At 46.2% G+C, this 142902-nt stretch overlaps 6 protein-coding genes and 3 long non-coding RNA genes across 15 annotated transcripts; 3 read left to right on the top strand and 6 right to left on the bottom strand.

Moving 5' to 3' along the window:
• Positions 1 to 28170: 28170 nt before the first annotated feature.
• On the top strand, positions 28171 to 29719 carry LOC125717413 (uncharacterized). The gene is made up of 3 exons (XR_007384530.1): positions 28171 to 28236; positions 28620 to 28712; positions 29569 to 29719. It is a non-coding gene; the product is annotated as an uncharacterized LOC125717413 (long non-coding RNA).
• A 668-nt stretch (positions 29720 to 30387) lies between these two features.
• Positions 30388 to 37135, bottom strand: LOC125717403 (uncharacterized). The gene is made up of 2 exons (XM_048990297.1): positions 37072 to 37135; positions 30388 to 31621 (listed from the first exon to the last, which is right to left on the bottom strand). Exon 2 carries the CDS (start codon positions 31608 to 31610, stop codon positions 30630 to 30632), a length of 981 nt encoding a protein of 326 aa, XP_048846254.1. The 5' UTR covers positions 31611 to 31621; positions 37072 to 37135; the 3' UTR covers positions 30388 to 30629.
• Positions 37136 to 37915: 780 nt separating this feature from the next.
• Positions 37916 to 55622, bottom strand: LOC125717389 (MICAL-like protein 2). 5 transcript variants are annotated; one of them, XM_048990273.1, is made up of 18 exons: positions 55513 to 55531; positions 54318 to 54616; positions 53351 to 53399; positions 49421 to 49562; positions 48769 to 48962; positions 47861 to 47991; positions 47311 to 47775; positions 46851 to 46978; positions 46228 to 46300; positions 45681 to 45814; positions 45105 to 45169; positions 44427 to 44550; positions 42449 to 42548; positions 42260 to 42333; positions 42021 to 42135; positions 41016 to 41062; positions 40665 to 40779; positions 37916 to 38060 (listed from the first exon to the last, which is right to left on the bottom strand). In XM_048990273.1, the coding sequence occupies exons 2-17, from the start codon at positions 54458 to 54460 to the stop codon at positions 40691 to 40693; spliced, it is 2073 nt and encodes a 690-aa protein (XP_048846230.1). In that variant the 5' UTR covers positions 54461 to 54616; positions 55513 to 55531; the 3' UTR covers positions 37916 to 38060; positions 40665 to 40690. The 5 variants fall into 5 exon arrangements, 4 of the variants coding, with proteins under 4 accessions (XP_048846230.1, XP_048846229.1, XP_048846228.1 ...); XM_048990272.1 differs by lacking the exon at positions 37916 to 38060 and having other exon boundaries at positions 39797 to 40779; positions 54318 to 54480; positions 55513 to 55570; XM_048990271.1 differs by lacking the exon at positions 37916 to 38060 and having other exon boundaries at positions 39797 to 40779; positions 55513 to 55528.
• A 4368-nt stretch (positions 55623 to 59990) lies between these two features.
• Positions 59991 to 84527, bottom strand: ints1 (integrator complex subunit 1). Its single transcript, XM_048990258.1, has 48 exons — positions 84426 to 84527; positions 83672 to 83747; positions 83246 to 83536; positions 82590 to 82786; positions 81494 to 81631; positions 80758 to 80917; positions 80465 to 80570; positions 79787 to 79973; positions 79226 to 79371; positions 78967 to 79108; positions 78253 to 78429; positions 77838 to 77946; positions 77044 to 77164; positions 76866 to 76943; positions 76560 to 76717; positions 76331 to 76427; positions 76154 to 76245; positions 75219 to 75279; positions 74699 to 74896; positions 73772 to 73901; positions 73495 to 73674; positions 73150 to 73299; positions 72873 to 73052; positions 72085 to 72189; positions 71737 to 71904; positions 71381 to 71492; positions 71141 to 71299; positions 70899 to 71045; positions 70361 to 70459; positions 70126 to 70250; positions 69534 to 69788; positions 69282 to 69441; positions 68616 to 68747; positions 68134 to 68311; positions 67483 to 67606; positions 67270 to 67400; positions 66865 to 66952; positions 66156 to 66391; positions 65225 to 65354; positions 65010 to 65143; positions 64519 to 64711; positions 64136 to 64263; positions 63859 to 63968; positions 61981 to 62094; positions 61817 to 61887; positions 61634 to 61725; positions 61438 to 61547; positions 59991 to 60561 (listed from the first exon to the last, which is right to left on the bottom strand). Exons 2-48 carry the CDS (start codon positions 83724 to 83726, stop codon positions 60446 to 60448), a joined length of 6570 nt encoding a protein of 2189 aa, XP_048846215.1. The 5' UTR covers positions 83727 to 83747; positions 84426 to 84527; the 3' UTR covers positions 59991 to 60445.
• LOC125717416 (uncharacterized) lies at positions 69256 to 78262 on the top strand. Its single transcript, XR_007384533.1, has 3 exons — positions 69256 to 69376; positions 75901 to 77970; positions 78206 to 78262. It is a non-coding gene; the product is annotated as an uncharacterized LOC125717416 (long non-coding RNA).
• Positions 84528 to 92418: 7891 nt separating the features above from the next.
• mafk (v-maf avian musculoaponeurotic fibrosarcoma oncogene homolog K) lies at positions 92419 to 111724 on the top strand. Of its 2 annotated transcripts, XR_007384526.1 has the most exons (4): positions 92419 to 92604; positions 101306 to 101384; positions 101794 to 105969; positions 111504 to 111724. XR_007384526.1 is itself a non-coding variant. In XM_048990307.1 (3 exons), exons 1-3 carry the CDS (start codon positions 92447 to 92449, stop codon positions 102226 to 102228), a joined length of 672 nt encoding a protein of 223 aa, XP_048846264.1. In that variant the 5' UTR covers positions 92419 to 92446; the 3' UTR covers positions 102229 to 106921. The 2 variants fall into 2 exon arrangements, 1 of the variants encoding a protein (XP_048846264.1); XM_048990307.1 differs by lacking the exon at positions 111504 to 111724 and having other exon boundaries at positions 101794 to 106921.
• On the bottom strand, positions 98675 to 101085 carry LOC125717411 (uncharacterized). Its single transcript, XR_007384528.1, has 2 exons — positions 100905 to 101085; positions 98675 to 99089 (listed from the first exon to the last, which is right to left on the bottom strand). It is a non-coding gene; the product is annotated as an uncharacterized LOC125717411 (long non-coding RNA).
• Positions 107028 to 123665, bottom strand: tmem184a (transmembrane protein 184a). The gene is made up of 9 exons (XM_048990287.1): positions 123139 to 123665; positions 121655 to 121897; positions 117413 to 117578; positions 116163 to 116253; positions 114957 to 115032; positions 112894 to 112985; positions 112517 to 112686; positions 111838 to 112035; positions 107028 to 108833 (listed from the first exon to the last, which is right to left on the bottom strand). The coding sequence occupies exons 2-9, from the start codon at positions 121895 to 121897 to the stop codon at positions 108604 to 108606; spliced, it is 1266 nt and encodes a 421-aa protein (XP_048846244.1). The 5' UTR covers positions 123139 to 123665; the 3' UTR covers positions 107028 to 108603.
• A 145-nt stretch (positions 123666 to 123810) lies between these two features.
• Positions 123811 to 125483, bottom strand: psmg3 (proteasome (prosome, macropain) assembly chaperone 3). 2 transcript variants are annotated; one of them, XM_048990310.1, is made up of 3 exons: positions 125244 to 125483; positions 124515 to 124745; positions 123811 to 124401 (listed from the first exon to the last, which is right to left on the bottom strand). In XM_048990310.1, the coding sequence occupies exons 2-3, from the start codon at positions 124728 to 124730 to the stop codon at positions 124249 to 124251; spliced, it is 369 nt and encodes a 122-aa protein (XP_048846267.1). In that variant the 5' UTR covers positions 124731 to 124745; positions 125244 to 125483; the 3' UTR covers positions 123811 to 124248. The 2 variants fall into 2 exon arrangements, with proteins under 2 accessions (XP_048846267.1, XP_048846268.1); XM_048990311.1 differs by lacking the exon at positions 125244 to 125483 and adding an exon at positions 124975 to 125197.
• Positions 125484 to 142902: the final 17419 nt, after the last annotated feature.

Below are 142902 nucleotides of genomic sequence, written 5' to 3' on the forward strand. Positions count from 1 at the left end.
TATATTTGAATATAGTTCAATTCTCTAATAAAGGTTAGTGGGTTTTATTTGAAACCAGACCATATAAATTAGACACGAAGTGTTGACATTAAAATGAGATATATAATGGGTAGATATTTAAAAGAAAAATGAAATCGGTTTAAATAAAATGGTAAAAGTGAGAATTCCACATATGGAGTGAGGAATGATGAGGTTATACCTGCCTACTATATTTGACATACACAGGGTCATGAGGCCCCACTAAGAGGCATTAAGCAAGGGAGTGAGTTTGGAGGAAAAGGAGGACTTTCCTTATGGAGGTCTTACTGTCCCACTGCAGGGGACAGTTTCCTCTGGAATTTCTCCTCTCAGAGGGTGAGTCTGTGACTAACAGTTCACTCTTTGTGTGCCAGTAGCGTGGGGGTTGGGGGGGGGGCGAGGTGGTTCTTCCGCAGTGGAGATCATCAGTGGGTTTTCATCACGAGGAACAATCCTGCTCCCAAGCAGACGGAAACACCGGCTGAAACGTCAGGCTCACGGCTGAAAGAATTTCCCACAAATCTTTGAGCTCACATTCTGGGAACCTCGATAAACCAGATGTTTGAAATGTCAACTGAAAAGCCACTGCATTAGCGCTGGTGTGGAGCGCCGGGCCGCGGAGCGGGACGGCCTCTGAGCCTCACAATCTCCTCACTGTATCGCCGCAGTTACACACATTGCAAGCCAGGTTCCAACAACTCCCGACGTCCATCTGTGTGACCGCAGGATTAAATATGGCACGATAGTGTCTAACCCTTTCGCAGACTTGTTTGTACTTACACAGAGGTACAGGGGAAGCATTTCGGCGCCAAACATTGTGATGAAGGAAAAGCAGCACAGTAGAGTAAGAATATAAAGATCTTTAGCCTTGATGAAGCTACAGGCCAACAAACAAGAAAGAAAATTTATTGTTTAGAACAAGGAGCCTTGGCCCTTTAGGGAAGGGGTTCAAATCCCAACTCTGTATGTGTGCAGAAGCTCATGGGGGGGCAACCCAAGAATTTTATGGGAAGGAGTGCATCAGCGGCAACGGTAAATGTTTTGAACTGGGGGCAATGGTTTGAGGGGGCCTATTTGTCTGATTGAGGGGGCCTGTCTGCCCCACTTTCATCGCCCCAACTCTTACCGACTTTTAACACACTTCAACAAATAACTCGACTATATGTCCCTCCGCTGCTGCCAGCTTATGGCTCCTAGTAACAGCTCTGGTGCTTATGAAACACATCATACTAAAGGTTCACAGATTAATGAGTCAATAGTTTCCAGATTCAACTGAGTCATCACCCCCAGTCTCCCCTAAGTGCCCTGAGACGGACTGGTATCCCATCCAGGAAGTGTTCCATGCTGATTGGTACAGGTCCCTGGCCACACCCCAACCCTAACCAGGAAAAGACATTCAAAGATAGATGGGCAGACTATATGTGAGAGTGTCCTGGATCAAGAAGGAACATAGGGATTGGCCAGAAACACTAAACATATTTTTACTGCTCTCTCTCTGTATTTTTTATCTGCTTTTGAGGGATACGAGGGAGGGTGTATCAACAGAACTCAGAAGGTCACTGAAATCATGTTCGGGAAATCCGTTGGCGTGGAAAAAGGGAGATTCAAATGACCTTCGTAGGTTGAGGGTGGAGCGAAAAGGGAAAGTGCGGTTAGCAGAGGCAGGATGGGTGCCAGCCGTGCTGTCTGGGTTACTGGGACGGAAAACAAACTGAGAACTCAGCTGTAGCAACATCAGAAATGCCGGGCAGATGGAGTCCCTCTGCCCATCAAGCTATGACAATATGAACAGGTGAAACCGATTAAGTAAATTCCTTTTGGATTGGCCACCAAAAACAAATCAGGTATTGACTGAAAGCCTTCTGGGAGACTCTCCTTATCAACTCACCAATGTCTCCCCCCAAGTGGCTGGAAGATAGATCTACGTGTTTATAGCGGATTGTTTGAATTAAGTTTTTACCTGTAACTGAGTCAACAGTTTACTGAGTTTTCTGGGAATTGCTTGCCAGTATTCATATGATAAGGACAATATAGCGACCATTAAACTGACCAGGTTTATTAAGATATTGAGTTATATATGGGATATGTAAAATGAATCAGTCTCTAGGAGTGAATTACATGTTGGCATTGTTGAAAGTTCTTTCTGAAAGTGGGCTATTCTTTTGAGTGAAGCCCTCACATGGTACTAAGGTTTCAGAAAGGTGCAGGCATCTTGGAATTAGTCACTTTAAAAACCAACCTGGACGGTATTCCATACACGTCCTTCAGAACATATCGACAAGCTGCAAAATTAATGAGCCAAAATATAATCCTGTAAATGAAAATACAAACGCAGATGTTGAGTGGTGTGTCCACACGCCCACTTGTGATCGCCCTCGTCTCCATTCGGACTGCAAGGTGCACCTGTGCACTTCTGCATATTTCTTGCATCATTACCGCTTTACTCTTATTGATTTGTATCACTTGTAACACTCCTGGCGATGGATGCCAGGTTTACTTCTTCCTCAAACGTCTCTCATTCTCCGCCAAGCCGAGCAGGCAGGACGCCACCATGGATTGAGGAAAGATCAAGAGACGGATGTGTATGTAATTGCAATTATATGCCATTTTTTATCGCCGTATGCCGAAATGGGTACATGGCAATCGCTACTGCAACCTCGACATTTCCATGACCTCCGTGTTGGTTTTCTCATTGGACGACAGCGACATTCTTCCCTACGGACACCCAAAAGAACGAACGCATCAACTTTTGTCTCTCAAAGCAACAGCATTCGATTTCATAACCAAGACATGAAGCCAGCTGGCAACAGCCAATTGCTACAGGTACAGATTAAATTTCATATTTTAATTTGACCAAATTATATGAATATTAATTTGTTTATATATAATGATAATAAAACCCAGTGCTGGTTCGCTTTCAAACTGGAAGCAGTTCTAGTTTGGCTCATCCTTAAGATGTAAGAACCATACATCATTAAATGAATGAATAAATAAATACATAAACAGAAAATGCAGTTATATAACTCGCCTGTTCATTTTCTGTCCGTCCACCTGGTCTGGCAGAGGTTTGGGAACTCATTATGTGCGAAAATACAAATCAACAATAATGTTAGGGTGGCAGTTCCAGGATTTTAAGTGTACAGTAATCTTAAAGCGCGGTGTACCGCTTTTGATCGCCCGGATTGGGATACACAGCAGACACAGATCCGGCTGGGATCACAGGGTTCAGAAAAGCTAAAAAATAAAACCATCCTACCAATGGCAGTTCCTTCTTTTCCCGGATATGTTGTTCAGCCACGAGTTGCCAGCTCCAGAGTTCACCTCTGAAGAGACACGCCATCCATCATAGACCATTAAAGTCAGGCCACCCGCTTCCTTATCCCACTTTGGACCGCTAAGCACCTTCAAATTCCCCTCGTCAGGCAACCTCAAAGAAGCCACTTTCACTTCAGGCCTCAGTCTATCCTACATCAAATAACCGAGGATAGTTCAGCCGAGCATAGCTCCGCTAACTCACTGTTTGTAAGGACACTGTGCATCAGGTAGGGCACTATCATTGTGGGTGCAGCCCTCTATGGAGACACTCATGATTTGCCACTTTTTTGCCACAATAAGATTGTCAGAGGGAGGGCTACTGATTGAAGGCCTGGACACAGATGTCGGTACAGTTAGCCATGCGCGCTAAACACGTACAGCCATCGCTCTTCATCATTTTGCTATGGGTTTACTGTTCCATGTGCACCAGAATAGATTTCTTTATTGTCAACGTACAGAGTGCAACGAATTTTCTGTAGCAGCCCCAAACGCTGCATACACTCATAACAAGATATTACAGTGTAAACTGAGGTGTAACTAGGGTACAGTGTAGACATGTAATAACACCATAACGTAAGTATGTGATACGTGCAATGACAACCGCATATGTCTAATTTTTCCTATAGATGGAATACGCCCATCCTCCTCTGTCACTGATAGTATTTGATATCTAATTCACCAATGAAAAGTTGTTTTATGACGTCATCTGCTTAACCTGTATTTATTTCTGTACTAGCTAACGTTTGTATTCATTGTGGCTTTTGCTGTAAATCGCAAATTTTAACTTAACGTTGAAATCTAGCTAGCTAACGTCATTGTTAATTGTGAACATAACGCATGACTAGTTTCATTATCTTGTTGACACTGACATATTTGTCTTGATGACTACAATCCAAGTAAGTTCATTTAAAACATTAAAATGTTAACTAACAGCTGTGTAAGGAGCTTTCTATATGTTGCGCTAAGGGTGTATCATTACATTGTTAGATTTATTTTTTCAAGTAGTTTCTGAGAAAATGTGTTTTTTCCAATAATGGATTTTCAGATACACGTTTTTCATCGACCAGCGACAATATGTAAATACACAGAACTGAGCTTAAATTAACTAGCATGAAACTATAGCAAGACATTTTAGGAAACCCCAATAGCAAGCAAATAAACGTAATAACTGCCTCTTAAAATGTGCTGCAAATTAAGTGTTAATGTAAATGTTCCCGACTTCGGAGCGAAGTTCAATCCAGTCCGGAGCTGTCTGCACCTTTGCAGTCCCCCATGCTGTTTGCCCTCATAAATCGGACTCGGTCGTGGCTCCAGATGTTTTTGTAGCGCTCTTCCAGGTCAGAACCCCCAAGGTCAGCAGAGGGCGGTGGGTTCATGAGCTGTGGAAGTTCCCCCGTGGGGACGGAGGTTGGGGGAGGTCTGTCTGGAGGTGCAACAGGTTGCATCTTGGTAACAACTCCCTTTTTGGGGGGGGGGGGGGAGGCAGCCCTGAGTAGTCCCTCCTACTTTAATCACTTACATAATAAAACAATTTAAAAGTGAACCGAAGCGCAGACAGACTGGGGGTTTCAAGCTCTTGCTGAGGGTCCTGTATGCTACAAGCTTCAGGATGTGTACAGAGACTGCAGAAGGCCAGAGGAAATGCACACAGCATTCACTGTCCACGAGGCCTGCCTTCCTCTGAAAAGCACCAAGTGTCTGTATATTGGTTGGGCACCAATATAGTGAACACTTTGGTTTTTAGGGTTCAGTGTATTTTTCCTGTTTGTCTCTGTCATTCCCTCTAGGGAAGGTGGGTAGGATTGAGCTTTAATCAAAGGAGACAGCAATGCGACCTGCAGGGCTTCAGAGCTGCACAACATCGTAACACCCAAAAGTGCAACTGAAGGCATGAAATGACCCAGGCAGGGAACGGGAAACGTGTTCATGGAAACAAGGTCAGACTCCATATTTAAGTAACATTAAGTGCAGCGTCCTCGTGGCTGCGGTTTGTGCAGTTATGGGATTTTAAATATATATTTATATTAGGTGTTTCTAATAGCTAAAAATGCTAATGAGTTATACTATAAAGCCCAAGAGACCCCAAATAAATGGTTTTATGCCATTAAATTTTTAAAAGATATGTAAATATTTTAATGCGTTTTATATTAATGGTCTTTCATAACACACTATTTACAATATACACTAGTAGGCAAAATTTCAGGAATTGTGATTTTGGGGGTGGGGTATAGCCCAGTGAGTCATGTGATCCTGTGTCCAGAAGCTTGTGGGTTCTAAGTCGGAAGAGTAATCACATGATTGTGGGGTCCTCGTACAAGGTCCTAAGCTTCAACTGCTCCAGAGGTACTGGGTCCAGTTAAATTAAATGATACTTCATTTGTCATTGCTGGTTGAGCAGCGACAAAAGAATCTACTAAATAAATAAATGAATGAATGAAATTAAGCGGGCAACATGGTGGTGCAGTGGTTAGCGTTGCTGCCTCACACCTCTGGGACCTGGGTTCGAGTCTCCGCCTGGGTCACATGTGTGTGGAGTTTGCATGTTCTCCCCATGTCAGCATGGGGTTTCCTCCTGTTTCCCCCCACAGTCCAAAAACTTCTGAGGCTAATTGGACCTGCTAAATTGCCCGTAGGTGTGCATGTGTGTGTGAATGGTGTGTGAGTGTGCCCTGTGATGGGCTGGCCCCCTGTCCTGGGTTGTTCCCTGCCTCGTGCCCATTGCTTCCGGGATAGGCTCCAGACCCCCCGTGACCCAGTAGGATAAGCGGTTTGGAAAATGGATGGATGGATGGATGAAATTAAGCAAGTTGTGTAACACTCTATTCTAACTACAGAGTGTGTGATTTCAACAAAGAATTTCGCGTCTATTAGGATTCAACAGGAATTACTTTTCTTAAATTCATTAAAGCATCGTGAATAATTTCATGATTTAAACGAGCAGTTCTCATCGACGGAATTTTAGCTGCTAACAGTGGAAACAATATTTTAAGAAGGTTTCCTGTTGACGTGTGAATATTGTGCTGGGTGGCAGCTTTTCCCGTGACATTTAGAGGTTAATTTGCATCAGGTCTGATGGAGAGGCCCACAAAAGAAAACCGCCATCTTGTCGCGTCTTGTTCACACAGATGATTGACACGCCTCTGCATTCAGCTGGTCAAACCTGAAAAGCGTCACGTGTCAGTCACAGCATCAGATGCAAACAATTACGGTTTACATCTCTATATTCCGCAACTAGTCAGATCTTGATCATTTGCAATTAAAAAACACTTCTATTTTATTTACTGTAGACCTTTATACATTTTTCAGCAAGCCTTTTCTCTTGTATATGAAGGCAGCGTTTCCCAATCCGGTCCTCAGGGACCCACAGACGGACCATGTTTTTGCTCCCTCCCAACTCCCTGCCAGACAGTCCACATTTTTGCTCCCTACTGGGAACTGGGAGAGAGCAAAACGTGAACTGTCTGGGGGTCCCCGAGGACCGGGTCCGGAAACGCTGCAGTTAGGCAACTGGAGCATTAGCTATTACATGAATGAGACCTGAGAGCCGGGGGTAGATTTTACAACGTGCACTTTAAAAGATCCTGTTTATCTCCATGCAGTGCCGGACCGTTTTGTTGTCATTGATGTGTAAGCGCCCAGGCAGGTCATAAATCAGCCAGACAGAGTTACGGTGACGCTGGCCTTTGATGCGGGTTCACCGTTCGGCCAGGAAGAGAAGGAGGAAGTGGAGATTTTTCACGGATTACTGCCCGGTGCCGCCCTTTGAGCTGGTCCTCTAACATTCCCAAAATGGCTCTGGCCAATCAATCATGGCACTTGTGCTCCCTCCAAGCACTCCGGGGTCTTTATGCAAGTGGCAGTCACAATCCCTGGAACAGAATTGGCCGTCTTAAAATGCCACTTTGACCTATTAAGTATTAAGGTCCACAGACTGTAGGGAAACTCCCTGATCCCCTCACCTATACCTTTGCCCCCTCCATCATACGGCTTATGGATATGTCATTTATTTCTCTGATAGTTATATCTAGCTGTGTGCTGACACTAACATACCACAAATTTAAGAAGGCGTTTAACATATGTAGTATTCACAAAGCCGAAAAGCTATTCCGAAATTCTTAATATTTACTGACAAACTTGCTAATAATTTATGCAAATGGAAATAAAATTCAAAATGCATTATTTCATAGCTATTTAAAAATACTTTAAAACAATTCCAATGTAACAGAACAGAAAAATTACAATAAAACCAGCATGAAATTACCCGTACAAAGAGTTTCGGTGCAGATCTCTACCACACTGAGCTATAACCCTCTCCCAGTCATCATTTCTGAACATCTGCTAACAAGTGTAAATTGTAAACACCATGCCCTGCGAGACCATTGATATAAAATGCATTAAAATACAAATGTATGTTTTAATTTGTATTTTTTTTTATTTTGTGCTTCTTCAGTAATATTATTGTTATGAGAAGCATTGTTTACTCATGTAGCATGGCCATGCGTTACACATTACCCATATCAGTAACTCCAGCAAACCCCATTATTATTATTATTATTATTACAATTAATGTGGAGATTATCCAGTATAGGCATTACTAAACACATATCAGATCAAATCGAACATTATTGTTCTTAAAGTTGCCGTCCTGGTCTATGACTCACTGCCTCTACTCAGAAGGCTGATTGTTCAAATCCCACAGAATGATGTTATCATCGGGGGCTTCAGCAAGGCCCTTAACCCCTAACATCTCCATGAATATCATTTTGTCTTTCTGGTGCCGTTTCTTGATGTGTTACACAGCAAGCAAACAGCCTCACTCATGGCCTTGTGGGAACATCAGGCTGTATTACTTACTGTGTCTTGCTGTTGGATTTGATGCTTCTCAATGGCTCACATTAGACATGTTCACTGCCGTCTCAGGCTATAAGCAGCCAGTACAGGATTCCTCCCCATTTCCAATTTCCCTCCCAGTTACCAGTGTACTGGTTCTTGTTATTTCTAAGTATGCATTTACGTTTCCGGGGGGAATATGCACATACACTTTAAAAGCCATTTAATTTATTTCAAAACATGTCCCAGTTAAACCCTGTAACCCCATTTAGTCACTAACAGCAATGCGACTGCTAGCGCTGGTTAATTACTCATTACAGGCTGCGCAAGCATGCAAAATGACTTTTAAGGCTCAAGTAGAATAGCAGGCGTCGGACTGACTCTGCAGCTTAGTAAGGGACACCCCCCCAAAAAAAAAGGCCTGAAAGCTGATAGGAGCGTCTGCTTGCAGGAGAGAAGGTGGTGGCGGGGAGCAGGACCCCTGCCTCCCCAAACACGGTTCCAGCCAAAGGATCCGGCCTGCAGAGTAAGTACTGCACCTTCACTTAACACATGGCTCTCTGCACATACTCTGCCCAGAGCACCTTAATAATAATAAAAGTAGTTTTATTGTACTTTTTATTATATTTTTTTCATTATCAAAGCCCATGAGTTTTGTGGGGATAACCTCAAGCGGCACATGCAGAAAATCAATCAGGGCAACACTTTACACCTGACGAGTAAGCAAGTAAACAGTTACGACTATTTTTATTGCATATGTACTGTATGTTAGCACTAATGCTTGATCCTTGGATGATGATGATAATAATAATAATAATCTCGTCATCATCGACATCATCATCCATCATCATTATGGCAATTGCTAAGTCTATAATTTGATAATTAACATTGAATTTTTGGTACAGCTACTATTTACAATATTGGTATATTGACCCACACTCGTTTGCCTGTATGAATAATTACAGTAATAACCTAAATACAAGCAAAACACTTGTTTGTTCGTTCATTTTGCTAAATGCAGACGCAAAGGGCGAGCGGGTATGTTAAAAATGGATGAATGGATAGAGTTTATCTGGCTTGATTTGTCCCATTTAGATCCCCTTTCGACGTCATCACTCCAAATATCGCCCAGCATTCTTGCACATTCAAATCGGCCTTTCATAAATGCGCGTGAAGACCTTAATAATGTTATTATATGAAATAATAAGGTTATTATTAGTGGGATTCTAACGACGAGGAAGAATCTTCCTTGAATACACTACGATATAATTATATACTGTAGGCACTGCCTTTTTTAGTTCCCCGTATAATTTCATTTAGTTTATATGAGATTAGAATAAGTAAATGTTAATTCAAATGTATTTTTACATTTTCACACTTTTCTCCTCAAAAAGTACAGCGTTAGTTCCAGGGGAGAAACCAGCGAGATTACAGTTTCTTTAATGTATACTTTCCTACTGTTTAAGCGCCTAATCCAGCTTCATTTGTTCGTTTGATTCACCGTGCCGTGCATTTCATTCAATACGTCCCCGATTTGCATAAAACTGGCAGCCACTTATGTGATCTTTCCGTGAGAAGCCGCACGGATTGCCTGTGAATGATGAGATTTTAAATTGGAATACACTCGCAAAGAGAATGAACCCTTTAAAGTTCATTTATTTCATATAGATATGTTACTTAAAGGTACTGAAAGGTTTTTATTTTTTGATTCGCCTATCGAATCTAACGATTTCTGCCGCTCCGGCTTTACCTGCATTCAATTTTAAAGGGCTTCAGTGTGACTCGATCTGAATATAGAGTGTCATTACCTCTGTTCCCCTTACAGCAAATTGGTGGCTAAGTCCCTTCTCCAGATGAAATGAAGGCGCCCAGAGCGATTGCGTACACTGGAAATTGCATGCTTTTATTCAGCCGCGCCAAGAAGTAATAAAATATAAATATCAATACGACGGTATATATCCTCTCCAGATATAACATGCTAAAAATAGCGGGGGGTATTACTGGGGACACGTGTGAGGATAACGCGATTCCCGGACGGCCGAGCGGACGCCGCCGCGCACGTATTATTAAGGAAGCGGGAATGACGATTTAATCGTTTTGCACGCGCTTTTCGTAAAGGAGGAATAAACAAGTGCATTTTAAACGGCTGGGGTGTCAGAATAAAAAGCCCCCATATGGGTTAAATATTGCATTCCCATTTAGTTGTAGACGCAGTGCATGCATATGGAGCTGGGTTCAGGTGTCCTGGTCAGTGCTCTTCTCCAAGTTTGGTCCCTGCTGCTTTTGGGCCACGTTGCTCATCAAATGAACTGAGAGATTAAGCTCTGGTCCCAAGTTGTTTTTGTGCTTGGGATGTATTTGAATGTAAGTCATTATTTAATACGTAAATGAGAAAAGGGGGGGGGGGTTGTTCCGTAATCCTGAGTAAGGAAGAAGAGGCGAAGGTGAGGGCTGGAGTTAAAGACGCTAAGCCCCCACGGTCCACGCGTGGAGACCGATAAGGGTGTCAGACAAACAAATCGATATCGACAATAACAGCAAGTGGGTGCAAGAGGCGGCCCCCGCGTTCCCACACCTGATAATTGCTTTCGTCTGTCAACAAACTGGAGCTGCCATCGTACACAATCTCAGCACCCCCCCCCCATGGCGACAGGCGGTTATCCATCTCATCTCACTACGGGGGAAATATCATGTTTAACACCACAGCAAACTGGAAATCAGAGGGATCTGGGGGAGCGTCTATCTCCATTGTGCAGGCGTGGGGTTTGCAGAGGAGTCTGGAACACGGTGTGTGTGTGTGTGGGGGGGCAGATCTGGGGGCGTTGCTCCTGAGGTGTTAACTAATCTCCAGTGGCCAGTCTGGGGGTAGCTGCCTCTAATTGCCCCCCCCCCCACCCCGATTTCAGTATGGGGTGGGCGGGCTCTCCTTTCAGCCCTCTGGCCTCCCTGGAGGATCCTCACCTTCATTATCGCTCCTTATTGTCAGAGCCTCGCCCTGCCAAACAGCCCCGCCGTCAGGCCGGCCTGCTCTTCCCCATTCCTCCTCCTCTTCCTCCTTCACCGGGATCGGCTTTAATGACGGACCACCAGCCAGAGCTGCCGTCCTCAGACGCTCGTTTCTGGCTAATTAAATCGCGGCATGAGTTTATGGGGGGGGGGGGGGGGGGGGGGATCCACTTCTGCCCATGATTAACTGCATTTCTTTCTTTTTTGGTGTTTTTTTCCCCTCAACAGAGTGGAGCTGTTAAAACTATTCAGGGGTGTCGGAGAGGACAGCAGTGAGGAAACATGGGGGGAAATGTTGGGGGTTGGGGTCAAGTGGTGGCAGGGCAAGGGGGGGGGCGGTTAGGGATTAGGGCACAGGAAGGATGAGGGGTACGGACTACATCTCCTTCCTGTTTAGGGGTCACTTCACACCCCCTGGTGCTGAAAAAGCCTCCTTTTGTGCAATCTCTCTGTACAGCAGATGTATCTGCCCCCCCAGGCCAGCTGAATATCAGCACAGGTATGCTGTACGCCCAAGATTCCTCCATCGTAGTGGTGGTGGTGAGGGGGGTGGAGAGAGGGGGGTCGGAAATCGCGAAAGTAAACTGTAGTTATTCCGCCACGCGGCAGGAGATCATAGGAACGCTTCACTCCGCTGTTGATATAATACCGGCATATTCCCCCCCCCCCCGCCCTCGCTACCCGCCTCCGCCCCCCCGCAGCAGCTGAACACAGTGGATAATAAAATATCGTGACCTTTACTTTTCGTGTGTGCCAATAATCACTGTCTAGAGCTGAATTAGAGACAGGGGAGGCACACCGAAGCCAGAGTTGCCGAGTGAACGTACTGATCTTAGCCGAACCGCTTCAGACATCAATAAACGAATAACGATGCCGGTGACATTAAAAAAAAAAAAAACTCGTCTTTCTATCAGAAGCTTGCCGGATCTGGGTCGCTGCTCACGGACCCTTGGGGGACCCAGCTAAGTCAGGGCCTTTCGGTAAAAAACACAGAACAGATGCATCCAGGAGTGAGTCGTGTGTCACTTTGGCTTAAACGGCCCGTAAGTGGATGATGTACATAGAGGAAGGAGTCAGCACGTTGTCTGGAGTAGGTATTAATAAATCGTATCACACTGTATTAAGTCGTCCAGTGAGACTGTGTTGAGAAGCAGGGAGACAGTTAATCACAAAAGCAAACACACACCGCGAAACTTGATATACAGGCTTGATGATACATCTCCAGGTGGAGGAGGACGATACGCAAAGCGCAGGGAAAAGAGGAGAGAGACTGTGCAGAAAATCATGTGTGTTTTTAGAGAGACACTGGCAGTAAATCAGGTAACAGAAGGACCGTAACGTGAGAGCTGGGGGGGTCGGAGAGGGGGGGCGCAGATTGATGACCGTCACAGTTCCCAGACCTCCTGGTCTTCCCGACCACGTTGTCCAGTCAACTGTCAAACCCCCCTCCCCCCCCAGGGCCCCCACTGGGACAGCTGCACAGGTATCCCACTGAAAGAGCCCTCTGTTCTGGTCGATACCATGACGGGGGCTGGGGAGTAAAACGAAGAACGGTAACGGAATCCCCAGCGAGTATCCCTGCCCTAACAGGGCGGCAGGCCCCCATATCCGTCACGCTGTAGGACATGGGGATCCCTCCTGACCCCTCCATGGGAGGACTGAGCTAGCAAGCGACAGGGAACGGACGCACTGTCAGCAAAACCTTCACACAGAATGAAGTGTTTCCTGCTGCCTTAGAATCAGCGCAGAACAGCCCTTCAAGTCATCAAGAAAACATTACAATGTACAATATATATGATGTCAACACTAAGCATTACTCATCAAAATATACATAACATTAAAACTGAAAGCAGACAATTATTATCATGCATTGCACAGGGTGACTTGGAAATTATTTTCTGATGTAATACCCCGGGGTTTAATATTCCGTTGTTACCCTAATGATCCAATTCCTCCAAACGGAGCGAAAAACCTTTTCCTTTCTGCTTATTAAGCTCGTTCTCCGCTATGTCAGTAAACAAACCCAAACCTGCCTCCCCCTCCACACCTTGCCAAAGTAAGAGTTTTTTTTGACTACCGTTAAACAGAGAAACAATAATGTCGTACGATGTAAACAGAGCAAATCAGCCACGTCTTGATTGTTTGGTGCTGAAACTGGCCTCCGGAGAACCAGAACCAGAGGTTGTGATAAGGTGGGACCGGGCGGCACCAAGCCCTGCTCTGGACCCGAAGCCACACTCACGTGTCAGGTAACAGAAGACAGGAGGAATCCCCCACTCTCCCATCCAAAAATGAGGCGATATCTATGGCAGAGCTTACCTGGCTGCAGGGGGGGGGGGGGGTCATCGTCACCCTCCTTAAATAACTCTGTGATCCACACTCCACATTATTAATACACACACAGCTCCTTGAACTCAAGCTATCTAAAAAAAAATCATAAACATTCATATTTTGCATTGGCATTAAGCACCAGTTGGAAGAAGGGCTGGTTTGGGTGTTAATTTAAAAAGCGATTAACCTCACATGGGGCTCTGACACCTCATACAGGCAATCAGACTCTTGACGTGTGCAATTTAAGCATCATCAGGGCTGAGATGCCCTTAGCTGATTCCATTAGGTGGGATGACCGGACATAAGTGGTAGATGTCAGAATACAGCAGATCCCATGTTCGGCTGCTCTGAGATCAGCTGGTCGGCTTTTCCGCGACAGGGAGAGTACCGCATACATCACCTGCAGCTCCGTCGAGAACTCTTGAAACTTTTCCTGACTTGTTGGTCAACTTGTGTCCACGGATGCCGGTGGCAAGGCGACACCAGTGGCAGATAAACGCAACACCAGTTATATGAGAGGAAAGAGAGGAGAAAGACATTACTGTGCAGAAGTGGCTATATTTATTCACTAATGTGAGAATATATGTGTGTAAAAATACACTAAGTCCTTTTAACTAAGTCCGAAAATACTCATGTATGTAGTACATGGATACACAAATTCACTACACCTAAAAAGACTACATTCACTACTCCACAGAATATTTTAATTCTTCTGAAATATTATTCTAAATATTTTTAGTAAAGAGGAACTTTGTTTTTAACCTGTGTACGGAGAACATTTTGTCGAATTAATTCAGTTCACCTCGATTAACAAACATAAGCAGTTTCCACTTGTTTCGTTCCCAGCACCTAGTTTTAGAAGCTTTACAGCCGAATAAAGCCACATATAAGGGAGCTCCGTATCTGAGCCGTATCCCCATTACACTTAAGCAAAAGGCAGCCTTGCCATTGCGCTTTAACCTATTATCAGTAAGTATCTCTGAGCTGCCGCGTTCCGGCTCTTGACCCCCAGCTAAACTCGGCTCCTTTCAGCTACGTTAGCATTAGCACTTAGGATCTAATTGGCTCTACTGAGTGTCTTTGACCTGGTGCACAGCAGGATAGAACAGGCGTAGAACATGCAACGCATTTCAGGTTCTCCCATCCCTTATATGTCTATGGCACACAATTTACACAGAATGTACACCAAGACACATATACTACGACAGATATATATAGGGTATAATGACCATAAAAGGCTTCTTCTAACATACATATATATACATACATATATATATATATATATATATATATATATATATACACACACACAGTATATATATATACAGTATATATATATATGTGTGTGTGTGTATGTGTGTGTGTATGTGTGTGTGTGAGTGTGTATACACGTTTGTTTATTGATTCATTATTGTGATGTACTTTACTCAGCAGAGTAGTGCCATAAGGACCATAAACACCCTATTACAATGTTCGCGTTTTAATTAAACACGTATAAATCTTTTTCAGTGCAGAATAATACTCCCAGCAAGTCTTCTGATTGAATTAATCTGTACGTCTGTCCCCCCAATCATCAGCAGCTATGTAAAGGTCAGATGCACTAATGCCTTATCAGTAATTCGCCAATGCTGGTTATTAAGGCCAGCTTGGGTGGGGGGGGGGGGGTTAAGGTGGATTTGTTGCCTGCGGACATGTTAAACATGACCCACACAAGGGCTGCACTGGGGGCAGGCCAGCCATGCGCCCGGCGCGGTAATCAGCTGGGGAGAGCCTTTAATAAAATTTGGATGACTCCCAGAGCTTCCCCTGGGACTTTCCCCCTGACCACATTGGAAATAATAACTGCTCCCACCCCCAACCTAACCCCCACGCACTTACCGCCGAGGGGGACGGCAATCGGCGTCTCGTCGGGCGGGACGCGGAAACCCCCGTCTTCCCGGGGCCAGTGGAGGGGCTTCCGGGTGTAAACGTTAACGGTGGCCGGTCGCTAAAGGGCTATCCCGCTCCAGGGTGGGCGGCAGCTTTTCGGCGTGGGGTCTGCCGGGGAAGGGGGCTGAGGTGGGGGAGGGCTTGGGCTCAATCTGCCCCCGCGCGTTCCCCTTTTGAAGGGGAGTTCCCCCTGATTAGCCACACTTTTGCTCGGGGTGCAGTCTCCCCAGGGCGGACGCAGGTTTTAAGTCCATCAGAGGGGTCTCAGCTGCCAGTGTGTCGATGAATTACACACTATAAAAAGGTGTTGACAGGAGCAGCTGGACATCGGGGAGTGATGAAAGGGGCAGGAAATTCATTGAGAACTCGGACGGACCGGGGTGCAGCTGGACGGAGGGAAAAGCTGCCATCTGCTGGAGACTCGGTGGTACTGCTTCACTGGGATCCCGGTTAAAGACTTAAACAGAAGCTATACCCGTGTTTGGGAAAAACCCAGAACGGACCAGAGTTGTTTTTGGGACTCTCCTTTTTGGGGAAATTTTCCCAAATACACGACTGTGAAATTCCTATTTCAGTCAGACTATAAACACTGAATACAGCTGTGATAATTTAATTTACCGTAATAAAACCACAACAGAGAAATCTGTGGGGACAGCTGGAGCAATGGAGAGAAGGGGCTACATCAGCAGGCTGACTCAGGGAGTAGTAATGATGGACTGATGTAGGGCTCCTGCTGGATTTACCCAAGAATCAAGTTGTCAGAATATGACACAGAAGACTGCCGCTATACACACAAAATGCGCAGCTCCGAAAACCGTCTCTCTTGGACTCACCAAGACATCTTCCCCAGGAAAATGAACACACACAAGAACGAATGTAACACGGGCTCCATTAAATGAATTATAAATGAAGGAGCGGACGTGGATTTAACAGTTTAGGGGACTGTCGTTTCCGATGTTGTCCTGAGGTCAGAGAGGTTCTGGATGTGTGATTTCTCTATCTGTCCTATTAACAAGTTGCCTAGAGGTGCAAATTTAAGCTTAATCGGTGTCACTTAACTAAAATGGTTCATGAAATAGACACAAGTCCTCATAATTTTACTGCTCCTTAAAAGAGATAATTATAAATGTAAAAACGGTAATGAAGTACCGGCTTAATTCTTGTTGTCTTTAATGTATATTCTTTACTGACTCACCAGTTATCGGATAGCAGTTACAGGATGGCGGCCATAAATGCTCTGATGCACTGATAAGGCTGGTGAGGCCGATGCATGAGCGCAGACAGGCTCCATCTTTACAGCACAACGCTCTATGGTGACATCTGTCTAACACTTCAGGGAGATCAAATGTCACACCACGGCGCCTTCGCAGCCACACGATGCTGCTCACGCCAGCTGCAGGAGCCTGCTACGGCCTGCAGGAGGCAGCGATGAAGGGACAGGCCCGTTAGCGTGTCTGCAAACAGGCCTCCAGTCGACCTGGAGGGCAGGCCTCGCCTCCGCCATCTTTGACACTAGACGGTACTTAATTAGCTTCCATCAGCTAAGCTCTGCTGGGAGAACGGAATGACTGATTAATTAAAGACAGAATTATGCTCCGGTACAGCGACTGATGACACTGAATATATAGCAGAGGCCTGTCTTTATTTATATTTAACCCTCACTGTGGATTCGTACAGCCGTGCTGTAGGCTGTAATATTAATACGTGTTCCTATTTACTGCAGCTAGCTATGCTTAATTTTAGGAGTCATATCGAACCTAATAAATTAATGTATAATTAACAATAAGGCATTAAAATTCCAGACTTAAATGCACATATGATAACAACAGCGGCCATGTCTTTGTATGAGGCTGGATAAACGAAGACAACGTTTTATTTGGCATTGGAAGTATTTTTTTCTGATCAATGTCTCTGAATTAATTTAGGTCAACTTCCACTCTGGGAGTGTTGGGGCTTTTCAAGAAAGCTGCTATATAATTTTTTTTTAACTGCGTATTGTTGGAATGACCGATTAAAGTTTCCAGTCCCAGTAAAATATGATTGAACTCGGTCATTTACTTAATGGAGCTGGATTTTCTTCCTGAAACGCTTTATTGTTTCAGCTGGGCGCTTCTCATATTAGCCCATTGGTCAGATGTTGTCACACGTCTCTGAAAAATCTATTTCTATTGGGTGTTGGAAATCCCAACAGCAGCTTGTGTTTTGATTGGCCATATGTAGACCACTGGGCACATATAGGTCCCTCGTCTCATTGAACCATTGTGGAATCCACCCTCTTGAAGGTACAAAAAAATGCATTGGAATATTTTAAATAAATGAATTTCCCCCATGCATCACCTATGCCTTCATGTGTCACATTTATTTTTTTGAATAATATTTTTTTTTGCACAGGACTGGTTGCCGTTAATGGTCCAAACTGTTGACCCTGTTAACGCCAGAAATGTATTAAATGTGTCAAAACACACAAAGGTTGAAATAAAGGAGCCAGATTTTAAAATCAGTACTTTTAAACTATATCAGTCCTGTTTGCCTCCCTGTACATGGCAGCTTTGGTGTTTCCTGAGAGATAAGTGATCAGCATCTTGCTTGAAGACAAACTGGACCAGCCAAAAGCCACAGAAATCAAATTAAGAAGGATTTCATTAAACATACAGTACTGTGATTCTGCATTACCTCCAATCCCATCTCCTTTCTGCAGACAACCTAATGTTTATTCTTTCTGCTGGGTGCGTATTCGCAGTGCTGTCAGTGCAGATGTGCAGGTTATCCGCTGCAGATTTCGAGGCAGGATGGAGCCGAACGGGAGTCCAGCATGCAGGCGGCGTCCAATCAATCACAGGGACGCAATTAGGTAATAAAAACAGACGTGGAGTCAGCTGACTGTGTCTCTCCCGAAGGTCAAAGTTCATGACCGGCCTCAGGAAGACTGGCAGTGATTGTGAATGAGTCTCTGTAATAAGCATGCAGTGCACGTTGCAGTGACATATGGCGTGATGCAAAAGCATGAAGCTCTCAAAGAAAAAGATGTTTAAATGATCTTCATGTTGGCGTAAAAGTATGATTTTGTGTCAAAGTCTGTTAGCTGAGACTTTAGAACCTCTCCTGCAGTCACCCCTGTATTTGCAGTCACCGTCTAATACAGACAAGTATTTGTTGACTCGACTAGCAAATTATGTTTGACTAATCAATATCTCTTCAAATTACTTTAAGTTAACTAATTAAGTGAGCTTATGGTGAAATACATGATAACAAATACATGGAATGACTGGGGTGCCCCTGAGGAGAGGTTTGGGAACCGAAGCGGTGTTCATCTAGCCGTCCAACTAGATATCAGTAACTTTTTGGAGAACAAAAGAAATGTGTGTTACTTTTCGTTTTGTTATTCTTAATTTCCATATGTTCTAATGTCAAATTATGTTTTTTTCTGCGAGAAAAAAAAACTTTATACCCAGATAAAGTTTTAAATATTTTTTAAATATTTTTAATATTTTCTTTGATTGCCTAAAACTTTTTCACACAAAGTGGCTGTTTGAAAACTTACAAATTTCAGTTGGTTTTCAAAAAAAAAGCCTGATGTCCGTCTCCCCATCCCTTCCCCCCGTCCCTCCACATACCTCTCAGGGTGACGGGATACATGTCCCACCTACACAGAGCTGCTAATCAAACCCCTCTCCCACAACCCAGATCCCGAGCTGTGGATAAACCTTCCCGATAACATCTTGATTGCTCATGTAGGTACTACTGATAAAGCTGTTCTGGACAAACCATCCTACAGCAAGGCAGAAATTAATAACCTCTCTCTCCTTTCCGAGTCCCGCAGTTCTTAAGCACTTCTGAGTGCTCTTGTTTACTTAATTGGATTAGTTCTAATAAGTAAACAGAAGGAAATGTAGAGCCATGCCCTAATATAATACAGAAATAAAAGTAGGAAGTTGAAACGCCTAATTTCCTCGTCGGAATATTTAATGATGGAAAGCTACTGGGATTAATCGCAGAGGGGCACGGAATAGACCTAGGGAGTAAGCCTTGGGCCTTAAATACGTCGTTTGGCCATTTAAAGGCAATGTGATTAGGCACTGCGAAGCAGGGCGGGGCCCAGCAGGGGGCGATGTTGTTAATTATTAAAAAGCAGGATGTGATTATCTCAGCTCCTAAACTCTGCCACCGATGTTTACATGCTCATTAATCCAGATTACATTATTGCTTACCCAGGTCCATTTGGTACTTTTCTAATTCCGTATGGCAGCTCCCGTATCCCATATCCACCGTAGCCAGGAACAATTTATCAATACTCAGTTCTTACGGCTCCCGGTTAATCATCCCACTTCACTTTTCTTCCCCTCATGACAGCAATAAACTTTCCACTAAATCCACAATAGCAAACACGATCGCCAGTTTAATAGAAATGCCACGACCTTTATAAATGGACATTCTTTTTTTTTCTGAGGGCTGCCGACAGTGACCTCAGAGTGGACTACGCGATAGGAAAGGCGTGTTTCCCCACTGTAAACGAGCTCCGCTTTACTCGGCCAGCAAATCAGCCTGGACGAATCGCAGGAGGAAGACAATCAGATGCCATAGATTCAGCTTCATACGAAGTCATCCATCCACTCAGATTCATGAATATTCACTTATTCTAAATTCACATTAAACCAGGTGCTGATAGCCACATTATTTTTCAATTCCTCTGAATTACGCCGTGAATTGATATAATAATGACCATTCACAGAAACTACCCACAAATCGCTCATTCTTTTCACTCCATTGCAAACAGAGACAGCGTTGATTCGACTTCGGGGCACAAGGCTGGCTGGGCCTTGAGGATCTAAGGACATGAGCGATATTGCAGAACTTCTGATCATAATAAACAGTCCATGAAAAAGTTAATTGTGAAAGTCATTGGAAATTGCACCCTAATTACTACATTTCATGTTTCATTTAAATCTCTCATCAAGCCCCTCACCTCAAACGTGTATCAATCTATCGTGCCGAGTGCAGCGACTCCACTCGGGTCCTGAAGGGCTTTTCGGATAGCCACGAGCTTCTCCGGATGAGAAAGGTAATCTAAATTGGTTCACTCAAGGCTACGATTAGGTGAATCGGCCAGTATAGTGGTCTCAGCTAATAGAAGCCTGCAGACGTCCTATTACTTCAGTAGAGAGCTGTTTTTTTCTGTCACAAGAAATCACAGTTTGAAAACAGCTATTTGGCAGGAAACACTGGTGTGTTCAGAGGTGTTGCACTATTCCGGAGCCTGCTGTGGGTATTGATCATACTGACACACTCTAACGTGGAAACAGATGTAGAGACGACTAATAATGTTGCTTTTAAGATTACATGTCAACAGTCTGAATATTTCATGGGGATGTGAGTGGACGAAGATTCCGAAAGGGACACTAGATGCCATGTCTCACGTTTTAAAAACAGATCCTGGTGAAATACAACCCCCCTACAGGTACCGTATGGGCTCAATTCCCGGAGCTCTGTGGTCTCACCCCACATTCTTGAAAACATTCAAAAGACTTTCCAGCATGTTCTAGGAGTAGTTGAAGCCCGCAGGTCAAACTGGTTTAGCAGCAGGACCGGAGAAAATGCCCAAAGATTCAGAAATGCGTCGGTAGCCCTCAGAAAAATTTTGAGCAACTGAGAAACCTCAGCCGTAACCTCTGCTGTAGTAGGATGTGGTGGCTTTTCTCAGCAGAGGATGCCATGTTTCCAGTATGGGTCTCTCCTGTCCACAAAAGCCAGGCCCTCGAAACCAAACAACACAACCAGTTCCTGTCATCATATAGCCATGATGCTGAAGAGGGGCAGGGCAGACAACTCATTCTTCCTTCGTTTCCTTTGTTATTCCTTCCTTCCTTCCTTCCTTCCACCTTCCTCTTCCTTCCTTCTCTCTTGCTTTCATTCTACTTTCCTTCCTCCTTTCTTTCTCTCTTGCTTTCTACTTTCCTTCCTTCCTTTATGTTGTTCTGCCTCCCTTCCTTTCTTTCTTTCTTTCTTTCTTTCTTTCTTTCTTTTTTTCACACACCTTGTGTATTTACACTCGGCCCTGAGAAATCTTCACACAAACCCACGGCGGAGAAGTACAGATACACAGATGTACTGGCTCTTTAATTGCAGCCATATGCAGTTTGAAAGTATTGCGTCTCCTAACGGCTCCCCGGAGAGAGAGGGGTTAATTGACGCAGCTGCTGATAACGCGATGCGCATGACGCGGGCGACGGCTCTCCCAGGCGGCTGTCATTAAAGCCAGTGTTTAATGACGTGCTAAACAGGCCGTTTTTTCCCCCGCTTTTCATGCCTGGGGAGGCCAGAAACACACACAACCCCCCCCCCCCCCCCACACACAGACACACACATATATCTTTGTGGGGACTCTCCATTCATTTCTATGGATAACACTCTAGTACCAACAGGACGACCTTAACCCCTACCCAGCCATAACCGTAACCATAAGTAACCGAACAAAATATGACACTTTTGGCATTCTTAGGTTTTTGACTGCAATATTCAATTTATATCCTGTTTACCCCTAGTTGAAGTTTGTCTCCACTATTTCAAGATAAGTTTTATCACATTGTAGGGAAATTTGATCCACACTATGTAATATATACATCACACACACGCACACACACACACCCTTCAGAAAACTAAACAGAGAGGACCTGCATTGATTAATCAGTTAGATTAGCTTGAGTCCTGATTTCCACAGAAAGTACGCACTTTCTAGTGGGTACACCACCCAAGGGGTGCAGATGGTGGGGGGGGACGAGAGGGCACTTCCCTCCCCAGTTATATGGGGACCCTACTCCATATTCCCACTTTTAAGAGGAAAAATAACAAAAATTTGATAAGTACAGTAGTATCCCTAAATAAGATTTGATACCATGATGGTTCAACTCATCAAACTATAAAACTGTTTCGACCATCACAAACTACTCACAGCAAGCTGCAGGAAGGAGTCCCCTCATATGCGCATGCATCCCTATGTCTGTATACACACACGCGCGCGCATCCCCATGTCTGTATACACACACGCGGGCATCCTCATGTCTGTATACACACTCGTGCGCGCATCCCCATGTCTGTATACATGCGCTCCCACTGTCTCCCCTTATCTAGTTTGTAGGTAGACAAAGTGCACATATTTCTTTGCAGCCTATACATGGCTTTAAAATGTTTCACTTCCACGAGGACCTACCGATTTAACGAAGGATAAATAATTCAAACACGAACAAGCTGAGAACTGCGCTGCCTTAAATCGTGCCGGATACAGTTTTGGTCACACGGACCGAAGTGGTATGCAGTACAGAAGGAAAAGCAACTCAGCCCAAATACTTTATCCAAGTTTGACCTAATGTTAAATTACTGTATGTCTGTTATAAAAAGCTATAACTATGTGAATGTGTCCACACCTAATATGTAACATTACAGTGTACTGGGGCTCAGTAAATTTAAACTTGCAAGAAATAAAAAAAAAAATCTGTTATGTATGCTTTTGTCCAATTGGCCGTTTCTGGGTGACTGACAAATCCATACCAGACAACACTGTAACATTGTATGTTTGCTGGCCAGTGTCAATCAAAATGTTTAGTATATTAAATGTTTAGTACTCTTCCAGGAATCACAGCCGTACACTGCATACGAGGTAGAGAAAACGGATAACCGCCTGCTCACAAACTCAGGGTTAAAACGAGATGACGCTAAGGGAGAAAATAAATGTATGAAGATGCTTTAGGTAAAGATACATCCCACATAATAGTAATAATAATAATAATGAGAGTGATGAATCATATTGATTTTTCCAACCTGGCACAGATCTCAGGTAAGTAATTAAATTTTACCTGTATTAAAGCAGAAACTAACCTTTTTTTAATTTGCAAAATAAAATGCTTCGAATCCACACTCAGTAAAGCGAGATGACACTCGTACTGTTTAGATAATTAAGCCAAGCATGGTACCCAGAGAGAGAACGGAGGCAAATCTGTCCTGCAGTCAGCAACCTGTGTGCTGGGTAAACCGCCATCAAATTAGCAGTTAATTTACCGCAAATTTACCACAAATTCAGGCAAAAAATTCTGGCTGGGTGCAGCTGGTCAGTTCCTGGTTTTCGTGCCTGTATCTGGATGAGTGACAGTGAGGCCCACCCAAGCTCAGCTTCGGTCCCATTTTTTAATCATTTCCCGGGCTGCTTCTAGCTTGATCTGTCATCCTCCTCTCTCCTGATTATCAGGAGACGTCAGTTTCAAAGAAACAACTTAATAGCGGAGTCAACGAATTAATTATATGTGTTAATGAGCTAAAAGCTATACCAAATTAAATTAATGCAGTAATAGGCAGAGACAGCAAAATTAGCTTCAATTTCTGTAAATGTACACAACATCTCAGGCTGTTTAAACATTCCCATCCCCCAAAGCTAATCAAGAGCTACATTGCAATTAACTGCTTAATTACAGTACAGTCACTCTGCAGTCTGATGGCACTGCACCATTACGTAATGGATTTTAGGGAGGAGCGAGGCAAGGGGAGGGCATGATTCCCCCCTCCCCTTATGATTTTCTGAGGCTGCCTTTGGGCCAAGAGTACCTTCGACCGCCTTGGATTTGTTATGGCCCTTCACAGCAGGCCTGCGGGGACAGTAGGCCTCCCCCCCAGCACCACCTAAAGCTGCTCATTTGGGTAAAACATCGACTCTTATCGTTTTCGGTTTCTGCTGCAGATTTGACAGATGGGGCCTTTCTTTGGGTGACAGGGAAACACAAGGAGGCCCAGGGACACTTGACGTGTACAGAAATTCTCACACAGCATCTCATTTTGAACCCATCAATATTGCCTGAATATGTCAACTGAATGTGAAATACAGTTCAGGGGGGTCGTGTTGATAATGATTCATTTATTTCCTGTGTGCAGAACGTGTCCAGTTCGTTGGCCAGTTTGTCTGGAGAGTTTACACCTTTTTGTACCAGAAAAATGTTTAATGTCTTGTAATATCCAGGATGTCTCCTTCTGCAGTTCAGACATACAGTTAAACACTGATATATCTAAACATCCCACTTTGAGTCTCTCTCTGTGTGTGTGTGTGTGTGTGTGTGTGTGTGTGTGTACTGGGTGTCCCCTGCCTTGTGCTTCTTGGAACAAGCTCTAGACCTTCAAACTGTATGTAAGCAGGAAGGATGACAGAGATAAAGCTGACATGTAAGTTGGAGTTGGAGTTGGTTCCTGATTCAGAGCATTAACCCTGAACTTAGGGCCAAGGATGGCATGCAGTGAGAAGCATGACACAACTGTGAGTCACTCTCACAGGCCAAACAGTCACGGGCCAGTCCATGGTGGGCTGGGAGGAGGTGGGGGGATAGGGGGGAGCTCCCTCAGCTAATCATCCACACTCATTGTGTCCGTATCGTCCTGTCAGCTCCTCAGTGACTCCTGACCATGTTTCCGTGGTGACCAACAGGCTGCTCTTACCGATGATGGTAAAACCATCGGGACGGACAGGAAGGTGACTGTAAACGTTATCGACCGGGGAGGGAGGTGCTTTGGCGGCTGAGATTAGCTAAGGTGGCTTCCTCAGAAGATGGCGTCCTGCACAATTATCCCTCTAACCCTTGTCAGGATCTGCCGCTGTTACTGTCAAGCTCGTGGCTGCTGCATGGCCTCCGCCCCCCTTCGCTTGGGTGTGGGGTCAATCCCGGACCGTTCGGAGGAGACCGTTCCTCAGGTCCTCGCCTCGACTACCTAGATTCTATGCAAACCTTGCGCCAAGATGGCATGAAACTCATTACGTTCACATTAGCCTTTAATGGGGTCATTCCAGAGCACAAACATGCATTTTGGCTTTGCCAAAGCCCGCAGATACAAATAAAACACTTACAAGTGCAGGCTTAAGGCCTAGAGTGGAATTCCGGGTCAAAATACAGGACAAAAAAATGATGTGGAAAATATTGAATTGTGTAGCTTCATGCACTGAAGTGATTGTTAATATTATGAAAATCATTCATTTTAAAAGCAAACTTAATTTAGGGGTAAACAGGACATGAATTGCAAATTAAATGAATTGGTTTTAATTGGCGTTATTATTATTGGATTGGACACTGAGGTATGGGTAAAGGATACAGGGTAAGACGTTCATGGCCGTTACAGAATCTCACAGCCTTACAGGGGAAGGCGAGAGCGCCCCCTGGCTGAAGCTCCCTGTCACACAGCAGGCCTCTTACCGGCCTTAAACGTGCGTGAGCGAGCTGTGATTTACACCGCCGTCAGGGGGCACGCCGAGGGATCCTGGCGAGAAGTCCATCCTTTCTGGGTGTGGGACCATGCGGGTGGGGGGGCGGGGGATGGGGGCTCTGTTTTTACTGTTTCCTAGAGCTCTGCTCAGCTGGGAACGAGACTTACACATAAACACCATCTGTCAGGTACAGGCGTACCTGCTAGGAGCATTTAACTAGGAGCTCCCCCCCCCCCACCCACCCTCAACACCTGTGAAGACACTCATCTTGAAGGGACATAACCGCCACCTCTTCTGGCGCCGTGCGACTCAGGGCATATCACACAAACAAAGCAGCAAACATCACACACAAAGGCACCTTCGAGACCGACTCACCCTACTTGCAGCACATGACAGCTTCCCTTAGCCAGAACAAGGTCTCGTACAACAGCGAGCCTTTCTGTTATAATAACCAGACTTTCCCTTAATCCCTCCTATATTTCCCAAGTCAGATATAAAACGTGTTAAAATATTTCAAATTGCATGTGCCTGTGAACGTCTCAGTAGGAATAAAGGTTTTCAACGCTGTACTTTCATGTATGTGCAAATGGTAATACATCACCTTGGACAAGGTGACTGTTGATGCGATCGACCATGTCTGTTGGGGCCAAGGTGTGTCTCTCCCATTCAGGGCATCACAAACTGGCAAACAGAAGTAGAGACCGAGTGCAAGAAGGCCGCTGTAAACAGTTATCCCGATGCCATACCTGTGGCGGTATTTATACACAAGTATAGACAGGTTTCATAACAGTACAGGGGAGGTCTACATCATTCCCTCCTGGAAGCTCACTGAAATAACATGTGACACAGTTTGGTGATGTTTTTGGCAACTGTTGGCTCGCTAAATCCTTCAAAGCGGCGACTGCCTTCAATAGTGTCTCCGTTTTATCAAGAAAGAGCCATTGAGTAGCTTTCAAAGCCTGATCAGAGAGTCTTCAAGAGGCTACATTAGTGCACATTAGTGTGAATCGTACAAATGGGGCCTTGGTGGAGTGCTTTACTAAACACAAGCTACAAAGCATCACACCGATTAGCGGAGAACAAGAAGGAATCCGGGAAACCAAGTGCCCAGTGTCTGTATGACAATAGACGAGGGAAACTGATGCAAAGCTGTAATCATCATGAAAGAGCGTTAACCACACGGAAAGAGCGTTAACCACACGGAAAGAGCGTTAACCACACAGAAAGAGCGTTAACCACACAGGTTCCTCCACTGGAGACACTTTCGTGGAAACATTGTCAAATTTAATGCATATTCACTGTTCAGTTTCCAAGCTTCAAAAGCATGGTTTCCTGCATGAAATCTTACCATGGACTGTTAGATATGTTCTTCTTATTAATTTACCCTGCATCATAGATACAGAGCAACATACAAAATCCTAAACCCAAAATCTTGTTGTGGCTCCCTCCAGTGCCAATAAAAAGATGTTTTTAGGAACAATAAAAGAAGAGTGATGAAGAGGAGAGGCAGTAGGTATGACCCCCGTCATCTGGTTGGAAGGGAACACAAAAAGACTTAAATTTTCCACTATCACAGCCCAAGAAATGTGACAACATCATGCATCCAGTGTGGTACCTACACAGAACATCATGTATTATCATGATGTAATTCTAAAAATGGAATTCTACAGTGGGAGAGAGGGGCAATTTTTTCCCCCAAAAACTGCAGTGTTTTCCTCTAATCATGAGAAACAGTGCCCTAGGCTTTTCCCCCCTCCCTGCTCCCAGTAACACCACTCCTGCTCGCCGTCACTTCTGCATACAGGGATGTCCAGCAACAGGACGACTCTCTACATGAAAGTTGAATGAGTAAAATCAGCTAACGGTCATGCATGTGGTGTCAGGTGTTTCCTGCCTACCAGTGATATCTCTGAGACATAAAGCATTATATATAGTGTTTTTAGTGGTGGTTCAGTCGATAGGATTTCAGTCCTCGAGTCATTTGTTCGTTATCTTTTAATGTTATGTCCATATTTATATTATATTATAATATTATGTGTTTTATTGTAAACAAACTATAAATTCTCTCTTATTTGTCTGTTTTGCAATCTGAGAGGTATTTGCCCTCAATCAGGAAACATGGCTGGTAGCATAATTTAAAATTTATCGTAATTAGCTAATCCATAGCACACAGGGCTGTAAATCAAAAGTACAAAAAGGAGGTGGAACACGGAATGAACAATTTGACTGTGGAGGCCAAAGAATCGCCGTTTATTTGTCTGTGTTTTTCTCCAGCAGGAATGTAAACACATTAGAGGTGAAATAAGATGTGTTGACTTCTCTTTTTTCTCCACGCGAACGGGCCTGTGAATTAGCGCAGAGTCACGTGACCGCGAAACGGGGCAATCGCGGCAGTGAATCAAACACGGGGCCGGGTCGTTTGAATTCACTCCGCACAGCCGAAATCTAATTAATATGTAAATTTCACATTGTTTATTAGTTCTTTATTCATTTTTCTTTTTTTTTCAGCAGAGAGCGGCTTCTAGGTTAGGAGGGAATTATTCTGGGCTGTTAACAGGATATCTGGCAAAGCCCTGACGGTCCGTAATCCAGCATTTTAAATACGATTGACTAATATATGTCTTGTGCTGTAGTGTCGAACCTCAAGCCATCGGAGGATGGCTAATAATTTTTTACTAGACCAAAGTAATTAAAGAGCATCATACCATCTAAATTTGTAATGAAACACTTTAGCATAATCATGCAACACAGTAGGGCTCCAAATGAATTAATTATAAGAAGTATTGTAGATAAATTAATTTATTTGGACGCTATTGTTTTTGGGCTTAAATTCCTGCGGTTAAATCTTTGAAGGGTCTCCTAGATGATAGCCTCTTTTTTTTTAACTTGCTCTTAGATGTAATACAAATGTGGAGCCCATTCTGGAACATTCCCGCTGAAGTTATTCTGGTTTTCCGGACAGCTCTGCAGACATTTACCAATCACATCTGGTCCTTTTCACGTGAGCCTGGGAAACACCGGGACTCCAGCCAGGTTATCTCCACTCCTGATTCAGGTAACCCCCCCCCCCAGGTGACGTGCTCCTTGTTCCAAACTCCCACCCCCGTGCCTCACAAACATCCGAACACAGTGGCTGGTTACATTTCCTAGCCGAGTTAATCCCAGGCCAGGGGGGTCGTCCAGACCTTCCCCTGGACTCTTCAGGAACTGAGCAGTACAATTTGCATCGCCGACCCCACCCCCCCCACCCCAGCAAACCCCCCATCCCACCCCACCACCCCCACGGAGCCATTTACCTCTCCCAGAGCCAGTCCGAGATATTAATTAAGATAAATTCCACCTCCACGTCTGAAATTCAGCTATCCAGCAAATTCATCAAAATTATGTTAATTATTTCTGTAGGGCAGCAGAATTATTACCTCTTTCGTGTCTGATTTATATTAATATTCATAATTTAATAATTCAGCATCACGGTCCATCTGGCTCGGGAGCGTCGCGCTGTAGCATTTTCGCCACGGCAACAACAAAGAGAAGGAGTGGGGAGACCCCCGACTGCTCGCCTGAGCCCCCCCGCAAGGCACTCGCTGACACATGCATCTAAAGGGACCCGCGACACCCCCCTGGCATCCTGACAAACAAAACAAAAAAGTCTGTGCCGCGTCCGCTGAGCAATTCCACCGCACTGTACTGCTACTGTAAATATTTTTAGAGGCGCCTGTGTCACCCGCTCTCAGCCCGGCAGGTAAGCGGAGCAATTCACAATTTTTTTTTAACGCTGTAATTTGACATAATTAATGCCTACATTACTGCTGATAATTTAGCTGCTTAATTAAACTCAGAGGAGATAATTAAGGCAAAGCTACTGCTTGGGTTGCTAATTGTTTTTGTCATTATTTTGGGGGTCCGGGCAGCTGTCGAGCGAGCCGCTCCACGCTGTCAGGTGACAGGTCACGTGACCGCCGAGGGAGGAGGTTGCCCCCGAGCCATTGGCGGAGGAGGTCCATCATTAGGTGGCATGCCCCCCCCCAGCCCCACCGCTGCTGTTTGGGAGGTGCAGAGAAAGATGGCATCTGGGTGGCTGTTTGCCGTTCTTTGGAGTGACGGGCCCCTTTTCTAATGGGGGGGGGGGGGTCCTAGATGCTCCTGCTGACAGCCTGAGAGGGGGCACTGGTGTGTTTGGGCTGCTTTCCCTGGTCCCGTCGTTAGTTTGGCCAGTGCGAGTGATGGTGGGGGGGGGTCTGTACCATGCATCTGCGGTAGAGCACGGGGGGAGGTGGGAGGGGGCAGCATGGCCACACCGGGCTGGGAAACAGATCGGCATTTGGCAGCAGCCAGGCACTAATTGGGCCGAGGGCAACGTAAGAACGCCTCCAATTGTTTCAAAGGCACATTTGGAAGGAGATCCTGACCCTCTCGTCTAAATGACATTTCCCTGGGATCGTGACACAGCTGCTGCCTCTTAACCCGTTCCAGGACACGGTAACACTGCGGCCTGTAATGAAGGGACGGGTCCGGGAGTGATCACAGTGGATGGGGGTCAGCGTGCAACGGCAGTGTCAAACACGCCTGCGGCTTAATGCTCAAAGAAGTAGCTGCTGTTTATTTTCTCAAATGAAAATTCTTTCAACACCAACAAAGAACATTAGCTTATGCTAGCATGTCTAGCATTAGCTTTACGGCATAAAAATCAAGAAACAACATGAAAAATACATCTCTTCAGAATCCTGGAATATCTGATGTACATCCTGTGCAGAGAACAGCCTGTTATTGAGGTATGGATGAGGGATTTTATTAATAAATGCAGGAGGGTAAAGTTATACAAAATTCATGACCATCATATTCGATTTGTAGCTGAGGCATCCAAAATCTGATTCAGGCGGGATGCATGGAAGGCTAATTTATACACCTTTACAAACTCTTTTCAGAGTCAGGGCTCTCTGCTCATGGGCACATGTAAGTACTCTTTCTTCAACTAAATGTCCAAAGCGTCCTGCAATGGACCGGCATCCCCAGCACGGTGTTTCCTGCGATGGACCAGCATCCCCAGCACGGTGTTTCCTGCGATGGACCGGCATCCCCAGCAGGCTGTTTCCTGCGATAGACCGGCATCCCCAGCTGGGTATTCCTGCGATGGACCGGTATTCCCAGCAAGGTGTTCCTGGGTCTCCTGCGATGGACTGGCATCCCCAGCAGGATGTTTCCTGTGATGGACCGGCATCCTCAGCAGGGTGTTTCCTGGGATGGACCGGCATCCCCAACAGGCTGTTTCCTGCGATGGACCGGCATCCCCAGCAGGCTGTTTCCTGCGATGGACCGGCATCCCCAGCAGGGGTGTTTCCTGCGATGGACCGGCATCCCCAGCAGGGGTGTTTCCTGCGATGGACCGGCATCCCCAGCAGGGTGTTTCCTGCGATGGACCGGCATCCCCAGTAGGCTGTTTCCTGCGATGGACCGGCATCCAAAACAGGGCGTTTCCTGCGATGGACTGGCATCCCCAGCACGGTGTTTCCTGCGATGGACAGGCATCCCCAGCAGGGCGTTTCCTGCGATGGACCGGCATCCCCAGCAGGGCGTTTCCTGCGATGGACCGGCATCCCCAGCAGGGCGTTTCCTGCGATGGACCGGCATCCCCAGCAGGGTGTTTCCTGCGATGGACCGGCATCCCCAGCAGGGCGTTTCCTGCGATGGACCGGCATCCCCAGCAGGGTGTTTCCTGCGATGGACCGGCATCCCCAGCAGGGCGTTTCCTGCGATGGACCGGCATCCCCAGCAGGCTGTTTCCTGCGATGGACCGGCATCCCCAGCAGGGCGTTTCCTGCGATGGACCGGCATCCCCAGCAGGGTGTTTCCTGCGATGGATCGGCATCCCCAGCAGGGTGTTCCTGGGTTTCCTCGATAGGCTCCAGGCTCCCATGACCCTTCTGTTCTGCATTGGTTTGATATTCCGAATCATTTCCACCTGGCCTGCAGCACAGGAATCGGACAGGGGAATCATTCCCCTTAAATTCAGGAATGAAAGCCTTCGTACCTCTGCAGCAACGTTTTGACAAGCACTTGAAATTTTATTTTACAAGGAAAAGATGTTATTTAAATTCCAATTAAGCTAAGAGTACCTTAATTAAGGACCACACTCTCATCACTATAACTACCAGAAAAAAATGTTGATATGAAATAATGTCTTTGGACTGGGAGATTCACTAATTATTTTGAATTCTACGTTTTAAAAAGATTTATGAAAACTCTTTTTCTTTGCTGTTTGGTTTTTTGTTCACATCTGCTATTTAATATCCTGCAAGGGCGTAACTTTGGCTGAAACATTGGGGGGGGGTTGAGGTCTCCACCCATTACAGGAGAAACATGATTATTGGGGGGGGGGCTTGTATTAGCTGGTTTTGATTTATTGGAGGGGGGGGCTACAATACCCCCATCCCCCTGTAATTTACGCCCATGATATCCAGCAACAGTAAAATATTGTGATTTGAGGCATTTCTTGTAGTTACAAATAAATTGAAAACCATTATATTTAATACTTCAACTTACATTAAAAAATCAAACCTGATTTTTCTTAGCTGGAACAATTCAGCCAGTGGTGATTAAGTCAACGGACATGTGATTGTTTACGACAGAGCCATGAATCGCTTGTCTGCAGCAAATCATGAAAGCCATCATAACACAACCCAGATATATTTTCGTTTTAGGAAAACGTTTAGTGAATCATGCAAACTGTGCCGGTGTCCTTCTCTGACACCAAGTTCCAGTCATAATCATAAGTGTAATAAGTGATATATTGCTCAGTAATTGGTAATGTTTATGTCTTAAAAACCAAGACAAAGCAACATGAAAACATATACAGCACTGTGCAAAAGTCTTAGGCGGTCAAAGGAAATGTTTAAACCTATTTATCTATCTGGTGGATATATATTTATTCAGAACAAAAAAACACAGTTTAACATCAGAATATATGCATATCACGACTAGCACAATAAAAACTAACAATTTCTTTTCTTCAAAAAGTTACTGATATCTAGTTGGATGGCTAGATGAACACCGCTTCGGTGCCCAAACCTCTCCTCAGGGGCACCCCAGCCATTCCATGTATTTGATCAGGTTGTTCACAAATTCACTTAATTAATAGATTTAAATAGTTTTAAACGTCAATGAGGTATAGTTTAGTTAAACTAGGCGTGCTAGTGGTTCAGTCACAAATATACATGTGAATACAGGGGTGACTTTAGGAGATTGTTTGAAACAGCTAAACTAGCACATATTTATAAACATAAAATCATAGTTTTACATGAACATAAAGATTATTTCTATGACTATCTAAGACTTTTGTGCAGTTCTGTACATGTCCTAAAATCAGACAGGAATCGGCCGCTGGGTTACATGCAATGCACCCTTTTAAAGTCAAGGACTTCAAAAGATTCAGTCTACAGGCTGTACTTGGTCCATGACAAAGGTACCAACAGACCAAGCCAACCAAAGCACGCGGGATTGCATATTTCACTGGAACAACGCAGCGATGCAGGATAGGGATATCTTCACTTATGAAAACTCCAGCAGGGGGAGAGAATAGCTAACAATATATCTGACAGGCGCCCTGAACACAGTACCTCTGACCTAACCGCCCAGACCCAAGACTACCTGCGGCGATCAGACATGCCAGAGAAAGTCAATGTGCTCCTGATAGCCTCAAACGTGTATATGGCGTGAAGAGACCTAAGTATCAATATTTCAAATGTAATGTGGTGTCATAATGGAACAGAAATAAGCTAAGTGCCTAATCAGCTGACCCAATTTGATAAGCCACTTCAGATATTCAATGATCAGTGCCACTTCGTGAATAGCCACAGCTGATGGAAGCACTGCGTTTCGATCGCAGGCCCAAAGGACAGGCGGAGATGTCTCTCATGGTGTTCCCTTCCAATGAAGTTTAATCAGACCGCCGTAAAGCGATTAACGTTTTTTGGGCCCGTGTCAATCAAGCCGCGGCAGAATAATATACGGCCGGCGTTCTCACAAACGTCAGGACAGTGGTGACCACGTTCCGACGCCCGTTAATGAGTATGCTTTATCCACCAGTGTGCACGGGGCGTTGCAAGAGAAAAAGGATTCCCCAAAGTTCACGCGCATCTGTTTTCCGCAGTTCAGCAAGTTACTGAGCGAGGGAGGCGAAGGAAATAGTCAGACGGCATGAATGTACCCCAAGATTCACAGGCTAGTGATGAAAAAAGGTTAAACCCAGAAGAAAAAAAAACACGGCGCGTAATTAAATTACATAAATTTGCATGTTCTGCTGATATGTCCTAAGTAAAATATGCTCTTTCGCACTGTAAAGAAAGTAGCAAAACAGCATTGTGTAATATATATGCTAATTTATAGGAGCGCTCACTCCAGGTTTAATCCCCTAATTCTTTTTACCAATGAAATATTTGTTGCCATAAATGTATGAACAAGGTATCACTAAAAACCGAAGCTGCAGGGCAAAGTGCTTCCAGCATATAATATCAGGAGTTACCTTTATATTTATATATCATAAATTAAATATATCTTTTTATTTAGTGAAGTACTACATGTAAAAAGCAGGCAAACCTACAAACAAATGAAACTGAGAGCGCTGATCACGTGGATCTCAGTTTTCATTCCAGTTTTAGCACCTGGAAGTACCACTTTCTCAGCTTTTTTTAATTCAATACATGTAGTCGTTAAATGGACCCTAATTAACGAGCATTTGCCGTCAATCCAATCGGAAGGACCGGAACGTTCTGCGACTACGGAGGACCGGGAGATCCAGAGGGCGGCGCAGCGGGCTGGCGGGGGGTTCGGACAGCTGGTGTGACTGGGCTCACTGCTGTTCGCCTCAAAGCCAGTGACGTAATCGGCCACGTTTGACAGACACCAAAGAAGACAGCGCCTGATCTGCATTAACCTCTTCAGGTAAGACAGAAAGGCATATCTAACTAACCAGGCCTGGCTATGAGGCAGAGAACCCATCGACTGTCACCTGAACCTTAACCTGTTGATGCCCCCCCTCCCCCATGGCAATGCATCGCCGTTCAGAGAGATCTGCTGAAAAGGCTTGTTCTTCCTGATCTCCCAGCTTCCTTTGTAACAATCCTTGAAATGCTTCAGGAAAGACAATGGCTCAAGAGGGGGGCCACTTGAGGAGGACACTTGGGACGCTAAAATTTGAACCAGGACACTAATAGCCATCATGCATCAGTCTGCCAGGCCATACGGGGTTAAACTTTTGAGGGTTCATTAGACAACACGCATCTGCTGTGTAGGGAAGCTACTGTGCCAGTTTGACATGTTAGCATCTTTTAGCGGCTCTTCTGCTCACAAAGGAGGATTTATTCTATTCAGGTTCTGTTATTCTACAAGCCTCGTTGTCACAATGAAGTGTACTGTTGCCAAAAATGTAATTTGTTTGCTAATTAGTATCACGCTAACACTGATACTACAAGTCAATGGAAAATAAGGCGCGCGCGCACACGCACACACACACACACACACACCGCCTCCATTTTTACTCAGATGCTAAATTAATCCCCGGGGGAAGGTTGTGAATCTGGTTTGGAATTTTGTTAAAAGGCTTAAAATGTCAGAATGTGAAGACGTACATTTCCAAAGAGAATGTATTTAACCAGGAAAATGTGCTAGCCCCAAATTGATGGGGTTAACGCTTTAATTGCAGCTCCGAGATGTCACGGAAATCACTCTACAGCAGCTTAAGGAAAAGCGCAGGTTGACGCTGTATGTTATAAAGGTGACACAGGTTCTTAAGCCTGGAGAAAATATGACCGTCATCTTAATTATTCATCATGACACGTTTTACCAAACTGCCACTACAACAAATTAAATATTTTGCCGTCTGGAAGTCACACAATCAAATTCTCATTTACATTCTACTCGCTTCTTTTTCTCATTTTTTTTTCAAATCCCATCATTTCCTACAGTATCAGCATCAAAAAATTTCCTGCCATAATTATTTATCAGCATCGTAGCAATTAGCGGTTTGCTGCTCTGACCCGCGGAAGCGTAATTCGCGGGACGCGTGCTTTAGGAATTCGCGGTAGCACGTGAACAATGGAGCACAGATGGGAACAAAATGAATGCAATGGTCACGTCTGCTTCCTCCCTGGCATCCTGCCAAGGGTAACCTCCTCAGCTACTGAAAAACAAAAGATTTAAATGACTCCCATGGCCATGAGGAATCTGCAGTCGTGTGAAGCTAAATAAATAAAAATCATTTCCGCTGGCTATTAAAGCTCAGAAAGATTCCACGTACTCCAAAGCTAAGATAAATTATCACAAAAACTGTAGGTTTCTCAGCAAAATCACAAAAAATATTTAACGACTGAGTGAATGACCAGGTGCGATGCACATACATGGAAGTTACTACAGTCCTGTGTGTGTTAAATAGTCGATTTGATGCCCCGTCCTGGGTTATTCCCTGACTTGTTCCTGTAGCTTCAGGGATAGGCTCCAGACCCCTTGACCAGGCATATGACAAGTGGATATAGAAAATGGATGAAGGGATGGATGGAAGGAAATTAAATTTGTGCTTAAAACATTAGCTAAACATCTCAGAGGGAAGGTCTCTGCCCCCCCCAAAAAAAAGACACAATAGTTAACATATATAGCAAATGTTTCTTAGTAAACAAATGCATTTTGGGTGTGCAGGCTACAGGAACATCCCCACACCCTGTAGATTGTCACGAATACCATCTTTACTAAGCTGCGCCCAGTGCAAATCTGAGGCAAGTAATCCACTGAACTGGTCTAGTGTGAGGCTAGGCTCACACATAAACGTTATTTAGAGTTGCATTACGGGTGGGAAAGTCATTTCTGTCGCGGGGCTTTTTTTCTAGATCCATAAAACCAGAGGGAGTCACTAGGCCGAGGCCTGCAGGCTCCTCACATATGGCACACAAATCTACCTCAGTAGCAATGCTAAAGTAACACTACAGCGGAATGTCCGAGCAGAAGCACACAGACAAATCTTAGCGTCCCAGAAATAATGTGGCAGGACCAGGTCTTTTTTTGGGAGGGGACAACGATTCATCCGAAACCCTAGAAAGACGCTCCGTCAAATCAACTAGCCATGCTTCTGTGTTTTTTCTTGCCTTCCTGCCTGTTTGTTTAGGGGCAGCTGCCTTTATGTTGACAAACATCTTCTTGACGAAGGAAAAGCAGCAGACTCATTCGGAGCGCGCTCTCTCAGTACCTCTACCTCAGTGGCCGCTGGGGCTTATACTGCAACATAACCGAGGACTGCCAACTCTTACGCAAGAAATCTTACGGCAAATCTATATTATTCCGTTATAAAACTAAAATTAGCTACATCAAAAGCCATGGGGTACTTTGCAAACTCTACAGACTATTTACAAGGTAATAAATCTGTTACATACATGTGAATGCCTGTGCAAACTTGCTGCGAATTTAAATCCCACTCCAGTCAGCTGGCTAAACTTGGCGGATTTATCATATGAAGATATTCGAATTTTATTCAGTTATGTTATGGCCGTTATCGTGCAGTAGCCTGAGCCAGTTGCCGGCAACTGACCACGATGGTGAAACCTGCAATGTTAGCTTGCTACAATCTTAAGTGAGGAAAACGATGAGACAATAACATATAATAACACATTTTTATTTATTTAGCTAACCACAGGACGGAAACACCAGCAGCAACAGAAAAAGTTATGTAAATTGTGGCATGAAATTAAACTATCAAACGATGGACATTAGACAGTGGACATAGGCTTACATGCTGCCATGAAATACTGCCTTCGGTTTAGGCTACGTAGAACTATGCTTCGGCAATATTTAATTTTTCATACCGTCATACAATCCATGCATTATTACGTGATATACGGCAGACGGTATTTTCCAAAGCAATGCTATTTATTCACGAAGCAGGGAGGTGAGGGGTCTGTGCGATAATAACTGCTAGCAAAATCCAAAACAGTTGCTGTACCACTACATTCTTCTTGAAATTCACACATTATTCCACTAACCTACTTGCTCGGGAGTGAGTTTCAGCCATTTTGGCTAGCTCAATTAATTAATAGCAGTCTGCCCCTAGTGGCCAATCGTGTATTTTACGTTACGCAACAAGGACAAATTCGGAGAAAAAGAAATGAGAAACTTGATGACTTAAACCTTCGAAAATTCAAACCTGGATTTCTGGTGTCGAATATGTAAATGTTTTTAAGATTAAACTTTTACCTGAATAATGAAGTTTGACCTCCCGGTCCTAGTGCCTATCTCAACATCCTTCTCCGATGCACCAGCTATTTTTTGCGTGTTTCTTTTTGCGTTATCGTCTTTTATTGCATTGCTCCTTATTCTGTACCGCACTTCTTCTGGTCCTACTGCCCCCCATGCACCTGTCTCCAACCTGCAAATAGGCAAAAAAAAGAAAAGAAAAAAACTTGAGATTTACACTTCGATCACATGCTTCATCACGAATCCAAAAAAACATGCAATTACCTCATTTGCATCCCTAGATTTCCCTCAGTGGCCAATTGATGGCCATCACCCTTTGACTCTTTGGATACGTCCCAGGCTAGTGTGACCTTATACTGCATAAAAGGTTATAGAATGGTTATGCAAGATGGAAAGGATTCCAAAATGTGGGCTGAGAGCCCAGAAAGCTAGCATGCAGCGCCGAGCTATAAATTATACATATCAAAAGCTGTAATGCACAACTACTAGGGCAAAACCTTGATCTCAAAGGGAAGATCTAAAATGTGAGAGGTCAACAAGTGAGTCTAAGCTCAGTTTTACAAAAACAAGTGGTCTGTGGGAACAGCTGAGCAACGGGTGACCTCGGACTTCTTAGCTAGTTAGCGAACTAGCCGAGCTGCCCCACTGCCCTCCCCCACAAATGTTATGATCTTGATGAGTAGAGCACTTAGTCCTTCACCTCGGTGGGCAATAATTAGAGGCAAAGCTTGTCCCTCGCCTGACAGTGCCAGCGATCCTATGGGACAATAATTACAGCAGCCAGAGCTAAGGGTGACACTTATTACCTCTCACACACGGGTTGTGACATCGCTGTTTTATACCATGTTAAAACGTCCAGGCCTTATGCTGTCCTGCACACTGTTTTGTTTCTGCATTTCTTGCTGTCATGGCAACAAGATACCCTTTTATATAAATAAAAAAAGCCGCTTTTCCAGCATAAATTGCATGCAATACAGGATATACAACCAAGACCCAACTGCGTACCCCAACCCGCCAAAATTAAAAAAAGTCAATCTTTGTAACAAGATCTAAAAAAACAGCTTCATTTGACTCTAATGTCCTCTCTGGTGTCAGCTGAGCAGCAGCCGCATGGTTTTAAATCTCAGAAAACAGACCTTGGTGGCGATCATTGTTTCACTTATGAATATTAATGCATCTTTAATTCTAGGCTGCTTTAAAACGCCCATGTGAAGCAGGACCGGCTCCTGTTCAAACCGTGTATCAGACGCCCGCGATATTAAAGCCTCGCCTTTGATTCTTAATTGCAGAGGCGCTGAAGTGAGCGGCGGACTGAATGTAAAGCTTTAATTAACTTATATCACAGTCACCCTTGGCTGTCACTCGCACAGGGGGAGTGTCACATTAACCCACATTCCCGAAACGCTCGGTGCAAAAGGAGCGAGGGCTCTTAACTCGAAAATTATTAATAAAAATAATTATTAATAAAACATGTGACCCCCCCCCCCACCGCAAAAGTACTTGGCTACTTCAGAGAAAGCTGGTTGGGTAGGAGCATATATCTTGATATGCCGTCTCATCTATGAACATTTGTCTTGCACCGACTGCACAGAATCTCACACATTAACACACAAACCGCATTTGCAGTTTAGGTGATTCAGGACACAAAAATGGCCAATTTAATGGGATGGCAGGGTATGGTGTATGACAGTCTGCCCCCTGCTGGTGGGTTATAGGTACTCAAAACATGCCGATTTCCTGCAGCCGGAGAGAGGAGTAACATTCGCAATAACCACATAAATATGTTCACAGACGTGAGAAAAATCTTGAAGCGGACTAGGAAAAGAGTTTGTTTTAATTACCACTCATAGAATGACAGGACAGGCTTATTTTGGTGTGTGAATCGATGCGTTAAGAAACTCAGGCAAATTTTTAATTATTAATGCATTTATTGGAGAGCAAATCATGTTTAAAATAATCCCATGCCAAGGCAGTAATGAATAGTGTAAAAATCAAGCAGACAGTTATATTACATATGCACAATCCTTATTATGGGAGGGGCAAAACTTAATCTACAGTATAATCACAATCATGTACTATATGCAAATTCTCATAAAAACACCCAAATGGAAACAGGGCACAGATTAAAATGTTTACTCCGATAAAAGCCTCCAAAACGTGTAGGAGTCCCTCAGAGGGGGGCAGTTAACACACTGCCCCCCCCATGACAGTGTCAGCACAAAAGCGGAGGGAGCATTAAAATATTCCTCATTAAAAGCCTTTCACAGAAACATACCTCTGAACTTTAATACGGGTCTTAAAACCGTCAAAATCAAAACCCAAATGGTGTTTGTAAAAGGTGCCGGTTTCAACCTGCGTAAAAACACACAGATTGGTGAATGAAATATCAGCACGGGAGACAAACTGAGCAGAAGCCCCAGAAAAACATGAAATGAACAGGGAAGATTTAGACCAAAAACTACTTTCGTATGAAAATAAGCACAAACCACATTTTCAGCGTGATTTTCAAAAGAAATAACAGTAACGGTGAACTGAACAAAATTAGTTTCAAAACGGTGGAGGATAATGAGACCATGACAACACATCCAGGGAACAGCAACACATTAAGACAGTGAGATTACCCCACACAGCCCAATTACAGCGGATCACAGGACCGCCGCCGCGCCGGCGTGGGTGTATCCAGTGGAAGTGCTCGGACCGCTAAGGCGCGGTGTGAGCTGGACCGTCACCCAAAGAGGGCGCTCTTCCCTCTTCCTGCGCCAATGTTGAGGCTCACCTCCGACGGACCAGCGCCGCATCCTGTCAGCAGGCCTTTCCTGCTTTCGTTTTCTGCTTCCGTTTGAAAAGCCTCTTAACCACAGACTTTCGCTTCTTTTTGATCTTCTTCTTGCCTGTTTCAAGAAGCCAAAATTAGATGTAAATTGCACATTAGTCCTCCGTGTGGACATTAAAGTATGGATTTTCCCCACTACTGGAAAATCCTGGCAACACTTTCCGTCCTGAATTCCATACATGTATGAAAAACGCAGGCTTTTCTATTCAAGCTTGTCTGTTTGGACAGGGAAGCTCAGGGCCAGGGGGCCAGCAGGACGAGGTTCAGGGCAGCACGAGGGGCACTTAAACTCACCAAGCTGCTCCATCATCTGGCTGAGCTGCTCATCTTCATCCTTCTCCCTACACCGCAAGGACGTCACACACCCGCACAAAGTCATTTTGCAATTGTACTCAACGTGGCAGATGATTCCTCTCGGATAGAAATGGATATGAAAACTATGGACACATTTGCTTATGCACCTCAAACAACTGGGAAACTCTGTAAAGTAAAAGCAGGTGACACACATTGGGAAAAGCAGAGTATAGATTAGATTATTTGTAGGAAAGAATTCATTGTTTATTACTTGCACTTTCCAGTCTAACCTTACAGATGCTTTTCATAGCGTCATGGCACCTGGGCACATGAGGGATGTTGTACATAAATCTTTGTCATTTGATCTACATTTTTAAAACTGATCTCTTCAGTTCGGATTCCAGGTCCTTTGAGGAGGCTAGATGGTCACTTAGCTGCCTGAGGCTTTTGCCGATTCGTCTGCATGCACAGGTGAGCGGCTTCCATCAAGCCGTCCACGTTAAAAAGCCCTAGGATCAGCAGATGATTCACTTCTATATTATTACGCGAGGTTTGATCTTCTCGGCATACAAATCAATTTCTACACCATTAAGATGGTTTGAGAACCTTTAAAAAAAGGTGTGAATGATTGATAAAAATCTGAGAAATTGCCAAACACTTTCTCCAAAACTTGGAGCATAATAGAGCTTTAGTCTTCCTGTCTATGTCAAATTTAAGAAGGGCTCTAAATGTGCTGCCACTGCTAAAGACCCCTAACAGCTGTATTCAGAGTGCAGGATCACCGTTGATCATTAAGGAGCATAACACAGGCCACTTCAACGGACCTTAACTTGCCAACAAAACGGTAGATAAAGATTCCAGAAGATGGAACTGTAGATAAAGATGAGTTACGCAACTCCGTACACGAGTCAGATTGCGCTCTAAGCAGCAGCAAGACCCGTCACCAAAAGACGGTCACCCAGACGCCGTTGGCTCGGCTGTAGAGGAAGAGAGGGGGCTACTGACCTCAGCCGGTCCTCATCCAGCCCCTCGATGATGGCGTTCCTGTCGTTGACGATCTCCAGAAGCTTGTCCATAAGCTCTTTCTCCCGCTTGTGTTCTGCAGCCGTCTTCCGATCACCTGCATTAATGAGGGGGCACCGGCTACATATGATGCAACAGAACTGTGTACTGCAGACCCCCAAGGCGGCAGCAAAGCCCCCTCAAAGGTCTGCCCGCCCACTGATAAGACCACGGCGACTCACTCGGTGTCTCAATCAGCTTCCGCAGCTGCACCTCCACTTCAGGCTGCTGCTCCTCCAAATCCTGAGTCTTCGCACTACAAACAGCGAACCCACAGAACTGCAGGTAAAATACTGACCTCCTGAGGAAAGCCACACGGCTGCCGCTAGGCAAGCGGCCAAGCTCCCCCTGCTGGAAGACGGCGGCCTTACATGTAGACCAGCTCGGACTCCCTTCTCACGAGACTCTGCTTCTCGTTAATGAGGGCGAACCAGTCCACCATCAAAGCATCAAAAACATCCTCCTGTCCTTCTGAAACGCAAAAGTACCATCGGTAGGTGAGATACGCACAAGCAACGCCCAGAGTGTATAAGCGTATAATCCATCAGGGACATTTCTTGGTCTTAAGTACACTGAATTCCCCCCCCCCCCCCCCCCCCAAAGCATATATTCAGGAGGGATTTACTATGCATTTGTACCAACATTCAACTGAAATACACACAGCAACTCATCACATCAACCCACATCAATCCTTTACTCAAGCACATATAATTGACTATTTTTATAGGGTAAAAACTTCCAGGTAGCAGCTGAAATGTCATCATTAAATCCTATTAGAATAGAAGCATTTAACAGAATTCAGAACATAGTAACAACCTCCAATTTCATTTCAGCTCGCCCTCTGCGTAAAATCTAACAAATTTAAGAAGTTGCTCTCTCTCTATTTTAATTATACATAGAGACATACATATAAAAAAAATGATATGGCTCCCCTCAGACACCCATTTGACATTGGAGTCGACTGCGGTTCATCTGACATTTTCAATTAGCTTCTCCTCAGTTTCCTTAATGGCGCCACGCTGGCCTGGGAGTAGGAGGCAGGACCAGCAGCAGGTCCTGATTAAACCGACGAGTCTGTCGTCAGTAGGACAGCCGGTTGGGCGGCAAGTCTGTGGACCCCAGACAATAAGTCACCGGCATGTCAGTGCTCCTTCAAGGTCATTCCAGGGGGGTGGGGGAGCAGGCCGCCCACCCCCATACTCTACGGCCAGCCGGAGTTCCCCCCCCCCCCTAACCTGTTTCTATCCTGAATCTCAGTTCCACAGAGACTGGAGGCTTATTGGGAAGAAAATGAAGGAGAAAGACCATATTTGGGTCTCTGTGCTTCATGAATGAGGTTTGACATGTGACAGCAGCACTTCATACATACACACAGTTCGGGAACGAGAGCATTCAGTGACCATTAAAGATCAGGATATCAACCGGGTCACTGATAAACCCTTAAGGGGTGTGTGTGGCGAGTTTGGAGTCTTTGCCAGGTACCAGGAAGTCACCAGCTCAAATCCCATACCTGGAAAAATCACATTTCAGTCCTTCGACAAGAACCCTTAAAAAATATATATCTCCTAAAAACTGCTTTGGGGTGTCGGATGAACCTGCACTCTGACCCCAAGCTTACCCACCTGCACAGGGTCTCAAGGAGACACACAGAACTCCTGTGCACCTGTACAGATGGCTAACAAGTGTTATTGGTGTCTGCTGAGGGAACATTCTGTGTCCTGCACGGTGATGAAGCGGCTCTAGCTCAGGCCAACATGAAGATTAAGGCCGACAGTAGGCCTTGTGCGGCTCGGTGGGTGATGCTTGCTGCCCCAGCTGGGGCTGCAGTTTGCAAGCGCATCCTGCATGTCACTGGCCTCCCTCCAGGAACCACAGATTCCTGCTGCATTCCGATAACCTGCAGATAGGTGATATGGTACCACGAAGCCCGTATCTCAGCCCGGTCTCCGGGGACCCCCAGACAGTCCAGTCCATATTCTGATTCCTCCCAGCTTGAGAAACAGCTGCTAAGCTACTGTCGGGGTGAGAATTTGGAGAGAGATTCTCTAATGGATACTACCCTATCCAGGCTAACCCCGGCCTCATCCTCAGGACCGTCAGGCTCAGTGCAACTCTGTACCGGATTATTATAAATACACAGCCTTCACACCGCAGCCATTTTCTTTAAGGATATTGGGAATAACCATATTCATGGTACAAATGGACTCTCAAATGTCAACCGTTATTGGTTCACCGGGGAGCACCAGGCTTCATGGGACATGCAATGACAGCGGCAGACCCAAGGCCAGGGGGATGGCTTGGCGGGGGGGGCACACGGACAGAGCGGCAGACCCAGAGCCGGCCTGGCACCTTTCTCGGCTCCCCGCAGACGCTGCTCCAGCTCCACGCCCTGCCTCTCCAGCTCACTCAGACCGTCCTCCAGCGCCTTCAGCTCCCGCTGGATCTCCTCCTTCGGGATGCATGACGACTGGTCCTGAAGTTAGCAGGGCGAACGGAATTAGGAAGCTCAGCAAAGCACAGCAGAGCGCCACTCGAACCACAGACCCCACAAAACATTCTTTGCTCCTATTCAGAAGAGAACCCAGTTTGTCCTGATGTAGATGCCATTGAGCGCTAACATGCTAATGAAGATAGAAGCATCTAACCAATGTCACGCATAGTATGGGGCCCAGAAACAGTCGTGTGTAATATATGTAATACACACACACACACACACACACACACACACACACACACGGGAAATGCCTTCACTTCAGAAGTCCCCCTAATCCCAGTAAGCACTGTGGAGGAACCCGACCTTTTCCCGATTCTCCCAACACCGTTACCAGGGCTTCTGCCGCCGACGGCATTTTAATTCATCTTTCGCAGACTTTTGTCTTGGGCACAATTTATCAGAAGGCAGCACAGCCCCAGGATAAATGTATCTACGAGGCTCTAAACAGACTCCTGTCAATTCTACCCCCCGCTCCGCTATCAGCAATTGAAGGACCATATGTCAGAAGCATAATTAATGTGTAACGGCCCTACCTTGGGTGACTCCATTTCAGGCTTAGGGCTGTGTGGGGAAGGTGAGCCTTTAACAGCATTCAAACCTGTGAGGATGAGGGGGAAGGGGGGGGGGGGACAATCAATAAATACTTAGCTGGCTAATTAGAATTGTAAAGTTTTCCCAGGCGCAGTTATGCACCTTGTCACTGAGCAGCCAGCAGCACATGACTGTGTGGTGGGGGTGGGGATTGCAATTTGAGCTGAAGGTCTGGTCAAAGAAAGAAAGAATTCAAGGATTTCTTCCTTGAATTTCTGGGCCTTAGCTGAAAGTTGCTGCAAAATCATATGACTAATGCAAAGGAGTCGGAGTTACTATACTAACACAGGTCGGGTTGCTACTTTTATCCAGGTGAGTCACAAGGGCACTGGCCTCATCTGAAAGCTGATTGGTCCCTTGGGACCCCCTCCCGTCACCAAGCAATTCAAAACATATTACTGACTAACAATTTTGTATGAATTATGGACCCTCTTATGCATCTCCTACCTTAACATCTCCTAGAATCGCCCCAGTTATTAACCTTCCTGCCATATCCGTGTACCAAAGACGATGCTTACCTGGGCTCGCATGGGCCTCAAAGGCCTTTGGGGACGTCGCCACAGGCTGAGTGTGGCGGCCGCTGGCGGTGTCACTGGGTCCCCCCATTATCTTCTTGGGGGGTGGGGAGCCGAATTTGATAAAAGCTGCAGGTCTGGGGAGAAAGTGCGGGGAGTCAAGCATCCCCCGAGGATTACGGCACCAAATCGAGCTCACCTGATCTCACCTCACCTCAGGAAATAAGAAATGAAGAGAACCGAATAGCCGAGAGAGACTCAAAGTAACGGCTTTTCGCTGAAGGTGGGGGGGGTGGGGTGGGGTGGGGGGGCCTTCAAACACAACACTCCTTGGGGCTCAGGAGGGTAGAGGACAGGCCTAGTGGCTGCACCCCCAGCCAGCCAATCACTACGCAGCACGGCGAAGCTGGGGGGGGCAACATCCTGGGGGTAGAGACAGACAGGGTCGACTTTTTTCCCCCCCTTGGCCGATTTGTAGTTTCACCCGGGTGGCTATACCCACTTACCCTGGAGCATACCAAAGAACAAGTGGGGGGGGAAGGGAACTTACTTCGTTTCTGGTCTGCCAGACAAAGGTTTCAGGTTTGCTCTCCAGCCTGAAGGACATGTCGACCCATCGGACCCTAAGGACCAGCAATTAATACAGTGACCTTAGACCAGGACAGGGGTTACAGACTCTCTCGTACGGCCTGCCGACCGCATCAGACAAAACCTGCATCTTTCGCTGCATGAATCTGACCTCTTGAGGAAATTAGCTGATGAACAGATAGGCTGGATGCTCCGCCGTGCAGCGTCTGTACCAGCAGCATCCCACACGAGGCCTGTTATTAATTGCCAGTAGCACGGCCCGCAGGCATTATGGGAAATACCTCGAGTGGGAATGAGTTCCCTAAACTCTAGACTAGAGCAAGCGCTTGCAACCCTTATGCCACTATTACGGGGAGACGGGAAGCTGCGAAAAGGCAGGATTCATCCACGGATTAAAAGACAGCATCCGAACACTTGAAGCTACATGCACAGCCCACACTCAGAAAATTCGAGGGGATGGTCATGCTTTATAAACCTCCATTAAGATAAGATTAGCACAGCTTCCCAATGGAGAAAAAAAACAAGGGTTCTGGCTGTAAGCAGCATCTCATCTTATGACAGACAGCCTAGTCTCACGCAGCTCACCTTTGGACGCATAGGGGGAGCCCTGATGCTCCTTACCACCAGTCTTTGTCTCCGCCAGTCTCACACCACCGCTGCTCTTGCCTCCCTGCCCACCGGGGGCACTAACTGGGGCAGGTTCGCTCCCGAGGCTGGGGTGACAAAGGTTGTTAGACTCATTACACTGGCAGGACTCCAGTGGAGATTCAGCAGCCACAGCCAAGAACATCACTTCCCCAAAATACCCTAACTCTCCAAAAAAAAAAAAAAAAAGCCAAGATGTCATTTTCACCAGTAATACCCTTGTAAAGGCTTGAAGGGAATTCCCACCCACCCCCCCCACCCCCCCAATCTCAGAGTGGAAGGATGTGATATCAACACAAAACACAATAAGTGACTCATTCCTAGTTACAGACGGTCCTCTAAGCTTGTGAAACACAGTCAGTCATTCTCTTTCCGGCAGATGGACACCGACAGGACTCACCGGCCGTCAGCCTTCCAGAGCCCAGCTTTGGGCGCCATGTTGTTGTTATTGTGGTTCAGCTCGGTGAGCTTGCTCGCCACTAACGCCCTGGCTCTGTCTTTCTCGTCGGAGGCTGCCGGTACACGGGAGACCGGCTGGGGGTCCGGGCCGGCCTGGAAGAAGCGCTGACGGGCCGCCTGAGTCTTAGCAGCCGAGGGGGTCCAGGGAGATCCGGCTGGGACCATGTTTGCGGGCCCCCCGGGAACAGTCGAGGTGGACCGCGGAGGGTGACTGCTCACATTTTTGAGCCCTGAGGAGCTGATGCTGGTGTCTGCTTTGGGGTCATGTCTGTGCAGAGCCACCCCAAGGGAGGGCAGAGTCTTCTGACCACTCTTGGCGCCCTGGTGAGTCGTGCAGACGAAGGTGCCGGGTTTGGGCCCAACCTTGTACGTCCCAGAAAGGAGGATGTTGGAGCATTCGGCGCACCTGTCAACACACGAGCACCCATCAGCACCAGGAATGTCACGCCACAGCACACGCAATTACATCCCTAATGACGGTGTAACATTACTTGAAGCAGCTCCTGTGGTAGAGCTTTCCATCCACTAGGTGGCGCTGGACCAAGTGGACATGGTTTTTACAAACCACACAGGTACTGCTTAGAGTGCCAGTTTTATTGGACGTCTCGACCAGAACCTTTTTCTAGAGCGGAAAGAAAAATATATATATTAATCTATATGGGCGGTATAGTTAATCCCTAACAAACATGGCCCAAATCCTCCAAAGCCCATTCCTACATCTGCACAAGCTACCAGCTCTCCAACACTTAAGAAATTCTACACTAGAGGGCGGTAAAATGTCACATTTCAGCTAAAATGGCTATCCAGTCCAAATAAGTTTTGGCTAAAGACTTCAGTGCCTCATTTCAGAGGACTGTCTGCCCCGCTGTCATGCGAACGACTGCAATACCTGCACATTCTGGAACACTATTCTCTATTCTTAGGGAATCTTTAGAATTATACATAAAGGCCGAGAAATATAAATAGCACACAGATGTACAGTTCATAAATTGAGAGGGAATGACGTACATTAACACTTAATATGGGCAGTGTGGTCGGGGGAATGCAAGGGTTGCTTATGTTAAATACCCCATAGACTGCTCACACTACCCTAAATATCATGGAAATGGACTTGGTGAGCTCATTTACTTACTGGGTGTAAAAATATTTGCCTTATCATATGTTGCAGTGAAACAGGCATTATTACTAAGCTATATAACCGGATCCGTAGTCAAAGCACAACAGCTTGCGTCCCTAATCAAAAAAAAAAAAAGAAAAACAAACAAACCCAACCCATTTGCCCTGCGATAGACTTTACACCATCAGCATGGGACAGTAGACAGGCGCTCGATCTCACGGCACGTTCCACTTTCCCAAAGTGCGGCTCCATCACATTCCAGCTGGACAGCCCGGTCTGTACCTGGTCGGGCACTCGGGGAAGCTTTGGTGAGGGTTTCTGAGGTTTCCTAACAGAGGTTTCCGGAGCGGAGGGTGGCTGGTTCTCTGTGGCGGACACAGAGGCGAAGGGTTTGGCCACCACTGGCTGATTCTTCTTTCCCGACGGCTCCTCCTTGGATCCCTCCGCGGCCCTTTTAATGCCACCCATGCCCCCTACTGGAAGAGAGCATACATGTTAAGAGCACAAGAGATGTAACAGGTACTATTTGGGGAAAAAATCTGCATCTGACTTGATGAACTTCAGTTATTCACTCCAAATCATAGGAGATGAAAAGTTGATCAAAGTGGCGCTGCATAGTACAGATTAGCCTGCAGTCACTCATACATTCATTCATTGGCCGCTACCTTTTAATATAGGTACACCAAGATGAATCAGTATACGACATTACAACTTTCATATTCAGAGCAGTAAGGCCAACACCTATACTGAACCTTGCAGCATTAAGGAGAGCCCTTTTCCAGGACAGAGCGCCTCCTACTGGTCAGCATATGCTAGAACCACCAGCAAAAAGGTACAGGCTACCTCAATGATGTATCGGGTGACTAGTAAGCATATATCGGGTCATGGTTACACAGCGGTTTAATGGCTTCCCAGGGGCAGCTCCTGCACTTACTGGGCGACCGGCCATGGAAGTAGTTGTAATACTGCGAGACGTAAGTGAGGATGCTGAGACGATCGGGGATCCTCAAAGCCACCATGTCCTCAGCGTCCAGCAACGCTGGGATCCCCAGCTGCTCCTCCGCCACGCAGAAAGCCTGCGAACAAGACTACCTCGGTCAAAGCGATAATAAAAATGCCAACCACAGCAGAACATAAGTCCCACCGGCTTTTTCAGCTCTGGCCGAGGCGGCAGTCACTTGCAATGAAAATGTCAATTTAAGACTGGACGCATGTACAGAGGGAATTCAAGAGGCCTAGTTTCACGTGGACTTCGAACCGTCCTTCTATGGTGCCCCTATGTGGAATTACAAGATGACAATGCAGGGGGGAGGGGATTCATAAACTGTCAGGTCTGGACTCATCATCCTTTACATGCGTTTAGTATGCTGACATAAAATAGAATTAATTCTGATTAAAAGGGGCAGGACTCTGTTTTACCCACAGCGTTGCTCAGTGTCTCTTTGTCTTTCTTGCTCTGGAGGACCATCACAGATAAGGGCAACAATGGTTGGTTGTTCAAAAAACAAAAAGGATAAATTAGAGAACAGCCTTGAGAGGGGAAAAGGAAAAAAAAACCTGAACAAGAATTGGCTAAAGAACACGATGTTTCCTTTGGACAGCAGTGAGGTGATAAGCGGGCTTTGTGCAGGACGGACCCGGAAAGCGTGCACACATACACCCCAGATCCTCACGTGACGCCTCTACAGGATTATACACAATAGCCTGGGGGAAGGGGGGGTGACAGGGTAGGAGGAACAAGAGAACGAGCGGCACGGAAGCGTGCAAACTGACACTCGACGCGATTGCGAGACCGGAGCACACCGGTGATAAAATATAGAAGGGAACCGTACCCCTGTCCATCTAGGGTTACCGAGGACCCAGGTGAGAGGGAGAGCTGGAGAGGATGGGCAGGTGGGGAGCAGTCAGTCGCAGAAATCGATACATTTTACATACAGTAGAGCTTAGAAAAGGTACTTCATTTTTCAAGAGGAGGACTTCTGGTAACACTTAAGGCCATGTTTATGGTTATTTATAAACATTTTCAAAAATAATGACACATTCATAAAGCATTATAAACACAGCTATAAATGTTTATAAAAAGGCACGACACCAATGTTTAAGCATTATAAATGCTGTATGAAGCTCTCATCTATAATGCCATACAGATACCTTTATAATGCAGTACAAAGCATTCTTAATGCTTACACTGACCAATAATGCATTACAAAGGTTTCTATATTGCATTATAGAGGAGAGCTTCATAGAGCATTCATAATGCATAAAACATGGCTATGCCTTTTCATACATATTCATAGCCTAGTTAAGGCTATATGAAAGCATTATGAATATGTTCATAAATGTATAGAAACTTTTCACCAATTACTGCTCCAATGCAATATCATGAAATACTGCAGCTTCCCAGTCCCCGTCCCCTTTAGCCCAGGGTCACCCAGTCCCGGTTTGGTCCTGGGGGGTGTCAGATTCCAGCACAAGTTGTAGATTTCCACAAAAGACTGAGAGAATCCTTACGTCTCCCAGCTGGAATTTTTTATTTTTTTCTCTTTTTGGGGGGGGGGGGGGGGGTCATCATTTCTACTACAGCTCTCGTGCATCATGCAATTTCAATGAGCATCATGTAGCCCCTGCTGGTGACAGAGCTCATTGATAGTGCACCCCCCCCCCCGGCACCCCCACTTAGACCTCCGGCTCACTGCCGACCCATGACGTCGCTGCTGGTGCCTCACGTTCGGTGGCGAGGCTGCTGGACACAGCGTGGTCCAATCACACGTCAGCTGAGAAACGCAGGCCAGAGAGTCAGCACTTAAAAATAGGCCAATAAAAAAAAATGGGGGGAGGGGGGAAGCGTCCAAGCTGCAGCAGTTTCCAGCAGCTAAAAAACGCTTCCTGCAATCGAAAAGGCAGGAAACAGAATGAAGATGCATCTCTTCCTTTAGAGAAACCCAGGATACTGCAGACCACCGGGCCATGGGTACGAGGCCTGACTGACAGTCCCCCCCCCACACATACACCTCAGCCATGGCTCTAAAGTTTGAACATCCTGAACTTCCCAAGTCCCTATGCATGTGGCCTGGGATTTGTGCCCCAGCCTTGGGCATCCTGGGATAAACACCAGACCCCCCTGACCCTGTACAGGATAAGCAGTAATAAAACTTCTGCCTGGGGTGGGGGGGTTTGGGTGGTGCAAAAATTTTGTACACTGCCCAGTTTCTCTCTCTCTCTTCCCCCCCCATTTGTTGTGCTACCAAATGATACGATTAATTCCTCCTGCCCCTATTGCCATCTGTTGCACAATGCAGCAATATAACGCTACAAAACACATTCCCACAGATGTGGGATTGGCACCAGACCCTCTCAGCGAAGTGTGGGAATGCGTGTGCTTATACGTTTCCCTCATTGCAAAATTCAGACATTCCGGAAGTTTGCAGGCCAAAGGAAAACATTCTGACTGAGCTAAAGCCTTAAAACACTACAAGCTGGGATTTGGTATGGAGGAGGAGCAGTTTTACGGTAGGAGAAAGAAATATTTGGAAATCAGCTACTGCTGTGCGCTGCAGACAAAAGTCTACTTTGGATTCCTTGCTACCATTCAGGAAACATGGATTGTACTGGCAAAGTCCAAAGAAAGAGAGACAAGCGTCAGCAATTGAGAAAACAAGTAGCCTACGACAGATCTCAATGCTACACTTAAAGCTATTATCTCCAAAAAGAAAGAAACAAAAATAGAAAATGCCAGGGAAAGGGTGAAGGAATGGGAGGAGCCTAAAAGTTTAAAAAAGTTTTAAAATACATTTTATGACCCCCTTGGCACATTAATGACAGGTGGAAATGACATGTCTATAATCACCAGTCCGTGGGAACCCACGCAGAGAATAGTTTGAACAGGATTCTGAGTCAAAAAAATATCCATTCTGTTTTGCCGGATACAAAAACTATAAGCAAATTTGCAAAAGAAAAAAAAATGACTAAAAAGTCCATTATCCTGGTCAGCCTAGAATTAAGCGTACATCTTCCATTATGGCGCCGGTTAAACTTAAGTCAGACTGACAGCGCGTGGGACAGCGTCAGAGGCGCGTGGGAGTATCATGCAGAAAGCATCCAGAACAGGCAAACAAAAGAGCGAGACCAGGAAGAAGCGTCACTTCATGCAAGACAAGGAGCAGCTTTTGGGGAAACACACTGACAAATGAAACAACCACTCATGACAAGAAGCTTCAGGCGATTTAGCCGAAGTGAATCTCAAGCCGTGGATCGAACAGTTCAAACAGAACTAAAACCATTCTTGAAAGAACAGGTTTTAAAAGCCTGGTAAATAGAGGCAAGACCACAAAACCGTAGCGTGTCTAAAATGCATTTTTTTAAAATGCTTTAATTGATTTAAAATCCCATTTCATAGGGGTGACAATCAGGCGACATGCTAGAAACTGAAATGGAACGTGGAGATCTTGGGATAAGCAAGTATTACGGCGCTCTGACGAGAGCTTTCAGCGCTCACTGCACCAGCGGCGGGCTGATCTTGGCTCACACTTTTGCTTTCGCCAAGACGCTTAGCTTTAGCCGTATTGCAGTATTATTGACGCTGAATCGCACACCTTGAATGTTTAATCTTAAGTGTCCTTCAACAACACAGGAGCTGCATACAGATCAGCTTGCGGAAACCCTGTACCATCATTCTTCCCAGGTCTTCCCGGTTCCACCGCATTGTTGGCACAGAATGGCCTGCATGTCATGTACCAGAGAGCCGAGGTAACCAACTACGGACTGCGCGCAGTTGAAAGCTGAATTTGAGGTTGTTTCCTGACACGCTTCTGGAAATAAAGTAGATTGAAGAAAGAAAAAAAAATAATAAATAAATAAAACTTACCAAATGATTGTTGTCATACACGTTTTCCTTACGCAGGGAGTCGTAATTTCTAAGGGAACGACATAAGGGAATGAAAAAGTGTTAAAATCCATGCTGCATTTATTCTTATACAAGTATAATTATTTGTGCGGTATATCAGTTATTTTAAATGTACAGAATCACCCACCTATTTGCTTTCAAAATATGTACGGACACACAAGAACTTTGACCAAGTTTTAAACTGTTAATACTTAAACGTAGGAGGCTCGGTGCCAATTATACAAAGTTCCCCAGAAACACACACAAGCATACGACGTAAAGAATAGGACCAAAGTGAGACTGAGTTTTGCCAAAAGGGGGGGGGGGGGGTTACCGGCCATAACTTTGTTTGGTTCATCTTAACGAAATATGAAGAAATGTATTTGGATTTTATGGGATAAACTTAACAGCCAGACAGTCTACATACGTCCGACATAAGGCAAGGGTCACCGCTTTCTACACTAATTCTTTAATAAAAATGTAGAAAAGGAAAAAAAGTGCCGTAAGTCGTTTGCGATTAATTACGTATATTTTTGTACAAAGAAACTTGGAGACAAACATTTTACGCCATCCGTAGGCTGTTATGTTTTACAGCTTCCACATGCCATTATATTAGAGACCATTCAAAAGTGCATGAAACTTCGCATTTCCACTGAGAAGCAGAACTCCAGGTCACCAAATAGGTACACAGTGCGCGATCATGCAGCGCGATCCTTCGCGTACGCGTCAGCTTCAAGCCAATTACTCGCAGCTGTATGTCATCATATGAACATTACATTCAATCCACAACTGAAATAAACAATAAAAGGAATAAAGAAGCCGCGAAAGCGCTTCCGATTACATCGATCACGAAAAGCAGTAGAAACACCACAGACAACCCCCGATTATCAGCACTGGCTACAGCGCTCTTCATGTGCTGGGATTTGTTTTCATTTTATCCAAAACTCACATGAGATCCGGTCTGTGCTTGTGGATCAGGGCACAAAACGCCAGTCCATCCCTAAACGAAGTTGTCATGTTGGTGATGTTGACATCTCGGTAGCCGTCGCATTGAAGCTTGCACCACTGCTGCAGCGCTTTGATGGCAGCCATCCTTCAGCGGAGTGCCTAAACTGAAATGCGGAAAAGTCCCGGCGCTCGGCTTTATAGCGGCGCTGGGATTCCCGGAAATTCCCAGATATTCCTGAATGCGGGATGCAATAATCACGGCTCCTGCAGAACAAACTAATACGGACCCGGCAACTCCACCTGGAAAAGGGTTATTTTCATGACGTAATTGGGAGGAGTTTGGGGGAAATGAGACGTTATATCTTTACCTCATGTATAGTTTTACTTTTTATTTTGATACCTAGTTCAGTTCTTATCATGCACGGTAACTGTCATGGTAACTTGAGTGATAAGAACCGAAACACTGAAGCAACTGCATGTGTTAAAGTTAAATTATTATGTATTAGCTGCATGAACATAAAAATGTGCGAGAGCTTTGTTGTCTTTACAGGAATCTGTTTCTGTTAATATCAATCATTCACAAGCTATTTGGAAGTCTATCCGTATCAGTAACCCTATTCATGTCGAATTATACATCACAATAAAATGTTACGTTCCTACTTATTAAAATACGTAAAACGAGTTTTTAGACGCTAAGGTAGCGTGATCACGTGTTTAAAATACATCACCCCAATGTTTGTCATTGATAAATCATTGTCCTAGGTCAGGGATTTCCAACCCTTTCTTTGAGGTGAATGGGGGCTACTTTTAACAAGAAAATTTAGGCGCTCCCCTCCCCCCGTTCAGACGGTACATTTTGCCGATTGGGGGTGACGGAGTCCCGATCGACTATGAGTGTTATATAAGGATCCATTGCCATAGATTAATGTCTGGGATCATTGAAATACCCTCCTACCAGGGAAGCTACGACAGTCATAAATTGGGCAGATTCACCCTGGCGGGATGCAAACTGGATATAGGCTACATTCACACTTTAGGGACGCTAATTAGCAAAAAAAAAAAAAACATATCATGGAGCCATTATTAGGCCTATTTGGTCCCACACCGGAGAGCATGAAGTCAAGCCCACTTGCCAGTTTGCTTTATAAATACTGCTTCTCTTCGTATTTAAAGAGTCTACATATCTAAAGTCTCACCTCGATGCACGTTTTTTGCCTTGAGATGCATGCTGTTGAGATTTGATCAATGCCAGTAACGTTATATTAAACGTGCTAAAACACTGGTAGCTTGTCATATGGCATCATTCAGCGAGCAACGAATGTAGTTTAAAGCTCCGCACTGTCACGTGATCTGTAATTTCACGTGTATATTTGCGTGCTTGCGATGCGCCTGCAATGCAATGTTTTTTTTTGTATCTCTCCGTAGTGATTACCATGGGCGTCCTTAGGTCCGATCACTTGGGGCTATAGTCCTGAGTACATTAAGTATAGCCCCGAGTATTATAACCCCGATGCCAATCTTATCTTAAAAATTAAGTCAAGCCCCAGGTAAACACCCGGATCTTTTCAACAGCCAGAAACGCTCCTGGCGGTTACCCTGAGTGGGAGTCTTGCAGCCGCTGGTTGCCCGTAGAGGTGAGCTGTTTAAATACCTCCATATTTCCAGTAAGTATCTTAAATACAATTGTTTTGCCATCGCGATGCTTACACACACGGGGAATCACTGGAGCCAAGCCTAACCTGGGGTACGTGTCTCTTACTGGTGACAGGTGTGTCCTGTACCTGTCCTTCTTTTAGCACTTGGTGACAGCGTGTCAGGGTTTTGTCCGGCTTCTGTTACATACGTTTTATGGCAGAGTGGTCTATAGCTGCCAGATATACTGTTGAACCGAATTATTACAATAAATAACCGCAAAATTATACGTGGTTGGCATTTATATCTAGTTTTTACCGGTTAACGTCAAAGTTAACAAGGGAAAAGGTAGGGCTAGAAAATAGGGAGACACGGGAAATCGTGTTAGCAGGTATGATAAATTACTGTATACTTTATTCGAACATAAACACTCATTGTACGTGCACATTTTGAAGGAGATCGTAATCTAGGACCGCTCCAACTCACTTACGGGAAAGACCATCGCCTTACAAGCAATGCTCTCATAACCAAAGAATCCTCACTGAGGCAGCAGCATGCAAAACCCCCAGCCGTAGTGCACCGTAGCTGAGGCGCGCAGTGAGAAAAGGGACGAAGTATACTTCATGTTTGTACAATTTAGTCTAGCGTGGTAAGCTAAACTTAGTACGAAGCACTACCAACGAAGGTTTCTACGGTTGGGGATTTGAATCCCTGCAGTACTTGTGCAGAATTTACACGTTCGCTTAAGTAGTTAATTTTTGGGACGCATGCCCGCACTGGAAACCCCTTACACATCCCAAGCTCACAGAGCCCGGCCTGCAATCAAAACTGAAGTCACAGGAATAGTACACAGACTGGCATCCACTCCTGTCTTCTGTATCAGCCTCTGCCAGCAGGGGCAGTTCTCACAGTACCACTGACTCATTATGAAGTGGTTTGCTGGACACTAATTGACACTCATGCATTTTTGGTAATGACTTTATTATGGTTTCGTACTTCTTGGGAGATATTTGTGGGTTGATTGTATGTCTTAATGACAAGTTATAGCATTTCTGATTTCAAATGTGAATTTTTAAAGCAGTTTGTATGTCTTGTTTTTCCACACAGTTACTTGTTTCTAGTCATTTATTCATTGTTTTGTGTTCTATAGCACTTGTCCATTTCTGGGTTGCGGGGGTCCATTCCGGAACCTATTCCGTAGAGAATGGGTGCAAGGCAGGGAACAACCCAGGATGGGGAGCCAACCCCATCACAGGACACACTCACACACCATTCAGACCTACAGGCAATTTGGTGATTCCAAATAACCTCAGCGTGTTTTTGGACTGAGGGGAAAAGCCGGAGGACCCTGAGGAAAGCCCACGATGACATGGGGAGAACATGCAAACTCATCATCAGCCTATTTGTAAGTGTGAGTCGTCCGTTAAATCGGCCATCCTTAACCCAGGGACTGTCCATATACTAAACACCAGAATTAAATCTGTGAGTTTGTGTGTGAATGTTTTACTCGCAGAAAGCACAAGTAACTGCAGTTAGGAAGCAGCCAGAATTTGCACATGATCCAAATCATCTGTGCTGCGAGAAATGACTGCCATGCAGGGTGGATAATGGGCGAGTTAAAGATTATATGATCAGCATACCTGACCCTCGCAGACCACATAAAGACCATGACCCTTCTCAGGACCGTGAGCACATCCATTTGGACGTCACAGTACCAGCCAAGGTGGTTTGCATTGTTGTGGGGCGTGTGCCCATCTGCAATGAAGCTAATGGTATCCAACTGCAGACACCTCTGTGCCAACGTAGGGTCCTTATCACATGGATCTTTGGATATGTGCGTATCTGGATCGTCCAGGTTCATATTCTACAGGTGAAGGACTTGAGGAGAGGCAGAGGATGGTTTTCTGCTTTGGAGACCAAGGACCTTATTTTTGAGGTGAGAGAACTAGAGGAACAATCAGCTGGAGCAGAGACTTGGGTACATGACACAAAAATGATCAAACTCCCATTAAAAATGCAGACGTTAAATTCTCTTCATGTATGAACGTGAAATTCTTGCAACTATATGTCTACAACACATCAGCTATACTTGATGAGCAGTTAGTTTGGCCATTTTCTTCTGAAGTCCGACAAGGGATCCTCAACACATGGTTACCCCACATCGATTCCCATCTGCATGACCGACACTCTTAATGAAGAAATCAGGCTGCAGTTGGGGATGCATTCCTGCAGACTTCCTGATTATTATTTAGCAGAACGAGTTCAGGCCGCGGCGGGAAACAATTATCTGTCCTTTGATGACACAGGCGAGAAATGATTTGATTCAAATTTGTCCCATTTCTCATGAACATCGGAAATTTGTCTTAATTACGAAGAGCACCGGCGAAATCGTCCACTAGAAACCACAGGATGGCTGAATGTTTCTCACGGAAAAAGCAGCATTCTGCATCTGTACCGAATCGACACAGTTGTGGTTCGGTGTCTGATTGCTTAGAAACATCTGACGACTGCGTCCTTTGAAAGATCTATGTAGCCTTGTGGGCTGCATCTTTTGAAGGTTCGTGCAATGAATCATGGGATATGTTGGGCTGCAAAGAATCCAGCGGGTGGATCCTTCACGACTCGGCCAAAGGAGGACGTTGCTAGACCGTGTTTGAATGAGCCTTCGAAATGGAACAGCCTTGTCGCTCCGCTGTGACACTCTCAGCCATAGAAGGATGCAGCCCCGAAATTCGGATCCAGCCTTCGTTTGCAGCTTTGGGGCTGTGACAACCGCAAACACCAACCGTAATTACAGATTTTTTCTGCTCAACAGAGAAAAACCTTCTTTATTTAAAACTGACGCTGACTTCCTGGAATGAGCGCGGAGACCTTGGCTGCCAGCTCATTACCATACAGGCACCAGGCAGCCCGTCAGGGTCACGGTGGAGCAAACACTAATCCACAGGCCAGGGATCATCTCAATATTCTAATGAAAATCAGGCATCAGCAAAGACCCCCACCCCAGATTTTTATTAATCTTCTGCTGGGCAAGCATACCTCTGTCAAACAACACGGGGAGGGGGGTGGGGGAGTCATCCAGACACCTTCAAGCCTCCCTCAATGCCTCTTTCGCATACGGAACAGCACCTTCTGCTTGGGAGCTGGCTGCCGATGAGCCGATTAAACCCAGATGCAGACGAGGCTTCTCATGTCAAAGCGTGGTGGACCAGAGGTGGCTGATGGCATTATGCACGTCAAGGATAGATTGGGATAGGGGGGGCGGGTGGGTGGATCCTAAATGTCGTGGGGGGGGGGGCAAGAGTGCCACCCAAAGCTAATAACCAAAAGAGTGCCACCCTGTTTCACTACTTTTACTATTGACATGCCATGCCCCGCCCCTTGGATGACATCACTGCTCCCCCCGGTGTCCAGGCTGTCAGGACAACCGGAGGGAAAGGAAGCGAGCGGCGGAGACAGTGCCCGAGAGCGTCACCCTGCCATCACCTGTGCATTGTGGGTGCCTGTCACTTTAAGAGGAAGCCCTTCCCCCAAAACACACACACACACACACACACACACACACACACACACACACACACACACACACACACACACACACACACACACACACACACACACACACACACACACACACACACACACACACACACACACGCCTTCTGGAAAAATACAGTTATTCTTATAAACCTGTAAAACACAGTTTTCCCCTCTTCAGCAAGGCCATTAAAAATGAACAAGCAGATTAATAAATAAAGAGATGCAGTCAGTCAACCACACACTGATGTTATGTTTAACTACACATTCAGAAAGCCTTCGCCATTCGATGGCGAGCCAATTTCCAGCCTGGTCGTCAGTCAGCTCCAATGCGAAGGGCTCGGGGTCTTGGGCTCGGGGGCTTGCGCCCTCCCTGGGCGTGTGGACAGGAATGTGATACAGAGGACACTGCACTTTCATGGACTTACCTACCACATCCACTCAGGATACAACCACAGATCGATGTCGAATTGTTGAATTGTTTCAGTGCGAAAACAAGGAAAAATGATTTTCTAAAGATTTTAATAAAAAATCTGAACAGGCAAAGTGTTGGACAGTCCTAAGTAGGACAGTGGTGTGACACTAATTCCCTACAGTAATTCCCAGGTACAGCAAATACCTTAAAGTCTGCTACCCCCCCTCCCTTGTGCAGATACTGATAAGTCAGGCGTTTATAAACAAATACCCAAGTTTCGTGATCACTCGTAAAACACCGTGCGCACAGAAGCTAACCCATTGCAAAAATCGAGCTGAAAGAATTCCGTCTCTCTGAGAGGCGAAAAAAACATTTGGCTGGATGCTTCCAATCACGTGGAGGAAGCCGAAATAAGCAGCTGAAAGGCTCTGCGTGAGACAAGTGCAGGTGTTCGTTCGTTTGTTTGTTTTTTAAAAACAAAAACAGATTCATCTGCAGCTCCCTCCAAAGCCGACGGATGAGGTCGGGGGGGATTCCTCCCGGATTCAGGTGGTTGATTCCATGCGGAGAACCTTCATGGACTCGGAGATCATGGAGCTGGTGTCGATTTGGCCGTAGATGCCAACCAGGAACACTTTGTGTAGCAGGATATCGGCGTGCTCTGTAGGCAAAACGTCACAGAAACGCATAAAACATCACAGACATTTATACGATGCTCACAGAAGGTCTTGGGACGCTTGCTTAATTCAGTTAAAATATTGCATATTTATTGGTTTATAATAAAAATCTTTTTTTTTTTAACAACTTACAAAAAAAACATATCACATTAGAAACAACCAGTTGTTTTAAGTAAAACATTCATTTCAAGTAATAATAAATGAAAATTGTAGTTCTAAAAGAGCTGTTCTGGATTAAAATGTTAGTTGACAAACAATCTCACTGTGTGCTTTTTAATTAGTAACACCTTTGCAATAACATAAACCACCAAACATTTGTGTTTAGTATCACTTTGGGAGCCAATGACTACAATTGTCATTATTGCATTGGCCCAAATACAAGATGACCCCCCACTTACCGGCAATTATTTTTTAGAAAAAAAAGCTTCTGGAATACCAAATCGTAGCTTTATAGGGAAAATTAATTTTACTTGACAAGAACATATATGTTAACCAGCAATCACAGGCAATCAGATTACAATAAGTAAAGATTCCAAAAAACTAATGTTTGTTTTTTTTTATTTTTTTTTTGGGGGGGGGGGCAGTAGATGGCAGATAAATCAAAAACCCTATCTCTTCATCTTTTTTTGTCTAGACCCCAAATATAAGACGACCCCAAGTTAAGAAGTCAAAAAAAAAACTTCAAAAATGAAAGCGGCACGTTTGCAACATTTTTACAGAATTAAGCAAGCTTCCCAAGACTGAAAGCACTGAACATTTCATAGAGAAGAACACAGTCACATTGTAGGGGACACTGTTGCTAACCACTATGCTAATGAACATTCACGGGACACCCCTCTCCAGTGAACACATAAAGGTACCTTGACAGAGCAGCACGTATTCTGGAAGGTTCCTCAGGGCCGTGTTGACCACGTCAAAGTTGCCACTGCCCATGCAGTACATGACGGTGGGCAGGAAATCGGTGGCCATGCTGAAGCAACAGAGGGAGAGGGGTCGCGTCACGGAGTGCTTGGCCGTCTCCACGGCGACGGGCCATCTCTACGGCGACGGGCCTACCTGGGGTTGCTCTGGATGCAGCGCAGTGCCAGGTTGAAGGCCATGTTGCGACACAGCTCCTCGGGGGACTGCATGAGCCTCTGCAGGTCGTTCTGCACAGACAGGACGGGTGGTCATCCACAGGGCTGCCCCCCCCCCAGCCCCCCAGGCTGGGTGGGCCTTACTGGAAAACGTCACTCTTACCGTGAAGTATTGGATTATCTCAGGGTTCCTCTTGGACTTCTCGTCCACTTCGCTCAGGGCCTCCAGGATGTCTGCAATGAGAGTGGCGGTTTAGCAGGACGCCCCAGGGGCCCAGGGGAAGGGCGCCTACACGGTGTGATCGCACACAGCGAGACGGGCGTCACCTTCCACGGCTTCGCCCATGGAGATCTTCTTCAGGTACTTGGTCATATCGGCGGCGGTGAGTGGGGCAGAGGCCGAGATGCTGACCAGGGGCAGGGATCCTGCGGGGGCGTCCTCTGAGGAAGTAAAAACAGACCGTGACTTCAAGAGCAAACAAAGCAGCTCGCTGGACTCCAACAGAGACCCCTCGGATCTCCAACAGTCACCGAGTCTGTAAAGACTTTGCAAGCAGTGTGCTAGAATGCTCCGCCAGTGACTCCCCCATCATTAGACCGATCCACTGACTGCTCCCTCTATTAGAGTGGATCATTAGAATGATACACTGTCTGCTCCCCCTATTAGAGTGGATCATTAGAATGACCCACTGACTGCTCCCCCTATTAGAGTGAATCATTAGAACGAGCCACTGACTGCTCCCCCTATTTCTGAGGATCATTAGAATGATACACTGACTACTCCCCCTATTTCTGAGGCTCATTAGAACGATCCACTGACTGCTCCCCCTATTTCTGAGGATCATTAGAATGATCCACTGACTGCTCCCCCTATTTCTGAGGATCTTTAGAACGATCCACTGACTGCTCCCCCTATTTCTGAGGATCATTAGAACAATCCACTGACTGCTCCCCCTATTTCTAAGGATCATTAGAATGATCCACTGACTGCTCCCCCTATTTCTGAGGATCATTAGAATGATCCACTGACTGCTCCCCCTATTTCTGAGGATCATTAGAACAATCCACTGACTGCTCCCCCTATTTCTGAGGATCATTAGAATGATCCACTGACTGCTCCCCCTATTTCTGAGGATCTTTAGAACGATCCACTGACTGCTCCCCCTATTTCTGAGGATCATTAGAACAATCCACTGACTGCTCCCCCTATTTCTGAGGATCATTAGAACAATCCACTGACTGCTCCCCCTATTTCTGAGGATCATTAGAATGATCCACTGACTGCTCCCCCTATTTCTGAGGATCATTAGAACGATCCACTGACTGCTCCCCCTATTTCTGAGGCTCATTAGAATGATCCACTGACTGCTCCCCCTATTTCTGAGGATCATTAGAACGATCCACTGACTGCTCCCCCTATTTCTGAGGATCATTAGAACAATCCACTGACTGCTCCCCCTATTTCTGAGGATCATCAGAATGCTCCACTAGCCCCTCTAGAGTGAACCATAGGAACACTCCAACGCTGGCTGCTGGGATAACACAAGTCTCCCCTCCTGTCATTCCCCACACACACTTTTTTGGAAATGCAGATAATTTCCTAGCAGTAATTAAGTAAACAAATACAGCGAAAAACAATTTTTAGTGATCATGGTTATAGTGATCAACCGCTTTGCCTTGCTGAAGCTGGTCTGCTTTTGGCTAGCTAATTAAGGCTAAAAGAAAGTCATTTTCTCTCAATGACAAATATAGACTCAAACTTATGATAAACCGCCAAAATTGAGCCAGAGAGGCAGCAGCGAAACTGCAATAAGCTGCATTTTACGTACAGTACTGTATTATAGCATAATTGAATTATACACAGTTCAGTAATTTAATTTACACAGTACTCTAATTAGAAAAGTGTTTTGTTCGGTTGTGCTGTATTTTGAAATCAAAATTAAGTAAATAGCGATGCTGTCCATTTTATTACCTTATATTCAAAGACTAAATATATAAATGTCAATTAGATGCTAATCTGCCTCAGACAGAAAGAAAAGAATAAAATCAGTTATAACAATCATCCACTTATAGAGATCAATTTCACCCAGAGAGATGCGATCACTATAAGCAGTTTCCACTGCTTACACTATTTTTGCACCTTGCAGCTACAGTCTGCCTACCATCACACACGGAGATCTGAGGGCTCTGAGATGTTCTACCCACCTTCCCTGTCGTCAGCAGCGCTCTCCGAAGGCCCCGCCTTCACAGGTAGGGTGAGGCCAGCAAGCAGAGACTTGAGCTGCACCAGGTCAGGGTTCTCAGAGGAGAGCCCCCTAGTGGTTACAGAGAGAACACTCAATAATCCCTGCATATGCTAATCCATCAATAACAACTCTTCAATAACTTCCTACAGTGACTCAATGGTTCCAAACCACACAACAGCAGTAGAACAGTCACTGCACAAGGTAGAACATCAAGGCAAAAGGCCCAGAAGACTCACTGTAGGATGTCAGAGTGTTTCTGCAGGTAAGGAACTGCAGCACTGGCGTCGTGAGTGATGTACTTCTGAATGAACTGCACGAACTTGTTGACAAAGACGGACAGCAGCCTGGAATACTTCCGGAAGTTCTGTGGAAAAAGAAGAAAAATGAATTCCTGCAATCGTCTGGAAAGTGGAAGCAGGGCTAGTAGGATGCAGGAAACACTAATGGTGGTGCAGGGACAGGAACAGGAAAAGGGAAGCCTCCAGATGCACTACTTCCTGCTTTGTGTTGCCATGACAGCAGCAGTGAACACAATGACATCACCTTTTCCAGAGGGAATTTTTCTGTGAGCCTCTGCACCAGTGGCCCAAACGCGGGGCTTAAAGCACTCATCGCTCACCTGCAGGACCTGAATGAAGGAGAGGAGGGAGTCCTGCAGCGCCTCCTGCTGTTCGGCACGGAAGACCAGCGGCTGCAGCAGGTCCAGGATGGCCAGCACATCGCTGAAGAAGGTCAGGTTGTTCTGCTGCCGGAACTCCTGGAAGTTGAGGTGGGTGCGCCCTCGCAGGAGGGCTGCGATCATGGGCAGGTGCCTGGAGGGTGCGGGGGGTATGGTGGGGGGCACGGCACAATGTTAGCAAAAGCCAGGGCAGGATGGGACTTCACCTTTGATGGGATTTCACCATTGCAACATTTACTGCCTACAACATTACACAACAGTAAACATGGTACTTTTTAATACGAAACTCGAATATAATCAACAAAGCAAATTTGTTTATGGTCTCCTTAATGATAATTTGCTTAATGATGTTAACTATCCACCCTGAAAGCCACAGGGTGGTACAGCCCGTCACCATGTTCGGGACATTTACGGACACCGGGCCGGCACACCTGAGCAGAAGCACGGGGTGGGACACGGCCAGCTTCCTGCAGGCCAGGTTGGCATCCGACACACGGTTCTCCGCTGATTTGGAGTCTCCAGAGTCAGACAGCAGCGTGATCAGCCGATGCACCAGCACGTCCAGCTGGAGGAAGGGGGACAGAATGAGCTCCCCGTCAGGGTGTGGGGATGGGGGGGGGGGCGTAGGAGAGCAGAGGGCCGGTACCTTGCAGGTGCTGCCATCGGCCTGGCCCTCGCTGTTCAGGGTACTGCTGGGCAGAGTGACGTGCTGGATGACTTCCGGGAAGTGAAGGTAGATCTGCAGCAGCAGACTCTGACACCTCTTACTCATCACGCTGAAAAGGCAGAGCACCGCTGTCAAAATATACTGACCACATAGTGAGCACACCAGCATCTATACCCCTCACACTGAACACAGGTATCAGCATCTATACCCCTCACACTGAACACAGGTATCAGCATCTACACCCAACATAATGAACACAGAAATCAGCATCTACACCCAACATAATGAACACAGAAATCAGCATAATACACCCAACATAATGAACACAGAATTCAGCATCTACACCCAACATAATGAACACAGAAATCAGCATCTACCCCAGGGGTGGCCAGTCTTACCCATAAAGGGCCGCTCTGTGCGCAGGTTTTCGCTGCAATTCCCTGATTAGATCACTAATTGGAGGACTGATTGGCTGAAGGGTCCTCACGCCTGGTTTTGAACAGCTGACCTAAAGGTTACCCCACAAACCTGCACCCACACCGGTCCTGATCTCCACCATCACATTATGACAGGTATAAATTCCATCTCCGCTGCCGATAGCCATGTGGGAGCAGAGACTGACACCATGGGTGACCTTCTTAGTCTAACCCCGGATACTGTGGAGGATCCCCATCAGCCCTCACTACAGCGTGTTTCCCAGCTCTCAGTGACCTTGGCACCGGGCTGCCGAGGCAGAACTCCATATCCTCCTTCTAACAACAGACAAGCCCGTTGTCATTCCATAGCTCCAGGACAAGGCATTAAACTAGGCTGCAATATAAACACAAAAGGTGGCAGATTCAAGAGGAGCAGCGGATTAGAGCAGAAGCACAGAGACAGAAGGTAAATGGGTGGGGGGGGGGCACCTTACCTGTCACCCCAGCTCTTGATGTAGTTGATGAGGTAATCGGACACCTTCTTGACGTTCTGCAGGCCCCCGTGGCAGCAGCTGTGAAGCAGGGGCAGCCGGGACTGGATGAGGGAGCAGGAGGCAGACTCGTGGCCCCCGGGGGCCTGGGCGCTCATCTCCGACTCGCACAGGATCAGGTCCACCAGGCTGATGAGCTCCGGTGCTGTCAGGCGCAGCATGAACTTCTCCATGCGTTTCTGCGGAATTTTGGCAGGGTGACGAGAGGGGGGGGGGCGCTAACCAGGAATCGCGGGGTCCCTGCTCTCTAAAAGCCACTGATTTACACGGTAACGCCAAAGGGTTTACCGAGTCCCCAAATTTGCCATTTAAACACCAAAGTAAAATTAATGATGCACCAGCATGATTCAACTACTGTGCGAAAATCACGTCTCCCCCACCCCAGTAGGCTCCAGAACGATGGCCTTCGGAGCCGACAGTAAAAGTGTGGCTCACTGGATTAGCACATTATGCCCGTTATGGAAGGTTGCTGGTTCAAATCCCATGGTCAGCGGAGTGATGTCACCATTGGGCCCATGGGAAAGACTCGTTACCCTAATTGCTGGCTGACCCTGCTTTTCTTAATCACTTTAAACAAAACAAAAACTTATATTTAATTTCTGGGGGAAATTAACCCTGTCATGGCACCGGGGTGGGCCAGTAGGGGGCGTACCTGAGGTGTTTTCTGGTCACGGCCCTGCCAGATCCGGGGGATGCGGCTGCAAGCCCACAGGAAGTCCAGGGCGAACGTGGGATCTAACCTGAGGGACGGGATGGGCCACAGTGAGACGATCGGATGACCAAAGCTCATTTAATATCCTAGCCCAGTGTTTCCCAGCCTGGTCCTCAGGGACCCACAGCCGATACATGTTTTTGCTCCCTCCAAGTTATCTGTCAGACAGTCCACATTTTTGCTACCCCGGCGCTGGGACGGTCTGAGAGGGAGCAAAAATATGGACTGTCTGTGGATCTCCACTGGAATGCGGAAACGCCAAACACGAAGTCTGTGAGTGATGCTTATACACAGTGACGGCTGCTTAATGCTCCTCTCTGGCCCAGCAGCAAGCTGTGATTGTACCTCAGCTCCTTCTGCTTGCTGAGCAGGGCGCTGATGCACTGGTGTAGGGTGCTCCAGTTGGACTGGTGGGTCAGCAGGGCCAGGAGATAGGGCCTGTAGGATGGGCCCAGCCCCACTTGGCTGCCCTTACCCTGCAACAGAGAAGGCCAGGGGTCAGGAGCTCGTCACATGTAACGTCCATGGGAATCACACGCCTCTCTCAGCGGGGGTCACCTTGTCCAACGCGAAGAGCAGCTTCTGTTGAATATCTGGGCAGATGGAGGTGACCTCAGGGTCCAGCAGCTCCAGCCAATCAACCAGCAGCCCAGAAGCGGAGCCTGCCGTCGTCACCTCGGAGCTACCAGACAGACCGGCGTGTGGAAAAGTGCTTCATTCCAACATACGCAACTTCCCTGACTGCACGTCTACCTTTCTGCCTATTTCAAGTCCCCTACAAGAACTCTGCACACCCAGTCAGACCACGGAGGTCACATGAAAAGAAAAAAAATATATATATATATGAAGGTTGATTGTTTTGTGTGACTCCGTGAAACTTCATGCTTTCAGTCCCGATGTTGATCATTGACAGAAACCTACGGGTGAAGCTGGCTGAACAGGAAATAGCCAAGAATAAATAAACATGCCAAAGAACAAAATAAAAAAATCCAATGTTTACCAGACTCTCAGCTTGAGATCATTGGCCGATCCCATGTCCAGGCCCAAACATTTCGACAGACAGTGGCTGCTGTCCATCCAAAGTAAACACGCGGATTGGGGTCATTCCTGACCCGCCACCGAGCTCAGAGCACTTTCACATTAACAGGCAGATAGGGCATCTAACTGAGGAGAACATGGGCTCTCTTTGGTCCAGGGACGCCTGCTTACTTGTTAGAGTCCACTTCCATTTTCACGGCCCTCTCCTCGGTCTCCTGGAGGAGCATGGAGGTCACCATGGCGACAGGGCCCACCGTGCTGGCGGCTCCCGTTTCCATGCCGACTGTCATCAGTAAGGACAGAAGCTCCTCCAGGTAAGGGGACCTGGCCGCGATTAGCCCCTGCAACACTGAGGTGGACACACAGGCACGGCATTATGGGAGGGAGCAGGACAATCAGCTGGTTTCCCAACATGGTGGTGGGATAAATGATGAACTATTTCAAATGGACATGATTTCCCATGAGAGCCGCTAAGCTAGTGAGCACCTTCAGCAGAGTGAACCAACGGCAGAGAGCTTCCAGCCTGGCGCATGTCAACAACTGCCTGTCTATTTTTGTCGTGGGAATTCATAGTCACCTTTCATTGGTTTGTCTCAGACATGTGACAGGAAGAGGCGGACAGGAAAAAAAAAAAAACAAACAGCTATAGACACCTTTGCTTATGACCTCGGGCTCTGCGTTGCAGGCATCCCCGGCGCGCAGGGTGGCGATGACTGCTCGCACGGCCATGTCCGAGTCCCGCCGGTACGCCAGGGCCTCGGCCAGGTGGAGGAAGCCGGCGCGGGCTATGGGAAGAGGGCAGGCGCTGTTAGGGAAAGAGGCATCGCAGCTGCTGGAGCAGCACCGCAGGACAGTTAGGTGTATTCAAGGAAAAGACATAAAGCCTGGCAGCGCCACCTACTGGGAGGGGGGCACAGGTGTTACCCCCAGGAAAAAATAACCCCTTACAGGAAGTCTACAGAGGCAGGTGTTTCCTTAGGAAAGGTAAACAAAGACTTCCTAGGCAGAAGGAAGACTGCAGAGTAATTCATTTGGTAAGGAAGATTAGGCAATATGTTTGTAGGACAGAATCCAGGCTCCCCAAGGGTGCCCCGGGCATGCAGCAAGCAGCCAGAATCTAAACAGTCTCTAAAGTACAAAGACGACGTGCAGAACAAGTAAGAGATAATACCCTGTCAAATGGTAATAAACAGTTTATGCTTCATGCTCCAACAGTGGGAGAATAGAGCGTCAGACTTCCACGGGGGAGAGGATACAGCTGGTGCAGGCGACACTGACAGGGGATTGGCTGGAGGGATGGAGGGGGCGGGGCCACCTACCATCGGTGAGGCGGTGCTTATGGGAGAACTGCGTAGCGAAGGACTTGAGCACGGAGAGCAAAGGCCCCGCCTCCACGCCGGGGCTCTCCATCCAGGTGAGCATCTCCAGCACGGCCTTGAAGAAGAGCGAGGAGAAGGCGACGTCCTGGGGCACACGACGCTGGGGTGGGACGGGAGGGAGGGAGACAGACCTCTGCATTATATGTGTTGGCCACATGTCTGCGGGGGGGGGGGGGGGGGGGGCCATATTACCTGGTACTGGTGAAGCAGGCGCAGAAGAGGGCAGGAGAGGGCGTGTCCCCGGTGCATGGCAGCCACTAGGGGGCCGACGTGGGCGGAGCCCAGGAGGCCCATGAGGGCCTGCAGCAGGTGGGAAGCCACGCCCCCAGACTGGTATTGGCCCTGGCGAGCACAGGAAAGCTCCTGGGCCAGAGCCTGCTGAAGGGCCAGGGAGAGCTGGCGGGGGGGCGAGGCGGGCCAGCGGGGGTCCACCTTGAGGGGGAAGAGCTGGAGAAAGCGACAGGCTCGTGTGAGGCCCTCAAATCGGCATGGTTACGCTCAGCTATAGCTCTATTCTCAGTTTATTCTCAGTAAACGGGGCTCCGGGTGATTAAAGGGCAGGTGCGAACAATTAGGGGCCGCGATAATGACAGGGAGTAAGAGTCACTGCTTCCAGTTAAAGCTGCAAGTGTAAACAGGAAGTGTGTTCCAGCTCCATGCCTGAAGGACAGCAGAAAGTTAGCGAAATTACTCCGAAAATAATCACATTCTGGGTTAAACGGTCTGAAAAGAATCCTGGGAAGAGTAACGCACCCACCAGAAGTATTATTTTTTAATATAGTACCTGAAGTAGTATTGCAGTGAAGTCATCATCAAGACTAATCGCTGGAACTTTACTGGCTGCGCGGATCTTCACTGGACCATGAGCCGTTTCCACTGGAGCCTTAGCGTGACTCGGATCAGTGGCATCTGCAAGCGTGACGCGGTTAGTGAGGCCTGGCCACGTGGTCAGGAAACATGCGGCCCTTAAACGGGCACGGGCTCTGAAAGACACACACTTTCATAAGAGAAACACTGACCTCTGCTGGGCGGGAGAGAGGCACTGAGCAAGCTGTGGAAAGTGTGCCCCCCGGTGGCCCCTCGCTCATGCTGCACCTCCACCAGATGAGCCATGTAATCTGAGATGAGACGCACCAGCAAATTTACACAGCAAACACTGAGATCCCCTGAAGCTGATCAGCTAGCAATACAAAAAAGCAGCCGGGAAAAGGCTAAAGGAACAGGGGAGGCAATAAAGAAAAGCATTTATTTTCTTATTCTTTTATTTTGTATTTATTTTACTCTCTCGTTCAACATTTATTTTCTATTTTTACAGATTTTTATTTTTTTTTTAATTGCACACCAATAACTCCATAGGTAGCACACAGATTAATGGGAGGAAATGTAGCCTGTAGGTTGATGGTTCAAGCCCCAAAAAGAAAGCATGTGTTTGTTCACTACACGAGTTTGGATTATGTTTTGCTGCTAAGCAACGCAACAGCCAATGAAATAACAGCTGACAGATTCTGGCGCTAACGGACCTAAACAGAGATCCCTCCGGATAGGCCGGTGACTTACTCTTGTCCATGATGTTCTGCTCCAGCGTCTGGGGGTCATGGGTCACGGCCTGGTCTAGATACTGCAGCAGCTTGCTCATGCTGGACACGGGAATCCCGAAGGACTGAACAAAGAGCAGCAGCTGCTGGGGCTCCAGGTCCTGCAGGGCTTTGAGAGCAGTGCGGGTCAGTGGGTGGGGCCAGGTCAGGCCTCCAACATGCCCCTGAAAACCTCAACACCACCCCCAACTCTGCCCCTCCTACCTGCGTCAACCAATCGGGAGACCTCCGACCGGATCATCCTTAGTTTCAGCCAATCAGGCAGCAGCAGGGCCTCCTCCGAGGTGTCCACCAGGAAGGCGGTGGGGAGGGGCTTCTTCTCAGGGAACCAGATGTCCAGAAGGTTGTAGAAATCGCTTTCCCCTAACAATCGACAGGGGGATTTAGCTTTGCAAATATGTTGCATCGAAACACGACTTCTGGTATGGAAGATACCATTCTCACCTTTAGGGGGGCCCAGCGTCAGCAGGATGACCATGGCGTGGACCACCAGGATGTGCATAGTGGCTGTTTCCCCCGTGGTCCAGCGCAGGAACACCTGGTCCTGGGACTCCGACTGGTGGGTGACGTGGGAAACGCAGATGAAAACGTGACTGACCGTGCGGCACGAGGCGAGCTACTCTGATAAGCTTTAGAGAGGCAGAGAGTCTTATGGAGTTCAGCTAGGACAGGCTGGTCGCCACCCCAACACATCCATAAATTACTCAATTACTAATGATTACTAAAATAATAACTCCTGAAGAACAAGGAAAAGCAGAAACTGAGGCTGGGGCCCGCCTACTCCGAATGGGCTCCCTCACCCAGCTGTAAAGATCCTCCCCTTCCTTCGTCTTTCTCATCCTCCTGATGTAGGTGGAGAAGATGGACAGGAGGGCGGAGAGCACGGCGTCAGACTCGAGCCGGTACGCGTGCTTGCAGAAGAGGCTGTTCATGATTGTGGAACGCTCCACGATGAGCCGCGCCACGTCCTGAAGGCCGGGGTGGACGGAACGAGGGCGTTATTACAGCGTCCAATAGCAGTGCTCACAGCGGGTCACATGTTCTTCATAACGCACCAGTGGTTGGAGTATTGGAAGGTCATGGACTTTACCACCGGAGGCACAACTCTGATGGGAGGAACGATGGCAGGGCTTGAGGGTCACACTCACCAGGGCTAGGTCATTGTGGACGGCCTGCTGCTCCACCGGTGAGTACTGGGACAAGTAGACGAGGTATGCGCTTATGGTCTGGGGGTCCGTCTCCACGTGAATGGCCTGGGAGATGAGGTGCAGGGAATCGTGAAACACAGCTCACCTCATCCATCCATCCATCCATCCACCACAGGGTCGCAGTGACCCAAGACACACCGCACTGGCCGGGAAGGATGCCTGGCTTTTACAAATCAATAAAACACACATCCATTCTATAACTTTGTTCAGGGTTAAGGGGGGGGGGGGGGGGGGGGGGGCTGGAGCCTACGCCAGGCAGTACAGGGCACATGCAGTCAAATAACACTGGCAATTCAGAAACCAATTAGCATAACTGCATGTTTTTGGACGGATACTAGAGTAGCTGAAGGTAACCCACCCAACATGAGGAGAACATGCCAAGTCGGCTTCCACCAATTATCAAAACAAACTAATCAGGATATAACCATCACTGTGCCGCCTTTCGCTTCTCAGTGGTGCTCCGGTTTTGTCTGGTGCCATAAACCCAACGCACCCTTTTTCAGTCCATTTTCATTTGTTTCTGTCAAATTATATTTAGAGTTCAAGGAAATCCACTGTTAAAAAGACAAGTATAAGTTCAATAAATTCACGATATTGAATAGTGAGTAATCGCGTTCAATTACTGTGATCTCAGTACTGACCGAAACAATCAAGATTCTGATTTTTGAGTAGCCCTACCTGACGACACACACTGACACACACAGACACAGACACGCAGAGACACAGACCTGCTGCAGGGCGCTGGCGGCCATGGCCCTCACGCTCGAGAACAGCGGCAGCCTCGGCAGGTCTGCCAGCAGCCACTGGTAGCCCGGCAGCAGCTCCGCGTCCCGCGAGTCGTCCTCCATTGGCTGCTCTCGCTCCTCGCCGTCCCGTTGGCCGCCCTCCGTCAGCACCAATGACAGACCCTGCGGTGCACACCAGCCATTGGTCAGCCGCTGAGAGGGGGCGGGCCTCATACACCGGCAACGGCACCCTCTGCTGCCCCACCGGGACGACACGCACCTTCATGGCCAGCACCCTGGAGGCCGCCTGCGGGGAGCTGAGACGTCGCAGGAAGTACTCGAGCACCTCGCAGGTGGTCTGCTCATCCGCCTTGGGGCCCAGGAGCAGGTCCTGGAGACGCAGGAGGAGCTGCCTCTGCTTCTGCTGCCGCTGGGGTGGGGTGGCATCATTACTGCAGCCATTACAGCTTTACTATTCAATCACATTGTACTGATCGGAAAGACAGATGCTCTAGCTATTAAGCTACACCATAATCACCCCTAGCTGGGTAACACTTTTTAACCACCAGCTGGCGATGTGGCCCGCAGATACTGCCGTGGTCATGTGACGGGAGGGGCACCATACCTGTCTTTTCTTGGCTCTCTGCTCCTTGCTCTCTCCCTCGTCTTCATCTTCGGCGGGCGGCGAATCGTCGGCGGCGTCGTGCAGCAGGAACTCACACAGGCACTGCACGGGCAGCACGTCCAAGGAGCCCTCGCTGGACTGCACAAGGTCGGCCAGCCAGGGCATGGATTGTGACGAGGCCTGCGGGGAGCGGGGAGTGAGGGGGCTCAGAAAGGAGTCCGGGAAGGCGAGGATGGAAGGAGAATGTCGGCAGGATGGGACCCCCCTGCCGCCCTACCTGTCTCTGGATGATGTTGAGCAGGAAGTCCGGGTTGCGGCTGCGGCAGAGCAGGTGGCCCAGGCGCAGGGACTGGTTGAGGCTCTTCACCTGTTCCTGGATGTGTGGAGGTGGCCTGCGAGGGGGCCCCCTACAGGTACACACAGGAAGTACACCAAATAAAAATACTACAGCCTGCTCTAGCGATCGTGGGAATCTGAGCGATCAGGCTGCCCTTCCGTGGTCCATTAACAATGCAATCAAAGTCACAATGCATCTGCAAGCTACTTAAAAATTCCAGCCATACTGTTGGTTACAGAATTCAACCACACCGTGTGACTTGGGAAATTTGGCTGCACTGGCAGCTCATGGCTGTGAATAAGGGGGTATTTTTCATGCCGAAACATGGGACATTCTGACTGACATTCCAGCGGGGCGTGCGAGTGTCATGAGGAACCGCATCAGCTGCGGACGGCGAACCCACCCCCCCACAACCACACTGCCAGTCACTGGCTAGCTGTCTCTCTGTGCCCCGTCGCTCGTTACTGCGAGGGCGACCCGAAACCTCAAAAATCGCATAAACGCTACTCCCGGGACACCATGACGCGGCTTGCGGGTCACTGCACACCCTTAGGGGGGCAGGAAGACAGAACAGAATGTACCCAGCAGAACACAAAAACAAAGGAAGAAAAAAAAACTCATAATTCTATCTTCAAAAACAAAAACAAATGTTTACGTGACAAAAGACCAAGTAACTGAATGAACAGGACGTCACCCCCAAACCTGGGAGAACACAAGGCCAGAAAAGGTCATTACAGCGTGTGCTGAATCTTAACTGTGACATCCAATCCCGTTTATTTAAAGAAATGGAAAATCAGGCTTCATACACGCAGAAGCTGGTTGCCTGGCAACACCTCCCTGCCCGGGTTGAAATTGGCGCCCCCTTACTGCGGGTCCAGGCTGGTCAGCTGCGACAGCAGCAGGCTGTTGCTCTCGGTGATGGTCTGCTTGGTGGAGGCAGCTGCCAGGTGGCTCTCGAACGCCAGGATCTCCTGCTTCTCCCGCTGGGAGATCTGCAGCTCGCGGCTGATCATGTCCGTCTTGGTCTCCTCGTCAGCCACCGTGCAGGGGGGGTATGTATAATTGCTGTGTGGAGAGACGGGCGAGCAGGTTGAGGGCCAGGATGCGTGGGAAGGAGCCCAGGCGGATTCAGAGGGTCCTTCCGCAGACCACAGACATGTGGTTAGGCGTCTATAAATTGCCTGTGAGCGTGTGACTACGCCCTATAGAGGACTGTGATAACCTACAGGGCGCGTCCCAGCCCTGAGCCCTGGAGACCCCAAGCAGAATAAGTGGCTGGATGGATGGATAAATGTTTATGGGGTAAACAGAGAGAGGTTCACACATGCAGTTGGTGATAAATACTGCGAGCTAACGTTGTGGTGCCGTTACGTTACTATTCACATACTTGGTCATGACCATCTCCATCAGCATCTTCAGGGTGGGATAACCGTCCCAGGCAGCCATTCCTGCAGTGATGATTACAGAAAGAATCATAACAATCCCAAAAACAGGGCGACTCTACTAGACTCTGGTAACTCCCTCCACATCCCGAGCGAACGGTGCATCCAAGCCCTGCTCTTCGTTTAATACTAAAATACTTGTTTCAAAGGATTTTCAAATTAAATCTCAGTCAGACTCAATAATGATATTCTTCTTTTACTAAAGGACAGAATTTTATTTAATAATGACTCCATTGTATTTCACAATGCTGTACCCAGGGCCAAAATCACCACAGGGAGGGAAGGGGAACCTTAAAGGCACAGTTCATCCTAAAACTGAAACAGATACGTTTTAGAGGGGCTTTGGTGCTACCTATCCATCTAGATCATTCTGCTAGGAGATGCCTAGTTTTGGAGATATTGCTCGCAGAAATGTCATATCACTGGGCAGAAGATATGAGCACTGTGCAGTGAATCTGTGGAGTGATACGACTGGTTTGTGGAGTTCGGTAGAAAAAAAAAGTCGTTTTTACATTTAGCTGCTCACTACAAAGTCTGTGGATTACCTTGACTAACCGGGTCATGATTTCTGGTAAGAGACAATGCTGTAGAGTTTTTCTAATGCATTTTTGGTGCTTTAATCCACAGAAAGAACGTCATTCAGTCCCATTATATTTGAGAGAAGACCGACATTTCTACGACTGATATCTCCAAAACTAGACAACTCCCAGCAGAACAACATAGATGGACAGATACCACTAAAGCCCCTTCAGTTTTAAGGTGAACTGCCCCTTTAAAACCTCAGGCTACCTTCAAGTTTGAGATGAACAGAAACCCAACTAGTGCCTGACTGTGTCAGAAGCACCTGCTGGTGATGGAAGCCCAGTGGGCGGAGCCTTACCTATCTTCTGGGGGTTAAAGGCAGCCACCACAAGCAAGAGGAGCCAGGCCTTCCAGTACAGCGTCGAGATGGCCAGGTTCGGGGGCTGGTACCTTAAAGGAACAGGCAGGATCCGCATGACCACACCAGGAGCAGGAGTCCTGCCCCACACCAATGCACCCCACTGCGAGGACCTACCCTGCCGGGAGCTGGATGTTTTCTGGGTGGTGGTAAGTGCACAGGTTGAGTACAGCCTCGATAAGCTGGATCCTCTCCACCCTCAGCACCTCAAGATCTACAGGGATGGGACAGACACATTCGGGGCCTGAATTCTCACTTTGAACAGTGTCTAAGAGCGCTGCGTGTTCTACAGGATGGAGGAAGGGGGATAAGAGAGTCATGTGACCAGGGGGGAAGGGCCCCGCACCGTCGGACTGCACGCCGGCGGCCCTCTTCACTAGGTGGTCCGCCAGCTCCATGGCATCGGCAGGGCCTAGGGGCAGCTCTCGGGACAGGCCGATCACCAGGATGCGCATCAGCGTGTCCTCCAGCAGGGGCACCTCCGAGCAGAGGCGCAGGAAGAAGCTGCCGTGGAGAACCAGGTCAAGACGGTCAAAGGAGCACGTCCACGCTTAGCCTGTACCATGTCCTCAGATGACAGCGCTCCTAGGGCACCCACAGCATCCCTACGGCACCCCGCCTCAGAACAGCCCTTTGGGGTGGGGGTACTTACTTTCTGTCGCTCTCTGGGGGCCAGTTGTCCCACTTGTAGTACGTCTCTGGCTGCTCTGTGAAGAGGACCTTGTGGAGACTGGGGAAGAGAGATGGACGCACTTGGTGGGTCAGAGTCAGGGCCAGGGTCAGACCCTATGACTACCTGAGGCCGACCCTCCTCTTTGCGGCACGCCTACCAGTGGACGTAGTCCTTGGGGCCCACTTTGCTGATGGTGGGCACCACCGTGTGGAGCCACCACACTGCGTCCCTCTGGATGGCGGCTATCTGGTTTTGGAAGGAACGCAGCACCTCCAGATCTGCGGGAAGCAACATCCAGGTGATGAAAACCCACCTGGGCGAAGGTCTCGGACTAAGCCAGAGTGATTCAGGAAACAGGCCGCAGGTCACAGATCTGTAACAGGAATGATCACGACCTTCGACCTCTGGAACCTGCTGCGCCCTTTGTCAGACGTTAAAGCTGTAGTTTCGTACTGTTTATTAGCACCTACGTCTTATTTGTGGATCATTAAATTTGTCGTACACACATTTGTAGTACTGTCCAAAGGCTATCTGTGGACGTGCTGCAAAAGTGATTTTATGTACAAAATACTGCGTAATTTGTGCTAATCCACTGATATTGCTAACAATGGCTAACAATTAACTGGGCTAGAACTGGGAGCTGTTTCTGAAAGCAGGATTTCTTGCTTAAGCGGACTGCTTGTCAGATTTAAGGTAGTTTGGGATAAATGTAAGTGAATGAAGATAAAATTTATTTATACTGGATTAAATCTAACAAGTTTTCCGGCTAAGCATGAAATCTTGCTTTTTGAAACAGGTTCCTGGTTTTGCCGAATGGCTTTCCAAGTTGCTTTACTGGAACGCTGTTAACATGTCGGACGTCATTCCCAGTTCCGACCTTGAAGTTAAATGGAAACGCAGCATAGTACCCATCAGCGCTCAGCACCGAGGTAGATAGAAGCCAAAACTTACTCTTCTTCTCTCCTTTGTCCCAGGCGATGCCGGCCTCTTTCACCTGGGCAGTAATGCCCAGCATCATGGAGACCGTGAGGAGGTCCGTCACCTGGATGACAAAGCGCTCCTGTGGAAAGGGAGACCCAAACTGGTGAGGAGGCAGTAATGCCTGCGAACTACAAAGGAATACTATCAATGACTCGTAAGCCTTTTTCAGCTACACTCAGAAACACACAGATATTATAAATACACATTTTTAAGTTAAAATTGTTGCTTATTTTATGTGTACATTCTCAGTGTGCTGGGGACATGTCTTCTCAAACTCGATCAAAGATCAACCAGCAACTCACCAGAAATGAGAGCCCAGTAAAAATGTGCTGTTACAGGTGTGTGTCTATGGAGCGCGGTCTGCGCTGAGCGAAGCCGGCTTCACCTTAAACTCCATGTCTACATAGGAAGACTCCTTCCGTTCCTGCATGAGCCCCAGGCAGAAGGACTGGAAGTTGATCTCGTGCTTGGTCTGCTTGATGATCTCCCTCAGCAGAGCTCGGGACGCCCGGAGGTAGTCGTCTTTGTTGGTCAGCAAGTCTTGGAACACCATGGCTAGAAACTGGGAAGGCGGACAAGCGGGGGCGGCATTAAACCCGAACAGTGCCTCGGCACCACCAGGTCGAGTGGGCTTGTCTCACCATTCATCACTACGATTACAGACCAGCAGACACCTTTCTCCAAAGTGACGTACAAATGAGAAAACAGTATCAGCCTCTCCCTGGATAAACTGGGATGAAGGGTGTTGCTCAAGAGCCCAACAGTGAAATTACTCATCCAGTCAGGGGATCTGAACCTGCAACCTTCTGATCACAGAGTCCTAACCCACAGAGCCACATACCATCCATAAACATGCATACATATTTTGGATATGGGTGTCAGCTGAGCGACAAGAACAAAGAGAGCAAAATGGTCCCAACTATTGCACAACAGGATGCATCAGTAAATACATAAAAGATTTAGAATCGGGCTGCTCTGGATAAAGCACCTGGTGAGCATTAAGAACAACACACTAGAAACACAGACTGTTCATCCAGGCTGGGATTCTGACCCTCAGATGTGTTAGCTGGCTTCTTGCCAACGTGGTTCCCCTGCTCACCTTGGGCGCCAGTTCAGGACTGTGCTGCAGGACCGTGTGAAGGACCTGCATGTTGTTGGGGTTCCGGGCATTGGACAGCTCGTTGAAGATCACTAGCTTCACCATGGTGCCCAGGTTATCCCGGTGGGCATTGAGGAGCTCCCTGCGGCCAGACATAAACCACCCTCTCAAAAAGAACCTTAAAACCCAGATTAACCCTAACCCAGAGTAAGCCTAACCCAGAGTAAGACTAACCCACACGAAATTCAGATGCGCTTACCTCACACAAAGCATATAGTGGTTTAAAAGGACTTTGGGTTTGAGGCGGATCTTGATGAGGTTGGAGACGACCTCCATGTCGTCCGCCCCGTGGCTGTTACAGTTCATGCAGAGGGACATCAGCAGGTCCTGGGCGGGGCGGGTCAGCTGCACGAACGAGGACAGGACCCGACGTTACAAGAGCACAGTAAAAGTGCGAAAATATCCACCCAAGCCTTTGGAGATTTCTTAATTCGGCCAGATTATTCAGCATTAAACCCAAACAGTTTACGATTATACAAAAGCCAATGAGAACGGCATGTTATCCAGCTGCAACCTACAAATCACTCAGAAAGAACCTAAATACAACCAAAACAATAATATACAAAAACAGCCACCAAGGAAACTCAGGACAGGAGCAAATGGAGGGTTGGGGGGCACTGCAGCCTGAAGTACAAGTATCAACCAAATATCATTTTAATTGGCAAAAAATCCTTTGAAGTCTGTTTTTCAAGGTGCATATTTTCAAACAGGCAGCCCTGTTTCAAGGACCCCTCCGCTATGCTCCGCCCTCGGCACTCACCTTAGGGTTCTGCAGCCACATCTCCAGCCTCTGCACAGCCATGAGCCGCACCTCCTTGTAGCCGCAAGTGGCCGTCAGCAAACGCAGCAGGTTCCGTGACACGTTGTCCATGGGCTGCCGTCGGTTCAGCTGGTCACGTAGAACATCCAGCACGTAGTCCTCCACGCTCTCGGCCAGCTCCTCGTACCTGCGGCCGACGGGGGACCGTGTGACCGCGCTTCCCAGTGTCCCATACCCCTTATTCTGAACTATATGTGGGAATTTTAGCCATAAACCAACATGGAAGTAAGGGGGGCTGGGAACAGACATACTGCAGAAATGACGATATGATGAATGACGGACAGAGGCAGTCATGGAGCCAATGGGAGGCTGGGCCCCCTAAAATCAGGTCAGCCCCGGGTGCCTTCCATTTTCATTGGCCCCGATTGATGTCAGTCATGCCAATTAAGGGCAGAAATTAATCATTGCAGTAACAGGGATTTGTAATGGTGGGGAGGGGCAGATCTGACCCACTTCATTTATATTATCATTTTAACTATATTTGGAGGCTATTCAGTGATGCAATGTTTTCGCCAAGATAATCTGTAAGCTGCACTGGTAACTAACCTCCTGGACTAGTTAAGTGACTGGACTAAACAGACGTGGGCTGGAGAGCCCAGCTCTGACATCATGGCTCACCTGGGCATCACCTGTCCATCATCCTCAGGGCTTTGCTTCTCCTCCGCTATCAGCAGCTCTGTCTGGGCGTCATCCTCATCTGGAGTGGAGGGGTGGGGGCTGCTCCCTGCAGGAAAACATTCGTAGGACCCTCTCTCAGCACCTGCATGCAACCTTCAGGAAAAGCCCTCCAAAAGGAACACATCAAGTAGCTGAGGGCCAGGAAAGTCTTTCATGTAGTTTTTCACGTCGCAGTTAGCGCACCGGCCTCCCCGCTAACATCGCAGTTAGCGATGAACTATGTGACCCAGTACCTGCGCTGAGGTCTCCTGCCGAGCGGCCAGCATCAGCCTGTAGCAGCATGCTCTTCGGGGGCATACGGGTGGCAAAGGCTGTCTGGATGTTGTCCACAAAAGTCTTACAGTGGCAGCTGTCCACCCAAATGCGCTCGCCCAAAGAGTCCTCAATATAAACCTGGACAGAACCACAGTGTGACTGAATATCGGGCAACGGACTGGAACAGAATTTACATTTATTTATATTCAAAAGTAGCATACAATTGAAAAGGCAGGATCAGCCAGCCTTTGGAGCAATAGAGGTTAATAGCCTAGCTCAAGGGCCCAAAAGTAAAATCATTCTGCTGATCTTGGGATTTGAACCACTGACCTCCTAACAAGATCCTCCCTGCACTTAGGTACACATCTTTCTACCCAGAATGCCATAGGCACTGGTTCCTATGATGCTACTGTTGTGTCTTTAAATAGCATACTTAAATTAAAAGATACCTTTAAAAAATCATTAGTGCAAATAAATAGAAATTAGAAGCTTCTCCATTCACTTGCAATCAGTGTTTCGCAAACCAGTCCTCGGTTACCCCCAGACGGTCCATATTTCTGCTCCCTCCGGATTCCCTGGGAGTTGTGAGGGAGCAAAAACAAGAACCGTCTGGGGGTGCCCGAGGACTGATTTGAGAAACACTGCTTTAAATGACGGTGTCAAATGGTCAGTGTGGGTAAACAGTGAAGACACATGCTGTGGTCGGTCCCTCACTTTGACGAAGATCTCGGGCCAGTTCTCGTCCTCCTCGTAGGCGGCCATGAGCAGGTTACAGGCCAGCACCGACACCAGGCTGTTCCCCTTGGCTTTGAAGTTGATGGATGCGTCGCGTCGCAGAAGGCTACACAGGGCCTGTGCACACAGAGACGCTGGGGTGACACGCCTGTCCCGCACCCATGACGCTTTAAAGGGAAGCCAGGCATCTTCCAAAAACTCTCATCTGGGAAACACTAGCAGCTCCTCAGAACCAAGACTGCTCAGCAGCCAAACAGCCGTGTTATTCCTGAACAAACACCCCTGCTGCCCAACCATCTGCCCTGGACACTCACTATCCTGTCTGCAGTTGTGTTGCTAGCCGGTCTATGCTTTGTTCTGTATTCATCTTACTGTGAATTATGTGTATTAAGGTGTGTAATGTGTATAACCAGACACAACAGAATGAATACTTTGTACGTAATCGACAAATCAAAGTGGTTTTGACTCTAGAGAAGGACATAAGGACAGACTTGAGCACTTATTTTCTATGAAGAGCCAAATCTGAGCTTCACTGCATCAGCAGTGGCTATTTTTTAATGATTATGTCCCATAAATGCCACAGCCAATAGTCAAAATTTCTGTCTCCCTTTTTTTGAAAATGCATGCAGAAATTAATAGCACAGGTGCATTTCACATGTTTACCTTAACTTACATATTTGATATTACTTTGAAGAAAGGGAAAAATCTGTTCATCTTCATAGACCTGAACATAACATTTTACCCAATTTTTTTAATTAACTTATTTTATTGATGACAGGGGTAAGTAAAAAAAAAACTATGGATTGGATATGGCTACAAGATGGGCTTTTGCTCAGATCTGAACTAGATGGTGGTAATATACACAGAACCAGCATGCTTCATAATGAAATTCATAAATTACAACAAAGGTGAAAGATCCTCTCAGCAAAGTGTAACTAATAATAATAAAATTGAATAAAAAAAATAAAAAACTTATTGTATTTTTTTCCTCCCAAGAACTAAATTCTACTTCCCTTTAACTGACCGCGGTCTCTAGTCCTTCCTGTGAAATGAGGGCCCCTCCCACCACACCCACCTCTATGACGCCTTCCGTGGCAAAGACGTTGGGCTTGATCTTGGCCAGGTACATGAGGCTCAGGTACAGCGTGATGTCAGGCTTGGCACGGTTCATCTTCAGCTGCTTGACGGCTCCGCATAGTACCCCTTCGATGCGGTCGTCATTACCCTCCGACTCTGCTGCCTCGATCTCGTCCAGAAGTGCCGCAGGCGGAACTGTCGGAAAAAGCAGGAGGGTTACGGTGAGCTCACGCTACCACAGCACAGGATGCACCGCCACAGAGACGGAATTTTGGAAAGAGAGGGGAGTGTATCTGACGTGTGTGTGCTGCATCGATCCTTATCCATCAGTGGGACCTCAGCACTCACAAATCTCACAGAATTAGCCTAATGCGTCCAAAAATCTCTTATTTGTGAGTTTTTGGAGTCTCTCTATAATCAATGCAAAATATTGCAGCGGGGAAACATGCTGAAGACAATATGTTGATCATTTTTACACAGATTGAGATTAGACAGGAAGTTGTTTCCTAATTTCGATGAGGTCTGGGTTGTGAGGTTGTTATGTGCCAGTCTTGAGTAAACTTAGGTAGCACCTTGGTCAGAAAGAAATGCTGTTTCACTTTTTAACTGTGTACTGAACTAATGTGTAGGGTGAGAAATGACATTGAGACTCACCTTCAATAGGCACAACGGAGGGTTCCTTTATCGAGGGTGATATGGCTCTCTTGTCCACAGCGGCTACGTCGGCCAACCGGCCCAGAGCACTGACTGGGGGAGTAGCAGAAAGCTTGGGCCTCTTGGCTAGTCCAGCTAACCCGGACGAGGACGGCAGCGCCGACGAGGTCTCTCTCTTGCGGTCAGCGGGAAGACCAGCAGAGGTGGGTTTCAAGAGCACAGCTGGGGCCTTTGGCTCACTTGCCTGGCTTTTTGATCCAAGGGCTATAAAATCTCCAGGAGGCGGGTGTCCTGGAATACAGCAGCATCAATTACAATAGGGACTCTAGGCAAATTTTGATCAGCAAAGTATGATAGTATTACTTGACATCCAAAATGTTCAACGACATGAATGAAAGAGAGTTGTGGGGTGAATCACGTCTGTACCTGATGGCTTTGCGGTACTCGGACGCCTAATTGTGGGAGGCTTCGGTCGATTCATCGTGCAACGACAACTTCAGACCTGTTGACATACATGCACATCTGAGCCAAAAACACTGATAAGCAAAATACTAGTTGGATATACGAATAAAACACACAATGCTACTGAATCTGCCCAACGTAGAAAGCAATTACTTTGGAATAAAGTAGCCAGATGTTGCCACCGCTATCCACGTAACTCTAGACCAGGGGTGCCCAACTCTAGTCCTGTAGGACCAGAGCCCTGTGTAGCTTAGCTCTTTCCTTGTTCCATCATAAATGATTCAGCTCAAAAGTTGTGTGGTAATTAGTACAAGGAGTTGAATCGAGTGCGTTAAATGAGGGGAAACCCAAAAATGTACAGGGCTCTGGCCCTCCAATACAGGAGTTTGACACCCCTGCTCTAGAAGCAGGTTGCTAATATCACATGAAACACCAACTATCTACGCATTAAACCATAAACTACACCAAACCCCACATCGCACTGCTTGAACTACTCGATCGATCTTATTAAATAATGTGCCTAACAATATTTTAAATCACAACCACAAAACCACTACATGAGCACACGTATCCGAACTGAATCTAGACAGTTAACTCGGGTAGCGCTAGCCAGTTGTAACCATGTAGCTGAACAATAAGACTTCAGGAATTACATGGGGCTCCACTGCAGCGTGTTAGATATGCATAATTTATCATAAAAACGGAATTGTATGCTTACTCCGTCTCTAAAAAAAATGATGCGATTAACTAGAACACATTCTGTTCTCCCATTGACTGCAGTGTTTATTTCCGGTATTAATCCGACAGAACGGAACTCTCTTCCACGCATGCGCGTACTGACACGCTACCGGAAATTCTCCTGAAATTTTGGTGAATGCATCCGGTTTTCTTTCGCCGACGCTAGGGGACGGTGTGATTTACGGTAAGAGGTTTTTAGTGGGGCTAACAGGTTAATATAGAGATATATAATAGATCGAGTTCTTTAATTTTATGTGTACATCATATGCGGCCATCGTGTACATTTTAAACAGGAGAAAACCACGGTACCCAACTCTCAGGCGTCTGGCGTGACATTCACGCTTTCTGACTCTAAGGCTGACCCAAGAATCCTACCGCAAATCTGTATTATTCCATTATAGACAGGCTGCCTCGAAACCCTACAGACTATTTACAAGGGCATAAAACTGTTACATACATGTAAATGCCTGTGCATGTGAGTATAGACACGAACTGAAAATCTCACGCCAGACAATTGACCGAAATCGGCAACCCTGTGACACTTTATGACTCTAAATAAGTGTCTCGTGTTTAAGGTTAAGCATCAACAACATCTGATGAAAACAAAAAGTACAGTTATTTTTGTTAATAATCATCACTGTCATTTTTTTAATTAAGTAATTAATAGAAGTAGTATTAACTGTATTTGTTGTCTGGATGTTCCTAAAACAATAAATTATACATTTGCTTAATAAAAACTGCTGTCCCCTATTTCTTTATATTGAAAGTTGCAACCCTGCTGGGGGCTAAGCTTCCCTAAGTGTCAAATCATAGAATTGCCTCTGATATAAGTTATATGCTTTATTTATATCCTGTAAAATAGATGTGCAAGCTTAAATCTTTGAGGCGAAAAGGAAGACTCAGGTAGGTTTTTCGAAAGCACATTTTAATCAATACTTGATTGACAACTGAATCACCAGATGAAATAATTTACTATCCAAATAATTTATTAAGTATATTAAGTTTAAAGGTGTGACACGGCATCCTTGAGCCCCTCCAGTACTGATGTTTTGCATTGCTATCTCATGTATATGAGAGATGATTAACTCCTATAAAAGCCAGAGTTTTCCTGGGGAAAAAAAGCTTTGTTGATTCTTTTCTACCAGTAATGAAAATCAGGAGCCCATCTGGATGGTTTTAAGGCATAAAGCAGTCGTATTTGAGGGGTTTCTGAAAGAGACAATGCAACCTCTGTCTTCCTTTTAGTGTTGAGCTGTTCTTTAGAAGTATATCACTCTAAACTACAATAAACCAGATGTTTTTGGAATGCAAGACAAAAATGCATCCAACTATCCTTGTTATACTGTAAATATGTTTATATACCTTCATGCATGTGATTCGTGGGTGTATAAAGAAGTAATTCATCCTTCTTTTCTGCATGTCCAGTTGAGGGTGACAACAAACTACACATTCCAGAGACTAATTTGTGGTAACTTTCTGTAAAACTTCTGCTTATTCACATAGTCCAGTAATCACGTGTTTTACTGAAAAGAAGCCAGTCGCTACGTAATCCACTAAACCGAATTAAATTTGCAACTCTCGTTGGAATTCTTAGCTATGACAAAGTCATCTTCAGCCTTTTATAAACATTTGCTCCTTTCTGAATACGTCTGAAATTCACAGCAGAGCCTCTCTGAATCAGATTATCTGCAAGCTTTTTGGAAAGTTTTAGTGGACATTGCGGTGAACTGGATCATTCCATTTTAATTCAACAAATGGCCTTTGCATCCCCACTTATGATTTTAATGAAATTTGGCATGTGAATTACGCAAACCTTCCAGACATCAATTTTGTTTATGTTTTAAACATCTTCCCTCTGAGATATAGTGCGTTTTCTGCACTGAGGCTAGCAAAAAAAAAAAAACGCTGAGAGTGTTTTCTTATGTACTGTGTGTGCTTTTTTACTCACTATTACAGCTACATGACTCAACTACAGCTCGTTGGGAGGCTCAAAGAGTAGTTTTTCATAGTCTACTTTTACATCAGTCTAAGTTACTATTTTCAAGGTTGATCAAGTTCAAGTTCATCTCACAAAGTGCATACATTTGATCATTAAATACAGTGAAAGAATTGGAGTAACTAATTTTTATAATGCAGTACGTATTTATGTGTAGTACATGTATATGGAACATTGACCTGTTGCTCGGTCTCCTGTGTTTTTTCCCAGTGCTATTTTTGAACCTCATAAAAAGGCATTTCACTATTTTGGGAAGAAAGTATCTGATTTCAAACAAACAAACTTTGAATCTTGCACTTATTTAGTGCTTTACAGAAGCAGTGGGAAGCCTCTTGACCCCCCACTGTGTAGCACCCACCTGGATGATGTGCCGGCAGCCGTTCTGCACCAGTATGCTCACCACACAGTGGCAGGAGAGAATTCACCAATTACATATAGGGGGTGATTAGGACAGTGTTCCCCAAACCGGTCTTCAGGGCACACTGGACAGATCCACATTTTGTTTTATCCCAGTTCCCAGAACACCTGACCATGCAATCCGGAGCTCTGAATGCCTTACAGGTGGGCTAGGTACTGGGATGATAAGAAAAACGTGGATCTGTCCAGTGTGAGCTGAGGACTGGTTTGGGAAACGCTGGATCAGGAGGCCAAAGTGAGCAATTTTAGCCTGGGCGTCAGGGTACCACCCCCACTTAAACAATGTCGTGGGATATTTTATATCCTTAAATTTATGTTTCTTCTGAAGGGTGACTGTTTCATAGTTCATTGTTCCTGTGGTCCTCTAACCTACTGGCTACACCAACACCTCTTCCAGCAACAACCCAGCTTTTTGACTTGGTCTCCCATCCAAGGACTGGCCAAGGCTACACCTGCTTAGCTTCAGATGGATTTCCTTACATGTCACGGCTGCCAATTAGTTTTGTTGTTATTCAAAGGGGTCTAGGTGTCACACGGCTCTGTATTTACAAACGCTGAACCTACATGGGGGCAGCATGGTGGTGCAGTGGTTAGCACTGTTGCCTTACACCTCTGGGACCCGGGTTCAAGTCTCCGCCTGGGTCACATGTGTGCGGAGTTTGCATGTTCTCCCCATGTCGTCGTGGGGTTTCCTCCGGGTACTCTGGTTTCCCCCCACGGTCCAAAAACATGCTGAGGCTAATTGGAGTTGTTAAATTGCCCGTAGGTGTGCATGTGTGAGTGAATGGTGTGTGAGTGTGCCATGCGATGGGCTGGCCCCCCATTCTGGGTTGTTCCCTGCCTCATGCCCATTGCTTCCGGGATAGGCTCCGGACCCCCCCCCCCCCCCCGTGACCCAGTAGGATAAGCGGTTTGGAAAATGGATGGATGGATGGATGAAACTACATGCTAATCGCACTCTCTTTTAATCCATTTATTTTATTAAAATGGCTTAAAGAATGCCTAATTTCCCTTTTGTCTTGTCCAATGAAGTACAGGGATACCACTGGTGAATTTTATAGGTATTATTGTAGTGTGGTGTGTTAGGAAGCTGGGACTGTGATCGGAAGCTGACTGGTTTGAATCCCCATAGCAACCCTTTTGGTTCTTTGCCCCAGGGACTGGCTGACCCTGCTTTGTCGCTTTGAATGAAAGTGTCTGTGTCTGTGATGTAAATGTAACTGAGACACTGCATTCGTGGACAATTACATGTTGTATGTAATAAAATACTGAGGTGACTGTTTCACATCAGAGCCGAAACTGAAAAAGCTCATGAATTTCCTATTATCTGCTCTCATAACAGTCAGTTCAACCTCAAACATTCTGGCACCTGACCCGGTCCAGGGCAGAACGACGTCGTTCAGAATAATTCCTTTAAGGAAGAGGTATTTCCAAGAATCGTCCTGCAAATGATGACGTCAGCCCCAGAGGCCAGCATCGCGGAGTCGCGCCAGACAGAAGACGTTTTACTTCTGAGGAAACGCCGCGAAGCACGCGCTGAACGGGCTGACTCTGCCTGCGTAGCTGTGCCAGTGGGAATACGTGGATGTCTGCAAACAGTTCCAGAACATACCGGTTTCACTGAGGACAGTTACATCATAATACATGTCTTATTCCCGGTCAAATGTAGGACTTACAGTAGATTCAGTGTTGCTCATAATGACTATAATGAAATCAAGGCAAAATGTTCTGTATAAAAAGACAGTTTCTGACAGTGGAATCCCTATGCATTTATTAATATTAATTTAATTGCTCAGAGTTTGGACTTAAATTATTTGAAATTTAAGTACAACCTATATTTCAAGGTTCTATCATCTTCACCTATCTGTACTCAGTCTGTACTACTTAATTCTTGTCACATATTCTAAGGGCAGTTTATAGGGTGGGGGGAGCATATAGAAGGAAAACCGTACTTCATTGGTGAAGTGAAGCAGTTCTGCCTTTACGCGCTTAAGCTCCGTGACGTATTTTCATTGATCAGTAGGTGACATAACTGCAAAATCTCACAGAGCTCTAGAACTCTCCAACTTCTTCGATTCCTGGGATATCAGTGTATTTTTTTTCTGTTGAGTTCTCGTTAAGGGGGGGTTGGGATTAGAAGCAAACGCAGTAAAGACAGTGAAGAGGAAATTAACTGCTGCAGTAAGATATTACTAGATCGGTTGTTCATACACCGATAAAGTGTCTTCAGTGGAAAGCAGACCAGGTGTAAATATAAGCACCTGTAAAACTGTCTGTCATTCTGACCAGGGTCTCTCCCACCTCGGGCTCCGTGCTTTCTAGGATAAGCGACGGGCTCACCCTGCACCAAATAAGCAGTGATGGGAGATATGTGGATGGATGGATTGAATAAAATCTCTTCCATCCATTGATCTTCTGTAACCGCTTGTCCTATTTAGGGTTGCAGGGGGGTCAGGAGCCTATACCAAAGACTGTGGCCGGAAGGCAGGGAACACCAACTCATCACAGGGCACACTCATACACCATTCACTCACACATGTACACCTACGGGCGATTTGTTAACTTCAATTAACTGAATAAAAGCCAAAAGGCTAAATATCAATGGAAATTAGCTGACTGCAGTTTTCATTCTTAAGATTAAGATGCCTTTTAAATTGAATGAGATTTAAATGCAGAAACATGTGTAAAAGCAAATTAGAGTAATAATTGCTATTAGTCAGAGCTCTGAGATGGACCGGCATACCAAGGAGAGGGTGCCCTGTGCTTCCCACGACAAGCTCCAGACTCACCGTGACCCAGCGATAGATGAACGGTTAGCGTGAAACAGATGACCCGCTGGATGGATCAACGCAGTCAGCGAGCTACATAGTTATGCGGACGGCTTTTTAAGGAAACTTTTGTCGTGGGACTTGGAGCTAGACACTCCGCGGGTTTCATTTTGAATCTCCCCACACAAAACCTTTCATTTCTGCGTTGTCTTTCGTGCCATGAACTGCAACGAGAGTGACTAATATCTAAAACCAACGAATTCAAAGGGTCATACAAGGTTTCCCGGAAAAAACATGCTCTCTCTGCTAGACGGGTTAACAGAGCAAACCTGTTAACTCCATAATCGATAACACAGTGAACGGATCCAACAAACCTCCGCAAAAACAGAGCAGTACGTGCTCTGAGGCTTTTAGGAATTCTCTGGGCATCTGATGAGAATATCTGGGATTTCACTATTGGAATCACCGCTGTTTCGTTGTCCCGCAGACGCATGAGCCCACACTGACAGGACATTATAAATTAGGATCACTTAGTACATATGACCCTCTATGTCCCTGAAAATGCAGCCCAGTGCCCAGGGAAGCAAGGCATCTTGGGATGGTAAGAGTACAAGATTGTCATTCTGATCCCCGTCCCACGTCACCCACAGCTTCCAGGTATGAATTACAGGACTGTAGCCCGTAAAGAGGAAAAGTACAAATATTTAGGATTCCTCCGAGCGCTTGCCAGGTGAGAGCCGGGACTGACTGAAACTGCACATCTGGAAAACACATTTCCTCCAAAAACGCACCAATAAACAGGATGCGTTTTCCGAAATCCCTGCTACCCTCAACGTGACTGCCGAAACTGCAGCGTCATATCAGACTGATTTATATAAAAATGACAATCCAGTTTATGAAACACACGAGGGGCGGCGGCACACGAGTCCCATGCAGCGATCGCTGCGTTACAGGTGCAGCTCGCAACCACCCAAACCGCTCGAGTTTATCCGATTACTCATCGTCTCATAAACCCCCCCCCCTTCCAACTTGAAAGACAGTGAACTCACAGGATCCCACTTCCTCGTAATTGGAAACACATGCACCCCTTTGGCTCCAGTTATTCCTGATACCTTTGCATAAGAAATTAGCGTCTGGAAGGCGAGTCAAGCCAAAGTAGCCTGGGCGAAGTCCATGCGAGTTACTCAGATCCTTTCGGAGGAAATAACTAAGGGATTAAAAATTACTAGACAATCCAAGTACATGATAAATAAGAGGGAAAGTGGGTGCAAAGATTATTTGGAAAAAGTCACCATTTTACTAATTCTATAACCGATTCTCTTTCAAAAACGACAGCGATAATGAATTATCTTGACTGTAATCTGTCCAATTCAAAGGGAATTAAGCGAGTTAAATCCTTACAGGCGGCATCATGTCAGGAGAGAACGAGAACAGAGTAATTCCTAAAAATCACATCCATAGAGTCTGGACACAGGTATAAACATTAAAAGGGGAATGAGGAATATGAACATTTGCAATCGTTATGAAATTTTCATTATTTTTTATTTACCCGGCACTACATACATACTCCCAAATCAACCCACTAAAATTCTCTATTTCTGTCGCATCAGACGCGGCCCAGTGTGAATCACTGGGTGGCAGTAAAGAGTAATTTGCAAATCAAGATCTTCATCAGGGAATTGCAGGATACAGCTGTTATAAGTACAAACGATAAATGTATTAAAAGAAATATCTTATATATTGTAAGTCGAGCAGTTTGTGTTATGACGAACTACACAAATACAAAAATTGTTATTGCATTCATGAACAGCAACGTATAAATAAGCTAAATATGTAACCAAGGCCAAAAAACCAGGATCACCTGTGCGTGATCCTGATCAAGGCCGTCATCTTGGCCAAGGTAACTACAGCAGCCCGACAGCGCCTTTATCCGGGTCAGCTGAGTGCCTGCAGCAAGTCAGCAGTTCCGTATGTCCTGCGTGGATAAATGTGGGCAGTGGTGGCTTAATGGTTAAGGAAGCGCTCTTGTAATTGAGAAGTTGCAGGTTCGACCAGCAACCAGCAAGGCACCACTGAGGTACCATAAGCAAGGTACTGCTCACCAGGCGCTATGTTAGCTGCCCCCTGTTATGTCAGTAATACATAGATCGAAGTAAGCCTACATTTGGGCATGGTCATGAATGTGTCGCGCAGACAGGATGAGCTGCAACAATATATATGTCCAAGTATCTTGTCGATTTTGTGTGTTTATCTCCCCTTGAGAAATCTAAAATAGTATATAACCTACATCTCTAAATCAGGCAGAATCGTCACGCTGAACCTACAGATCTTCAGCTTACACAAGGACGGAACTGAAGCATGAGCACACGGCAGTGAAGCGGGGGCTGAGCCCTCCGGCCCCTCTCCCTACCCGGGCGGGGTACGCACCCCTCACCTGCTGTTTAAACTTCGCCTGTGGGTTAAAACGTATATCAAATGAGACAAAACAGTACAAATTACTAAAATTGCGATGTGATAAAGAAAAATTATGTAATGTGTACCATTTCCCAGTATTATTTTACCCTGTATGTGGTAAGAAGGCAATCCTGAAATGCTTGCTAAGTGCACAAACGCAAGACTTGAATTCTTTAACAATAATTTTAAAAGGGTTGTGTAAAGTCTTAAGTGCTCATCAGCGCAGTTTTAATCGCCCCGGGCTATTTGTGGCCGGGCTCCGCTTTCCCGCCAGGATGACGTCAGCCCAGAGTTATTTTCATGAATGGGGGGGGGGGCGTTCACGAGGAGCCGCTGACGTCGCCGCTCGCGGAAGCGGGCGCAGGAATGCGGCCACACCGCCGCTACAGTGTTGTTGTTTTGCACTCGGTCCGCCATCGGGACGCTTCTCGAACTTCCTCGCCGGGATCAGTGATCCACCGGCTTGCCAGCAATCGCGACCGCGGGACTTGCGTGATCCCGAGAGAGCCGATCGCGTCCACTGGGTAAGCGGTACCAACTTTCTCATCATAAGTATTCTGGAAGTCCTGCTGCTATTTACATGCGGACGCGTTTTAGGCGCTTATCAAAAGTTGGGCTCATTCGGGGAGAATTAGACGCTCATTGTACTAAAACGGACCGCAAATGTCAGTAAACACGTGAATCGACACTACGGTGTAGCCGGGATAAGAAAAACACTTTCGGCTATATTATAGATCAACTTCCCAATAACAACATCAACAGTCTACCTCCCAAGTAGTGCGAACATGTGCTTACGGGAAGATCGCTGTGGCCAAGGGGCGAAAAAAGTTATGGTAGCACTTGTTTAAACCAAGTGGTGTAAATCTGTAAGCCCGGTCACTTTTCATAGTGTCTTTATACTATTCATTTTCTAACTGCGTAAGATTGCGTGATACTTCGGTGTCCATGGTTACCCTGTTTTCGGAATATATTTATATTGCACTTCGGTTGCACCTATACTGAGAGGCATGGAGACGCGTTTCTTTAAGTGATCCGGCGTAGCGCCGCGCTGTTTATTGTTTTGTAGCGACGGCGTGCGGAGATCGCACGTGGTCTTTGGGGATCGCGGGACAAAGGGCATGGTGTGGGAGACCACCGGAGGAGAATAGGTGAATGGGAGGGTGGGGGAAGGCAATACGGAGGGAACGGGACCATCGGGTTACCCCTACTGATTCCGCGCCGGACGGTCGCCGGGCGGACGGTGGGGGCGTGCTGGCCGGCCCTCCTGTCAGTCGGTCAGTGGAGAAAATAGAAAACGTGCTAACAGAAGTGTTTTTATTTGTGTTTAATATTTGTATGTGTTTTACACTGTACATGTGCTTCATATCTATCTATCTATCTATCTATCTATCTATCTATCTATCTATCTATCTATCTATCTATCTATCTATCTATCTATCTATCTACATTGGTAATGTAATATTATGTACAAACAAAAGAATTGACTAAATGAATTAACATGAGGTTTAATTCCAACCCCTGCTCTATACCCATCAGTATTACTAAGGGGAATGATGGACTATGTCCACCAGTAACCCAAAGCGAAATCTGAATGTTGGCTGGGATGATCACGCCCAGTGCCCCGTTCATAACATCTCAGTGAAAAAAAAACATAAATCCTGTTTTAGTTCTCTTGTGGCTGCAGCCTTGGGGGTTTGGAAAAACCAAGGATCAATAATCCACATGGCAGGAATGTTGCAGCACATGCATCGACTGCATAAGAGACGGCATCGGAGCTGAGATGAGTCGACTCGCACTGCGCTGAGAAAGGCTTGAGGAGACAGTGCAGAATGACAGACGCGTACCCTAACACGTGCCTGGTGCTGCTTTCAGTTCCATAAACCAAGCAGTGGGAGCTTGTCGGTTTCCTTTTGAAAATTCATCTGAATTTGTGTGGGTAATGTGCTATTAAAGCGACTGATGTCACTGTCTGAAAGGGCGTCTAATAAAGCAGATGAACAGAAGTCTTTTAGCTGGTTTGCGTTTGTGGAAACTCTGTAAAAAGCAGCTTGATAATGTTTCTCTTCTCGGTGGAATATATTTGGATGTGTTGCCCTGCTAGGAGCTACACCCTGGCAGCAAAGTTGAGTCATCGCTTGGAACGGTGATTCATCTCCATTTCAGCAGATTGCACTTTGGAGAATCCGCCGATCAGATATCTGAGATTTTCTACTGTCCTGTTTGCTCGCGGTCTTCATGTAGCTCGTTGGAAGCGATCGATGACGTATGGAACTGGTTTTGGGGAGACTCGTTGTCTGCTGGACAGTGCGGCAGGCCTTTTCCCCCTGAGTCGTGACGGCTTTTCGAAATGTTCGGTCCGATATTTTCCATATTTGGTTTATTTGGTTTGGTTGGTCTCTGAATTCCAGCAGGTGAACTGTCGTCTAAGCAGAGTTCCTGTGTGGGGAGAATGTAGACCCTCTCCATGATCTGCAGAACGAAGCCTAGTCAGGTTACAGTGATCCTGTCTCCATGGAAACACACACACAAACTTGCCAGGCAGATGTCCAAGCATGTCTTTCCCATGGTTTCTTTTTTAGCTAAACAGGACGTGAACAAACAACGCTTTTCATGTTTCGCCAATGACAGCATGTCTCTGGGCGAAGATCAGATTTTTAAAAATCTCCTCCCTTGAACTCGTGTTGTCACCGATCTGTGTGCAAATGGCCCTTTTTAGTCCAAGACAGAAGCAAGCTGAATCGCCCTTGTCTAAATGTGCACCATGTGATATCGTAGGAGTTTGACCACAGGTCAGCTTCTGTCAGTCTTTAAATCAGTCGTTCCCATGAAGATCTCATTGCTTGCAAGACACCCCAGGAAAACACATCGATGCGTTTCAGTCGACGTGTTTTGTTTTCCTGATTAAACTATATGCATTTCACCTAAGAGCATGACATTAGAACAGAGGAAAAAGATTAGCTGTAATGTTAAGAGTAACAAAGAATTACTTGTTTTTGTTGTTGCTAGTATTTTTTCCTCTGGTTTTAAATATTTTTTTTAGAAAGAAGAATGCAGGCCAATGATAAATTTATTTTATGGACCTGGCATCTACAACCACAATAATACTCACCCTGTTAATGATGGGATGTTGTGTAGCTCAGAGGGCTAGTGACCTGTGTTCAGAAGGTTGTTGGTTCCAGTCCCACGGTGGGCAGAGCAATCACAATTGGGCCAAAGGGTAAGGCCCTTAAACCAAACTGCTCCAAGGTTGCTATAAACTTTCAGAGCAAGTGGGACCTGCTGGTTCACACTGGCCCATGTGTAAGTTTCTGCTTCTGGTCAGGAGTGGGATATCCAAGGTATATTACTGTAAGTTTTTCTAGGAGAACAATACTAGAAGCTTGTAATTAAGGCGTAATCTGGCTGCTTGTGACTCGGTCCCGCATCCCGGAGACGACACTGGGCGAGTATTCGCGGCTCGCGCCATAAAACACGCCTGCTGACGGACGGAGGCGGGCCAAAGTGTGCGGGAAACACTCCTCGGCCCTCTGCATTCCCAGCATGCTCTGCCCATCCGCTCTGCGGTCTCGTTCCTGGCCGCCGTGCGGAATCGGAAGGTTATGCATTTGCCGCAGTGTGGTCCAGAGACGTTGGAGGCAAACTATTTGTCGTTACACTCAAGTAATGCATAGTTTATGGTTGGTGGGGGGGGGGATACACAGAACAGAAGAAGAGGCTAGTTTTCATGGGGGGGACATTAATCCATCTGGGGGTCTTTGGTAGATTGTTACCTTCCTGGTAGCTTTTCTGCTGATGTTTTATATAGTATTGTTTTGTGGGCACGGCTGCCCATTAATGCGTGTGATCCGGGCTGCTGACGTCAGCTATCTCAAAATGGTTTCCTCTCAGATTAAATCAGGCCGTATTTGTCCCCGGTCTGTACATGCTTTACATTCCCGTGAATTCACATGACCGCCCCTCCTCCCCACACCCTCACTGGAAAGTATATTATTCTAAGCAGATGTCACCACCCCCCCCCCCCGGCTTCTGCCGAAAGTGCTAGTGGTCATGCCAACCGTTTCCACGGAGCCCACGGCTTTCCCTGCTGTCCAGTGAAGCGCCAGGGCTTTCCTGGAAACGTCAGAGGAGCGGAGCGTAACTCCCTCCAGGCGGCGAGTCCCGGTTTCTACCAGTAAACAGCGGTGACTCACGGCTCTGCTATGCTCCCCTTTTACAGAGGGTCTCCGAGCGGTGTGGGAGACCGCCATGAAGACGGAGCGAGGCTGGCTGGGCGGGCGGGCACGTGCCCCTCCCCCCACGGTGCCGGCACCCCAACGTGCAGCATAACACCATTTCTGCTGATCTGACTGTATAGACAGCTGCGGAGTTGAAATAAGTTGTCCCTTTTTACATTTGCGTTTCCGCTGTTTTGACAGACCTTTTCCGCTATACTGTCTCACTGCATTTCCATAATTTAGCAGACTCTTCTGCCCAAAGTGGCGCACAAGAGAGAAAATCTTGAAGCAGAATAAGATCAGCCAGCAACCCAGGAGCAGCTGGGTTTAATGGCCTTGCTCATGGGCCTGATTGTCATTGCTCTCCCCAAAATGGGATTGGAACCAACAACCTTCTGAACACAGGTGACTATCCCATTGAGCTACACAATGTCCCATCCCTAACAGGTGAGCACTATTATGGTTGTAGATGCCGGATCCATAAATTAAACCTTAATTTTTTAGTTACTAAAGAGAATTACTGTTGCTGTGCTGATTTCACTCTGCCTTGAGTTTCACAAACGCTGTATTGCGTTATCCATCCATCCAGAAGAACTCATACTGTAGCCATCAAAAAATAAATCGGCAAATAACCAAGTGAATCCTCTTGTACGAAGAGCACTGATTCATGAGCCTCCTATAATCCCCTAGGTTAGCATGGTCCACTGATTGCTGCTGGCATTGATCCCCCCCGAGGCCTGTCAGCACCAGTGAGTTTTGTCTTAGGCCACACCCTTTGGTGAAGCCTGGCCCCGCCCCCATAAGGCTGATAGCAATAACTGCATGGCGTGTACACGGCTTTGTCATCTGCTTTTTGGGGGCCTTGACCTGACTACTGTGCCCTGGTGGGAAATATGAGCCATGACTGTCCTACCACATGTTTTTTGTAGCCCACTAAACCTCTTACCAGCCCCTTCAGACACGGTGAGTAAGCTGCTCGGGGCGTGGGCCATGCGGGACCAGTTCGAGCCCCTTTCACTTGCCCCTGCTCACACCTGACCGTTTTTGGTGCCGGAGGTTGGTCTCTTGCACAGTTTTCCCCCATCAATCCCTGCACTTTGACCGGTTGACACTGCCCACCGTTAGGTCTCGCGGTGTGTTTCCGAGGCCAGTGCGCAGCTCAGTGAGTTAGGGGGCTGTGCCTGTGATCAGAAGGTTGCTGGTTCGAATCTCATGGTCGGCCATTAATCCCAGTTGCTCCACGGACTGTCTGACCCAGCTTTCTTGGCTGTACATCACTTTGGATAATCATTAGGTCTTAAGCATACCAATCTGTTTGATGGAGATAATTGTCCTCCACCCCCAAAATCTGGTCCCTTGGAATATGGTGGGTGGAAGCAGTGTATCTCTTACCCAGTCTCTTTTGGGTTAAGCCAGACAGTGATTGGCAGCCCTGTGATTCCGCCCACACTGGACCTAGATGCATCACCTCCTCCATTATCATGTGTTGCTGGTAGGAGTGTTTTGTTGAAGCAGTAAATGTCAATGTATGTCAGGCTCTACCTATGCATCTGTGACCTTTTTTGGCCCCCGTCCTCGCTCCTTTCCCCCCCCGACCCTCGCGCACCTGCCCGCCCACTCTTTGTCTTTGACCGTGACTCAGGATTCTGACTCTCTCTCGACCGTGTCATGACCTCACCTCAGCAGATTTTTTTTTTCTTCGATTATCCTGAAATGAGGGGACATATGGCCTGTGCTTTTGGGTTAAGCTTTGAAAGAATTTTAAGGAAAGGTTGTAACCTCCATCTGTGGGCTGAGGGGACTGAGGTTAATCACGTTTTGTTTTTTGGGAAGATTTTACCGAAAAAGATCTGGAAAAATTCCAGGCTCTTCCTATGACACAGCCCTTTTCACAAAGTCCATGGCTGTCGTCTAAGAGTGTGTATCTGTGTGTTTTTTATCTGCCGACTTGCTCCAGTGATTTCATTGCCTGACTGCGCACAGCTGACTAGTTAAGGGATTTTCCCCATTTGTGGAAGAGAAGGAATTTCCCATGTTTCAACAGATCTTTCAGTTGATAAGGTATCGCCATCCAAACTTGGGCTGTATTTGAGTAAATTAAGAGTCTGGCCATGAATATAAGTTGTACAGTATGATCGGAGAGGGGGAAATTAAGTTGAATTGCTCTATTGAACTCCTGATATTTCTCATTTATTGCATGACTGAATTGACTCATTGCTTCAGCTCAGGAAGAAAGTGAGTATGATGGATTAGTGAGCTCCAGCAAGGCTCAAGATCACCAATAAGACAAACCTGATCTAGAGCCTCACCCTGAGCGATGGCATTCATTCCACTAGGACAGCACAGAGGTCGTGACCTTTCAGGAGTGCAGGGCACTGTGTGCATGGGACACCTGTTTTAAGCTTTAATTCCTGTAAAACATCCAGATTAATTTCCTCCTGAGTATGCATGGTAACAAATACTTATTGGGAATGATGTCAACAGTGATGTCAACAAACGGAGTTTCTCAGCCCATGAATATCATGACTAAGGTAGTACAGTAACAGTCCGTGACGTCGTACTTCATCTTTTATCTGTATATCCGACGCTACCTTTTTGGGTCTTAGACCAAGCTGCTCTTCAGAAGTCCTTCTGAAACTTGGAGGGAAACACAGGCTTGAGGAATGGCTGGGAAGAGCGGAGGTGTGGGAACTGGGAGGAGGTGGGGGTGGCAAAAACACTGCTGGTGTAGAAACTTCAGTCCAAGAAACGATTCCCGTGAAATCAACGCAGAGTCGAATCTGACACTGAGAAAACTGACACAGAAAACATTTTGTAAACTAAAATTGAGTAAGGTATGAAAAATAAAATAAAAATAGCTACAACTGAACAAATACTGTTCGAGTCTCCGCCTGGGTTACATGTGTGTGGAGTCTGCATGTTCTCCCCATGTCGTCGTGGGGTTTCCTCCGGGTACTCCGGTTTCCCCCCACAGTCCAAAAACATGCTGAGGCTAATTGGACTTGCTAAATTGCCCGTAGGTGTGCATGTGTGAGTGAATGGTGTGTGAGTGTGCCCTGCGATGGGCTGGCCCCCCATCCTGGGCAGTTCCCTGCCTCGTGACCATTGCTTCTGGGATAAGCTCCGGACCCCCCGCGACCCAGTAGGATAAGCGGTTTGGAAAAAGGATGGATGAACAAATACTATAATTATTGCTTCCAATATATGACATTAAAACAAATTATATTTTCTGTTACCATTTTAAAGTAGTGTTAAGCTAGGTAGTGTTAAGTTGTGTAAAGCTAAAGTATTGATTTATCTGTAAATGACCATTCATAATGACTAACACATTTTGACGACATTATTAGATAATGTGCACTGTGGGATTCTTTAAAGATCATATTACATAAAATAGCCCTGTAACTTATATCAAGTATGTCTCGAGAAATAAAATTGGTGAAACTCAAACGAAACTGAAATGTGTAAGAACTACGTAGAAATGTGCCTTTAAAATGAAAACTAATAAAGCAACGTTGAAAACTAATATAAAATTTGGAAATCATATAAAAAATACAAATGTATTGTTTAAAAATCAAAACGATAACGACACTTATTATATGGAGGTCCGTGTTGGTTCTCCATAACAGAGCTGTTTGGTTTTCAAAACAAGTACCAAACACCGATAAACACCCCCATGCATAAGCGGGGAAAAGTGCGCAATATCGGAATGTTTTATGGATCTTATAAATACCCATATAATACCAACGCATCCTCCGTCTCCACTAAAACGACGGCGCAAACTACATGTAGTGTCGCTTTTAACTCCGCAAATCCGCAAAATTTACTGTCAGCATGTTCGCTAAAAATAACCGAGGCAGTTGAATACCGTCCTGTGCTGAGGTTCAGAAACGCCGAGGGTAATAGAATAGGGGCCGGCGGGGCTGATGTAGGACGCGACCAAATCGCATTGTCTAAGCAAAAATACAACAGGGACGATCGGTGTGGGGTGGCCCGTGTCTTCGCATTTTATCAGTTTTTCTTTTGGGATTTTTTTATGGGAGGCGTTGTGTACTAGTGCGTTCTCATTCGATTTCATTAAAATCAGACTTCACCCACCTATCTCCAGTAAGTCTCCCCAGTCCAAGTGACAACACAGGCGTCTAACTTTCCGTTTTAAAGAAATATTTCCGCATGCTCTTCTTGCACTCCAGATTTTTTAGCAGATAAACCAAGTCGTTTATCATGATTGAAGTAATTTTTTCCCTTACATCACTCTTTAAAGTTTTGCGACCCTTATTTTCCAGCGATAGGCTATTTAAATTACGTAAGAATTTCTAGGCATAGTAGGTGGGACGTTTTAAAATAAGTCATGCTTGTTTAAAGAGCAGTCTAACCACTCCCAGGCTGCTGACATTTAGACGGCTGACATTTTCGTCCCAGTTAAACACGCCTCGACTGTGGGAATATTTCGTTGCCCAATCAGTGAAGAAATTCACGATAATAAGACAAAACGGACTCTAATTAATGTTTCCATATTATACGTTATTGAGGTATGAATTTATTAATGATCTTTGCACTGTCGCCTTGAAGCGCACGCAGTCGCACACTCCCCCAAGCGCACTACTACTTACCACGGCCACTAGAAAAAAATCACACGTGCAGTTCATGATTTCCCGGAAAATCGGACAAAATTTTCGTGGACTGTCAGTGAGTGCCTTCCCACGAGCACGAGTTATGGGATTAAATTTCCAAACGGTAGGCTTGAAAGCCCTTGCACAGCAATATACGTTCCACGTGTTGCGTTTGACAAGCCTTACGCAGCAATACACAGGGCGGGATTGGCGATCATATCACGGCGAACAGCGCCATCTGCTGACAGGCCGCTGCAAGGTGACGGCCGAAATAAAGCGTCAACTCCTACGGTAGTTTCCTTTTGTCAGGCATTAATCCATCATTTCCCTGCTCAGTTCTTTCACTTCATGTGAAACGTGGTATAACTGAATATGCCGTTTTGAATGTTTTTTTCTTCTAGGCATATTTCTGAGGGATTCTGGCCAAGTGGATGTATACAGGGTATGACGACTAATGTAAAAGGAAGCAACGCTTTAAAGGTGAGAGTGCATTACATTAAATGCTAACGGCGTTTTAACGGCGTTTTTAATGCTGAAAAATGCCAAGTTTTTATGCTAACGGTATTTAGTTAGGGACAGTAATTGAAGTTGCGCCTAAGGCCCAGTGAAAAGTTTGCTTCGTAACTGGGGCGATACAACATTGATAATCAGTTGTGTCGGGTTTTTAACAGGACGGCATCTTTTCCTGCAAAGACACTCATCCTTACTATGATACACAAGTTCTGAATCCAGCTTGAGCAGATTTCATGTTGTGTGGAATGCGTTTTAATAACCAATACAACCGGCAGGCAGATAAGCAGCAATGGGATTGGTAGATACCGTCATTATCGCTAGTGACGATGGCACCTGATTGGTTGTTTTGGGCCCCGCCTCTACCATGTTCCTACAGGTAAAGAAGGAGGTGGGAGAGAATGCCCCCGTCCTTAGCGATGACGACTTGGTGGCCATGTCCGTGCGGGAGCTGAACCAGCACCTGCGGGGCCTCACCAAGGAGGACGTGGTGCGGCTGAAGCAGCGACGGCGCACGCTGAAGAACCGCGGCTACGCCGCCAGCTGCCGCATCAAGCGGGTCACGCAGAAGGAGGAGCTGGAGCGGCAGAAGGCGGAGCTGCAGCGCGAGGTGGACAAACTGGCGCGCGAGAACGCCAGCATGCGGCTGGAGCTGGAGGCACTGCGCTCCAAGTACGAGGCCCTGCAGTGCTTCGCGCGGACGGTGGCACGTGGGCCGCCCGCCACCGGCAAGGTGGGCGGTACCAGCGTCATCACCATCGTCAAGTCTGCCGCCCACAGCCCAAACTCCACCCCCTTCTCCGCCCCTTCCTAGTGCTTATGGTTTTTCAATTGAGGCCCACCTTTTTCCTGGCCCCGCCTCTGTCCCGCCCATGATAATAGTTCATTGGCTGGGGTGAGCCAAGGGGAGGAGCTTTGCCAGGTGACTTTGGGAAAGTACAACGTTCACCGCTTTCCCACATACTCTGTGTTGCGCACTGTGCTTCAAAATTTCCAGCACCGGCAAGGCAACCGTACTGCTTGTGACCTTTTACCCTTATCTTGACAGTTAAGCACTTACAGTATAAAATACTAAAATATGAATATCCATATATACATGCACATGCAGGTGTGAGAAAATGCGAATCCATTGGAATTATCTGTATTTCTGCTGATTGAATCTGATCTAAGGCTCATAGATGTTAGATCTATCAAAGGGGGCAGAACATTTTGCATTGCAATATCTTTAATGGTGAGATCTTTGTTTAACCAGTCAAGGGCATTGAGTGGAAGAGAGATATTTAGTAAGTAGCGGAACTTCTTTTTTTTGGCAGTAATCTCGGATGCTTTCTCTATCTCCTGCTGACCAGAGCTGGGCAGTTGTTAGGGGGATTTTGGCCCGTTGGCCCAGTGCTGTTTCACTTCCTGTATATTTTTGCAATATCTTCCTTGAACAGGCTGCTTCAGGTCACGCCACAGCAGTTCAATGCCATTAAGGTCAGGGCTCTAGAAGGCAGATTGCCTTCCACATGAGCTCCTCTGTTGTTGATTAATTCCCACAACAGTTTTGGATCTTTGTCATGGGGAACCACCGGACTTCCCTTGTGGTTTAGATAAGACAGACGTGCTGATATTCTGCTGTCGGATTTTTCCCCGATCCTGAAACTTGGAATTCAGCGGTTCCTTGGTGATTGCAAGTCATCCAAGCAGCGACGAACCATAATCCGCGCTCTGTCATACCTCACGGGTAGGATGAGGAAGTGGTGCTGGCATGTGGATCTTCGTTTTCTGCAAACACAACAGTGTCTGTTTACCAGAAAGCTCGACCTTTGTCTCGTTTATCAATGGAGTACTGTCTAGATAGTGATGCAGAACATACAGGTGCTCTCTAGCAGCCTTCTGATAGGCAATAGTGTTTTTATTCATTTATTTATTTTTGGAGCGGTGGTTTCCTCTGTGGATTTTACAAGCCGTTTATGCAGAAATCCAGGTAATTCCAAAGGGTAAACATTTCTTGAATCCCAAATGTGTTACATGTATTTAATACCATCTGGTCTCTACAGAGATTACATGAAATCAATTGGAATTAACAGCCAATCAGTTTTGTTTTGTCTGAGCTAAGTGGCTGGAATAGCGCTTCCTGAAATCTATTACGTTACACAAACTTTGTTTTCATTTTGCATGGAGGTCAAGGACATCCCAAAACGAGAGCCGTTGGAAAATCTGATGATAAATTAGGGGCTGCTTAAATCTGAAAGATATTCAGTTTCATATTTATTATGACTTCAGACTAAGGAAGAAAATGTCATAAGTTAACAATAAAGTGAGCACTTGCTTTATGTGTTTCGTAAGCTTTTAAACTCTTGCTGTTATTGCCATGATGCGTGGTAGGTAATCCATATTGGATATCATACGAAGGGGAAACTGCCTTGACATAGAAACACGGTTATGTCCTGTATATTACAGATGAAAACTACTTTTACAATTTTGGTTTCAGCCCAAAAGCAGCAAAACAGCGTCCTGGTTTCAGGTTTCAGGCTCTTGTCATGCTAGAGATCCGTCCCGGTATGGAACATTCCTCCTTCTTACGTGACGTTTAACCGCCGGTCTTGGTAGCTTTCACACAAGGCGTAATAGTTGCCTGGAGGTGGGAAACTCCGACCCAGCAGGGCTGCAGAACTCCGGGTTTAACCACTCGTATCTCGAGGTGTTACACACCAGTAAGTGGTTAACAGGTTGTGCAACAAAACAGAATACCACGCACCTCCGTCACGGAGGATGGAACCTCAGCCCCACCGCCCTTCAGGACCAGCTTTTTTTTCTCTTTTGTACATCAAAGTCAAGATATGTTTAAACGAGATCTGTTAATATACGGTTTATATGCTTAGTTTTTAAATGGCTCTCAAGGCTGTTCACCATCCTTCTTTACGACCCTTTTCCTTGGAATCAAACTCCCTTTGCTTTACGACTAAGCGAGATCATTATCTTTGCTTACCATTTGTACAATGTATCCGCATTTATCGTTTTGTTCATTTTGTGTCTTCCTGTCTAATGAGGGGTTTGTGTTTTGTAGCCCCAACTGTGCGCCTTTGACTGCAAAGCGTTCTCCCGCATGCCTTCTGCTGACGGTATATGTACTTTTGATCATCAACTTAATTCACGACAACTGACAGCTTTTACAGTAAAATAAGAGCATATAGACGTGCAGTCGGTTAGAGACGCAGTGAATAAAAATACTAATTAAGCGTCTAGGCTATTTTTACGCGTGTCGTAGCCTGAAGCGCTACGCACCTGAGCTTGGGAAGTTTAAAGAAAATTAAGTGTCTTTAGCATATGTTCCGTATTCCTCCGTTGAGCGGGATTACTGTAACACTGTTCGTTTTCCACCATAGTGCCTCTGTGTGACCCCGATGCTGTAGAATCTGCCCTTAAACGTGGAATCTGGTGTTGCAAAACACCTTAGTATTTATAGGCGAAAATCGATTTTCCTGCTTCTATACATGAAATCAAGCGTGTCGTTTTTAATGTTGTGTTCTTGGAACCTTAACTGTTATAACTTTAAAAACGCGGTGTGCGTTATAGTGAATATGTATTTGCTAAACAAGATGTACGTTATAGATACTGGAAAATGATTTTTGCATAGGAATAACGTTTAAGGTTGTGCTGGTGCATTTGTAGTCTTGTCAGAACAGGATGTAAATGTGCAGTATTTCGCAAGCTCTCCTTCTTGCCTTTTATCTGTCACTATTCATTTCTATTCGCAAATGGTTCGTTCGTGGAGCAGTAACTGTGAAAAGCACTGATTAAGGTGAAATGTTTGTGACGTCCGACGCCACCGTGTGATGCCTTTAACAAGCCAGTGTTTTGGCAGATGTTTTACATGGTGATTTCAGCACATCCAGATCAATCTGTTTCATTAAATAAAAGTCAAAAAAAGAAAACTTCTACATAGAAAGTTGACAGTGTTTTGTGTTGTGTATGTGCAGTGTTTGTGTTTGTGTCCGCGATGATCACAGGACACTTAGTGTTGTTTTTCTTTTCAATCCAACTCGGTAGACCCCCACTGTTGGTATCGCCGATCCCGACCCCAGCCCAAACCTGCCTAACTAGGCATAATGTCTTCTCATGTCCCCCGCCTTACTGATGGCCTTGCCTGGTAGTATACCTCATGTCCTGCTCCCTATAATAATATACACATTTAAATTACTAGGTGGTAAAACCGTATTTTAACGCTAGAATCAGATCTCAAAATTAAACGGAAGAATCGATGCATTCAATGCAGTGCGTCAGTGACCTTTTGCGGTAAGGTCGGGACCAGAGGCGCTGTCGGGGAGTGTCCATGAACCAGCGTCCAGAAGCATGGAGGCAGAAAGGGAGAGAGTGCTCTTTATAATTTCAAGTTTTAAATGATGTTAATGACGCAGAGCAGCGAGACAGAAAGTGAGAGTACAAAAAGGAAGTGGCTGCTTTCCGGGGTGAATCTCCGCTCCCTGTGTGGTCTTTAGGTCTGAATCACTCCGTGTCTCATCGTTATATAGTCATCGTACACATTTGTCAGTTCTTCCGGCATCTTTGAGTAAGTAAGCCATTTTCTACAATTAGTTTTAATCTGTGTGTCCTAACACCAGGGAGGTGAGCAGGTCCGGGTCTTCGAAGTTCGGTATTCCCTCTTGCGAGTAACGTAACAGACACGAGCATGGAGGACAAGGGAAGACAGTCCAATCTTTCAGCACCTAGGCTCTCCAGCGGCCACCTTCTAACGTTTATCACGTCTATGCACCAACTGATGCATGTAAAACCTGCACGCGATTATGAACACAATCCATCTAAATGACTATTTTGCGTTAAAAAAAGCATATAATAACAAAAATGTTTGTTTATGACATTGCTGAAAAGATAAAAAGTCATTGACTTGATAAACTCAATAGGACACTTGTAGAGTGTGTAACCATGCAATGTTACACATCGTTTTGTAAAGTGTTACATGCAATGCTGTGGTCCAGCATTATCTTTAAAAGGACACCACCAGCAGGGGCGAAGTATGGCCATGCAGATCCAGGGGGCGCACCTTTCACGGGAGCCTGTGAATACGTACAATTATTTACAATGTGGGGCGGGGAGCCTACAATTTCTAGCTACTTCTCTGTCCACCAATGGGCAGTTGCTGTGCTCCAATAATATTGTCATTTCCTGTTTTATATGCATTTTAATTTCAGTACTTCCTGTCATGTTATTTTTAATGCAGATGCGAACTGTTGCGTTTAACGCTCATTCTGATATGCTAATGGACTGCCCACACACACATTTTGTTCTAGTCTTCTTGAAGTTTTGAAAATGACAAAGTAAATTATTGCTGTATATAAGAGTTTACCGTTTGTTTTTTTGTACTTTTAATAAAGTCTCTTCCCTCCCGTGAAAACAGTAGGCAGAATGCTAATTCCATGTACTGTAATGCAGCTGCCACCACACTAACCAGCATAGTGGGAAAATGGAAACTATGTTCTGAAACTACGATGCTATGAGATCATTTATGAATTGGAAATTTAATTGCTCTTCGCTTTTACCTTCTTTGACTTGTAACTTCACAGTGCAATGTCAGCCCCCGAACGCTCATCAGGAAAAAGTTTTACAGAGTTGTTTAAAATGTTTTATTGTGCACATACAAGTAAACAATATTTTACAACAGATGATCAGACGAGGCTATATCTGTGGAAAGAGGCCACCTTAATTCTGAGTCTCTCTAGTTTCCAAGAAGGGTTACTATCCCAGAAGCCATTCATGTGGGCTTAATTCCACTGCTTAATTTGGTTTACTTTTTATTTGTCTTTTTTTGGGGGGTGGATGTCATTTCTTGGGATGCATTTCGGCTCTGGAAAAAGAAAGGCAGCCACAGACAGGGTTGGTTGGGGGGGGGGGGGGTGGTTGGGAACCCCTGCCCTGAGTCCCACACAGGAACGCCGAACCAACTTTTGACAGCCCCACCCCTACCTCGCGATTCCAGCTCGCACACGGCGGCTGTCGTTGGCACCAGTGTGAATGAAACAAAAAAAGTTAGTGACACAGTGAATTAAAATAGCTTGTACACAACGCTTGTAGAAATACTGCAATATGCATAAATCCTGTGGTGGAGTCCTGTCACGTCACCATTAACACCTGATTTCTCAGCATTTAAAGCTTCGATATATTAAGCATATACAGACTTGCACCTTAATGCATCAGGGATATGTTATGCTAAACAAGAATTTAGAATATCACACCACACAACTAAGTGACAAGCTGCATTAGCGGAGTAAAGAAAAATTATATAAAAGGTCAAAGGTGGAAGATATGTCTAAAAAGATTCTCCCTTTCCAACTTAATTCCCAAATTAGTTCTGAGGTAACCGTGTTTTTTCAAACCAAGCAGGACGAGTCCTTGTGGAACTGGTGTGATGCGCACTTTCCTGTCAATAAACGCATTTTTACATGCACATTTACGGCACAGAATGACGAAATCCATCTTAACGTGAGCCATCAGAACTAAAGCAATTTTTCCCATGACAGACATATGAGGAATGCGTTGCGGCAATCTCGCGTCATAAAATTAAAAATGAAAACTTCTTTATAAACAGGACAGGTGTTCATTAACAGGAAGTTTGTTTAATCCATACATACATAGCTTGTGCAAAATTTAAAAGAAATATCATTAAAATTAAATAATGAGGGGAAAAAAATTGCATGCCTATTACGCGGTGCTTTACTAGTGCATGGTCTCATAGCTTTGACCCTTGAGGGGAAGAATGATTTTCGATCCTATGCTCAAAGTCCACCGTTAATTTACTGCTGTAAAAACCATTACCGAGGTCCAACATTGCATTATAAATCAGCGCAAAGGTTTCTCTACGTATCTTTTCTGATTCCTGATGCCCCTACAACCTCCCGACTGTACACAAAACGCAGAGCATCGAACCACAGCAGATAATACTTGGCCTTCAACACCCATGCTTGGCGGGTTGTCCTCTTGAGCATCAGATCTGTAGGCGCTGAAAGGAGAAAAGGCTCCTCTGCATCCCAATTTGGAGCTGAAAGTTCAGTCTCTCCAGTCAGGTTTGGCTGATAGCCAATGGCATTTGTGGCGACAGGCAGGGGAACCAATCGGCTGGGCTTGGAAGGCTCCCCTTAATGTCAGGTGACCAGCCTCGGCCCCTCCCCCCCACCACATCCCCAGGGCCCTAGAACTCATCATCTGAAGTGATCAGCATAATCTTGTCGTTCTTCTTGGGCTTCTTGGAGCTTGCGACAGCGGTGGTCGCTTTGCCATTTTGCTCCACCTCCTGGGTGGACTGCTGCGTGTACTGCTGGTAAGCTGGGGAGAAGTTGTGGATGGCGTCCTGCACCATGTCGTTAGGGTTGATGGTCTCCTTCAGCCCGCTGGAGATGCTCTGCATGGGCGCCCCGTTGGCTGAGGGAAATAAGGCGAGAAGACAGACACGCTGGTCAAAGACAGACACAGGGGGGCGCTGTTCAGGGCCCATTCTGTGCACGTGGCGGGGGGGGGGGGGGGGTCTCTTACACGAGCTCCCTCAGTAAGGAAAGTTTCTTTCATGCAGTTATATATTCTTATACTCAAAGTTTGAGGTCATGTCCTGCATGCACTCCGATAAACGACTCCCGAATCTGCCTCCAAATTAGCTACGCTCTGGCTATTTTAATTCTGGGTTTAAAAATTTGACCCCCCCAGCTTACACGGGCCTCGCTAGCTCTCCAGCGAGTCTCAGCGACGCACGGCTGCTTCCGCCTGCCGTTCAGGCAGCATGCAGGCCCGAAAGCTGAAGCTGGACACAACACTGAGGCCTCTCAGCAGCTAGCTGCTGCCTCTGCTTTGCTCACATGAAAGTAGATAAAAGGGCAGCAGAAGCTCTTAGATGTTTAATAGGAATTATTAATAGAATAGTGTTGTCCCAGACCTCAGAAGCTAGCTGTGGGTGTAGCGCAAGATGCTTTAATCCATTGTGTGAGGCCCTGCAGCCACCAACTTGTGGGTAACAGTACAGCTGAGGGCGTAGGCCGAGGGCGAAGCGCTGAAGCTACCTTTCGCTTTAAAATCCCGAGACTTATGGAGCAGCGTCTCCCAATCCGGTCTTCGGGAAACCTACAAACAGGCTGCGAGGGAGCAAAAATGCGGACCGGCTGAGAGTCCCCGAGGAGCGGATTGGGCGACGCTGGTATAGAGGAAAGTCATGCATAAATGTTCAGGGTCTGCAGCTCATGATGTGAAACCAGAGTGTGAAAGGAAACCCACCCAGCTACAAGAAGCAGTTCATCATCAGGAATAATCTATCTGAAAGGCGTTAAAATACACACACTACGTTAACTGCCCCTTTTATGAAACAAAAGTCACCAGTTAGAGCTCGATGATCCAATCTGGGATAATCTATCCCCCGAAACTCACTGATTTTCCTCTGATCTCAGGAACACAAGTGTAACTAAATCACAGTAGGCAGGAGTCATATTAAGCAGTAATCCTGGCCATACATCCTGCTTTTGGATCAGTGAATCCTGTGTCTTCAGGAAACTAGCCAATCACTGCATGTTTATGAGGGACCGCAGTGAAAGATACCCGGGAACTGCAAGAAACAGGCCAATCACAGGCTTCAAAGTAGCTGCTTATAAAAATGGCTATTCTTTGTCACGAGGCACATCACTTATTAAAATGAAGGTTTTGTGGAATTTGCCCTACCATAAGTTACCAAATTCTACACTAGTTAAAAAGTAAACATTATGCCACCATAAAAGTTGAGTAGCCAGCCATGGTCTTCATGTGTCTTATCAAACCAGCAATGAATCATAATTACCCAGAGAGGTTTCTTTAGGCCGTCGGAATCCACAGTGGAAGTTACTCATAATCTATTTTCCACAAGGCAGCCTGTCCAGGAAAGAACAACACCTGGGACAGTCTGCATTCGTCTACTCACTGGAGGGGGGGGGGGGGGTTCCCACTAAACACAGACACCCCGACCACGAACATCATGTGACCAGATTTGGTACCAGTCAGGCACAGACCTGCTTAATAACGCTGTTCTTTCTGGATACCCCAGCAGTAGACCCCCGTTTATGTTTCCTGCGACTTTCCCAGGTCGCACGTGAAGTGTGAAGCTATACTCCCCCCCCACCCAACACCGCCCCCTGCTGACAGACAGCAAGAAGCGCGGCTTCAACAAACTGCACCATCCTCTAGGTGGACGGCCCTGATAAGGAACGCGCAACTGGGGCTGGCAGCTTAGCTGGCCGCACAGCTTAGCCTTAACGCCACGCCTGAGCACGCCCACCAACGCCGCGCTCCGCTGGCCATGCCGCCTGGGGGGGTACAAGCGCAGACCACCCCCAACATCAGGCTGGCCTCATAAAGCCACTGAGCGTGAACGGGCATGGATGCACCGTAGATGAAGGTCCGTTTTGGTGCTGGGGAGGGCGTGCGGGCACACGCAGTGTATAAACAGGAGCCTGTTATTGCATATCGCACTGTGGCTGTAAAACACAGAGCACTTAATATTAATATTAATTACATCCTGAAATGCAATTATACGTGTTCTATTGAAAAAGATCATTTATTAAACGCTTTATTTACGGTTGCTGCTGCATCGCTTTAAAAGCAGCCGGGAGTGTCAGTAATGTCATACGATACGTTTGAGCACAATGGCGTCCGGTTCTCACGTGTTCTGCCTGATCAGGACTCCCCCATGAGCATCGGGGCCATTTCAGCTCCACATTCCCACAATTCCCAGCTGTCCATTAAACTCCCCCCCCTTTCTTTAGCGCCCAGATCCACCAGGTCTGGCTTATGTCAGTTACCACGCCGCCCTCCGCACGGTGTTCATGAAAGACCAGACTGCGATCGACAGAGTCCTACAAGTGAGCACCACTCAGCTGGGATCTTTTAAAATAATAAAGTACGCCCACTCTGCATTGTCGACAAATTAGCATTTAGAACTAACAACTAGAAGGTTCTCCGGGAGGGATTAAACGGAGCCGCTAGTCCAGTCTAAGACGACCGTGACCGGTTTGGTTGACCAAGCAGAACGAGTCTGAGGGTCACACCCATTTTTCTCTTTCATTTCCTCCCTTCTTTCAGCCTAAGTGCAGGTGAAAACGTGGCCTGGCAGCAGCTCTCAGCCGCTCCAGCGCACTGGGGACGAGGTTGGTGTGAGCGTGTCAGGAAATGGGAAGCAGGGTGATGGTAAGAGGATATGGGCCGTGAGCAGCCTGGCTGGCGTGGCTATCAATGGGGAGGATGGGAACCGTCCCAGCCACCGTGGGGAGGGGGGGTGCCGCTGTGGTTTAGCGCCCTCTCTGTTCACACTCAAAAATGCACCTACGGCTGGACACCCGCTCACGTCACAATCGGGGCGGGTCAGGAGCAGAGAAAGAGGACTCTGCACGTAGATGGCTGCGGCCGGCCGAGGTACCTGGAGCCTTGTTGTCCTTCTCCCGGTACACGGTGCAGGTGAAGGCGTAACGGAGGGCGATGGCAGCGAAGAACATCTCGATGCAGATGATGAAGTTCTGCCAGCCTGCTGCCACGGTACCGGCACCCACCTCGTGCCCGTCGATGACCAGCGCCTCCGGGATGACGCCACATCGCTCCAGGATGGCCAGAACCATGCCTGCGGGTGCCAGACATCAGCTGAGCGGGTCCACCATTCTCCACCAATCACAGCAGTTGTCACATGATAGGAATCACGACCTCCCCACCAATCGCCTCTGTTTTTACACAGCCAGGCTTAATTAATAGCATGTAATAGCCAATCCTTCATTCTTAAGCTACTGACATTACCGTAAAATATGAATGTATATTCACCACGAGTCCAAAAGCTGCTTATATTGACAGTTTGCATTGATACAGAACGTTATCCATGGTTTTGGCTAGTTACAGCCTCTCTGGTCAACTTAAACACTAATCTATAAGTAAACAGTGAACAAACGTCAGAATTATGGAAGTCGAAAACTACCTATCTGATAGCGTCAAATATATTTTGCCTAGCTAAAGTGAACATGAGTATGCAGATATAAATAAAATAATATTTGGCGTTATTTCTACCATTTTCAAATTTAATTTTAAAACAAGCTGAGCCGCCGGGGACTGACCTTGCCAGAAGGAGAGGAAAATGACGGACTTGATGGTGAGGAACTTCAGCACAGGCTCGTATGGCCGCAGGAGCTCGCTAGTGGCGAAGTAGAAGAGGAAGAGGGCGTAGAGAGCCAGGCTAACGGAGATGTTGTAGATGATGGTGATGTAGAGGTAGCCCCCGGTGACACTGCGGGGGGGGGGACAGACAGAGGCGGGTCACATCACCGGTACCGCGAACCTGGACTCGCCAACATTAAAGATGGCCGCTTAATTAGCTACGTCAAGCTATCACCACAGTCACCGACTATATTATTAGTGTAAATATGTTCATGTAGATGCCGTAAAATGCGATGGGGTAAAAGTAAATCAGGAATAAACGTCTGGAGTCCCTCACTTAAAGTCTCCGTCGTGATATTTGCCGAAAGCCTGAAGGAAGATGGTGATGACAGCCATGGTGGGTTTCACGACACAGAACTGCAGTGTCGCCTGGGGGGTGCAAAGAACACAGAGAGTCAGAAAGGCGGCGCAGGGCAGCCGGGACAGGGGGCTGCGTTCCCCTCTACCGCAGCGCCAGGCGCCATGATCAGAGAGCGGTTTCCATATGCGAATTATCCCTGCCCTCGATTAAGCCAAAGTGGATTGAAAAACAGCCCCTGCTACCTGATATTCCCACCCAAAAAAAAAAAAAAACTACATAAAATTTAAAAAACTAAGAATTATTATTATTATTATTATTATTATTATTTCTAGAAAGTTCAACCTTAGCTCACAAACATGTTGCAAAAGGGCTGTGGCTCACAGATGACTGAAAGGCCGTGGTGGTGAAATGATGATGTGCACCATCGTCTGCGGTGAGTGGGATCATGGCCCAATCATCACACCCCAAAGACTCAGGCAGAGGACCAACATGAAGCCACTGAATGGTGCATCCATCAACTATACACGTTCAGGGGAGGATGACATTGATTTTACCACTTCTGAGGATTTTAAAAGCATTTTCAATACGACAATGCCAGAAATGACATGGCTAAATGGGTTAGACTGCCCCCCTCTGGCCTGTAATCAAAGTCACAAATGGACCATTAATAAATTAATGCTCCCTAGATGGACCCACAGTGGATGCATGAGCAGCCATGGGTACAGGTTAACCTGGAATGCCGCAGTGGTCCGATTTCGACTCTGCACATTCTGCCAGCAGGCCAATGTCCACAGTACGAATTCTGAACATTAAGGTCTCTAACAGAAGCACTGCGGGTTCATCGTACGGGACACTGGGGTCACTAACAGAGGGGCTGCAGGTTCAGGTAAACTCGAACATTACATCCGAATGTCACTACAAATGGGTACAGTGTTGAATTGCAAATACACACAGAGAATAAAGGACATTTTTAGAAATGATCTGCTCTTAAATTACCTATATTTGTTTTTCTGAAACTTTGTATTTTGATTATTATAATAAACTATTTTTGAGAAAAAAAAAAAATCACAGCTCTTGCTTTTTATGCAAATTAGCTGGGCCTCCCTACAGGCCACTTGACACTCTACTGCCCAGATTTCACATGTAATCTGATCGCCGTCATTCAAATCAATGTAAATCAGCACAGCGGCCGTCACCATGGAGAGAGACGCATCTGTCAGTGCATCCAGAATGCAAAGTTGCTTCCCTGACCCCCCCACTGAGACTTTGGTAGGGGTGATGACGATCCCCTCAGAGTCTCAGAGGCCTGTTTGTCATGTCTGTCCGCACACCTCCCTATCGCCCCCCCAATCGATCCCTAGGAACTACCACACAAGCCGAAACATTTCAACCAAATATTTGAACTCATCACTTAGACATGCAGATGTCAATAATTTACTCAGACAACTTGTCAAATTCCACACACTTAACACACCAGTTTCACCGATATTTTTGCTGTTCTAATTTAAACGTAATCAAAAACCAAACACATACACTCTTTAATTTCGACACATAAGAAAGGCCTTCCTGTAAAGTGCCACAAGCACGTTTCCCATCTTATGGTGGTGGGGGGGGGGGCTTTGTTTACCTGCCCCTACTTCAGCGTAATATTGACCCTGCAGTTGGTTCAACATGTCCCTTACATACAGGCTTCACCAGTCGCCCAGAGCTTGCCCCGCAGAGCTGAGTGAAACCTGACCGGCAATATCATCTCACGTTTACTCCAAACAGGTTTTCATTTGCTCTGCCCACCCGTGCTGTATGAAACGACAGGACTGTGTCCTCAAAGGAACAGCCAATTCAAGCAGTCCTTTTGAAAAACAAGCAAGCATGACCAGAATACCATTTTTTTATTTCCAAATCCACCAAACATACCCTCATGCCCCATTAATTACTAGCTCTCTAAAACTCATACACGCCATTCCATTAACTGCCATTAATATTCAGCAGGCGTGTCATTAAGTTACATTCATACAACAGTACCGATGAGAAATACTGACCTGTTTGCAGAAGCGCAGAAACCCGATGGAATAGCTGCTCCCTCCCAAACAGCACGTGCCGTACAGGCAGCTGGACCTACATGCCAATGAACACACATTCATTACCAACCTCACCGTATTCACTATATTAGGTAAGCCAGTGTTTCCCAACCCGGTACTCAGTCCATGTTTTTGCTCCCTCCCAGCTGATGCAAAAATGTGGGCTGTCTGTGGGTTCCCAGGGACCAGACTGGGAAACACTGCAGTATGCAGTAAAATCTCAAGATATCCCAACGCACTCCGGTTTCCCCCCACAGTCCAAAAACATGCTGAGGTTAATTGGAGTTGCTAAATTGCCCGTAGGTGTGCATGTGTGAGTGAATGGTGTGTGAGTGTGCCCTGCGATGGGCTGGCCCCCCATCCTGGGTTGTTCCCTGCCTCGTGCCCATTGCTTCCGGGATAGGCTCCGGACCCCCAGCGACCCAGTAGGATAAGCGGTTTGGAAAATGGATGGATGGATGGATGGATATCCCACTGCCTTTCCATTGAAAATGACACCATTTAAAGTCGGGTTGCAAAATTCTAGAAATTTTCCAGTTAACTTCCCATATATTCCCATTAATTCCCCTGGAAACTTTCCAACTTGAAATATTTTCAAAATTCCCATGTAACCAGGGTGACAAAATAAGGGTTGGGGGATCTCATGCACTGTGGCTACACTTAGGCAGCCTGGAGTCAATGGGAAAATCTCACACCTTCACAGTTTATCCATGGGGGGGGGTGTTCAGCTTGAGTTTGTTCAGGTTAAAATATAAAAAGATGCACAGCTCCATGAAGCTCTCTGGATTAAGTTCAACTATCTGGAAAATGAGGTATTTTATTTATAGAAGTATAAATGCCTCCTTTAGACTGACAAAATGCTGTTCTAGGACATTCCAGAAGCATACATCATGGTGCCTTATGGATTTATTTTCTCATACAGTGGCCATGCACGTCAACCTAGCAGCAGTGAAGACGGTGAGATGGGTGATGAACAATCCAGTGAAAGCAGTGAGCCATCAAATGAAGATGGACACATGGCTTAAAAATCTTTAGCCTCGCGGGGAAACCGGGAGACTTGACACCTATGAGGGGCTGTTTCCCACGAGGCAGCAAGAAAGTGAGAACTGCGGGGGGGGGGGGGGGGGGGGTTGGGCATGGGAATGGCACAGAAGCGAAGACACTCACTGGATGGGCTTCCCTCGGATTTCAGCCATGATGGAACTCTCCCCTCCCAGGTACTCGAACGAGAGGCTCAGGAAGTTGTATATGACAAACGCTGTACAACAAAGAGGAAAGACAGGCAGCTTTAGGGACAAGCTTCTGACAAGAGTCCTTCACACACAGGGGGAAAGCTGACCAAGGCGCTAATCAGCTTCACTCAGGCAGAGCCCTCGCTATGTTCGCCAGCTCTGAAGATCCACCACCATGTCACATGCTCTAATCCTCTAGCCCCCAGCTTGGCCAGCGGGCATGCTAAGGTCAGTGCATCCAGATCCGGTAACTGGCGAGTGAACACCCATGCAGAAGGACTAACATGTCACGATAACAGACCAGAAATACGGAAGGATGGAGGTCAGGCAGGTGCAGCCGTATTATTAATGTTACGCTCAACCTCTTGTGTTTGATTCAACCCAGAATACAAACCGGCAAAGAAAACCAAACACTCCACCCCTCGAGTGCGTCATTATTAACAAAGAGCACGGCAGCCATTAAAATACTAAATCAATGACAGGACTCTGACGGACCCACTCTGCCCCCATCATCCCTTCCCGCCATACGACGGGCTTAAGATGAACATTAGTAGGCAGGAGATCTTCAATCCCTGCTTTTTACACCTACAGCTCAAGCCCTCATCATGTAAAGAAAACTGGCAGGTCTGGGACCACACCCACAAAGAACAATGACGGCTTTTTCCTCTGGGAAGAAGGCAGACGAGAAAGCCGTGAGAGAACAGGTCTGATCTGTTTAGCGGGTCGCACCCCTACCGGCCCAATGCCCAACACGACACCCATAACTTCATGTCTCGGTACGTTGTACATCTTCCATAAGATTTATGCACAATGCTATTTATTAATTAACACTTAATTTATTGGAGACCTGGGTTAATTTACCTGACTGGATAAGTATTCAGAAGATGGATAGACAGACTCATCTAGCATGTCACACATCACCATATTCATCTGATGGGCTAGATCAGTGGTTCTCAATCCTGTTCCTGATGTCCCCCCCCCCCCCCCCCAAGAATGTTTTCATCCCAACTCACACTGCTTTCACTCTGCCACATTCGTTATGAGCCTATTAAGGGCCATATGAGCCTGATTAAGGTAGGACTGGAATGCAAACAGGAACAGGACTGAGAACCACCAGGCTAGATTAACAGCAAAAGAGCGGATAGACATAGACAGGCGGCGAAGAGGCCAGCAGGGGGCGCTCACCTTCGTAACAGTCACGGATGGAATCGAAGTAGACGTAGTATTGGTCGTTGCTGATGAAGAGCAGGCTGAGCCACGAGTCGAAGGCGTAGATGGGGACGATGAAGAGGATGCGGATGATGTAGCGCTGCTCGTTGGGGACGGTATAGGAGCGCAGGTGCAAGTAGATCTGGGGAACATGAAGAGGATTAAAGGAGCCGTGGTGCCCATCTCATTCATAGTGCAGCCGGGACATGTGACCGGGACATGTGACCGGGTAACTGTAAAGGGGCTTTCTCCAGAGCAAGGATGGTTAGCCGCAACCTGGAAAGCAGAGCCGGTCCTATAAGTGACATAGGTATAAGTGCTGGAAAGACTTATTGAAACAAACATGCAAGAAAAGGAACAAGGAGATAGACAGAACCTGCAGGTACCAAAAGCAATTGGAGAACTCGGCACTGTGCGATCGGAACAGCAAGACGATTGTCTGCTGAATATGGAAAGCCAGCTTGCATGCAGCCAAATGTGTGAACACCTTCAGTCACATGTGAGCTGGAGGTCCACCTTAAAGCACAGAAGATCACCACCTACCGAAAGCTTCTTAACTACACTCTGCTTAGTTACAGCCTACTGGCTCTCAGGAACACGAGATGCACGTAATTACTGCCACACAATGGCGACCGAACACTAAACATATTATTCTCGACTTTCTATCCGCAGGTAAACACTGAACCTCCAGTACAGCTTGAAACATCCTTGGAAAAGCAAATATCAGCTCCAATCAGTTCCCCATTAAGTAGGCGCTTAAGGCAAAGTGCTGTTCAGTGCAGCTCAGATGGGTTGTGGTTCTGTCAAGGCCTCTGCTGTTTTCCATGCGTTTGAAAGCAAGGAGGGAAAGTTCAAGAAGGTCATAAATAAAATCGGAGTTATGAGGTATATAAAATCAACAGCCGTCTCCCACGGCGACGTGACAAGGGTCGGTATAGGCCCACACTAATGTGGTGTGCTTGCTCATCAAAAAAAAAGTAAGCCAACCCCCACCGACTCTGAAAAGAAGCATGCAGGCCCCATGGGGCGAAAGGACCCAGTAGGAAAAGCGAAGGCTTTTTCAGCTGGTTTCTGACTGACCCAGTGTCACAGTAGCTTAGCAATAGGCTAAAGTTTTCCAGCTAACCCTGCCCACCCCCCCCCACACACACACACACACACACACACAGTTCTAGCAGAATTAGCCTTGAATGGCTTCTTTTTCCATATTTAACAGGCAATAAAGCTTACAACTGCATAGCCTCGAGATCTTTGAGTGTGCGGTGTGTTGAGCATTCAGCTCATTGGAATACATCCGGTATCCCAAATCACTGGGCCATTTTTATGGGCTACGGCAGAGACAGCCTTCAGGAAGCTGGACAGCCTCACCAGTAAGTTAGCATGCTGGCATACAAATAGCCCAGCTTGAAAAGTGAGCCAACGGCATGCTGGAGACCACTGAAACAAGCATTTACACGACAAGAGAGCGGACTGAGGCAGGGGTTCACCACCCACGCAGCAAGAGGGCCCCTTTATTTTCCCCAGACCATTCACACCCAGCCAAACGTTTCACTTTAAGGAAGCCGGGCTTTGCAGCCACACAAAAATGGGTACAAATCAGCCAGGAACTCCCTCCCTTTAACCATCGATCAATTACAACAGACTGAAAGTGGTGAAGGGCCGCCTGGCTGAATGCCATAAAGCAAACTGCAAAGCACACACACACCAGAAGGGAGCTCTTGCACAGCTCCAGACTGTCAACAATGAATAGTTAAGGTGGTTTTTCACGCCTTGACCATTCCGGGAAATTTTGCTGCTACCTTCCTCTGTATTTGCACAACTCTCCGCGCCCGCAGATACCCAAGAACGGCAAATTAATTTCACAGTAATATGAAGAGCAATTAGTGGTTGCTTAAAAAAAAAAAAAAAAGAAAAATCCTACAGTATATAGCTGAACAAACAGCAGCTCATCTATAGGTTGCGCAATCCATCGCTTTACCAGCGGGGCGTCATGCATTCCTGAGCCGTGTGACACACTGAAGCACGCAAAACGCTCTTCAATCACACTTGTTTTCCTTTAGCTGCACACTTCCGCAGTGTACCACGTACCGCGCAGTTACTAAATGCCCTCCTCGGGGAGGGAGTGTGTGCGGCGTTCAAAATGTCAGAGTTTACGTGCGACGTTTAACTTGCACAGCATTCAGCAGGTGGGGCCACAGCCGACAGACGCTGTTTGGACACCTGCGCCGCCCCGGAGGAGGTTAACAGCGGTTACATTTCTGGGCTGCCTTTGGAGATTAACTGTGAGAAGGAACGCTGCTGTCAAAAGTTCTCAATGGAAACACTCAGTATAGAAAAGAAAGTTATGGGAATTAATAGAGACCTCCTGAACTGATATAATATTATGTTTGCAGATTCGATATGCGTCGTAATATACAGCTCTGGAAAAAAATTAAGAGACCATTCTATATTAAAGTCTTAAAATTTTTTTTTTTTTTTTTTATCTGGATTTTTAAATTAAGGTTTAATCCTGGTTCTGCTGGCAGAAGCTCAAAGTTTCTAAGACAGCAGTACACAAGAAGAAGATGAAGCAGGAGACGGCAGCTGTGTAAAGGGCCGAAGCGACTTCCTAATGCCAGAGGTGACCGTCAACTTATCCGGCAGTGCCTCATATATCGGAGGATGACCTCAAGTGACCTTCAAAAGGAATGGGAAGCATGAAGTGCAGGTGTGACGTGCAGGACAGTTTGTATCAGGCTCCTAGAAGCAGGACTGAGGTCCCATAAAGGAAGGAAGCAGCCCTTCATTAATGAGAAACAGGGAAGAACCAGGCTGCACTTTGCAAAAAAAAAAAAAAAAAAAATATATATATATATATATATATATATATATATATATATATATATATATATATATATATATATATATATATATATATATATATATATATATATATATATATATATATATATATATATATATATATTTCACACAGGCGGATACCTGTAAATTGAAAAATGAGTGAAACTGAAAATTTTGCTGTGGTCTCTGAATTTTTTCCAGTGCTGTATATATGTTTCATTTTTATTTCTTTGATCAGGCCATGTGTACTGTTAAATATGTTAGAAGTAACAAGTGAGTGACCATTAAATTTAAATCACTAAACTGATTTCCCCCACCAACTCCAGGTATGTTCCTAGGTGTTGGGGAGGGGGAGGAACACATGGGAGATCTTACTACCCCCACTTACATACAAGTGGCTGAGCTGAGAAAGCACACGAAACAGCAGTATTCCTCTCTGGAATACCACTGCCCCCAACCTCTCACACAAACACAGAGGTACCACATATGACCCACTGACTACAGATGGCAGGTGAGTAGGGGGCCTTGTCCCACAGCCTCCGTCTTCCCTCAGAGCATCCTGATATACAGGAACGTCACACGACCACTAAACACAGCCTGTAACAGACAGACCTATACGACACCAAGAATTCAAAGTGCACACTTCCCTTAGGTCCCTTTTACAAACCCTAAACCCCTCAAACATCCTGGTGACTGCACACATACCACGAAAAAACTAGCTACAAGAATACTTAAATCAACACCGCGGGCCATCCGATCCGCAAGGCAGACGTGGAGAGTCCCTCGAATCAATAAAGGGCTTGTTTACACTGTTCCCCTTATCAGATACAGGACCTTGTATCACATGGGAAACTTTGACCGAGGACAGTCAGGTGTGACTCTGCACACTGACACACACACGCTGGTGAGGGGGAGACCGGCACAGGTAGGTAGGGGCGGACCCCAGGACAAGGCGACCCCACCATGAGCTCCATCAAAGAGACGCTCCGTCAGCGAGAATATATGCCCCAGCAGACTAATCTCAGCATGTGTCGGCCCTGCAGTGAGGGAGGAGGTTGCAGAGACTCGCAATGCCCTGGATCCCTTTGATTTTCCCCTCACACGCCCTGGAACTTGTTTGCCTACAAAAGTCTCATTTATTCGTCACCGGTTCTGAAAGGTCGCGTCGCAATAAAAAAAAAAAAAAATCCAGTTCAAGTTTCAGCAATCAATAGCAAGACGATCTGCTGAAGGCGCTGTCGGCTGCCATTGTTTCCAGCTGGCAACGGAACCGCTCCTTACAGAATGTGCTAGACGCTGGGTTTGTTTGTTTGTCGTGCTTAAGCAAGATAATGCTGGCAGGGAGTTATGGGAAGGCGAAGGGTGGGGGTGACTCACCTGGTGGCAAGTAATGAGTAGCGCAGACCAAACGAAGACCCCCGACAGGGCCTGGGCGGCCACGGTGTTGAGGAAGATCTCGTCCTCCACGATGGAGCCGTTCTCCGACAGCACGAAGGTCATGTTTTTCATGTCTGTCATGTTTGGCAGCATGTGAGCCAGAAGCTTTGACTCTTGCCTGGGGATTTTTACATCCATCTCAGGTGTGGTGTTCGCTTCCGTCCAAGAATCAGAACCATTCATCTGAAAAGACAGAACCCAGATTAAAGCTCTCAAACATACTGAAATATTACAGGTGCAGGAACATAAACTCTGCCATCCAGTTCTCAGAACTAGTTCACCCATACAGGGAAATAGTCAGACTGTAGCATATGACAAGAAGCAATTACAACAGAGGAAGGGAGACAACGCAAGTACTGATACAAAGCGGCACCAGGAAACAAGCCTGCAACACAAGAGTGTGAGGTCACCCACTGATCCAACGCTAAAAAACATTTAAGGTTCCAAATAATCCTCTAAATTAAATCCAGAACAACTGTACTAGGCTGTACATATGAAATGCTACCATTCGTTTCTGGTCAAGTTGCTTAGTGGTTAAACTTCGTACAGGTATTCGTACAGGTAACAAGCTGATACCAAGCGCTGAAACCAGACGACTTCTTCTCTACTTAAAATATGCATGTGCGATTCAAACTGTCTAGCCGCTGTTAGACATTGCCTTTGGTGTCCTGGACAGGTTTGCCGGGGTGACAAAAGCATCAATGCGCACTATATATATCCATAGAAAATATCAGTCAGGCAGAACAAAACAAGCCGCGAGAAACATTTGCGTAGCAGATATGAAAAAAACAAGTTTGGTAAAGCTGCAGCATGCCTTCCATATATAACAAATGCCTATAAAGATCTAATTGTAACTAGGTTATGAGTACCAAAAAATAAATAAATAAAAATTGCCAAATGCTTTAACAATTTCACAATTAAATTGGTTGTTTCTTTTTAAATCTAGGTCGTAAAAGTTCCCCAAATAAAGTTTCCTTATACATGGTACTATTTTGAGCGGTAAAACTCCTCATTTGCTGAAATAAACAAACTTTTACAGCAAAAAAAAAAATAAATACCCCCTTCTTTGGTGATATGTTCATAGCAAATTCAGTGTTTGGTAGCAATTCGTCTAAACGGTGTTTTGCATTGCTGTGACTTCAGTTAAAATTTAATGTCGCCAGTTAACACAATCTGTATGGACTAAATGGTTTACATCCGCTTTTAGAGTTCATGAGATCTTTATTAGGAGCAACCGACTGTTCGGTTTATTAGCAATCTAACACAAATAAGTGGATGTATTAAATGATCCGCACTTATGGGACTTCGATTGGCAGTAAATGTAACAATAAAAGACAAAAAAATAATTCGGGGACGTACAAGATTACTTTGCTTCACATATTTCCCAAATGTTATTTTGTGCATACAGTAATATGAAAACTTACCTTATCGTACAAGTTCCTCTCCAGCGTTTTAACAACGTAACAAAGTTTAAAGATTTAACTAGATCGTGACTGGATTTTAGAAAGACTTCATCACGAAGAAAATACACCTGTTGCTCTCAGGAGTGCACAACTGTACACGCCATAAACAAATCTCCAATCTGCGATCAATCTTTGCATTTAAAACACTCTCGGACTTAATCTCGGACGAACGCGAAAGATGCCACAGCCAGGTGTAATGGCTGCCTTTCGGAGACCTGTCACTTACGATCAAAAGATTTTGCTTCCTCGTTTTACCGACCGCAAACCTATTTAAAGAGAAAACATTACTTGTGTTTTAAAAGCCAGCTTCCTATCAAAATGCTACATCTATAGACCCTTCTTGCTTTACACGTGTATATACTAAGTAATGCCCACTTAATCCGAACTGCCGGTTAATTCACCTGCGCGACAGTGTTGGGCACATATCGAGCAGGTGAAGAACAAGCGTCAGACCCTGATCACGTGACCCGTGCATGGCCTTCATCACGTGACTGTGATTGCCCATCTAAGGCACAAGCGACCATATGTAAGTGAGGCAACATGGGTCACGTGTCGAGGTTCGGGATTATTGCACTGTATCTTGGAAAGGAGCTCATTTTTTCCTACCTGGTTGGAATCTGAGAAATACTCGGAAACATGCGGAAACCTTTATTGTATAAACACAAAATACATAAAATACTCCAAACGATGTTTTTACGAGGTCAGGTTTATGTTTGTTTTCAGAAATTAAGTCAGCACAGTATATTTCCCACTGTCGTATAAGGAATGTCGTTTGCAAAAAAAAAAAAAACATTATTCCTGTTGTATGCACTGGCGTTCGGAACTTTTTCCTTAAATGTTGTTATAAAATTAGCCACAGTTGTTTATTTAAAAAGAGCAATGATTTCCAAAGTCAAGCAATTCTTTGGTGTTTCTGAGAGGAAAAGACCGGAAGTCTCCTGCAGTCCATCACATTGAACTTCATTTCATCATACAGTATCTCGACCAGGGTTCACCGATCACGCTCCTCCAACAGATGACACTCCCGCTTGTTATCAGGCGTCAATGAGTTCCCCGATAGCGAGCCTGATATCACCACACCTGGCAGCTCTTGATTGCCTCTTTCATGGCTTTCAGCCCCTCGACGGTGCTGTCTTTCAGCGCCAGTCCCAAGAGCACCGCCTTGTTGGCCGCCTCTTGCGAGACGAAAGTCACTAAGTTTTTGGCGTAAACGTGAGTCAAAGCCTGCAAATGAATGTTGTGACATAACGGATCTTTATGATTGCAATACATTAATTTCTCTTCATACACTTAAAAAATAATTAACACATTTGAACACAGGAGAGCTACGACTTTACCTCATCCTTCCCCAGAAGTACTTTAGTGGTGAAAGTAGGAGTACCGATGTCAGAGTTTCTGGAGTCAGGCGTGACTGATATTAATGTGCCCATCTTTCCATACTGGGTAACCACGATGAAAATGAAGTTACTGAATTCCGTGCAGACCACCTGGGTCTTTATGCCGTTAATGGTCTCCTCTCGCTGCTTATGCTTAATGATGGGCTGGGCTGCCATCCTTAGCTTCTATGCCTGGAAAAAAAAGAAAAAACAATGTAACCTAAGACATTTATTTCATATACGTACTTTCCCAAAATATTCTATGACATAATTTCGAATACAATACTGCATTTTTAAAATGCATGCTCCTCTGCCATTCTGACCAAGATAAGCGGTTGGAATACGTGTGGATAGTGTAGCACATTACAGCATTTCTTACACAAAGAAATGCCAGTGATCCTTTCCTTTTATAAACCCGTACCATATATCAGAAACGGGAGATCGTAGAAACAAACTGTTAAGACCCCGTTCCCACATGCAGCAGTTCTTAAAACATTTTAATTTGATCGTATGTCTATGCTACACTTGTTACGGCTATGGGAAGTGAGTGCCGATCGCCCGCCCTACGAGCCAGGAAACACCGGTGCTGCAGCAAAAGCCCTGTATACGGAGGCCGTAAGGTACACGTTCTGTAAGCGTTACTTGGTATCACGCCGTTTAAACATATAGTGAACAGGGAGTAAGTCTTACCTATTGTACTTCACCAAAGGAGACAGACTGCCGATAAATGCAATCGCAAACAGATAATAGCTAGTAGTAAAGGTGTTATTGCGCCCGAGTCCAGGGTCTCAAAACCGTCGGCAGGCGTAAGTCTCAGAAATCACTTTCGGTAGCGCTGCATTCAGATATCAAAGTGGCAATTGAGATGCGGTCGTGCTATACCGAATAGCTAAACGGTGTATGTATTTTCAAAGTCCTATTATTTTAAGAACCAATAGAAATTTTGTTAGCAAGTCACATCTCAAAAGGTGTGTGTAATATAAATAAAGTGATAAGTCATTTTGTTTATGTATATAGAGATGGAAAAGGGCGCGGGATATTAAGTTGAGTTCTAATAAGTGAATAATAAGTAAATTCATTTGAAAAGGTGAAATTGAAAGCTGCGTCATGCAGATAGCCTCCTCTGTAGAAACTATTAGAGAAGCAACTGGGTTTAATTAGAATTGCTTTTATTCGTAGGAAATCAAGTTCTCTATGTTGACAAACCACTCAAAAATTATTCGAGCTGTGCGCATGCTCATGCCAATGAAACTGGCACCGACTGTCCTGACCTTTAAGAGGCTATAGGGTGGCAGTAGAAGGCGTTTAAAATTTAATAGCAGTTTGAAAGCACCACCGTCGAATGGTTGAAAACAGCTCTCAGCCAGAACAGTCTAACTCCTACTACGGATTCCCTGAAATTTCATTGTGCTATTTTCACATGTTTTGTATAATTACAGTGGGATGATCATGTCCATTTAACGACATTAAAATACCCAGCGCAATTGCCGTTATGTCCATCCCTTTAAAATCTGTAAACGCTCTTAGTGATTATAGGAAAAATCAGAAACTAAGAGTGAGTTGTGTTAGATGTAACAACAATAATAATAATAATGACACTTCATTGATCCCTCGTGAGGGAATCCTTTCTTTGCCTACCTCAGCCTACTTTCCATGACACACAGACAAATAGGTGAGAGCAAGCTTCTCAGCAAAGGGACACCAGCTGCAGTGGTGCTGGGGGTTAAGGGCTTTGCTCAAAGCCCCCCAGACATGTGACTGTCAGGATGCACTAACGAATTTTTGTTCGGTCACTGTATTTTTATTTATCCAGTAACCTGATTTGTCTACTGCCAGAAAAGAAATACTGAAAACAACCAATGAGACATCATTATGTTGATGACAGCACAATGGAATCCCCCCACTGTGGACATAAGGTCTCATTTCTCCCATCTTTACTTGCATCCAAAGAGCCATACAACAATATATACGGCTGTTCCTGCAAGCATTCCCTGCTTAGCAGCAGAAAATGCCCTGAAAAGCTGTCAGTATTATCCTGGCTAAAGTGCAGTTTTAAGTTTTAGGTCTGGTCTGAACTGTAAGATTCAGCGTTCCGAATGTTGGGAAAGCAAAAAAGACAAGCCCAAACTCCTGAGCCCTTTAAACGGGTGATAGGGTAAGATGGCTCCAAGATGCTGTAACCTGTCTGTTGTATAAGCTTTAGGATTTTCTCGTGGATATACTGCATTGTTCTCTGTAAGTCATGTTTCTAGGCCTAAGGGTCTGAACTTGATATAGGCTGGATATTGGAGACCTGTTTGTCCGAGGGGAGCTGTCATATGGTGGCGTAAAACACAAGGAGTAGAGATGAGCTTTAGAAGAAAGGCTGCTTTGGGTGGATAGAGAGCCGCAGGCAAAGCAAGAAAGTGAGCCGTCCACGGCCTTGACTTTGGGAGATGTCCTGAGTAAGACGCTCACAGAATCTCATAGAAGCACCCAAGACTTTGTAACCTGCTCAGCCATTTTAATGAACATATCAGTCTTTTAACTGCAGTCATAGGCCCTGTTTACACCTAGCATCTACTGCAAGAAGATCACAAGTGGACAGCCGAGACGCATCACCACTTACACGCGAGTCGTGCACTTCCAAGGTGTCCAGTTAAGCAGATGTGTTCAGATTTCCTTACTGCCCAATGTCAGTTCCGGCAGAATGTCGAATGGTGCTGCACAGTTACTGTGACATCCTCGTCGTGGACACATCAGGACGCATTAGTGTTTACAGAAAGATATGCGGCCAAATGTGTCGCAGACCCCATCCGCAATTCGTTTGAGTCATCGGATCACAATGTGTCTTCGTAGTCATTTACATTTGTATTTAGCACTGTCCACTTTCAATCTGATCACTCAAGAGGCATTTTATAACCAAGTATAAATAATAGTTTTAATTATAATAGCTCGTTGTAACCAGATTGCGTGTTCACTGTACGTACACTTCGAGATGAGCAGCCCCGAAGGAGATGGGCCGAGAAACTACACAGATTAACCAAAAATCATCGCAATGACTGTCCTATTTACAGGCGAAGAGGCAGGGAGAGAGAGAGAGAGATGAAGTCCGCGCTGGCGCCGGAGAGCGGCCGTCGCATCTGAGTTGTGCTGATTGCCGTTTCTGCTTCCGCAAACGCTCCTGGATGCGAGTGAAGAGCCCACACTTAATGACTGCCTGTTGTCACCGGTGCCTTTAAACTGGGATTCGTTTTATGTATTTTTTTTCGCCTCCCCTCCTGCTGCTTTCGCTGACTCGGGGGTATTTAACTTTTTGTGCCACCATGTTTACGGAGGCGTCGCCTTTTGTGCGGCGATCCGGCGCTGCACCTGCACAGGCATTCAGGCGACTTTTGACTTGGAGTGGCCGCGTAGGGAACTGACATCTCAGCAGCTTCCTTTCACAGATCGGCCGCCCCCTCCTCCCCCACATTCCATTCCTATCTTCCACACGACTCCAGTCCCCTGCAAGCGACAGATGATTAGCGGGCTGCCCGTGGTTCTCCGTCGTCTGGATGGGCATTTCGGGTCTCCTCTGAAGTTGCCGAAAGGCAGAGTGTAATTTACCACCACCACGTTCGGTAAATCAACAGAGAATAAATCAACATAAACATATGACTATACTGTGGCTATTATAACATTGCAATATTTTAAGTACGTGTAATCTTTGTGTGTCGGATACATGTATCTCGGGATTACAATTTATTTAAAATTTGATATTGTAGATGTGTGTGCATACACACGCACACATTAATATATACACATATAGCCTTCATGTGGTGGGTATACTGTCGTCTTACACCTTTATACCTCTTGGAGTATTCAAATCCCATCCCACTGTCTTTGTGTAATTTGCATGTTTTCCGTAGCAGTCGAAATGTGGTTAGACTGTTTCGACGTCGTTAAATTGCCCATTGTGTGTGTGTGTGTGTGTGTGTGTGTGGTTTTGCACATATTGCATGTTGGGGACCCAGCGTCCCCAAAATATAATAAAAACCTGGTATTTTTTACCTTGTGCGGACATTTTTTGGTCTCCACAAGGATAACATCAATTTCATAAAAATCTGTGACTGCAATCGAAAACTAAAACTGCCAAAAGTCTTGTCTTTTGTTTAGATATTCATGGTTAACGGTAGATCTGGGTATGGATTAAGTTTGTCGTAGATGGGGTAAGGGTAGTGCCCATAAAAATGAATGGAGAGTCCCCACAAAGATATACATACCTAATCTGTATGTGTGTGTGCGTATGTGTGTGTGTGTGTGTGCCCGCCCTCCTGTGGAGTGCTGTCCCATTCCAGGTACCCCTGCCTTGTGCCCTCTGTTTCCTGGGATAAGCTCCAGTGCCCCCTACCCTCCCCCAACCCTGTACTGGGTAAGCAGTTGGAAGACGGATGGATATATATATATGAGAGGTCATAATTACAATATCTAATCATAATCTGCACCTTCCACATAATTTAGAAGTAGAATTAAATTAAAACTCAACGAGTCGGCGAGAGGACCAATTATCCGCTGTTGTAGGAAAGTTAATAAAAGGCTGACTTAATGGAGCTGGTGGTGAGCTGCAGCTGTGACATTAACCTTCCAGTCAGGGACAGTCTCAGTTACGTCAGCCGTACTGTGGCCGTGCGGCCAGCCTGTAATGCTGCTGTAATCTGGGTATTATCACACGGAGGGATCGGCTCTGCGTCTTTTATCCCCTCTTATCCAGTCCGCTCCCTTGCCCACCTTTGCATTTCATAGGATGAAAGCAGAAAAAAAGTCACTAATACAGTCGCCTCTTAATGTTCGTACGGCTGCGTTTCAAACACAGAAAGTTATCGAGGCATGAAGTGAAAATGAGGTCACGGTCCAAGCTGGAAATCGAACGTGATTCTAATATTCAGCTCTGCCTTTGCGGATGTACGCCGTTTCCTTGAAGCGCTTGTCAGGCACATACATTGTCATGTTGGCGATGTGGTGTTCCGCTCCCACGGAGGTTGGTGCCTGATCGCTTACGGTCACGCGATTCGCGCAGACCGATAAAGACCATCGGGGCCCCGCTTGATGGCCCGTGAGATTGCCGTCATGTGGGTCGATGGCTGGAGCGTGACTGTAGTGCACCTCAGTATGCAGAAAGGTCCATTTTGGAGCCTCTTCCAGGCTGATATTTTGATGTTCCAGCTCGAAAGGCATGTTTCTGGGTCCATTTCTTGGGTCTGGTTGCTCTCATAGAGGCACATCATCATCATCATCATCATTAACGATGAGCCTGCCTGAGGCCTTCAGCCCAGATAGACTGCTGCTTCCTTTAAATTTAATTTATCGATTGTGCTCTCAAAATATGGCAGCTTATCTTCTATAAATCTGGAAGGCACTGCTGGGCACAGTATCAGAGAAAGGAAAGAATCACTGCAGCTGTATTTATCATGCGCGCCGATTTCATCCAGTGATTATTCGCCCCACCCCCAACCTATGCCTTTGATTCTGCAGACAGTTTTAAATATAAACCTATTGACCATAAACTGCATTGTCATATCAATACTGACACAGCGAAGATTTCAATTTGGCAGTTTTTTTTAATCTCCATTAACTGCGTGAAAACTGTGCTTTGCCCCATGTCATGAAATTATAAAATACGAACATGATAGCAGGGATTCACAGTGAGATGCCGAAGATGCCCCAAAGTGCACTGGAAACATCTTATTTTTTCCTTGATTGTTGTTGGAATTGTTGTTAGTCTGTTGAAATGATCAATTATAAAGCTGCTTAGTGAGAATTTTACAAAACATGCTTTCATATTTAGAATTTTTTGAGGTAAGTAGTCAGGCTGAGTATTAAATTCATGAAATAATACATGTATTTTAATTTCACGATAATGTGACATCGCAGAGATTCCTTTTTCCATCTTTGTTTCTTTTCTCACGTCTGAATCTGTGCTTCTGGAAGCAAACGCCAGGCCAGACAAACCATGTCTTCCCTCCGTTTTCCAGAAATTCATCTTGCCACATATTGAAATTAAATATTTTCATGCAGATAGAATCAGTTCTTCCAAAAATGAAGAAAGGCTTTTCAGAAATAACAGAATGCTATTTATGAACGCAGATGTTTATGGACATGCTATAAAGTGATTAATCGCTTTTAAACACAGTTTAAAGCTCAAATGTTGTTACCCTTATAGAAAAAAATGGAGGCCACAGGAATCGGATTTAGAATGGCAATTTAGCAAGATTGCACTCTAATTCTTGAATTTTTTCTACCGTAAATTGCTGTAACTTAATAGAAGTGCTTTATTTTCCCTTAAAATGAACGAAATAGCACCTAATCTCTTTATTATGATATGCTGCTGCTGTGGAGAGATAAAGGTGAGTAATTGTGGTCCAAATTAATTATAGTACATCCCCCCAATGTTTTTTTTCCTTCTTTTCACAGGTTATTTTGTACTTTCCATGTTTCATTCATGCCATTCTAACTTTCCTTCTGAGGTACCATGCAGCAGAGCAGGAATAGGCGGGCATGTGGTCGTGCATGGTGGCGGGCAGCAGGGGGCGCCGTGACACATGCAGCCTTTCCACGGCCTTGTGCCCTCCGAGTTTCTCAATTAATGAAACCCAGCTGGGCCCGATCGCACCGGCCCACTTGTGAGGGCTTTAAATACAGCCAGTGGGGACCTGGTGGGGCTCAGGGGCTGGGGGGAGTCTCAAGGGCTGGGGGGCATCTTAGCTGTGTAGTGGTTGTGAGTTTCTTGCTGGTTTTGTGTTTTAAATAGTAGGGTTTCATTCATTTTTTTTTTATTCATTTTGTGTATGTGTGTGTGTGTCTTAAAGGAGCCACAATAAAATTTTGGCTTAAGAACATTATTTGGATAAGTCTGTTCTCTGGTGCCCAGGCTGACTCGCCACAGATTCGTCTGTGAAAATGCAGTCCTGCACAATTGCTTTTCTATGAGCTTCTAGTCTTTTTGAACTTGATTTTCAAGTTCTGAGTAGAAGCTGTGAATATTTTGTAGTCTTTATGAGAAAATTTGGTGACTTTGATCTTTATTGTGATTTGTTCTGCCCATTGAAGAGGAAAAATTCCTAGGAGACTAGTCTGGTTAACTTTCAACCAAACTCTCTCTCTCTCTCTCTCTCTCTCTCTCTCTCTCTCTCTCTCTCTCTCTCAGTTTGGCTGATTTGACTGTGTGTATATGTTTGAAATGAAACATCCTTTCTGGTCAAGCATAAAAGATGCCTTCTCTTAAGCGCATAGATGTCTCATGGTACTCATTTTCTGTCTAATTTGCTTAGCTTGCTGTCTTTTGCTTGAGAGACCTTAAAACACGTCTGCGTTTTCCGTGATGATTCAAGGAAATGTATTTCCAGTTGGCATGCAAAGTGGCGGTCGCCTTGGGTGCCCTTGGGCTTAGTGATAAGTGATTTGGGACCTTGGCTGGAGCACTGGTCCGGTTAGCTTTCTGAAGTATCGCAGTTGACAGGTTCAAATCTCAGGCGAAATGCTTTTATACCCTTTAACACTGTATGTTAATTGCCTTTGGGGAAATATTTCACTGCAGGATTGTAGGCTATGCCAGTCTTCATACACACGAGACCTGACTAAACAGTGTAACAGACTAATTTCTACAGGTAACACCTATTCATGTCAATTTAAGGAAGCAAAACAATGATTTATATAAATGAAAAAGAAATCATATAGTATGAGGCTCAGTGAAATTAGGCCTATATATTTTTGTGCAACTATGGACACTATATAAGGGTCTTGCTCATGGTATTTTTAAATTGTATATTATACTTTAACACACTTTTAAATACTCAGTGCTATTCAAGTAGTATGTGGCATTACCTTTTTTATCTCATGAATGTATTATACCAAGTTAACTTTATGAGGATGGTTAACAGAGTTGTACGGAGTGGTATCTTTTATTTACTCTGCTAAAACTCTACATATCTCTGCAGTATTTAACTGCGACTAATTCTAATGCCACGCTTTTGTGTTTTGCCAGAAGGCAGGCGATGATGATACGGACGTCGGCAAAACCCAAAATAATTACCTCACAATTATGAAACAAAGCAGCTTCCTTTCCATTTTTTTTCCCTTGGGTTTATTATTGTGCTGCTATATAAAAAAAAATAAAGAAACAAAATCATCATCGCGTCTGTTTTCATGAACAAATAAGCAGAATAAGGTTAATCAAGCCTTTTTGATAACTTCTGAATAGGGCGCGTCGACGTGCCTAGCGCGTGTTTCCAAAAGACGCGTGTCTTAAGAGCGCAAGACGCGGAGACTGAGTGCAGATTCAGGATCCCTCTAGCCGCCCAACAATATGTTTAATTGAAATTGCTTCCTCAGGCATCTGGGCCTTTCTGCTTTAGGTTTTCATTCCGGGAATAAATGTACCTTTTGCATCAGGGGTTGTCAGCAGTGGTCCCCTGGCTGTTCCGCTTTCGTCCACTAGGGGGCTGTGCACCATAGCCAAAGAAGGAAGGGCGCTGTCTGTACGTCGGCAAGAAACGAGTCTCGACCAAATATACCAGACAGCTTAAGGAGATACCGTTTTTTATCAGGCCACTTTGGAATATATACTTCCCAACGCAGTGTTTAAGCTATATCTGGGAATAGGGAAGGGAGTAATTCTGCACTCCCAAATTACTTTTCTTATTAGCGATAACATTTCTGCGTATGTTTCCCAGGGAAAAATGCGAATATCTTCAACCAATTAATATGCATACATCTCAGTATGATTTAGATATCTGCATCTGTGTGCCCTCACCCCACCCCAGCAGTGATGAAGAACATAGAAGTGTTACCGTGGTAGGCAACCCTCTCAGAAAGTGAAATGTGGAAGTGAAGCTCATTTCCTGCAAGTACTTAAATGAAATGAAAAACGTTTTTTTTTGTTAGTGTTCGTTGAATCAGACTGATTAGAAAAAGGATTTAATGATCTGAATCCAACAAATATTAAATAAGTAAATATTCATGGGATATAGATATTTGTCACAATTAATATTTATATTATATAAATACAATGATACAAATATAAATCATTTTTTAAATGATCTAACGTATTGCCAGTAAGAGCTCTTGCCTGCAGGGGAAGCTGACAGGGCTTTTCACTGTGCGAATGAGGTTGGTGCAGGTTTGTAGGCTGTTCTCTGCTGTGGGAACAGGAAGCAAGATCATGTACAGTGCCCCCTGGCTGTGAGGACAGGGAACAGGATTGGATACGGTGCCCCCTGGCTGTGAGGACGGGGAGCAGGATTGGATATGGTGCCCCCTGGCTGCGAGGACAGGGAGCAGGATTGGATACGGTGCCCCCTGGCTGTGAGGACAGGGAGCAGGATTGGATACGGTGCCCCCTGGCTGTGAGGACAGGGAGCAGGATTGGATACGGTGCCCCCTGGCTGTGAGGACAGGGAGCAGGATTGGATACGGTGCCCCCTGGCTGTGGGGATGGGGAGCAGGATTGGATACGGTGCCCCCTGGCTGTGGGGACAGGGAGCAGGATTGGATACGGTGCCCCCTGGCTGTGGAGACGGGGAGCAGGATTGGATACGGTGCCCCCTGGCTGTGGAGACGGGTAGCAGGATTGGATACGGTGCCCCCTGGCTGTGGGGACGGGGAGCAGGATTGGATACGGTGCCCCCTGGCTGCAGGGACGGGGAACAGGATTGGATATGGTGCCCCCTGGCTGTGGAGACGGGGAACAGGATTGGATACGGTGCCCCCTGGCTGTGGAGACAGGGAGCAGGATTGGATATGGTGCCCCCTGGCTGTGGGGACGGGGAGCAGGATTGGATATGGTGCCCCCTGGCTGTGGGGACAGGGAGCAGGATTGGATACGGTGCCCCCTGGTTGTGGAGACAGGGAGCAGGATTGGATATGGCGCCCCAGGCTTTGAGGACAGGGAGCAGGATTTGATATGCCCCTCCCCAGCTGTGAGGAAGGGGAGCAGGATTGGATACAGCACCTATTTTGTTTTTTCACTTTTATTCCTCAGCAATTTTCTTTGATTGATACGAAGAGGAACTCAAATTTTGCCTGGTAAAATTCAAACTTATGATCCTAGTTTAAAATATGCTGTTTTCTTCAGAAATATTTAATATGAATCTAAAACCAGTTTGGCAAACAATATTAATACTTTTAGACATTAATTGACAGTTGAAATGTACTTTGGACCAGAAGGGAAAAACATTTCTGATGCACATAAACATTATTCATATATAAAAATGCATGTCCTTTCATCTGTGGAACATATCAGTTTGTCATTTCCACATGTGAAATAACAGGCATTTTAGATACATGATCATTGGACATTGGTCTTGGTGGCAGCATTTCCTGCTCCTTGGACACCCACAGATGGTCCACATTTTTTCTCAGGAGCTGGGAGGGAGCAAAAATGTGGACCGGCTGTGGGTCCCCATGGAACAGATTGGGAAAAACTGCTTTATAGTCATTTTAAAGCATCCAGAGTTTCTTGGAGTGGCAACAAAGTGTGATCTATCCTTCACCCAGCAGAGGTCTTTTGCTCAGATCCAAATGAATCTTCTGTGAGATGTTGAAAGGCTGGTTCTCGCGAGAACGATGCAAGGCGTGTCAGTCATGGAATACATCGCATCTCTGTGTAGCGGTGATCTTGTTTTCATCCCTGAGAATTAGAGCAGAAAATGCAGAGACCTTGTTTCAGTGATTCCTTTTCCCTCGGAGTAGATTCTGCAAGCATTATGGATGAATTTCCGCCACGGCGTAATCGGCCGTCTCCAGAATTCCCCGGTGGTGATCGTTATTGACGGTATAATTCTGATTCTTTGGAAGCTCGCAGCTGGCCTGCAGCGTCATGCAAGGGTGTGGGCTTGGCATAATCCCTGAAAGCATATAGGTACAAGTGTGCCACTGTTGAGTGCCACGGCTTACCAATGGAGGCCATTGATTTGTGTCTGGGGAACATTGGGATGATTGCTTTGAGGGAGGCTGCTTAGGGACTGCTGCTGTGTAAAGCACACAGGTGGCACTTTCCGATTTGGGAAAGTTTATCTGATGTCTGTTCCTGCGGAGGTGCCTCTGCCCCCTAGCAGTGACCCAGGATGACTGACTGCATCATCCCCTGCCTGTACCACTACGCTTCTGGAGGATAGGAAGGGGTCCGCTTTGTGTTTAGTCTTTGTGTGTTTGGAGGTATTGATGGGCACTTCCCAAAGTGGTTTGGAACTCCTTACTGATAATGCTTATCAGAGGCATGTAATAAAAAAAGTCAGGAGATCCAGTAGAAAGGCCTTACCGCTCTCCGTCTGGGAAACAGAGGTCGCTGATCGGCGCGTGGTCTGTGTTCAGGCGTCCTCAGTGCTCTGCGCGTTGGGAGTGCCTTTCGAGTGAGAATGTTAGGCTGGCTGGTTCGTGTCCCGAAATCAAAGTCAGGGACCGGTGGAGTTTGTGGACGACTACCTTTTTCCTCACAGTCATGAATATACGCTTCAACATTAAAGGGAATGACTGATACCTCTGGTGGGGTTCACTGTTACATCTATAGATGTTTTAAAGGGATCTGAAAGGGTCTTAAGCTTTCATGAGCAGATTGTGTCACTATGCATTAGCAGCAGTCACAGTAAAGGAAGGCAGGCTGTGGGATACTTTTCAAGAATTGTAGATTTTTTTGTAAGACATGAATAAAATGTGTCTTTTGCAGATAGCTGGTCATAGGAGACTAGGCAGTTTTTGAGCTAGTGATGCTTTTAGTTGATAAAATACTCAGAGACTAAACGAATCCTGGAAGGAAAAAACAATGGGTCTCGCTTTTCATGGAAAGGTGGTGGTGGTGGTGGTGGTGGTGGGGGGGTGGGATACTGGGAGGGAATGGAATGAGATCAGCTGAGGTCCATCATGTTTAATATGACTGGGCAGGAGGGAAAGTTTTGAGGGTAACTGAAGTTTCAATGGAAGTAACTGAGCAGTAAAAGAAGGTAAACTCCACCCACTGACAGGCGTGTTGCCTTCCTGCCCGCGGAGCGCGTTCCTCACATAAACCCCACATACTCACACGTGTGTCACATTCCAGCCCTCGGAGCGCGTTCTTCACGTAAACTCCATATACTCACACGTGTGTCACATTCCTGCCCTCGGAGTACGTTCCTCACGTAAACTCCACATACTCACACGTGTGTCACATTCCTGCCCTCGGAGTACGTTCCTCACGTAAACTCCACATACTCACACGTGTGTCACATTCCTGCCCTCGGAGTACGTTCCTCGCGTAAACTCCACATACTCACACGTGTGTCACTTTCCTGCCCGTGGAGCGCGTTCCTCACATAAACTCCACATACTCACACGTGTGTCACATTCCTGTCCACGGAGCTCGTTCCTCACATAAACTCCACATACTCACACGTGTGTCACATTCCTTCCCGGGGAGCGCGTTCCTCACGTAAACCCCACATACTCACACGTGTGTCACATTCCTGCCCGCGGAGCGCGTTCCTCACATAAACTCCACATACTCACACGTGTGTCACATTCCTGTCCACGGAGCTCGTTCCTCACATAAACTCCACATACTCACACGTGTGTCACATTCCTTCCCGGGGAGCGCGTTCCTCACGTAAACCCCACATACTCACACGTGTGTCACATTCCTGCCCGCGGAGCGCGTTCCTCACATAAACTCCACATACTCACACGTGTGTCACATTCCTGTCCACGGAGCTCGTTCCTCACATAAACTCCACATACTCACACGTGTGTCACATTCCTTCCCGGGGAGCGCGTTCCTCACATAAACTCCACATTCTCACACGTGTGTCACATTCCTGCCCACGGAGCTCGTTCCTCACATAAACTCCACATACTCACACGTGTGTCACATTCCTGCCCACGGAGCTCGTTCCTCACATAAACTCCACATACTCACACGTGTGTCACATTCCTGCCCACGGAGCGCGTTCCTCACGTAAACTCCACATACTCACACGTGTGTCACATTCCTGCCCATGGAGCGCATTCCTCACGTAAACCCCACATACTCACACGTGTGTCACTTTCCTGCCCGCGGAGCGCGTTCCTCACGTAAACTCCACATACTCACACGTGTGTCACATTCCTGTCCACGGAGCTCGTTCCTCACATAAACTCCACATACTCACACGTGTGTCACATTCCTGTCCACGGAGCTCGTTCCTCACGTAAACCCCACATACTCACACGTGTGTCACTTTCCTGCCCGCGGAGCGCGTTCCTCACGTAAACTCCACATACTCACACGTGTGTCACATTCCTGTCCACGGAGCTCGTTCCTCACATAAACTCCACATTCTCACACGTGTGTCACATTCCTGCCCACGGAGCTCGTTCCTCACATAAACTCCACATACTCACACGTGTGTCACATTCCTGCCCACGGAGCTCGTTCCTCACATAAACTCCACATACTCACACGTGTGTCACATTCCTGCCCACGGAGCGCGTTCCTCACGTAAACTCCACATACTCACACGTGTGTCACATTCCTGTCCACGGAGCTCGTTCCTCACATAAACTCCACATACTCACACGTGTGTCACATTCCTGTCCACGGAGCTCGTTCCTCACGTAAACCCCACATACTCACACGTGTGTCACTTTCCTGCCCGCGGAGCGCGTTCCTCACGTAAACTCCACATACTCACACGTGTGTCACATTCCTGTCCACGGAGCTCGTTCCTCACATAAACTCCACATACTCACACGTGTGTCACATTCCTGTCCACGGAGCTCGTTCCTCACGTAAACTCCACATACTCACACGTGTGTCACATTCCTGCCCACGGAGCGCGTTCCTCACGTAAACTCCACATACTCACACGTGTGTCACATTCCTGCCTGTGGAGCGCGTTCCTCACATAAAGCCCACATACTCACACGTGTGTCACATTCCTGCCCGCGGAGCACGTTCCTCACGTAAACTCCACATACTCACACGTGTGTCACATTCCTGCCCGCGGAGCGCGTTCCTCACGTAAACTCCACATACTCACACGTGTGTCACATTCCTGCCCGCGGAGCGTGTTCCTCACATAAACTCCACATACTCACACGTGTGTCACTTTCCTGCCCGCGGAGCGCGTTCCTCACATAAACTCCACATTCTCACAGGCGTACCGCCTTCCAGCCTGCAGAGCGCTTTCCCCACATAACCTCCACACGCTCACAGCCGTGCTGCCTTGCTGCCCACGGAGCGCGTTCCTCACATACACTCCGCATGCTCGCACGCGTGTCGCCTTCTTGCATACGGAGCGCGTTCCTCATGTAAACTCCACACGCTCACAGGGGTGCCATCTTCCTGACCACAGACCCTCATTATCCAGCCAGCTTCCCTGACATGCCGCCATGCCGTGAGTCAGCAGCCGGCCTGATCTCTGGCCACGGAGCGGCCCGTAATTGCAGGCTGATCCGCAGTACTCTGGAGGCTCACCCCCCCGCGCCCCGCGCTCCTCCCCAGCTTCATCACGCTGCCCCCTTCCCGCACTGCGGGTCCCTACAGTACACAGTGTGATTATGCATCATCTTAATGGTGCTCACTGTCATTTTTTATGACACCCACTTCCATGCAGCCAACTGTACTTTCTGCAGTTTATTTCTGCATTTCCTTTGCAAAATCACTCAGTTTGATGCCTTTTACATGGGTTGCTACTGCTTCTTTGTCGTTTTAATATTTGACAGATATTAAATGATTAATCCGTCCCATTTAGGTGAACCAGAGACGTGAGTCAGCCAGTAGCCTGACATCTGTTTACTGGCTGTCCTTACTTACCATGTCTTCACACTGCACCTGTTCCCTTTCGTCTGACTCTCACTATAGAGCTCTTCTCTCGGCTGTTATTTCACCTGTATATTATGGCAGGATACAGGCCAGGCTGCCATTAACTGTGATGCCATTGCAGATTCTGCACAAATAGTTCTGCCATTCAGAAATGAATAAAGTCCCCTATCAGCTGCCCGCACTTTAAGAAATGTCACAACTTAAACAGATCCGTCAATGGGAAAATTAACTTCTGACCATTTTAAAAGCCTTTTTACGAGTGTGTGTAAATTGGCAGATATTAAAAAAGACTTGGATTTACTCGACTATTCAGCTGAGAGATGTTTTTGAAAGCTAATTACTTCCCATAGATTAATTAACTGGTGCCACTCGGTTTGCATGTTCTTTACGATTAAATGTGATACCTCATTAAATACTAATTGGTATAAGGTTTTTTAAAGGGTTCCATTGATTTATTGAATATATTTGGTACTTAATTAATTATTGATTTATTGACTTTACATAAATTGTTTGTTCAGGTAACTTTTTACACCTTTTTCAAGAGATGGAACAAAATCAGGTATTTGTGGAAATCACCAGAATGTCCCACCTTGGCATTTTCTAATGGATGCATAGGTACTGCAGTGGTTGTCAATGCCATTAAAGTTTCACTTATAAAATACTTAATACATAAAAGACTTAAACACCCGGTGTGAGTGTACAGACTTCAGATATGTTCACCAGTAGTCCAATGTGTGAAGTGTACAGTGAGCACAGGGCTGGGGACACCCTGGACGGGATGCCAGTCCATCGCAGGGCACAGGGCCGGGGACACCCTGGACAGGATGCCAGTCCATCGCAGGACACAGGGCCGGGGACACCCTGGACGGGATGCCAGTCCATCACAGGACACAGGGCCGGGGACACCCTGGACGGGATGCCAGTCCATCGCAGGGCACAGGGCCGGGGACACCCTGGACGGGATGCCAGTCCATCGCAGGGCACAGGGCCGGGGACACCCTGGACGGGATGCCAGTCCATCGCAGGACACAGGGCAGGGGACACCCTGGACGGGATGCCAGTCCATCGCAGGGCACAGGGCCGGGGACACCCTGGACGGGATGCCAGTCCATCGCAGGGCACAGGGCCGGGGACACCCTGGACGGGATGCCAGTCCATCGCAGGACACAGGGCCGGGGACACCCTGGACGGGATGCCAGTCCATCGCAGGACACAGGGCCGGGGACACCCTGGACGGGATGCCAGTCCATCGCAGGACACAGGGCAGGGGACACCATTGATGAAATGCCAGTCCATCACAATAGCAGTAACATTTACTTGAGGTAAATGTTTAGTGATAACTCAGTTACTACTGAAGTACAAATCATGAAATATACACACACATAGTCTATTATGTACAGTGTTTCCCCTAGGTTTACAGCTTGGGGGGGGTGGGGGGCAGACGGACACTGACAGGTTTAATGACAGCAGTAAAAAAAACGCAAATATTTTTGTCTGCTTTTCAGGTGGTTGACGCGACATATTTTCCGCCGCACTCTCTGTCCGCCGGTGTGAGTGTGCTCACCTGTGTCTGTGCTCACCTGTGTCTGTGCTCACACGTGTCTGTGCGCATGCATGGGGGCGGAGCTCCGCCATGCGCGATACAGAGAGCAGAGGAGACCTGTAAATGCGCGACCGTGAAGAGAGAGAAATGACAGGCTGTTGTGTGAATAAGATAAATAACATAAGGCTATTTAGTTTGTTTAATAAAAGGACAACATATAGACCTGTTCTACAGGAAAGGTAACCTTAAATGACTTCTGTTGTGATCTGGCGCTATATAGGAAATAAAATCAACTTGACCTTCAAGGGGGACGGGGTGCCATGGGGGGGTGGGGGGGGGTGGGCACCCCCTAATATAATGGTAGGGGAAACACTGATGCGTGTGTATTATATTATAGTATAGTATTATTATGTATATATTATAGTAGTTGTTATTTGAAATAAAAGATACGTCATGATAAACATGAGATTAATATTTCACTTGTGTTATTCATTATTTGAACCTTCAGTAGGTCCTTAGTAGTTTACAAAGGTTTACAAAATTAACAAATAACAAATATAGTAACTACCTGAGATAAATGATGCTTCACATTTCATTAACGATGAACAAATATAAGATCAGGATTTCCCATGTGTTATTCATTATTTTTTCTTCAGTAGTTCACAAAGGTATTAACAGATACAGTAACAAATATGGTACCTGCTTGACTTGTACGATGGAGAGGTGGCTCTGAGGCTAGGAATCTGTGCCGGCAGTCAGAAGGTTGTTGGGTCTGATCCTGTGAATGCCAGGAGTGATTTTACTATGTTGGGCCCTTGAGCAAGACCCTTAACCGGCAAATGATTTATCCTGGGTATGAAATTAACATACATCCAGCTCTGTAAGAAGGGAGGATTTGGGGGTTGGTGGCAGGATTGGCTCTCCAGCCACCAGAAAAGGAATGCTTCAAGTTGTTCCATTTAATTTGAACTAGTGTGGTGCTGAGGTACTGCATGGTTGCACTCAGGTTCCTGTCCCTGAGGTGGTGGGTGTGGTAATGTGCTGTATCAGCATGCACTCCTTACCTCTCTCTTGAGATAAGATGCATCATGATTCATTAATGTGAACATGAGATCAGTATGTAACTAAAACTTAGTTTGTGGTTAATTAATATATAAGTAATAGCTTAAAACTGCATTATTTGTGCCCCCTCAAGTAAAGTGTTACCAAAATAGCTCTTACCCAGCTAACAGGGAACGTTCCTAGAACTTTATTGAGCAACTGCATTATATAAAGATCTTCTCAAAGTTGGCAGAAAATGTTTGCACTGTAACATTAATGGAATGTTATTTCTACCACATTATTGGATTATTAGCTTGGATTGCATAACCTGCAGTCTTGGGGCTCAGGGACGAAGGCAGAGTTCTGAAAGGAAGCCTGGCTAAGTACGGTGAGAACTGCAAACTCCACACAGAGAGCTGGGACTCAAACCCACAACCATGGGAGTGTGAGGTGCCAGTGGTATCCCCTAAGATATGACCTGTCCTGTGGACTTGTGAGGGTAGGAAGTCTGCTTGGCGATGAACTAGGAGACCCCAGTTGCTCCAATATGGCATCACTTGAAGTTTAAGTTTTACATACATGGAATATTCCCAATGAGGACTCCTCTCTTCTGGCAGGATGGCTGGTGTTGGGCTGTTTGTAGCAGCACCCATTGCTGAGCTGGGGCCTGTCAGGGCAGATTGTAATGAAACCTTCAGTTACGTATTCCCGCTCCTACTCAACCACAGCCCTGCGTTTGGTGGGAGATGGAGGGTGCAAGGATGTAGGGGCAGTGCAATGTGCCGTGATCTCTAAAGGTGTCGCTCATCACACTCATCATCGCTCGCTTGACAGTCTTGCTAGAAGAGACAGACCCTTCCCACTTCTACAGCTCCCCTACACCTTGGAGCGCAAACCACGTTCGAGTACTTACACTTGGAAGGGTTTCAGCGCTGCTACATTTTCAAAGGGCTTTTTAACATTTTAATTAGACTTAC

The sequence above is a fragment of the Brienomyrus brachyistius genome, chromosome 22 (genome assembly GCF_023856365.1).
Source record: "Brienomyrus brachyistius isolate T26 chromosome 22, BBRACH_0.4, whole genome shotgun sequence".
In the NCBI taxonomy this organism is placed as follows: Eukaryota; Metazoa; Chordata; class Actinopteri; order Osteoglossiformes; family Mormyridae; genus Brienomyrus; species Brienomyrus brachyistius.

Excerpts from the sequence above, each read along its gene's own strand:
- LOC125717403 (XM_048990297.1), bottom strand. The coding sequence starts at position 31,610 with ATGATTCGGAATATCAAACCAATGCAGAACAGAAGGGTCATGGGAGCC.
- LOC125717389 (XM_048990273.1), bottom strand. The coding sequence starts at position 54,460 with ATGGCTGCCATCAAAGCGCTGCAGCAGTGGTGCAAGCTTCAATGCGAC. Across the intron at positions 42,136-42,259 it reads GAAGCTGATTGAGACACCGA|GTGATCGGAAGACGGCTGCA; the intron begins GTGAGTCGCCGT and ends TCATTAATGCAG. Across the intron at positions 40,780-41,015 it reads CCAGATGATGGAGCAGCTTG|GCAAGAAGAAGATCAAAAAG; the intron begins GTGAGTTTAAGT and ends TTCTTGAAACAG.
- ints1 (XM_048990258.1), bottom strand. The coding sequence starts at position 83,726 with ATGAATCGACCGAAGCCTCCCACAATTAGGCGTCCGAGTACCGCAAAG. Across the intron at positions 78,430-78,966 it reads GTCCTGAACTGGCGCCCAAG|TTTCTAGCCATGGTGTTCCA; the intron begins GTGAGCAGGGGA and ends CCGCCTTCCCAG. Across the intron at positions 61,726-61,816 it reads AGATAATCCAATACTTCACG|AACGACCTGCAGAGGCTCAT; the intron begins GTAAGAGTGACG and ends CTGTCTGTGCAG.
- mafk (XM_048990307.1), top strand. The coding sequence starts at position 92,447 with ATGCGGCCACACCGCCGCTACAGTGTTGTTGTTTTGCACTCGGTCCGC. Across the intron at positions 92,605-101,305 it reads GAGCCGATCGCGTCCACTGG|GCATATTTCTGAGGGATTCT; the intron begins GTAAGCGGTACC and ends TTTTTCTTCTAG. Across the intron at positions 101,385-101,793 it reads AAGGAAGCAACGCTTTAAAG|GTAAAGAAGGAGGTGGGAGA; the intron begins GTGAGAGTGCAT and ends ATGTTCCTACAG.
- tmem184a (XM_048990287.1), bottom strand. The coding sequence starts at position 121,897 with ATGAATGGTTCTGATTCTTGGACGGAAGCGAACACCACACCTGAGATG. Across the intron at positions 116,254-117,412 it reads CATCCGTGACTGTTACGAAG|CGTTTGTCATATACAACTTC; the intron begins GTGAGCGCCCCC and ends TTTGTTGTACAG. Across the intron at positions 112,986-114,956 it reads TTCTGCGCTTCTGCAAACAG|GCGACACTGCAGTTCTGTGT; the intron begins GTCAGTATTTCT and ends TGCACCCCCCAG.
- psmg3 (XM_048990310.1), bottom strand. The coding sequence starts at position 124,730 with ATGGCAGCCCAGCCCATCATTAAGCATAAGCAGCGAGAGGAGACCATT. Across the intron at positions 124,402-124,514 it reads TACTTCTGGGGAAGGATGAG|GCTTTGACTCACGTTTACGC; the intron begins GTAAAGTCGTAG and ends ATTCATTTGCAG.